Source organism: Pelobates fuscus, chromosome 11 (assembly GCF_036172605.1).
Source record: "Pelobates fuscus isolate aPelFus1 chromosome 11, aPelFus1.pri, whole genome shotgun sequence".
Lineage (NCBI taxonomy): Eukaryota > Metazoa > Chordata > Amphibia > Anura > Pelobatidae > Pelobates > Pelobates fuscus.
Genome location: NC_086327.1, coordinates 67,026,582 through 67,170,760, shown reverse-complemented (window position 1 = coordinate 67,170,760; position 144,179 = coordinate 67,026,582). Strand labels below are relative to the sequence as shown.

Genomic DNA, 144,179 nt, shown 5'->3' with positions numbered 1-144,179 from the left:
TGATAGAAACTCGGCCATTGTCAAAAGGAACATCGGCACAGAAGGCAGAACTAATTGCACTCACACGAGCGTTACAATTGGCTGAAGGTTTGAGGGTGAACATCTACAAGGACTCAAAGTATGCCTTTTTAACCACTCATGCCCATGGAGCTTAGTATAAAGAAAGAGGACTACTGAACTCAGAGGGTAAAGAAATCAAGTACGCAGCTGAGATATTACAACTACTGGAAGCCGTGTGGGAACCGAAAGAAGTTGGTATCATACATTGTCGAGCGCATCTGAAAGGTGATGGGGATGTAACAAAAGGAAATCGGATGGCAGATAATGCAGCCAAGCGTGCCGCTGAATCAGGAAAACAGGAGTATGTGGAACGTATAGCTGCTCTCATACCAACCCCTCTGTCTCAATGGACTCCAATTTATACAGCTCAAGAAGGAGAGTGGTTAAAGACTGAAACTGGGAAGTACCTGGAGAACAATTGGTATCAGTTAGAAGATGGAAGAATAGTTATTCCAGCATCGCTAGCCGTAGAAATTGTCCAGAATTATCATAACGGGTCACATTCCGGAAGAGATAGTATGGAAGAATCTCTTAGGAAGCATTTCTACATACCAAGATTGTCCAACTTGACTCAAGCCATTGTACGAAGATGTGTGATATGTGCCAAGAACAACGCAAGGCAAGGTCCAGTGAAACCACCGGGAGTCCAGTATATGGGAGGACTCCCGATGTCCGATCTCCAAATAGACTATACGGTAATGCCTAAATCCGGCAGACATCGCTACCTACTAGTAGTTGTGTGTACCTACTCAGGTTGGGTAGAAGCATGTCCTACTCGTACAGAGAAAGCAGGAGAAGTTGTGCGATTCCTGTTGCAATAAATAATACCCCGATATGGACTACCATGCTCTATAGGATCGGATAATGGTCCAGCCTTTGTTCACCAGTGCCTACAACAACTGACTCATGTGCTTGGTATTAAGTGGAAACTTCATACGGCATATAGGCCTCAGAGCTCTGGGAAAGTGGAAAGGATGAACAGAACTATTAAGAACCAATTGGCAAAGATGTGTCAAGAAACTCAACTTAAGTGGAATGTTCTTTTGCCAATAGCTCTGTTGCGCATTCGTAGTACACCTACCAGAAGGATGGGTCTCTCACCTTTTGAAATTATGTATGGGCGTCCACCTCCTGTACTTGGTAACTTAAGGGGGGATTTGAGTCAGTTGGGAGAAGGAATTACCCGGCAGCAGGTTGTAGAGTTGGGTAAAACTATGGAGGAGGTACAGAAATGGGTACAAGATAGGTTACCTGTGAATATTTATCCACCTGTCCATTGTTATCATCCAGGAGATCAAGTTTGGATAAAGGAGTGGAACAGTGTACCGTTGGGGCCAAAGTGTTGTTCTTTTGTCTACCCCTACAGCTATAAAGGTGGCTGAAGTGACTCCGTGGATTCATCACTCCAGGGTTAAACCAGCAGCAGTAGATTCTTGGCAAGCTACACCAGATCCAGAGAATCCCTGCAAGATCCGGTTAAAGCGTGTAACTCAGTCGGAGTGACGAGGAGATATTGGGACTTCAAGAGTAAACAAAGAGATAAGCAAGTAGGTGTTTTGACGGCCATAATAAAGCCTGACCATCTACCCACGTTACATAGCCAGAGTGTCTTGAAGGGACCTCTGTGAAGGGAAGAGAGGACTTGAAGGACTCCATTCCTTGCAGCCCTTACACCCTGGAAGCTGAGGTGCCATCGCACGGTCGAAGAATGAGGACAAAGATGTCAGGAGTGATGTGTTTGATAATGTGTATATTTGTGTTTTTAATTATTCAGGAAGGTAGAGGTACCGACACACCAGGCTGTGAGGTTTGCATTAAGACTACGAAAACAGGCAATCATATTTCCCAGACCCTTATTTGGCATTCACAATATGAGTGTAAAGGACATGTATCTAAGTGTAGATACTTGAGTATAGATTATAGTGTATGCCATCTAAGAGCAGGAGAACCTAGGTGTTTTAGTCCAGAGTATCAACCCCGTACAATTTGGTTGACTATTCGGAATGGAGACTCACAGGGGACCCTGATAAATAAGACCATACTAGAAACCGTACATTCTTCAGGTGTTCTGCTATTTGATGCATGTAAGGCGATATCAGGTGGTAAGAAACTGTGGAATGTATGTGGTGATCTTAAATGGGAAAGAACGTATGGGTCTAATGATAAATATATTTGCCCCAGTAGTAAGTACAAATATATGGATCCAAAGTGCCCAAATAAAGATATAATTATTGTCCGTATTGGTCCTGTGTAGGGTGGGCAACCTGGGGACAGACAGTAGATAAGGATATGATCGTCACTAAGTTGACTACAGAGCCTTTTTGTAAGTCTAGGGAGTGTAACCCAGTCCATATACTTATCAATGACCCAGAACGATTCATAGATAGGTTTGGGAACTTATTTGGGTTCCAGATATATGGAACAGGTTTGGATCCTGGGACAATATTATTTATATGAATAGAGACCGATACTGTGGCAACCCAGACTCATCAGGTCTTTCATTCCTTCTATGAGGAGATGAGTGTGGAAAATAAGATCCCCCATAATGCTAAGAACTTGTTTAGCCAAGAGTATTGCTGGTAGTCTTAATGAAACCAACTGCTATGTGTGTGGAGGTACTAACATGGGAGACCAATGGCCATGGGAAGCAAAGGAGGTAATGTATTCCAGTTCTGAGACAATTGAACAGATAACATCTTCTCAAGCTGATTATCAAATGAGTGTTAGAGGTAAATCTGAGTGGCGATTAAAGACCTCCATTATAGGTTATGTTTACATAGCAAGGAAAGGAATAATGTCTAATACATCTGTAGGAGAACTGAGTTGTCTAGGGCAAAAAGCTTATGATGATAATACAAAGAATACAACCTGGTGGTCGGCTTCAAATGTCTCAGAACCACCTAACCCATTTGCAAGTTATACCAATTTAAAGGACGTGTGGTTTGATTTATCTATCACATCTAGTTGGAAAGCCCCAGCAAATTTGTACTGGATCTGTGGTAAGAAAGCCTATTCGGAGTTACCACAGGACTGGGAAGGGGCATGTGTATTAGGTATGCTCAAACCATCCTTCTTCTTGTTGCCAATTGAAACAGGAGAGACTTTGGGAGTTAAGGTATATGATGTGAATCATAGAAAGAAAAGGGGACCCCTAGAAATAGGTACCTGGGAAGATAATGAGTGGCCTCCCCAGCGTATTATAGATTATTATGGGCCAGCTACGTGGGCAGAGGATGGTACTTTTGGATACAGAACCCCTATATATATGCTCAACCGTATTATAAGGTTACAGGCAGTGGTTGAGATAATTACCAATGAGACATCGCAAGCGCTCAATCTCCTAGCGAAACATAATACTAGGATGAGGACAGCCGTCTACCAGAATAGATTAGCCTTGGATTACCTATTGGAAGTAGAGGGAGGTGTATGTTGGAAGTTTAATCTAAGCAATTGTTGCCTTCAAATAGATGATGAAGGGCAAGCAATAGCTGAGCTTACTAGCCATATGGTTAAATTAGCACATGTGCCTACACAAGTATGGAAAGGGTATAATCCGAGTAGTTGGTTTGGTAACTGTTATGAGCAGCTTGGAGGACTCAAGGCATTGGTAGGGGGAGTCATGCTAATCTTGATGCTGTGCCTTCTCCTACCGTGTTTGATTCCTTTGGTAGTTAGGTCTGTGCAGAGCATTATAGAGAATATAGCAGAGAGAAAGGCCGCTGCACAGATAATGGCTGTTCACAGATACGAGGCTTTGAGTCAAGGAGAACAAGTACAGGAAGAGGAATGCTGAGGGATTCGTATCTCTAGAGATTCGCAAAGTCTAGTCTGGTTTATGGCAACTTGAGGTGTAAGCAAACTATGATTAAGTGATGCATCTGGAATTCTGAAATAACAGAAGCATCAAAGGGGGGAATGTGATGTAATTCCAGTAAAATAAAAGTTTAGCAGGCTAAGATTGCCACAAGGCATATGTATGTACATGTGTTTGTAGTATCAGTTAGTTAGTTACACGTAGCTAAGATACTGTCATCACTGTACTGAGCATGTGCAGGAATGTAGGAACTGGAATTGCGCGTCCCTCTCCTTTGTTTCAGATGAGCCACGTGGTTAGACCGGATGGATGAGTTTAGACTCTATTCATTGAATAGGTTAAGGGTATGTGTGGGCGTAGTTAATTGTGGGAGGAGCTACAGTGCTATATAAGGAATGTACTCTATGTATTCAGTGCTCAGATCTTTGCTGTTTTTGGTGACATTAGTCCCTCTGAGTCCCGGTCGGTGAATCGAATAAAGATCTCTTCCTTCCTGAAGAAACCTGTGTCCATCTCTCTGTGCTTGGCATCCGGTATCATTTTTTCTGTGCTGCTGTGGAGTTCTAGTAAAGAGAGACTAAAGCAAATGCGAAGCCTCCTGTCATGTTATAAAATTAGAAGTTCAATTTGAATTCCCAACTATTCTCACTTTATTGAATAACCCTATTGGAATAAAGAGAAACAGGCTGGAGAGAATCTGTGGCATAGAGTGAGCAGATAAATCATGAACATAGAGACGGCAAGCTTTTGGAATCAGACACAAAGGAGAAAGCTGGGGATAAACACTAATGAGAGAGATTGGGCACTATGACGGAAAGGGACAGCTGATCAGACCTAATTAAAATCCAAATGGCAAAATTTATACCATTTAGAAGAATTCGCCAACTCCGCTACAGTCACAGTTCAGCTGTTTTTGCTTAAACTATGCAATTCGATTTTCAATTCACTGAATTCATCGATTAGTGAATAAACTTCTGAGAGAGTTTAGTTGCATTCAAGAGGGGGCGGCAAAATGGATCTTTGCCTAGGGCGGCAAGAATCCTTGCACCGGCCCTGCAGATAGCTGAGCATATACCCCATGTCCCAATCTCTAGACTACTAGTACCTGTCAACAGCAGCTCCCAGACGCGTGTAACAGGGCTAAAGTGTGCGGCAGCTCACACAGATGATTCAGTAGTAAAGCGCACTCGCTGGCAGAGCCAAACTGAGAATCCAAAGAATCCAAATCCATGCTATTTCTACAAGTCAATATGTATATATTGTACAGTAAGCACACAAGCTCACTGACATGCGCAAATAGGCTTACTGACAGACAAAACTCTTTGACTGTCACACAAGCTTTCTACAGACAAACTCACTTGTATAAACACAAGGCTTATTCAGGGACACACACAAGCTCACTAAGTTCAAACACACATACAGACTGCTGAGTCCATACACACACACAGACACACACACACACAGACTGCTGAGCCCATACACACACACACATACTGCTGATTCCATACACACACACACACAGACTGCTGAGTCCATACACACACAGACACACAGACTGCTGAGTCCATACACACAGACACACAGACTGCTGAGTCCATACACACACACACACAGACTGCTGAGTTCATACACACACACAGACTGCTGAGTCCATACACACACACAGACACACACACAGACTGCGGAGTCCTTGCACACACACACAGAGCAGGGCTGCCATCAGAAATGTTAGGGCCCAGCTCAAGATCTGGGCCCCCGGGGCCAGCCCTGAGTCCGCCCACAAGGATGAAGTGTGTGTATAGTGGATGTAGAATGTGTGTCATGGATGCAGTGTGTATAGTGGATGTAGAATGTGTGTAGTGGATGCGGTATGTGTGTCATGGATGCAGTGTGTATAGTGGATGCAGATTGTACGTTTTGTGTAATGTATGTAATGTTTGTATGCATGCATTAGATGCAGAGTGTGTGTGTAGTGAATGTAGGTGTGCATAGTGAATGCAGAGTGTGTGTTTTTGTAGTGGATGTAGTGTGTATAGTGAATGTAGTGTGTATAGAGCATGTAGTATGTTTGTAGTGAATGTAGTGTGTTTGTAGTAAGTGCAAAGTGTGTTTAGTAAATGTAGTGTGTTTGTAGTGAGAGCAACATGTGTATAGTGAATGCAGTGTGTGTGTGTGTGTGTTTGTGTGTAGTGCAAAGTGTGTTTAGTGGATGTAGTGTGTGTGTGTAGTGCAGAGCGTGTTTAGTAAATGTAGTGTGTAGTGAGTAAAACGTGTGTATAGTAAATGTAGTGTGTGTGTGTGTGTAGTGCAAAGTGTGTTTAGTGAATGTAGTGTGTGTGTGTGTGTAGTGCAGAGTGTGTTTAGTGAATGTAGTGTTTGTAGTGAGTGCAGAAAGTGTATAGTGAATGTAGTGTGAGTGTGTAGTGCAGAGTGTGTATAGTGAAAGTAGTGTTTGTAGTGAGTGCAGAGAGTGTATAGTGAATGTAGTGTGAGTGTGTAGTGCAACGTGTGTATAGTGAATGTAGTGTGTGTAGAGCAAAGTGTGTTTAGTGAATGTAGTGTGTGTGTGTGTAGTGCAGAGTGTGTTTAGTGAATGTAGTGTTTGTAGTGAGTGCAGAGAGTGTATAGTGAATGTAGTGTGAGTGTGTAGTGCAAAGTGTGTATAGTGAATGTAGTGTGTGTAGAGCAAAGTGTGTTTAGTGAATGTACTGTGTGTGTAGTGCAGAGTGTGTTTAGTGAATGTAGTGTGTAGTGAGTGCAGAGTGTGTTTAGTGAATATAGTGTTAGTATGTGTAGTGCAGAGTGTGTTTAGTGAATGTAGTGTGTGTGTAGTGCAGAGTGTTTAGTGAATGTAGTGTGTGTGTGTAGTGCAACATGTGTATAGTGAATGTAGTGTGTGTGTGTGTGTGTAGAGCAAAGTGTGTTTAGTGAATGTAGTGTGTGTGTGTAGTGCAAAGTGTGTTTAGTGAATGTAATGTGTGTGTAGTGCAGATTGTGTTTAGTGAATGTAGTGTTTGTAGTGAGTGCAGAGAGTGTATAGTGAATGTAGTGCAGTGTGTTTAGTGAATGTAGTGTGTGTGTAGTGCAACGTGTGTATAGTGAATGTAGTGTGTGTGTGTGTAGAGCAAAGTGTGTTTAGTGAATGTAGTGTGTCTGTGTAGTGCAACGTGTGTATAGTGAATGTAGTGTGTGTGTGTGTGTGTGTGTGTGTGTGTGTAGAGCAAAGTGTGTTTAGTGAATGTAGTGTGCGTGTGTAGTGCAAAGTGTGTTTAGTGAATGTAATGTGTGTAGTGCAGAGTGTGTTTAGTGAATGTAGTGTTTGTAGTGAGTGCAGAGAGTGTATAGTGAATGTAGTGTGTGTAGTGCAGTGTGTTTAGTGAATGTAGTGTGTGTGTAGTGCAATGTGTGTATAGTGAATGTAGTGTGTGTGTGTGTGTGTGTAGAGCAAAGTGTGTTTAGTGAATGTAGTGTGTGTGTGTAGTGCAGAGTGTGTTTAGTGAATGTAGTGTGTGTAGTGCAAAATGTGGATAGTGAATGTAGTGTGTGTAGAGTAAAGTGTGTTTAGCGAATGTAGTGTGTGTGTGTAGTGCAAAATGTGTATAGTGAATGTAGTGTGTGTGTGTGTGTGTGTAGAGCAAAGTGTGTTTAGTGAATGTAGTGTGTGTGTGTGTGTAGTGCAGAGTGTGTTTAGTAAATGTAGTGTTTGTAGTAAGTGCAGAGTGTGTTTAGTGAATGTAGTGTATGTGTAGTGCAGAGTGTGTAGTGCAGAGTGTGTATATATAGCAAAAATCGCTATATATATATATATATGTGTGTGTGTGTGCACATAATGAATGTGGGGCACGGCCCCCAGGACCGCCGGGCCCATGACAACCGTTATGGTTGTCATGCCCTGATGGCGGCCCTGCTGCTGAGTCCATACACACACACAGACTGCTGAGTCCATACACACACACACACACAGACTGCTGAGTCCATACACACACACACACACACAGACTGCTGAGTCCACACACACACACACACACACACAGACTGCTGAGTCCATACACACACACACACACACACAGACTGCTGAGTCCATACACACACACACACACACACACAGACTGCTTAGTCCATACACACACACACAAACACAAGCTTCCTCACTAGCAGACAGACAGACACAGACACACACACACCAAGCTTACCTGTTGCTGGGGGTCAGCCATCTTCGGTCCTTTGCAGCAGCAGCAGCATGGGCTGCTGCTTAATGGCGGGGCTTATTTGCAGGAGGCGGTACTTCGTTTGCGGGCGGGGCCTGTGCCAGGGAGCCTGTCAGTGCTCCCTCCGACCACAGACAGCTCCCAGCACCGCTCCAGCTCCTCTCTCCTGCATTCCCTCGGGCTGTCACACACTGTTACAGCCCGAGGGAATATCATTTAAGCCCATGGCCAGCAGGTTGCTGGCATTTGGGAGTCCCAAGGGGGGTCACAGCATGATGTAGGGGGGGCTATGCCCCCCCCCCCCCTAGCACTACTGTTTCACCAGATATGAGTTGCACTGGTGTGACACTGTGCCCTGGCAGACCCTGAAACACACACTGGTGAAGGAAACTGACTGCTATTATATTACAGTCCAAAAAGATTTTTTTTTGTTAAATGCAAGCTATTGTGACAACAGTGAGTGAGTGGTGGCACTGGGCAGGCCCTGAAACGCACACTAGTGAAGGAAACTGACTGCTATTATACTACATTAAAAAAATGATTTTTTTGTTAATGCAAGCTATTGTGACACCAGTGAGTGAGTGGTGGCACTGGGCAAGTGGGCACAGTATACACTGCGAGTCTGACACACACGTTGGCAGACAACTAACTGCTATTCAATCTATTACAGTCAAAAAATTTTTTATTTTTTTTAAATGTACACTACTGTTAGACCAGATATGAGTTGCACTGGTGTGACACTGTGCCCTGGCAGACCCTGAAACGCACACTAGTGAAGGAAACTGACTGCCATTATATTACAGTCCAAAAAGATTTTTTTTTTGTTAAATGCAAGCTATTGTGACAACAGTGAGTGAGTGGTGGCACTGGGCAGGCCCTGAAACGCACACTAGTGAAGGAAACTGACTGCTATTATACTACATTAAAAAAATGATTTTTTTGTTTAAATGCAAGCTATTGTGACACCAGTGAGTGAGTGGTGGCACTGGGCAAGTAGGCACAGTATATGCTGTGAGCCTGACACACAGGCTGGCTGGCAGGCAGGCAACTGCAATTACATTACACAGAAAAAATAAAAGCAGACTGATGTTCTAGCCCTAAAAAGGGCTTTTTGGGGTGCTGTCCTTACAGCAGAGATCAGATGAGTCCTTCAGGACTGTAGTGGACACTGAATACACTAGTCTAGCTATCAATTTCCCTATCAAATCAGCAGCAGCTACACTGTCCCTACTCTCACTAAGAATGCAGCTTCACAATTAATGTAAAATGGATGCTGTCCTGGAGGTGGGAGGGTCTGCTGCTGAATATCTGGAATGTGTCTGCTGACTGTGAGGTACAGGCCAGGGTCAAAGTTTACTCAATGATGACGAATAGGGGGCGGACTGAACAGCGCATGTGTTCGGCGTCCGTGGCGAACGTGAACAAGCGATGTTCGCCGGGAACTATTCGCCAGCGAACAGTCCGGGACATCACTAATAACAAATTTAAATAGTTTTAGTTTAGAAAAACTGAGCCTCAGATGGGATATAATAACAATATACAAATATGCTCGGGGCCAATACAAACCATTGGACTATACATAGGACACAAGGTTACGTGTTAAGACTGGAAGAAAGGAGATTTAGTCTAAGACTAAAACAGGGGTGAGAAAGGTTGAACTTGATGGAGGCATGTCTCTTTTCAGCTATGTAACTATTTATACAGGAAGAGCTGAGGCTGATAAAATTAGGTAAGACTATCAATTTAAAAATGTCCAAACTATCCTGCACACAGGCGTTAATGATAATTAGTGTCACAAACTTACCTTTACCTACCAATATCTCATAAAGTAGGTACCAAATCATCTATTGCTACACCTGTGTTAAATACAGTCTCAGGATTATCAGAAGCTATCCTCACATAGTGTAATCTAAAAAATCACACATTTTAAGGGACCATAGAATCTGAAGAGAGACTAACCTTTTCATTCTCGCTCACACTCGTAGCGGAGACACACAGACTCCCTACTAATTTCTACTGTCACTCACCCAAAATTACGATATTAGTGGGACGAAAGTAGACATCCCAAAAAACCTTGTCAAATGCCCTAGTGACACTAAGCTCACATCACTCAACGATACTGACCATTACTGAACCAAACATGGCGTATTTAATTATTCACACACAGAACGCAAAAGGCCTAAATACTCCTGAAAAAAGATCGATGGCCCTTACAGATTTCAAAAGACATAAAGCGCATATAGTGTTCATACAGGAAACACACTTTCGAAAAAACTCTCCCCCCACTCTCCGAAGACTATCCACGGGGCTATTTCAGTCACTATACCGAAGCTAAAGCTAGAGGCGTAGCAATTCTTATCGGACAACACACACAATTCACATTCCAAGAACAACAAATTGATGACTCAGGTAGATACATCTTTGTTAAAGGTAAAAGAAAGGTGGGAACACCCAGCTCACTTTGGCAAATGTCTACCTACCAAACAGGAAACAGAACCACTCCCTTAAAAAGATCCTACAAAGGCTCTCCTCCTTCCAAGAAGGGATTCTCATTATGGGAGGTGACCTTAATACAGCACTTGACGGACTCTTAGATACCACTTCCTCATCCCTCAGATATCAATCACAAACACGGTCACTCATCAAAAACACACTACAGGAAGCCAGACTCTATGACAGTTGAAGGACCTTCCACCCTACAAAAAAAGATTATTCCTTCTACTCTAACTCATCAGACACCTATACGCGAATAGACACGTTCTTACTCCAACATAGGTATCTACCCATGATACACTCAGTAAACTATGGGCCGATCACTTGGTCGGATCATGCACCGTTGACGCTGACTCTCACTATTCTGACTTTACCCACTCAATTTACCCAGTGGAAATTTAATGATTTGATCCTCAATGACAGGGACACCTTAGCCAACCTAGGGGAGGCAGCGTCAAACTACTTCATAGACAACTCTACCCTCGATACGACCCCCATCATGACATGGGAAGCCCACAAAGCGGTGATCAGGGGGGAACTAATTAAATCAGCGGCAGCCTTGAAAAAGAGGAGAGAACAGAAAATAGCCCAACTCACCGACGAAATTAAAAATTTAGAAAATAAACACCAAACCAACCTTAACTGAATACAAACTCCTATTACATAAGAGAACGGAATTGACGTCTACATTACAATTACACGCCAAACGCAAACTTTCCCTGACAAAAAACACATACTACACCAAAGGGGGTAAAGCAGGTAAGCTCCTGGCACAATCTTTACAACAGGAAAGGCAATCAACCTTCATTTCTGAAATCAAAAAAGACGATGGGACTCTAACATGCCACATGCGTGACATACTTGAGGCTTTCCACAAATTTTACTCACAGTTATATAACCTGACAAATACTAGACCCTCAGCCGACGATATCCTAGACTTTCTAAAACCAAGGGTTAAACATACTATTCCCCCAAACGAATCAGCATTTCTAGATAGTCCAATTACACTCGAAGAATTCCACAACACAGTCAAAACACTGCCCCTGGGGAAAAGTCCTGGCCCTGATGTATACACCGCAAAATACTATAAGGAACTATCACACATCCTAGCCCAACCGTTCATAAACGCATATAATGCCAGTAATATCTCGTCCCACATCCCGACTTCAGCTCTTGAAGCTACCATTGCAATAATCCCGAAACCAGGAAAAGACCCTACCATGTGTGGGAACTATAGACCCATCTCACTTATAAACATAGATTTGAAGATTCTCACAAAGATAATGGCCACTAGACTTAAGCCATTCATGCCTGGCCTTATACACCAGGACCAGGCAGGGTTTATCATGGGTAGGGAAGCAAAGAATAACACTACCAAAGTCATTAATCTACTCCACTGGGCTCAAACCCATAAGACTTCAAGCGCCCTACTAGCTATCGATGCTGAAAAGGCATTCGGCAGAGTCAATTGGACACTTCTAAAACTGACGATGAGATTCTTAAACTTTGGCAATAGGTGGATGGAATGGCTAGATGCGATATACTCTAAACCAACGGCGAGACTGAGAATAAACGGCCAACTATCAGACCCGGTTACCATCTCTAACGGCACGAGGCAAGGCTGTCCTCTATCGCCCCTATTATTTATCTTGGTTTTAGAACCTTTCCTACAGGGCATTAGAGATAATGATTTAATACAAGGACTCCTTTTAGGAGGACAAAACTTTAAAATCACAGCCTTCGCGGATGACCTTCTCTTTAGCATATCGAACCCGCTCGAGACGATCCCCAATATACTATCAGAAATGGAGGCCTATGGCAAACTCTCCTACTTCCAAGCCAACCTAACAAAATGTGATTTAATGCCAGTTTTCACAACAAAATCCTTAGACTCCCAACTTCGCTCTGGCTTCCATTTCAACTGGTCTGCCAAATCGATTAAGATGGATATGCCGTATTAACATCATTGAATGTTCTGCCCCGCATTTTGTTCCTGCTGCAGACGATACCGGTAAAGATCCCAATAACATTCTTTCATAAGATTAGATCACTATTCCTGAAGTTCATTTGGGCACACGCACCCTCTCGCCTAGCCTATCAAACACTAATTAGAAGACAGGACCAAGGGGGCCTGAACCTCCCAGACATTGACACATACCATAAAGCTATACACTTACAAAGGATCTACGAATGGACAAAGACCTCTGATATTCCACAATGGGTCAAGTTAGAAAATGATTTTGCAACTTCACCACTAAGTACCTATTGTCACGGCAAGGGTGCATAATTTAGTATTACATTATGAAATATTATCCTTTAATGCCATTTGTGTAGTAAATGGCACAAAAGAATGCTATTGCTGAGGTCAACAGGGGTTACATCTTTTGAAGCTGGGACCCCCACAGAGGTTGGATAACAGAAGGGAAAGTGTGGATGGCATAGCAAGGTTGAAAGGGTTTTACTAATATGGATGTGGAGTAATCAAGGCTCTGCAAAGTGTGAGGTTCTACACTTGGGAAAAGTCTGAATGTCTCTTCATCCATTTGGCCTGTACCATTAAGTGCTGAGTAAAACTCTTTGAAATGTAAATGCCATTTTAGCTTTGCTCCAGTATCATACCCAAAGGAAGGACAAAAACATTCATATTTACCCCACAGAATAATAATAAAGCCTAATTTTTATTATATTTGGAATGGGACAAGCCCAATCTTTTAATTAAGCCTAAACATGAGTTTCACAACTTAAACCGTGTGGCAGGAATTGTGATGTCTGTCCTATTGGATCGCAGGTGGGGCGTGCAACATGTCTATGGAATGGGAAAACAATAACAAATTCATAGAGGCAATTATTATTTCTGTGGCAGGTACAGTGGAGGAGATAAAACCAAAAAGTTTATATTTGGCTTGCTGTTTCTGGAACAAAGGAGGTGGTCACTTGGAATCACTATAGGTACGCCCCTGGGTGGGGTGTGATAATTCCACAGGGTATATCTCCTGTAATCCTGAAGGGTGGGGTGTACTTGCTTGGGGCCAAGATCTAATTTTGAGTGAGTCACCATCATCCTTCCTTGCCAGAGACCCCCTGGACAGAAGTTGTACTTTGAAAACCTAAGTGAGTAATTAGGACTTCTGTTATTTTATCCTGTTTGTTTTTAAATGCTGTTGGTGTAAATAATTTGTTTATTATATATTGTTATATGCACTGTGACTATTTTTGCTCATAATAAACATTCATTTATTAAGTTCTACCTTTGTCTGGTTAAGAATCACGTTACCTGAAGAGACTAGTTAGTATTTTTGTAATTACATAGATATTGTGCTAAGTAATATTTGGTGGGTTTTATTGTTGATTTACCTGGGGGACCAAGGCACCCCATTTATAAATTGTCTTGGTGGTGGCAGCGTTAAGATAGAAATAGTTATATTATTATGTTTAAGTGTGGGTGGTGTTAAAAGGGGGATTTTGTCATTATTTCCGGTCTAGTGCAGACAAATAGTGTACTTTAACCCTTTCACCACCACAACTACGTCACGCACACTCTTGGAGTAGGGTGCGTTCGTGACAAATTGGTGGCATAGCGGTGGGATAACTAAAAGATTTTTTCATCTTTTTATACCAGATTTTAGTGTTGCTGGATTTGTTGGTTAATCCAGGCACTAGAAGAAATTGTCTCAATTTCCAAAGGCTGAACGCATATATAATATATTTACACCTCAACAGTCCCCCCCCCCCCTTCTCTGTTTTTTCTTTGCTATCTTTTATTTACTAAATTGAGTACCAGGCACAGTCCAAGGCAGCGCTAAACCAGCTTTGCCGGGAGAGATCTATTCCCTGTCGGGGAAAATCAAAAGAGGAACTATTACAAGCACTGGTGGACTATGATATGCAACAAGCAGTGCAAGATGATGCCTCAAACACTGCAGAGGAGATACCTGCAGCTTTTGTCAATGATGTACCGAGATCTGGAGATCCTTTGGATTCTTACTTGCAAACTTTGTTGAAATATGTGGACTCAGCAGATACAAACCAAAAACTGCAGCTTATCCTTAAATATCAGGAGGGTGAAAGAGAGGCTGCTGAGAGGGAGAGAGAGGCTGCAGAGCGGCAAGCTGAGAGGGAGAGAAAGGCTGCAGAGCGGCAAGCTGAGAGAGAGGCCGTGGAGCGCCAAGCTGCCAGAGAGCATGAGCTAAAAATGGCTGAGTTGGAGAGGTTGACTGCCTCCCCTATAAGTATAAATTCCAGAGACTCTTCTACACCCAAACCACGTGCAGAGAACTTTCCAACTTTGGACAAAGATGGTGATTTGGATGTTTTCCTGCGCAGTTTTGAAAAGGTTTGCAGGCAGTACCAGCTACCAAAGGACCAGTGGGCAAAATACCTCACCCCTGGTCTAAGAGGTCCTGCACTGGAAGCATTTGCTGCGCTTCCAGCAGAATTTGACCAGGACTATGATTCGATTAAGGCTGCCTTGCAGGAACGGTACAACCTCACTCCTGAGGTGTACCGAAAGAAATTCAGGACTTTGCAAAAGCATCCCACAGAAAGTTATGCAGCAGTTGTGGGGCACCTGGCGACAGCATTCCGACAGTGGACTACAGGGCTGGAAATTACCACTTTAGAAGGTTTGCAAGATCTGCTAATAAAAGAACAGTTTTTGCAGCTCTGCCCAGCCGATGTACAGGAATGGCTGCTGGACCGGAACCCCAAAACAGCATTGGAAGCGGGTAAGCTGGCGGATGTCCACACTGCCAATCGAGCAACAGTGGACCGGAGCAGAGGTTTTGCCAAGGGAACATCCAACTGGAGGACCACACCACCACGACTCCCCATCACCAGGCCTAGCGGGCCATCTTTTGTTTCAGCTCCTACCTCAGGGAGAGGGGGAGCTAGTGTCATGTCTGCGCAAGGAGATAGTCGCAGATATTTTATTTGCAACCGAATGGGGCACTTGAGTAATACCTGCCCAGAGAAAAGGAGGCCAGCACCCTCATCCGGAGGGGTTCAACCTGCAAGAGCCCCATCTTCTGTGTTGTTCGTGACCAAGTCAGAGGGCAACAATAATGTGAACCTGCAACCTGTTACAGTGGGAGAGAAGGTAACTGTGGGACTCAGGGACACTGGGGCAGATGTGACTCTTGTGCGTCCAGAGCTAGTGCGCTCTGAGGACTTCATTCCTGGCAGGACTTTAGCCGTAAAAGGGATTGGGGGAATACGTCCTGCAGTGCCAATGGCACGCGTATATCTGGATTGGGGAGTGGGGAAGGGTTTCAGAAATGTGGGGGTATCGGATAATATTCCTACAAATGTATTGCTTGGTACCGACTTAGGTAGGTTGTTATCCCAGTATGTGCCTGAGAGTGATATGTGTTACCAACCAAAGCCCTGTAGGGGCCCTGCTGTGGAAAGGACAGGGTTCACATGTTTATGTAAATTACTGTGCTTGGAGGGAGGTCAGAATGTATGTCAGTCTGTGCCAGAGCCCAGGGTGTCTGTGGAATCGTGTACCAAGGTATGTAGACAATTGTGCTGGGAGGGAGGGCAGAGCGAGCATGTGTGCCAGTCTGTGCCAGAACCAGATATGTCTGCAATACGATGTGAGAGTGTGCCAAGACAGAGTCACTGGGAGGGAGGGCAGAGTGAGTGTGTGTATCAGTCTGTGCCAGAACCAAACTTGTCTGTGGTACCCTGTGAGGATGTGCCAAGTGCAAATCACGAGGAGGGGGAGACAGAGGTTTCCACTGTAGCTGTGGTAACCCGGCAGCGGTCTTACCCGAGTAGGGAGCAGGGCCTGCCGCAGCCTGCAGACTCAGGGCGTATGTCAACAGGAGGGCACCCATATGGGGGAACCAGGGAGTCTTGCACCTTGTTACCATCCCTTCCTGTAGTCCAGGGGCAGGAATCTGTGTCCGAGCCCCCTTTTGACTCTGAGACCGAGGCGCGGTGTCCTGAATTTCAGCAGGCCCAACAGACAGATCCCACGTTAGAGGTATTGAGGGAATGTGCTAGGCAGCCACTCACAGACAGGGATAGGGAGAGAGTGTACTGGGATAATGAGAGGTTATACAGAGAAACCATTCCTACTATGGGGCAAGAGCCTTGGGTAACAGAAAGGCAGCTAGTGGTACCTCAGAGGTACCGGGACCAGCTGCTGAAGGTAGCTCACGCCATCCCCATGGCTGGGCACCTAGGGGTGGCGCGGACTAAGTCTCGCTTGTCCCACCATTTTTATTGGCCTGGTATGGGCACAGATGTGGCAAATTATTGTCGTTCCTGCCCTGAGTGTCAGAGGGTGGGAAAGCCTGGGGAAGTAGGTAAGGCCCCCCTGATACCCCTTCCTATAGTTGGGGAACCATTTGAGAGAATAGCTGTGGATATTGTCGGTCCCCTTGCCATTCCCAGTAGTTCGGGCAAGCGATACATATTAACCGTGGTAGATTACGCCACTCGCTACCCAGAGGCAGTAGCCCTATCATCCATCAGGGCTGACAAGGTGGCTGATGCTCTGTTAAGCATATTCTCCCGTGTGGGATTTCCCAGAGAAATGCTAACCGATCAAGGCCCCCAGTTCACCTCTGATCTGATGCAGTCCCTCTGCAAAATTGTGCAGGTAGAAATCTAGTGACCAGCCCCTACCACCCCCAAACAAATGGCTTGTGTGAGAGGTTTAATGGGACCCTCAAGCAGATGCTGAGGACCTTTGTAGAGTCGCAGGGGAAGGATTGGGAGCGATACCTGCCACACCTCCTGTTCGCTTACAGGGAGGTGCCACAGGAATCCACAGGCTTTTCCCCATTTGAGCTCCTCTATGGACGTAGAGTGCGCGGCCCCCTAGCTCTGATCCGAGAGGGGTGGGAAGGAGAGTTGCGGGCCCCAAAGACCTCTATTGTAGATTATGTACTCCGGTTTAGGGACAAAATGCAGACTTTCATGGGGGAGGTGTGTGAGAATCTGAGGGCTGCCCAAACCAAGCAGAAGGGGTGGTATGACCGGGATGCCCGAGAAAGAGTATATGGAGTGGGTCAAAAGGTACTTGTGCTGATACCCACAAAGCAGAACAAATTGCAGGCAGCATGGGAGGGTCCATTTACTATTCTGCAGCGGATCAATGATGTGAACTATGTGGTATCCCTAGATGAGGGGGGAAGGAGGAAGAAGGTGTATCACGTAAATATGATTAAGGCCTATTATGACAGGGAGACCACGGTGTTAACCGTATGTAGTCTGCCTGGGGGCGAGCAAGAACCTGATCCCCTTGTGGATCTACTGGCTGCAACCCGGGATCTAGAGGGCATTAAAGTAGCCCAGGTTAATACCCACCTAACAGAGGGACAGAGGAGTCAGCTATTTGCGGACCTTAGACCTTACCATAGTTTTTTCACAGGGAAGCCTGGCAGGACACGCCTAGTAACCCATAACGTGGACACTGGGGATCACCATCCCCTCAGACAGGCTGCCTATAGAGTATCCTTAGAAGTGAAGGCAGACATTAGGAGGGAAATAGAGGAAATGCTGGAGCTGGGTGTAATCCGGAAGTCTCACAGCCCCTGGGCCTCCCCAGTGGTGCTGGTCCCCAAGAAGGACAAGACGACTAGATTCTGTGTGGACTACCGGCGGTTGAACCTGGTAACTGCATTTGATGCATATCCTATGCCAGGGGTAGGCAACCTACGGCACTAGTGCCATGCACGGCACTCAAGGTGTCTTTGCACGGCACTCAAGGCTGCTAGAGCCAAACAGGCTCTGGCCTATCAGGAGTCCCAGTGAAACTTCAGATATCTGCTAATACGAAAAGGTGGTGAAGGACAATCCTCAATTTATGTATTGCAGCACATGGAGATCACTTCCTCCCAGCACTCGTGAATGGGAATCAACACTGTAGTAGAGCAGCTTGCAGCTGCTGTTGCAGCTCCTGTCTTTGACCTGTACCTGGCCAGCCTGGTCCCCACTGGAACCTAGGGAAGCCACCCACACTGCTAGATATACAAAGAAATGCACAATAACCATCCCTTCATACAAATAATACAAACAGCCCACAAACAAACATACATACAATCCGCACAAACGTAACCCGCTAACAATCCACATACATGCACACAACCCCACATGCAGCCTCTCACGTGCAATAACCCAAGCAGCCCCCACACATACACACACTACCAAATACACAATGTGACACATCCATCCACACACACAATTCCACAAGCAGCCCCCATACACAGCCCACATTCATATGTATCATACACGATACCAAACTACTCCTGAACATATAGAACATAATAGCTCAAATACGCACAAATACAACGATACAAAGCAATTACAGTATAAATAACACAAGCAGAATACAGCAGCATACACACCTCAATTTAAAAAATAGGACCGGCACGCTACGGGACATCACAATCCTATATCGGCACAGTGCTGCTAAAAGGTTGCCTACCCCTGTCCTATGCCATGCATTGATGCATTGCTAGACCAACTAGCTGGAGCTAAGTTCCTTAGCATTATGGATCTCAGCCGAGGGTACTGGCAGATCCCCATGACCCCTGAAGCGCAAGAGAGATCGGCCTTTATCACTCCCTTTGGGCTATATGAGTTCCAGGTGATGCCCTTTGGGATGAAAAATGCCCCGGCCACCTTCCAACGTCTAGTTAATCACCTGCTAGAGGGACAGGAGGGGCATGCGGTAGCATATCTGGATGATATTGCGGTGTTCAGTGATACTTGGGAGGAACACCTGCTCCATTTAACACAAGTTGTGGACCGCATAGCAGCAGCTGGGCTCACTATAAAACCAGATAAGTGCCAACTGGGCATGACAGAGGTTCAGTACCTGGGGCATAGAGTGGGAGGGGGGACGCTTCGCCCTGAGCCCAGTAAGGTAGAGGCTATAATGGCTTGGCCTGCCCCCCAGACCAAAAAGCAGGTGATGTCATTCCTGGGTACTGCAGGGTACTATAGGAGGTTTGTACCACATTATAGTACCCTGGCCAAACCCCTAACCGATCTCACTAAGAAAGCACTTCCACGAGTTATTAAGTGGACACCTGAGTGTGAAGTGGCCTTCAACTCCTTAAAACAGGCCCTTACTGATTCTCCCATACTACAGGCCCCTAATTTCCACAGACGGTTCTTAGTACAGACTGATGCCTCTAATTATGGCCTGGGAGCGGTGCTGAGTCAGGTGGATGAGAAGGGGGATGAGCATCCTATTGTGTATCTCAGCCGGAAGCTGCTACCTAGGGAAGTGGCCTATGCCACTGTAGAAAAAGTGTTTGGCCATAGTTTGGGCCTTGCAAAAACTGCAACCGTACCTGTACGGGCGCCAGTTTACCGTGATTACTGATCACAACGCCCTAAACTGGTTACATAGGGTGGCTGGGACAAATGGGAAACTCCTCAGCTGGAGTCTGGTTCTCCAGCAATATGAGTTTACCATACAGCACAAGAAGGGAAGTACACATGGCAATGCTGATGGTTTGTCCCGCCAGGGGGAAGACTCCACCTAATGCGCAAGGTCGAGGCATAGGAGCCTCCTCCCATTGCTTCTCTTATTTGGGGGAGGTGTCACGGCAAGGGTGCATAATTTAGTATTACATTATGAAATATTATCCTTTAATGCCATTTGTGTAGTAAATGGCACAAAAGGATGCTATTGCTGAGGTCAACAGGGGTTACATCTTTTGAAGCTGGGACCCCCACAGAGGTTGGATAACAGAAGGGGAAGTGTGGATGGCATAGCAAGGTTGAAAGGGTTTTACTAATATGGATGTGGAGTAATCAAGGCTCTGCAAGGTGTGAGGTTCTACACTTGGGAAAAGTCTGAATGTCTCTTCATCCATTTGGCCTGTACCATTAAGTGCTGAGTAAAACTCTTTGAAATGTAAATGCCATTTTAGCTTTGCTCCAGTATCATACCCAAAGGAAGGACAAAAACATTCATATTTACCCCACAGAATAATAATAAAGCCTAATTTTTATTATATTTGGAATGGGACAAGCCCAATCTTTTAATTAAGCCTAAACATGAGTTTCACAACTTAAACCGTGTGGCAGGAATTGTGATGTCTGTCCTATTGGATCGCAGGTGGGGCGTGCAACATGTCTATGGAATGGGAAAACAATAACAAATTCATAGAGGCAATTATTATTTCTGTGGCAGGTACAGTGGAGGAGATAAAACCAAAAAGTTTATATTTGGCTTGCTGTTTCTGGAACAAAGGAGGTGGTCACTTGGAATCACTATAGGTACGCCCCTGGGTGGGGTGTGATAATTCCACAGGGTATATCTCCTGTAATCCTGAAGGGTGGGGTGTACTTGCTTGGGGCCAAGATCTAATTTTGAGTGAGTCACCATCATCCTTCCTTGCCAGAGACCCCCTGGACAGAAGTTGTACTTTGAAAACCTAAGTGAGTAATTAGGACTTCTGTTATTTTATCCTTTTTGTTTTTAAATGCTGTTGGTGTAAATAATTTGTTTATTATATATTGTTATATGCACTGTGACTATTTTTGCTCATTATAAACATTCATTTATTAAGTTCTACCTTTGTCTGGTTAAGAATCACGTTACCTGAAGAGACTAGTTAGTATTTTTGTAATTACATAGATATTGTGCTAAGTAATATTTGGTGGGTTTTATTGTTGATTTACCTGGGGGACCAAGGCACCCCATTTATAAATTGTCTTGGTGGTGGCAGCGTTAAGATAGTAATAGTTATATTATTATGTTTAAGTGTGGGTGGTGTTAAAAGGGGGATTTTGTCATTATTTCCGGTCTAGTGCAGACAAATAGTGTACTTTAACCCTTTCACCACCACAACTACGTCACGCACACTCTTGGAGTAGGGTGCGTTCGTGACACCTATCCCTGGCTTCACCAAGACATCCAACACACAGGCCTGATGGGCAAACATCCGACAATATCCACAACATTACATATCTGGTTTAAACTGAGAACAAAAACGGGTCTGTCACCTTTTCCATCACCTCTCTACCCCTTAACTCTTAACTCATACCTACACCAGGGAACATCGGGGAAGCAATTCGGCTTTAAATACGAAGGTCCCTTTTTGAAATTGATAGAGGCAATAAGAGATGGCAAACTGAAACCCTTACAAGAACTCACCTCTTCCAATAAACACACAGGGATTCAACATTTCAACTATAACCAGGTGAAACACTTCATCAAAACCCAGGAACTCCTTCCAAAAGGAGACAGACTCCTTACTGAGTTCTAAATTATGTGTACTACGCCGTCCCCCAAACAAAACAAAACTCTTTCCTCCCTTCACTCTATACTCAGAGAAGCAACCAAGCATAATCCCCCTAGCAGTGGCGTCTCATTTTTAGGGGGGGGGCACATGGTGGGCCAGGGAAAAAAGTAGGGGGGCATATTCAACCCCGCCCTCGCCGCAGTTTGACCCCGCCCCTGCCGCATGTTAAGCCCCGCCCCCAACACAATGTGTTGTTGTTGTTTTTTTATAATCCCTGGTGGATGATTCATTATTTTCCACCAGGGATTATTAAAAAAACAAACATATTTCCTTTGATACAGTGCCATAGTTGCCAACATTTGAAAAAAAATTCCAAGGACATTTTGCAGCACAGCTATCAATTACTGTCTGTGTATAGTATCCCTGGACAGTCAGTGCTCTCTGTATAATACAGGGTTGTGTGTATAATAAATTGGGACAGTCAGTGCTCCCTGTATAGTGCTGCTCTCTGTATAATACATGGCTGTGTGTATAATATCCCAAGACAGAGAGCAGCACTATACAGGAACACTGACTATCCCGGGATATTATACACACACAGATCTGTATTATACAGAGAACAGCACTATTATACATGTCCCAATCTCTAGACTACTAGTACCAGTCAACAGCAGCTCCCAGACGCATGTAACAGGACTAAAGTGTGCGGCAGCTCACACAGATGATTCAGCGGTAAAGCGCACTCCCTGGCAGAGCCAAACTTAGAATCCAAAGCAGCCCTGGAAAAAAATGTATGCCATTTCTACAAGTCAATATGTATATATTGTACAGTAAGCACACAAGCTCACTGACATGCGCAAATAGGCTTACTGACAGACAAAACTCTCTGACTGACACACAAGCTTACTACAGACAAACTCACTTGTATAAACACAAGGCTCACTACAAAGAAGTTCAGGGACACACACAAGCTCACTAAAGACAAGCTCACTGACACACACATGCTCACTAAATAGAAGCTCACTGACACACACAAGCAGTACCATCTTAACAGCGTTAAGGGCCCCCGGGCAAAGCAGTGCACTGGGGCCCTTCCTACACAACAACTCACAGTAATAAAATGTTTAATTATTGATAGACTGCTGAGTAGATACACACAGTACACTGAATACATACACACAGATTTCTGAATGCACACAGACTCCTGAATGCACACAGGCGTTGCTGAATGCACACAGGCTGATTTATACACGTACACACAGACTGCTGAGTCCATACACACACACACACACACACACAGACATACAGACTGCTGAGTCCATACACACACACACAGACACTCACAGACTGCTGAGTCCATACACACACAGACACACACACACACACACAGACTGCTGAGTCCATGCACACACAGACACACACACACGCAGACTGCTGAATCCATACACACACACACACAGACATACAGACTGCTGAGTCCATACACACATACAGCCTGCTGAGTCCATATACACACACACACAGACTGCTGAGTCCATACACACACACAGACTGCTGAGTCCATACACACACACAGACACACACACAGACTGCTGAGTCCTTACACACACACAGATTGCTGAGAAGCGCTGCCATCAGAAATTTTAGGGCCCCTGACACAGATCAAGATCTGGGCCCCAGGGGCCAGCCCCGAGTCTGCCCACAAGGATGAAGTGTGTGTGTGTGTGTGTGTGTGTGTGTATAGTTGATGTAGAATGTGTGTCATGGATGCAGTGTGTATAGTGGATGTAGAATGTGTGTAGTGGATGCGGCATGTGTGTCATGGATGCAGTGTGTATAGTGGATGCAGTATGTGTGTCATGGATTCGGTGTGTATAGTGGATGCAGATTGTAAGTTTTGTGTAATGAATGTAATGCTTGTACGCATGCATTAGATGCAGAGTGTGTGTGTAGTGAATGTAGGAATGTACAGTGAATGCAGAGTGTGTGTTTTTGTAGTGGATGTAGTGTGTATAGGGAATGTAGTGTGTATAGAGCATTTAGTGTGTTTGTAGTGAATGTAGTGTGTTTGTAGTGAGTGCAAAGTGTGTTTAGTAAAGGTAGTGTGTTTGTAGTGAGTGCAACGTGTGTATAGTGAATGCAGTGTGTGTGTGTTTGTGTGTAGTGCAAAGTGTGTTTAGTGAATGTAGTGTGTGTGTGTGTGTAGTACTGAGCGTGTTTAGTAAATGTAGTGTGTAGTGAGTGAAATGTGTGTGTATAGTGAATGTAGTTGCTGGGGGTCAGGCACTCAGGCAGCCATCTTCTAGCCTTTGCAGCAGCAGCAGCAGCAAGGGCTGCTGCTAAACGGTGGGGGCGGGGCTTGTGTGCGGGAGGCGGGGCTTCGTTTGGGGGTGGAGCCTGTGCCGGGGAGCCTGTCAGTGCTTCCTCCGGCCACAGACAGCCCCCAGCACGCTCCAGCTGCTCTCTCCTGCATTCCCTCGGGCTGTAACAGACTGTTACAGCCCGAGGGAATAGAATTTGGCCAGCAGGTTGCTGGCATTTGGGGGGGCCAGAGGGGAGGCACAGCATGATGTAGGGGGGCCATGGCCCCCTCTGGGCCCCCCCCCCCCCCAGCGACGCCACTGCCCCCTAGTTACACGCTGAAGTGGTCAGATGAACTAAAACTCACATTTACCAAGCAACAGTGGCGAAACGTTTTCACCACTATGCACAAATCCTCTATCTCGGCCCACGCCCAAGAATGTAATTTTAAACGCATAATTAGGTGGCATAACAAGCCTACTAAACTTCACAGTTTTTACAGCACATCACCCGACACATGTTGGAGGTGCAATGCACCAAATGCTTACCACTCACATATTTGGTGGCAATGCCCACTAATTTCCAAGTACTGGAATAGGATACACTCAATCATTCAGATAGTGCTCCACAAATCCTTTCCATGTGCTCCTGACCAATAAATTTTCCTCCTTCCCCCGCATGCACTCACGAAACAAGAGACGACACTGTTCCGCCACTTAGCTATGGCAGCCTCACAACTTATACCTAAATTTTGGAAACAGCCTACTCCCCTTTCGATTAGAGAATGGATCTCGAGAGTTGAATCCATTAAATTAATGGAACAACTTACACTAGCTAAGCAAGGGAAAAAGGGTCAATTTGAGAACACATGACAGCCATGGACCAACTTCATAAGCAATGATACCCCACCGCCCTAGATAATTACCTGACCATATGAGCTCTGGTCCTTCGACCAATAATAAATCAAACAAACAACACAAGTATTTTCTCTCAGATGAGATGACCTACTCCTCCCACTACTTGACATATTTTCTTATCATACATTGGATTGTAATTCCTATCCACTAATGTACTGTACCTAGGCTTCCTCCTTTTCTTTTCTTATTATATGGACGCAAACTGAGACTCTTTAACTGCTCTCACCACTTTGACAACCTCTTTATACTATGTTGAATATTCTTTTCAAATTTACTACTGTATTTGAAGTTATATTACAACCTATATAGTAGTGATGGATTGCACCTAAACGGAAGGGGGTCTGCAGTGCTGGGGGATAGGATGGCTAGAAGGTTGGAGGAGATTTTAAACTAGTAGTAGGGGGGGAGGGTCATAGCAATCTACAAAATGGAGATAGGACAGAAAGGAGATGGGCTTTAGAACAGTATAAGGAGGGTGGAGACGGGGGGAGGGGCAAGCTCAGAACAGAGAAGCTATGTAATGTTGGTAATTCACAAAATAAACAAGAGACGCATGATATTAAATGTATGCTTACTAATGCAAGGAGCCTAAATAACAAAATGGGGGAACTAGAGGCATTAGCATACACTAAACAATATGATATAATAGGCATAACTGAAACATGGTGGGATGAGACACATGACTGGGCAGTTAACTTAAATGGGTACACATTATTTAGGAAGGATAGGAAAAACAAGAAGGGTGGTGGGGTATGTTTGTATGTCAACCATGATTTAAAGCCAAATCTTAAGCAAATTGAATGCGATGAGGAAAATGTGGAAGCTTTATGGGTAAATATCTGCTTGGGGGAAAAGAAGGGAAACCAACTATTGGTTGGGATATGTTATAAACCACCTAATGTTAATATTGACGAGGAACAACAGCTGTTTGAGCAAATTGAGAAAGCTGCAAATCTTGGTAACACTTTAATTATTGGAGATTTTAATTACCCAGACATAAATTGGGACATAGGGACTGGTAGCTCAGCAAAGGGAATTAGGTTTTTAAACTTGTTAAATGACAACTTCATGTCACAACTTGTACAAGCACCAACTAGAATGGACGCTTGTCTGGACCTGGTTTTAACAAACAACGTTGATCTTTTGACCAACATTCAAGTAGGTGAGCACTTGGGAAATAGTGATCACAATATAGTGTCCTTTGAAATAAACTCAAAAAAACAAAAGCACATGGGGTATACTAAAACATATAATTTTAAAAAGGCCAATTTCAATAAGATAAGGGAAGCTTTACAATATATTGACTGGCATAAACTCTTTAGTGAAAAGAACACTGAGGATAAATGGATCATCTTCCAACAAATATTAGAAAGGTACATTTCTCAGTATGTACCATTGGGAAATAAGTATAAAAGAAACAAATTAAAACCAATGTGGCTTAGTAGAGAAGTAAAACAAGAGATTAAAAATAAGAAAAGGGCATTTAAAGCATTTAAATCAGACAAATCAGATGCATCTTATAAAAGATATAAGAAAGCAAATAATGCGTGCAAAAAGGCAATTAAACTTGCTAAACTTCAAAATGAAAAAATGATAGCTAAAGAGAGCAAAACCAACCCCAAAGCATTTTTTAAGTACATAAATTCCAAAAAACCCAAAAATGAAAGTATAGGTACACTTAAAACTGAAACGGGGGTGTTAGTTAATGAAGACCAAGAAAAGGCAGGAATTCTAAATAACTATTTCTCCTCCGTATATATTAAAGAAGAACCCATGGCAATAGATGTGCAAATGATTGCTACTAAAAACTTGCAGAATAATTGTAATTGGTTAACTCAAGACAATGTGCTGCAGCAACTAAAGAAAGTTAATATAAACAAAGCTCCAGGGCCTGACGGTATCCATCCACGTGTACTTAAGGAACTAAGTGTAGAAATAAGTGAACCTCTGTTTTTAATCTTTCAAGATTCTTTTCTTTCAGGAAGTGTTCCGGAGGATTGGAGGAAGGCAGATGTGGTTCCTATATTCAAAAAGGGTTCAAAATCCTTGCCTGGAAATTATAGACCTGTGAGCTTAACTTCTGTGGCTGGTAAAATATTTGAAAGGTTATTAAGGGATAATATTCAAGAATTCCTTGAGAAGAATATGGTTATCAGCAAAAATCAGCACGGTTTTATGAAGCACAGGTCATGTCAAACTAACTTGATTGCGTTCTACGAAGAAGTAAGTAGAAGTATAGATCAGGGTGTTGCAGTGGATGTGATCTATTTGGATTTTGCCAAGGCATTTGATACAGTTCCACACAAAAGATTAGTGTTCAAACTCAAGGAAATCGGTCTCGATGAAAATGCTTGTTCTTGGGTAGAACATTGGCTTAAAAACAGAATACAAAGAGTTGTCGTTAATGGTAAATTTTCAAGCTGGACAGAGGTGGCAAGTGGTGTCCCTCAGGGGTCTGTTCTGGGACCCCTTCTATTTAACATTTTTATAAATGATCTTGAAGACAGCATTGAAAGTCATGTTTCAGTGTTTGCAGATGACACAAAACTTTGTAAAATAATACAATGTGAGCAAGATATTACTTTGCTGCAGAAGGATTTAGATAGACTGGAGGACTGGGCACTCAAATGGCAGATGAAATTTAATGTTGAAAAATGCAAAGTTATGCACTTCGGCGTAAAGAATACACAAGGAACGTATACCCTTAATGGAAGCGAATTAGGGATAACAACACACGAAAAGGACTTGGGAATTGTTATAGACAACAAACTATGCAACAATGTGCAATGTCAATCAGCAGTGGCCAAGGCCAGTAAGGTATTGTCATGCATGAAAAAGGGCATTCATTCTCGGGACGAGAATATCATTTTGCCTCTCTATAAATCACTGGTAAGACCACATATTGAATATGCTGTGCAATTTTGGGCACCTGTTCTAAAGAAGGATATCATGGCACTAGAAAAAGTGCAGAGGCGGGCTACAAAATTAATAAAAGGAATGGAACATATCAGCTATGAAGAAAGGTTAACAAATTTAAACCTATTTAGTTTAGAAAAACGTCGCCTGAGAGGGGATATGATAACATTATACAAATATATTCGGGGCCAATACAAACCATTGTGTGGAAATCTATTCACAAACCGGACTTTACATAGGACACGAGGCCATGCGTTTAGACTGGAAGAAAGAAGATTTCGTCTAAGGCAAAGGAAAGGTTTTTTTACTGTAAGAACAATCAGGATGTGGAATTCTCTGCCTGAAGAAGTGGTTTTATCAGAGTCCATACAGATGTTCAAACAGCTACTAGATGCATACTTGCAAAGACAGAATATTCAAGGATATAATCTTTCAATGTAGGGTAATAACTGCTTGATTCAAGGATAAATCTGACTGCCATTCTGGGGTCAATAAGGAATTTTTTGTCCTAGCTTGTTGCAAAATTGTGCTTCAAACTGGGGTTTTTTTTTTTTTTTTTTTTTCTCTTTTGGATCAACAGCAAAAAACAGGTGTGAGGAAGGCTGAACTTGATGGACGCAAGTCTCTTTTCAGCTATCTAACTATGTAACTATGTAACTATATTGTATTTGAAGTTATGTAAACAAATATATTGTACCCATGATTGTAAAACACAACATATGTCATCTCGTTTACCAATGTCTTTATACTTTGCTGCAAAAAGAATAAAATAAAAAAATTAAATAAAAAAAAACCAAAAAAAACTTACCTTTACCTGACGCCCGTGCCACTCCCCTCCTCGGGCCATGCGGGCAGTTCAGATCGATTTGATTACTAATTATCATATCCAATAAATATGTGTTTGAATAATGAATCCAATATCTGTAGTTTACATTTTAAATGTCAAATTGAGTGATTTAATTCTGTATATTGGGGATATGATCTTTGATGAACGGGCTCATCACACTTGACACCTAAAATATATGCTTGTGCTGCAGAAACTCCACATTGAAGTCCCAACAGTGTATATACAACAGGCAAAAAACAAACAAGAGTCCTGCGCATCCAGTATAGGTGTGCACACCCAGGTGTTACCACAATTTATCTGAGGACAAATTTTAAGCACCAAACGTTTTAGGTAGCAGCCCTTTCTCAATGCTAATGTCAAAGGACATGCTGCCTGACACGTTTGCTGCTTAAACTTTGTCCTCAAATAAATTGTGGTAGCACCTGGGTGTGCACACCTATACTGGATGCGCAGGACTCTTGTTTTTTTTTTTTCAGGCAATAGTTAAAAATAAATTATTTCAGGGTCACTGTGAGCCCCATATTAGTGTCCTAAAACACTAGCGGGTGGGTGACTATTGTAGCCCAGTTGCGATCAAAATACTCCCAAGTCCACACATGTTGGCATCGGGTGTAGGGCCAGCCTTGGGGTGTGTGAGCTGTGTGGTTGCACAGGGCGCCATGGCAGTAGTGGGAGCCATACGGCCAACACAGCTCGCACACTCCATGGGTGACAGGTGTGAGGGGGAGCACAGAGCACTCCTATAATACAGGTTGCGCTGTGTAGTGTGGCCCGGCGGCACTTGGGTGTAGGATTTCATTATCCTTCACTTGGGTCTATAAGAGAGGGTGAAGGGGGTGGAGCTAAGTGGCAGGTTGTGCGGAGCAAAGTCTCAGTCAGGGCGTAGCTAAATGCTCTGCTCCCCCACCTACCAGCACACTACTCTTGCTCCTCTACCTACCACTAAACTATTCCTACTCCCCCACCTACCACTACACCATCCCTGCTCCTACACAGACACCACACACATTGCATCATATTATAATGAGATTTATTACAGTGAAGCTGTCATACAAAATGCAATATGTAGTTGTTTTCCGAGCTCCAGCCAATCAGAGTGTTGCTGTGGATTACCACCGGAAAGTTCTGACAGCACTCTAAGTACCTGAGCTCATGAGACAGTTACTTATGGTCTGCACCCGGTGGATGCACTGACCAGATTCCCAGCACACTGGATCACCAGAGATCAGCATGCTGCCCTCCATGCAAGGTAACAACAGGGAAGACGGAATTTATTTTTGTTTTTAAATAATTATTAATTTAATAAATCACATATACAAACACTACACCTATTGACACACTCTATACATGGATGAATATGTATGACCAGGGGATGGGGGGCACTGTGTAGATTTATCGCATAGGGTACCTAAAGCCAGCCCCGATACAAATTAAATAATGGGATTTGGACTGATCATTGTCCACCCCCCTGCCCTTGGCCGTAGGCAGGGCCGGTGCAAGGATTTTTGCCGCCCTAGGCAAAAGTAAAGTTTGCCCCCCCCCCCCATATGACATCACAATGCCCCATGTTAACTAACGCAAGTGCTGCAGTGCCGCCGTGTTTACATTAAAAGGCCTGCAGGGACAGGCTATAGACACCAGAACCACTACATTAAGCTGCAGTGGTTCTGGGGACTAAAGTGTCCCTTTAATGTGAGGTAAATTAGAGATTAGTGCCACGAATAATATACTAGATTGCCTACTTACAATCAGATGAGGATGGTGATGGGCTCTAGCTGCAGTCTGGCTCCACTCGTCTGTTGTAGAACAGGCTCTCCGGAGGCTGTTTGTGTTCTGGGAGAACGGAAAGCAGCTCCATTTTTTTAAGGCCCTTTACACAGCTCAAGGTCTGGGCCCCAGGGTCCACCTTCATGTTCCACCAATTAGTTTGTTCACAGGAGTAGGGGATGTCCTGATATGTGTGTAAGGAATGCATTGTGTGAATCTGTGTTTGTATGTGTAAGGGCTGCAATGTGTGTTTCTGTGTATGTACGGGATGCAGTGTGTGCATCTGTATGGGGTGCATTGAGTGTGTGTAAGGGGTGCATTGAGTGTGTGTAAGGAATGCATTGTGTTTCTGTGTGTGTAAGGGATGCATTGTGTGTAAGGGTTGAATTGGTTGTGTGTGTCTGTGTGTGTAATGCATTGTGTGTTTTTCTGTGTGCAAGGGGTGCATTGTGTGTGTGTGATGGATGTCAATCTCTCCCCCCTCCCTTGTCACTCTCTTCTCCCCCTCTCCCTCCCTCGTCACTCTCTTCTCTCCCCCCCTTGTCCCTCTCTTCTCCCCCCCTTGTCCCTCTCTTCTCCCCCCTCTTGTCCCTCTCTTCTCCCCCTCCCTTGTCACTCTCTTCTCCCCTGCGTGTCCCTCTCTTCTCCCCCCTCGCTTGTCACTCTCGTCTCCCCGTTGTCACTCTCTTCTCCCCTCCCCACTCTCATTCCCCCTCCTAACCCCGTCAATTTCTTCCCCCCCACCTTGTCAATTTATTCCCCCCTTTTCAATTTATTCCCCCCACCCTGCCTGTCCATTTATTCCCCCACCCTGCCTGTCCATTTATCCCCCCCTCCCTGTCCATTTATTTCCCCCCTCCCTGTCCATTTATCCCCCCCATCCCTGTCCATTTATTTATCCCCCCCTGTCCATTTATTTCTCCCCCCCTGTCCATTTATTTCTCCCCCCTCCCTCTCCATTTATTTCTCCTCCCCCTTCCTCCCTCTCCATTTATTTATCCTCCCCTCCCTCTCCATTTATTTCTCCCCCCTTGCTCTCCATTTATTTCTCCCCCCCTCCCTCTCCATTTATTTCTCCCCCCCTCCCTCTCCATTTATTTCTCCCCCCTCCCTCTCCATTTATTTCTCCCCCTCCTCCCTCCCTCTCCATTTATTTATCCCCCCCTCCCTCTCCATTTATTTCTCCCCCCCTTCCTCTCCATTTATTTCTTCCCTCCCTCTCCATTTATTTCTCTCCCCCCCCTCCCTCTCCCTCCATTTATTCCCCCCACCCTCCCCTACCTCTATTGTAGCGTGGCCGAGCTCTGTATCATGGTCCGCGGGTACAGGGAGCTTTTGTTTCCTGTACCCGGCCGGACTAAAAGGAAGTGAACACTCAGTGTTCACTTCCTGTTAGTCCGGCCGGGTACAGGAGACAGATGCTCCCTGTACCGGCGGACTATACAGCGCTCGGCCACGCTACAGTGAGGGAGTGACAGGAGGGAGCGCTGAGCCCTTCCCTCCTGTCAGCCCCTCTCCTCATGCTGCGCCCGGCGGTGCGCCCTCATGGACGCACCAGTTTGGGCAAAGCTGCAGCCGCCTGAGGCGCTCTACAGAGCGCTCGGGCGGCTGCAGCATTAGGGGGGCCGGCGCTCCTGGCGGCGCCCCTTCCCAAGGGGCGCCCTAGGCGGCTGCCTAGTCCGCCTTACAGGTAGCGCCGGCCCTGGCCGTAGGGAATATTAAATGAAAAATGTGTATGGGGGATTAGTCATCCCCATCTTCCCCTAGTTCCTACACCCATGATCTGATCAGAAGACATGCTCACTGTTTTGTAGATAAGCCCCACACATACGATATGGTGAGTGGAGGCATGAAGGAGGTTTAAAACCTCCCTTTTACTAATTTGTGAGTCAATATGACCCTCATAGGGTTAGTCATTAAAGAAGGTCAATAAATGTACTTCTAATGCACATTTATTGGTGGTTTTGATTTAAGCAGCCAACCTGTTTGTCACGCACCGCCCATGCTCCTCCCCAGCCGACGGGGGAGACCTATTCAATGCTTTTCTATGGGGATTCCGGCGAGGCTGGAGGTCCTCATGCATAGCGTGAGGACGTCCAGCAATGTTTAAAACACTTTTCGTATTCTAAAAAACACGGAAGTCCCTAGAGGAGGACTTAACCCTGTAAGGTAATTATTGCAGTTAGTAAAAACTGCAATAATTACCTTGCAGATTTAAGGGCGGTGGGAGTTGGCACCCAATGGGCAGAAGTGGTCTGGGTGCCTTGAGTATCCCTTTAATCAATTCCCAAATAGTAAGACACTTCTTACTATCGTGAATAACTTTATTGCATGTATTTGGGACTGAAAGTGATGTATGATGTCTCACTCATTTCCTTATTTATTATACAGCAATAACATGTTAGGACCCAATATTACTGTTTAACAAATAAGGAAGTGAGTGACGCATTTATGTACATCACATGTCACATCCAGTGCCCGAAAAAGCTATGATAACGCTATTTGACGATTGTAAGTACTCAATTCATTTGTTTTCTAAATATTTATCAACTTGTGAGAATATTGTGATTTAAGAAAGGCTCTGGTAAAGTGCCATAATGTTGCCATTCTGTTTTAATCAAAGTCTGCACTTTTGTACACATGTGTGTACCTGGACATCTTTTTTTTTTTTTTTTTTTTTCAGTATATGGATATATGTTTTATCGATTTTTTTAGACTCCCCAGTCTTTGAAGCACCACAGTAGTGTGCATTCCTATTTCTGATGCTCTAAATGCTTGAATTTTGGTTGACATTATATCCAGCCAAAATTAGAAAGGAAAGTAAACAATCCGTCGATAATTACCTATTGCTTTTTAAAAAACAAAATTAAATTGAAGCCTTGCTGTACTATAAATTTCAAGTAATCCCAGTTATAAAACGTATTTTTGTTAATGGGACTATCTTTTTAAATACACTGTCATTTGCAATATAGTTTGTTAAAATGTAATATTTTGTATAGATTTGCATGACAGAGATAACAAAAACAAAACAACCAGCTAAGAGGCTCAGTTGCAAATGGATTAATACAATAACTGTTTTGGGTCAAGGCTGATGCATTAGCAACATGATTGTCATCCTGTATTTAAAACACAATGATTTTCCTGCAGTCATTCCCTTAGGTATGCACTGTGAACCTGTGAATAGTTAAACACAGCATGAAAACTGATCTTTTTCACCTCCTCCTTTAGATATTTAAACCAGTTAGACCAGTTTTTTTTTTTTTCCTCTGTACACATTCGGTTTTGCTTGTATACTTAATTGGGCACACCTACAGTACGTATTGAATTGTACTGTAGCCTGAGAGTATTGCAGCAATGGCTCCTAATGCTTTGGATCGTTGCCGCCTGGCACTTCTCTTTGCTGTAGTGATGGACCTGGTTGGAATAGCTTCCCTACTTGTTGGTATCTTTGCCGAATTGCAGCTTAATGGACAGGATTTTGGCGATTTGCTGATATACACTGGGGCAATCCTGGTTTTCCTGAGTCTCATTGGGTGGATTTTTTGGTATACGGGCAACATTGAAATCTCCTTAGAGGAGCTACAGCAAGACTATATGGTTAAGGACGGAACACTTGCTCGTCTAGCGCGTAAGATCTCCCGTCACCTCTCTCATCGAGATTTGAAGCGTGAAAGACGGTGGAAAAATTCAGGTCAAGGAGGATCTAACAAACCAGATACCCTGCAATTGTCTAAAGCAAAGGTCCCCAAACAAGAGATGCTAACTGGAGTACACGAGGAAAGTGTAGGTTAACGTTTATAACCTCTCCTTTGTAATTTAATGCCATTAAATTAGTTTAGATATTTTAGAGGGTTTTTGTTCTCTCAAAGGAATGCATTTACAATTTAAATACGATAAAGGAAAAATATTTAAACTGGTGTTATTTACTCTGCAATGTGGATCGTTAGTAGACTATTGTAGAAATATTCAACTTTCCATTTATCCCAGTACATTGAAACATGCTAGATTTTGTTACATGTTATTACAACGTGTAAGTAACAACTTTTATCATCTAGGTAGGCGTAACATTTCTAATGGCCCTTTTCCTTATTTCATGCTTTCGACAATATTACCGGAGGAATAAGGAACGAAGGAGGCCCAACCTTTTTCCTATCATCTAGTGTAATGAGTACAGACTAAAGTAAAAGTAGTATATGTCCTGATAAAACCCTAATTGCCAGGTTGACTGAGTATTTTTCCTACTATTCTCACACCCCATGTACTACCGGATATTGGTTAATGTAATGTGCCCACCCAATTATCTTTGCATTATAAATGCAATGTTAAAGCGTTTCTCTCCCCCCTTAAGGTTTGTGCAATGCTTCACCTCATAAGATATGCACAGGTTATTCAATCCTGTTGGCACTAACATTGTTAATTCTCTTCCCTGGTAGAGAAGCAAGGGCGCATTTGTGTCAATTTACTTGAGTCATCCTCATTTGATGTTCCTACAGTGACGACAACAACAGCAAAAATATTGTTGGTCTTAATAAAAGAACACTCCATATGAAAGTCTAAACTGAGACGCCAACTGTAGATTTTATAGCTGTGTTACGATTTCATGGGCATACAAAAGCTACATTTTTGGTGCATATGCTATGTCTAGCCGTGTTATTAACACTTTCAGTGCCACACCTGCATGCACTACGCTTTTCTGGGTGTACTGAAAGTGAAATAAAATGTTAAATCAATACATGTTGGGTCTGTGAGACACCGGCATATAATGTCAAAGACAATCAGATATTTTACATGTATACTTTATTAATAAAATGTTGAGCCTGTTAGTTCCCACAATTAGCTAGGAGAGCAGCAAATGGGAGGAAGGAAGTGATCCTTAACTGGGTTGGGACTTGACAAATTGCTCTTCCTTTCTCCACCCTGTGAGGAAGGGGAGCCTTAAAGGGTTACTCTTCCCTCAACTCCCTCCTGTTTTATAATCTAAAAACATTTTAAATAATGTTTAGATTTACAAAGAGGGTGTAAATATGTTTGGATGAGGGGAAAGCTCCTAGGGCAGGTCCAATTTAGAGAAGGGATTTAATAAGATAAACTTGTTGGCTTCTTGTTCACAACTCTAGAAAATAAGTTTTCTTTATTACATCCATTGCCAGCACACAGTGTATGCTGAAGACAGACTTTTTTATTTTTACGGGCTACATGGTCACGTGTAATCACTAATACCTCTGTATAGGCAGCACTTCAAGTGGAAACAAGTTACATACAGATAGCTGTTGGTCATGATGGTTGTAGTAACCATTTAGTTGGACTGGGTTGGAATCCATAAATAGCTTCTTTCCACACCCTATGCGTTGGAGTACAAATAAAATAACTGATTATGATGTGGATGAGTGGCCTCTATACTCTGGCCTCTATCCCCCTAGGTCACGGGTGTCCAAACCTTTTTCAAAAAGGGCCAGATTTGAGGAAGTGAACATGCGTGAGGGCCCACCATTTTGCCTGACATTCTTTGAACCATTAAAATTGAATGCAAATTAACTATTTTATGCAACTATGTTTATTGCAAACGGCATACTTTAATTTCATCTCTTTATTCTGTCCCTTCTCTCTATACTCTGTCTCTTCTCTCTATACTCGGTCCCTTCCCTCTTTATTCTGGGCCTTTTTATTCTGTCCATTCTCTCTTTCTGTCCCAGCAGGGAGAAGGAACCAAATCCTGCGAATCCTGTGACGTCCAAGAGATTGCGAGAACGCAGACTGAGTTCACTACACGTCCGTCTGTGTTCTCGCGATCTCTTGGCCCCCAGTGAATCCCCGAGCGCCGCTCAGGACCGCTCAAATCCAGAGATCCCAGGGGTCCTGAGCGGCGCTTGGAGATACACTGGGGGCCACAACAGATTAATTTACGAATTAACTGTGGGGCAACAAATGGCCCGCAGGCCGGACTTTGGACATGACTGCCCTAGGTGGCACAGTGGAAGGTGCCTAGGCTTAATAATATGTAAACCAAGTAATACCCAGTTCCCTGGTTCAAGTAGGTAATAAGTATGAAATGTTATTTTCACAGGTTTTATTTATTTATTTTCACTTGTGTACCCATTAACAGAACATTTTGATAGATTGCATCCCTCATATTAACAATATTTTTATAATTCATATATATGCTGTTATATCAAATTCATACATTTTTACTCTGTCCTAGGCTCCCCCGCTTTTCTTTTTTTTTTGTTTTGCAGTGCATATAAGGCATGTGGTACCCCAAAGGCATTCCACTTGCATATTTCAGAGTATAGATAACAGTGGGGTATATAGGAACAGTGCACAAATTTTGCACTGCTCCTATAAAGAAGAGTCATGAGTTTTTTAAGGTTAAGTATATAGCTAAGACATTGGAGGTAGGTTTAGATGTCAGGCTTATGATGCACTATGTGGTGGCATGGAACTCAGAACATAACAACTTAGGGCCCGGTTAAATCTGGCTACCGTGGGCTAGTAGGCAGCTTATGCTACATGGTCTGATCCTCCAGAGTTAAAGTGTGGAGCATTATATGCGTTGGAAATGGATTAAACATATTGGCAGGTGTATCAACATGATCAATGCTAAAGGCACTAAGATATTGGTATTACAAATAAAATATACGTATACTAATGCTTATCACGAAAAGTAAAAACCAGAAAAAGGTAAACCGTTAGGCATTAATAGTTACTGAAGTGTTCTCTGGTGTGAGCAAGTCTCGGTTGAGGAGGCTGTTGTGTGCTCTGGGCAGCATCCTTTGCAGCAGAGGCTCCATGTGGGGACCGCTGCGCTTTCCTGGAGTGTCAGTTCCCTGTCAACCTATACCTAGCGTAGGTAAGAGCTTTAAGGGTGTGTGGGAGTCCTGCTGGATGCAATTACAGTGCAGCGCTGCGTGTGCCGTTGGCTTTATTGTCCGTCCATCGCTGTGGCAGCTTGTGCTTGCGTTGCCGGTGAATGGCATCCCAGTTTGTGTTTCTGGGGTTCTCCGTGACTGCGGCTGGGTACCATGTTGTGGGGTATGCCCGTCTGCCGGTGGTTATGTTGCAGGTCTCGGCTTATTGCCAATTCTGGGGGAGGCCCGGGGGCCTTTTCGAACCTGTCCTCGCTGCTGTGAGTATTTTGCCCCGCTTGCGTGGTTGCTGCCGGGGCGCTGGTCTTTTGGTGGCCCTCCACCCGGGAAGTGGTTGTCGCTTATGACAGGCGCTGGACGCTGTCGGGTGTTGATTCACGGTCTGCGGCCATTTTGTGTTTCCTGCCTCTGGTGCGTTGCTTGGGGTTCCCGTTTGGGATTTGCCTCTCTTGCCGCCAGTTTCGCCCAGAAGGCCTCCAGAAAAAGTTCTAGCTTTGACTCTAGGTCTTTCTGGGACGCCGGTCTGCAGTGTGTAGCTGTTGGTTGTGTGTAGCTGTGGCAGGGATGCATGTCCGCCATCTTGTGCATTAGCTCACAGTTTGTGGTTTCGATGTGTAGCCTGGGACACTCCAACCATCTTCTGTCGCAGTTAATTCCCTTTGTGGGGCAATTTGTGAGCGGCAGGAGTCGTGGTACACTGCTTGGTCAGGTAATTTGCTTGGGAGCTCCTGCATGTTGCGACCGTCCGCCATGCTGGTCAGGTCCCGCGCTCCCTCCCTCCTCTGATTTATCTGCCCCAGGCTCCCCTGCTCTTCCTCTGCTTCTCAAGGCTTCCCACCGAATACACACACTGACCCACCTGCAGTCACAGAGCCAACCATGTAGATACACAGATACTAACATTGACACACATACAGATGTACAAACACACAAATACAAACACAGGCACTCATGCAGATACGTAGACACACAGATACAACACTGACACACATGCAGATGCACAGACACAAATATACAAACATTGACGACAACATACATATACAAACAATGCACACATAAAGATGCACATACACACGAATGCAGACACTGACATACATACAGACATATACAAAGACACACAGATATAAACACTCACACAGAAACAAACACTGCCACAAATGCAGATCCATAAACTCACAGATATAAACGTTACATACACACATGTACAGGTTAACCACACTGCAGTTTTCTAAATTTTTATGTGCAGGAAGGTGGCTACTACTGGCTTGGGTGTTAAGGACTTGTTTCTGACACCATCCGCCACCCCCTCTCTCTCGGTAGATTTTAACTAAATGGCAGAGAACTGAGCAGTGAAACGTCAGGGCAAGACTATACACAAAAACGGTTACATTAAGAAAAAGTGGTTTTGGTGACTATAGTGTCCCTTTAATCCCTTAACGCTGTTAGGGCGTGTTATGCCATCCTACAAAGGACACTCCGGTCACCATCACAACTTTATCTTAATGCTGATGCTCTAAGCTTATCATCAGCGCACCTGCCCGGATGTGCACCATGCATCCTGTAACTCCTATTCAGAAACCAGATTCTGCCTGGGGGACCTGTTGATTGGTGCTGGAGGCAACTTTTGGGTTACATTGTGCAAGGATGGTTTAACCATTCTCAGGTGGTGAATCCTTTAAAGTCATCATAATCTAAATTAAGTTGTTATGGTGCCATTAGGCCTTTTGTGCACTCTTACCATAAGGTGTTAAACCGTTCTCGAATGGTTTAACCCCAAAGGTTGCTTGCCTCCAGCACCGATATCCAGTTCACCCAAATGGCATTGAGAATAACTTCAACTTCGAGCTCAGGGGATATGAATAGTCCGTTTTAATGAAGGTTTAAATCTTTCTGCATCATAGTTGAATACCAGTGCAATTTGTTGCATCAGTTCAGCCAAATACTTTGGCCTTTAGAAATTTAGTAAAGGTGGAAAGTTTAAGGTTGAAATACTTTTTTTTTTTTTTTCACAAAGCTTCTCATTTGTTAGGATTATTGTTTGCAATTTCTTCTTGTAAGATTTTTTTTCTTTTATTATAAAGGATGCCTATTTCAGTGGGTAGAAGATTGTAGCCTGTATGTGGATCCCCAGAAGATGGTAAATATGTTTTAACAATTTATTCAGAAATTGGAAATTTACTTGACATTTCAAGCACCTTGGATTGTTTAGAAATGAACTTCTGGAGGGGATGCCTGTCCAACCGGAAGTGCAAAGTGTGCAAAGTGTGCGGGGGTACGTAAAAATAAACTACAAAACACTTGACATGCATTCACACTTTACATTTATGCATCTACATACTACTTAATGAATTGGTACAATTAATTTATTCTTACCATCATGTAATACAGGGACATAAAATCTAGGTGATGGGGCCCTTTCATATCCAATATAGAAAATGCTATATTTTTTAACAAAAATTTAAAGGAACACTTCAAGCTCCATAACACTGTAGTGGTATGGTGCTTGGAGTGTTCCTTAACCTTTTTAGTGACTAAAATATAAAATGTTCTGGAACCCCCCCCCACCCAGTGTAATTAGTCAAACTGTTTGATAACATCTTGGGTTCTGCCTGGCGCCACTTCCTACTTGCTCTGCAGCAGGAAGTGAGAGATAGTAGCTCCTGCTAGGAGATTTTGTTAGCCTTCCTGCTGTAAACCCCTACACCATCAAAGAACTTAAAGCTGCAGTGGAGGCAGGGAGTGGCACCCAGAAGACACCAGGTAAGAAGTTGAACTGTGCCAACACTGGGGCCTCAGCTTGAATATTGTGATTCAGTTTTCAATTGTCTATAAGCAACTGTTTTATGATTAAACACTGTTGTTGTTCAGTAAATACTAATGAATTGACAAGTAATTGAAAATTGCGGTCCAGACAGGTCTCCACAATATCTAAGTCAACAAATAATCTGTTTTTAGTGTATATGTAGTTTGAAGACATAAGCATAAATGCATGTTTGAGTGCATTTATTGTGAGGGCAAGTTTTGGAATTCAAGGAAGCATTTGAATGAGCAAATACTAGAGTTCTTTTGTCTTAGTTTGCAAATGCATGTGTATTTGTATGTAACTTGATAATGTGTTTTAATGTGACTATTTATGTAAGGTGTAATAGTTTGTGAAAGCAGGATTGTATTTGTGTGCAATGTCAGAGTTTAAAAAGGTATTTAGTGGGTCTAGTGTGTGAAAATGCAGGAACGTATTGTGACAGCACATGACTACTATATGTTAGTAGTTAAAGCGTATGTAAATTCAGACATGCACTTGTGAACAGTGTCTGTGTTGAATTAAGGTTTTTTTAGACGGAGTGTGCATTTTAATTTAGGTGTGAATATAGATCGAGTTTGTACATGTGCTTTCAGGAGGTTTTTTTTGTGGAGTGTCAGGGCATTTGTAAACACGAAAAATGAATTTGTAAGCATTAAAAAAACATGTCAAGGGGGCGGAGCCTGACCTTCAAGCCGAGCAGACGTGTCTGCAACGAGCTCCTGCTGAGGGGGCATAATCTGGGGTAAAAACGACTGTAAAAACGACGGCTCTTCAGCCCAAAACCACTCAGGGGTGCGCCACCCACACTGGGGGTGCCCTCAAGAACCCACAGCTACCACCCCGAGGCCCACCGAGACAGGGGACACGGAGACATAAACGCGGCCTTCTGAGGCTGAAGCCGAGGAGAGGCGGCCGCTTTCCTCGGCACAGAAGCCCTCAAGCGACCTATACTCAACCAACCCCCCCCCCTCTGGACCGGCGGGGGATATCCCGGTCTCTACTGGGCACAACGAGCAGGAAGAGGAGCAGACAAATCAGCCACAAGCCATACTGGGGTAACCGGCACACAAGGCACTCCCAAGATGGCCGCCCAGAATGAGCACAAAGCGCGGAACACCCGCACCCAGCAACCCAGGTACCCCCTGGCGATCTTTGACCACCTATGTGCAAGCTTTAGGGAAATCCTGCAGAGCAGAGGAGCGACCTACCGGCAAGCGGAGAGGATGGTGGCTGTATGTGTTCGGCCTGCAGCACGACGAAGCTATTACAAGCGAACACCACAAGCATCCAAAATGGCTGTCAGACGCTACAGATACCGGCGGGCACAGAGGAGAAAAATGGCGGCAAGCAAATCGGACGCACCCTTCCACCCACAGATTAACACACCCGGTAACACGAAACAAGTACAGCAAACAAGAATCTCATCTGTCCCACATTCCGGTCTCCAGCGCAGCAATGCTCGACACTACACAAGAAACGAGGCTACACAAGCAACAGCATGGCAACAAACCCCACGAGGTACCGTCAGAGCCGACTCCCGAAGCAAAGCAAGCAAACCATGGGGTGACAACGGAGCTGGACTTTGGTTGGCAGTGTGTATTGTGGAGAGAATGGGAGTAGGGTGATCAACGCGTGCGGGACTCTGAATGCAGTACTCAGCTAGTCCCTTCTGTGTATTTAAAAATTGCCCAGCATAATCGATACTAATTCGTTGCCGAGCTTGTTTAGTAATATGTCAGCATTAAGTGAACCGCTTGTCAATTTTTGTAACGCAAACTAAGTTTAATGTTAGGCACACAGCCTGCTTAATTAATGCCTCAACGTGCTACCCAATATGTGCCTCACTTGTATATGCCTTTTAAAGATATGCAGATTGCAGATTGTACGCTTAGGCAGCCAGACGGTTCTATTAACTAAAACATTATCATATGCTTGTTTTATTACTTTACTTGTTTTATTACTTTAACCTGATATAACATTTACTATAATCTTAAACGTATCTAAACTTGACAATTCATAGGCTTGTATAGCTTAGTGAATCTATATATATCTACTATTGTCATAACGCTAGAAATTTGCATGTTTGCTTTAATATAATCTTAAACGTAACTAAACTCGACAACTCATAGGCTTGTATAGCTTAGTGAATCTATATATATCTACTATTGTCATAACGATAGATATTTGCATGTTTGCTTTAAAAAAAAAAAAAAAGTGCTATTTCATCTGCCACAATTTAATTTGTAAAAATGTTATGAAAAGCCTGCAGCTGCTATTGTGGCTCTGCTCGCCTATTGTTATCTCATGCACAATGAAAATAAAGAATTCAAAAAAAACAAACAAAAAAAAACATGTCAAAGGGACACTAGATTCACGAGAACAACTGCAGCTTATTGTATTTGTTCTGGTGAGTATAATCATTCCCTTCATGCTTTTTGCAGTAAACACTGGTGCTTCCTTGGGTAGTGCTGCACAAAGCCGGCAGCAGCTGACTGGAATACAAGTAATATTTGACCGTATTTAGGGGGAAACGTGGGAGCAAGGGGGTAGAAGGTCAGGAATACATGTTTTTGTTCCTCATCCTATAGCAGCAGTTCCTAAATTATGTGCCGCGGGGCCCTGGGGCGCCGTGACAGGCACACAGGGGTGCTGTAGAATGTTTCCCTGGTGCTATGATTATAGCACCGGGAAACATTACTGCTGAACAGGGGCCCGGAGAGCACAAAGAGCACCAGACCCCTAACTCCCACCAGAAGCAGCAAGCCACCCTACTGGACACTCAAGGTAAGCTAACAGGAGGGTGGCTGGAGATATTAAAAATATTATGTGTGTATGTGTGTGTGTCTGTGTGCGCGCACACATTTGTTTGTCAGTATAAGTGTATGTGCATCTGTGTGTCATTGTGTGTTGTTTTTAGATCAGTTTGTGTATCTGTATCATGGTTTGTGCATGTTAACCCCTTAAGACCGCAGCCAAATGTACAAGTTGTGATCCAAAAAAAATGTAAACAAACCACAGAATTTTACTATATGTCTGTTCAACAATAATTTACCTCTTTCATACTAAGTGCACCCACACTTATTATATATCATTTTGTTCAGGGGAAACAGGGCTTTCATTTAATATCAAACATTCATGTATGGAACTCCATTTTATATGAATAAAATCTAAAAAACTTGAAAAAATTATGAAATCTTGTTATTTTTCAATTTCAGCATGGCAATTTAACTGTTAATGTCAGAATACTATTCGGTTTTCCTGCAATAAAACATACATATTTGTATTCAGAAATGTCTCACGAGTAAAACAGTACCCCCCATGTATAGGTTTTATGGGGTTTTGGAAAGTTACAGGGTCAAATATACGACTTGTCCATTATTTTATTTTCTGCATAGAAATTTGACAGATTGTTTTGAGTGACCTAGGTTGCCTTTTAGACCGTATGGCAGCCCAGAAATGAAAATTACCCCCATCATGGCATACCATTTGAAAAAGTAGACATCCCAGGGTATTCAAAATGGGGTATGGCCAGTCTTTTGTAGTAGCCACTTGGGCACAAACCCTAGCCAAAGTTAGCGTTTTTTTTTGTGTTTTCTTTTTTTTTACATAAAATCTGTACTTTCACTGATAATATTATTGTTAGTATATAGTTTACTGCCCTGAAACACTCCTAGTTCTGCTCAGTGATGTCTCACGAGCGCCATGGTACCCCCCATGTATAGGTTTTATGGGGTTTTGGAAAGTTTCAGGGTCATATATACGGCTTATCCATTTATGCTTTTTCACCTTGAAATTTGTTAGATTAGTTTGCAGTGTCCAGGCTGCCTTTGAGACCGTATGGCAGCCAAGAAATGAAAATTACCCCCATCATGGCATACCATTTGAAAAAGTAGACATCCCAGGGTATTCAAAATGGGGTATGCCCAGTCTTTTGTAGTAGCCACTTGGGCACAAACCCTAGCCAAATTTAGTGTTTGTTTTTTTTTTTTGCATTTTTCACATAAAATCTGTACTTTCACTGATAATATTATTGTTAGTATATAGTTTACTGCCCTGAAACACTCCTAGTTCTGCTCAGTGAGGTCTCACGAGCGCCATGGTACCCCCCATGTATAGGTTTTATGGGGTTTTGGAAAGTTTCAGGGTCATATATACGGCTTATCCATTTATGCTTTTTCACCTTGAAATTTGTCAGATTAGTTTGCAGTGTCCAGGCTGCCTTTGAGACCGTATGGCAGCCAAGAAATGAAAATTACCCCCATCATGGCATACCATTTGAAAAAGTAGACATCCCAGGGTATTCAAAATGGGGTATGCCCAGTCTTTTGTAGTAGCCACTTGGGCACAAACCCTAGCCAAATTTAGTGTTTGTTTGGTTTTTTTGCATTTTTCACATAAAATCTGTACTTTCACTGATAATATTATTGTTAGTATATAGTTTACTGCCCTGAAACACTCCTAGTTCTGCTCAGTGAGGTCTCACGAGCGCCATGGTACCCCCCATGTATAGGTTTTATGGGGTTTTGGAAAGTTTCAGGGTCATATATACGGCTTATCCATTTATGCTTTTTCACCTTGAAATTTGTCAGATTAGTTTGCAGTGTCCAGGCTGCCTTTGAGACCGTATGGCAGCCAAGAAATGAAAATTACCCCCATCATGGCATACCATTTGAAAAAGTAGACATCCCAGGGTATTCAAAATGGGGTATGCCCAGTCTTTTCTAGTAGCCACTTGGGCACAAACCCTAGCCAAATTTAGTGTTTGTTTTTTTTGCATTTTTCACATAAAATCTGTACTTTCACTGATAATATTATTGTTAGTATATAGTTTACTGCCCTGAAACACTCCTAGTTCTGCTCAGTGAGGTCTCACGAGCGCCATGGTACCCCCCATGTATAGGTTTTATGGTGTTTTGGAAAGTTACACGGTCATATATACGGCTTATCCATTTAGGCTTTATTACATTGAAATTTGGCAAAGTGATTTTCTGGGCCTATATCGCATTTGAGAGAGCATGGCAGCCTGGGTAATAACATTTCCACTATTATGGCATACCATTTTCAAAAGTAGGCAACCCAGAGTATAAGAAATGGTGCATTGCAAGATGTTTGGTCTAACCACTTTATCAGAAATGAAGGGCCCACATAGGGGTTATAGCTTTATTTGTGCTTTTTCACGCACATGAACTCCATTTTCACAGGACATTTCATATTCCTGATATGAGTTATTGCAACAAAGCCTCACTATTTGTATTTAACATTGTCTCCTGAATGTAACAGTACCCCCATGTACTAGATTCTCTGTTTTGGGGGGGAAGTCATGGGGACAAAAATATTAGATGTCCTTTTCAAAGTTGGCAATTTAACAAAGTGATTTTCTGGGTCTATCTCGCCTTTGAGAGAGCATGGCAGCCTGGGTAATAACATTTCCACTATTATGGCATACCATTTTCAAAAGAAGGCAACCCAGAGTATAAGAAATGGTGCATTGCAAGATGTTTGGTCTAACCACTTTATCAGAAATGAAGGGCCCACATAGCGGTTATAGCTTTATTTGTGCTTTTTCACGCACATGAACTCCATTTTCACAGGACATTTCATATTCCTGATATGAGTTATTGCAACAAAGCCTCACTATTTGTATTTAACATTGTCTCCTGAATGTAACAGTACCCCCATGTACTAGATTCTCTGTTTTGGGGGGGAAGTCATGGGGACAAAAATATTAGATGTCCTTTTCAAAGTTGGCAATTTAACAAAGTGATTTTCTGGGTCTATCTCGCCTTTGAGAGAGCATGGCAGCCTGGGTAATAACATTCCCACCGTTATGGCAAACCATTTTCAAAAGTAGGCACCCCAGAGTATAACAAATGGCATAATTTGAGATGTTAGGTCTAGCCATTTTAACAGAAATGCTGGGCCCATGTAGCGATTTCTACTTTGATTTTTGTCTTTTTAATCAGATAAATAGCATTTTCACTGGAAATGTCATAATACAGATATTAGTTAGTGCACTAGAGACTTGGTATTTTGATTTAACACTGTCTTCTGAATATAACGGTACCCCCACGTACTATTATTTCAGATTTTACTGATAAGTCACAGGGCGAAATATATTAGATGCCCTTTCAGCTTGTAAGTTTGCCAATATTATTTTCTGGGCCTATGTAGCTTTTCAGAGAGTATGGCAGCCTGGGTAATAACATTCCCACCGTTATGGCAAACCATTTTCAAAAGTAGGCACCCCAGAGTATAACAAATGGCATAATTTGAGATGTTAGGTCTAGCCATTTTAACAGAAATGCTGGGCCCATGTAGTGATTTCTACTTTGATTTTTGTCTTTTTAATCAGATAAATAGCATTTTCACTGGAAATGTCATAATCCTGATATTAGTTAGTGCACTAGAGACTTAGTATTTTGATTTAACACTGTCTTTTGAATATAACAGTACCTACATGTACCATGTTTCCAGGTTTTTATTATATCACATGAATAGAACAGTACCCCACATACACTTTGATCTGAAGGCAGAGAGAGGCAGATAGATCTTTGATATCACATAGAGAGTCACTGTGCGAAAAGTTTGAGAAGTAAAAAAAACGAAAAAAAAAAACTATTTTTTGTAACCCATTCAGTGCTAATCACAGCATTAACCCTGTGATCAGTTTTTTATTGGGAAGTCACATTTCAAGTACTACAAATGTAGTATTTTGAGTTGTTTGGTGTAGCCACTTTAGAATGGCTAGCGTAAACAGGGACAGGCCAAGGTCAGGGGAATCCAGAATTCAGAGTAGTCGGTAAAACAAGCCAATGGGTCGGTACAGGCAGCTAACAAAGCGTAGTCAGGACAAGCCGAGGTCAGAAATCCAGGTAAATCAAGCTAACAAACTGCCAAAGTCCCATACAGAGTGATTCAGAAATTCAGCTCTGTATGGTAGACTTTGAAACAGTCTGTTATGCAGAGGGCGGGTAGAGATGGGCAGGTTGGACAATAAAAACTGGAGTCCTTTCGGACTCCTTTCTTGTAGCAAACACGGCACTTTTTTTGGGGAGCTTTTTTACTAGGGGTGGATGGGATTCGGGAAGGGAAGTGTTTGCCACAAAGTCTTTGGAGATCTCCTGATTCCAAAGTGGGATTGGGGGGCTGGGTAAATAACATACGGGACAAAATGCTTAATGTGAATTCGAGGAAAGGGCAGGGCCTACCTATGACCTCTTTTGTATAGAGGACATAGGCATTGAAAATTGCAATCTGGCTCACGTAGATTGCAATTTTCTTGTACCAGGTCCTAGTTTTTCGGTTCACCAGATAGGGCTGTATGCATTGGTCAGCCAAGTCTACTCCCCCCATAAACTTGCTGTAGTCTACAATGCACTTCGGCTTTTCCAGATGCTCAGTGCTACCTCTCACAGACACTGGCACTGTACTTTCGTCATGCATCGTAGACAGCATGTATACATCTTTCCTATCTCTGAAGCGAAGAGCAAGCAACTCATCCTGGCGGAGAGCTGAAGAGGAACCTCTACTGCTTCTGCCACTTGCCAGGGCTTGGGGGAAACCCCTGCGATTCTTCCTCACTGTGCCACAGGCTAGGGTTTCAAAACAATATAAATTTTTAAATAATTCTATACTGGTATAATAATTGTCAACCCATAGCCTATATCCCTTATTCAACAAGGGAAGGATTAGATCCCAAACAATCTTGCCACTTGTACCCACAGAATCAGGGCATCCTGGTGGGTCAAGATGGCTATCCTTCCCCTGGTAAATGCGAAACGCTCATGTGTAACCAGTACAGGATTCACATAATTTATAAAATTTAACGCCATATCGGGACCGCTTCGATGGAATATATTGCTTAAATAGCAGTCGACCTTTAAATTTCATAAGGGACTCGTCAATTGAAATATCTTTATCGGGGACATAATTTTCAGAAAATTTGTCTGACAGGAGTTGAATAAAGGGCCGAATTTTATATAGCCTGTCAAACAGTGGGTCGTTTCTAGGGGGACACAGCGAGTTATCATTAAAATGAAGGAATCGCAGCAGTTGCAGGTAGCGATCCCTCAACATAACCTCAGGGAAAAGAGGTGTAGCCAGGATACGTTGCTTGCTCCAGTAGGACCTGATACTGGGCTTTTTTACAATACCCATCATTAGGGTTAAAGCCCAAAACCGCTTCATCTCTGCGACATCCGTGGGTCTCCACATATTCCTGCGACCATGATGGGACCCCGGATGTGCAGAGAGATACTGCATAGCAAACAAATTTGTTTGCTGAGCCATGAGCTCAAATATATCGTCTGACATAAAGAGCTCAAAAAAACGAATTGGCTCGCAGTCGTCCACTGTTACAGTGATGCCAGGTGTAACAGTGAACGGCGGTATTTCTGGGGCCATCATATTTGGAGGCACCCAGTCTCCGCCTGGCATTGGGCTTGCTGAGCATCCTCTTGTGAGTGGTGGTGGGGCACCATCACTTGAGGTCTCACTCAGAGGCTCAATGTCAGAGGCAGTGATAGTGTCACTGTCTTGCAGAGTGTCACTATCACTGCCTGCCAGAATGGCATACGCCTCCTCGGCTGAGTAGCGACGTGCCATTCTAGGGGGACAAATTAATTAATTTATATACTAAAGTGGGTAATTAATTATCTACCTGCCTAACACCTACTACCCGCCCTCAAAAAATAATATAAATGTACTGATCACAGTATAGGCAGCTGCAATCAGTACACTGAAAGGGTTATTTTCAGATCTATAAAAATAACCCTAAAAAAAAGTCAGTCTGATCAGAGAGCCCTCTGATCACAGTGATCACTGATACAGTACTGTACAGCAGATAAACTGTACAGTTTAGTGATCACGGCAGCGGGGAAAGGGTTAAGGGAGATTTGGGTTGCTGCGACTGACACAAAGGGTCAAAAAAAATTAGAAATAATTTTTTTGACCCAAAAAAGTTTTTAAAACTGAAAGGGTTATTTTTTGATCTGTAAAAATAACCCTAAAAAAGGTCAGTCTGATCAGAGAGCCCTCTGATCACAGTGATCACTGATACAGTACTGTACAGCAGATATACTGTACAGTATAGTGATCACGGCAGCGGGGAAAGGGTAATGGAGATTTGGGTTGCTGCGACTGACACAAAGGGTCAAAAAAAATTAGAAATAATTTTTTTGACCCAAAAAAGTTTTTAAAACTGAAAGGGTTATTTTTTGATATGTAAAAATAACCCTAAAAAAGGTCAGTCTGATCAGAGAGCCCTCTGATCACAGTGATCACTGATACAGTACTGTACAGCAGATATACTGTACAGTATAGTGATCACGGCAGCGGGGAAAGGGTAATGGAGATTTGGGTTGCTGCGACTGACACAAAGGATCAAAAAAAATTAGAAATAATTTTTTTTTGATCCAAAAAAATAATAATAAATAAATACCCTAATCAGGTTGATCACAGTAATATGCTGTGATCAGCACTGAAAGGGTTAAATAAAATATAAATTTTAAAACTTAAAAAAAAAATTTAAACTTTCTTTTTCCACAGGAGCTGCAAAAACCACGATCTCTCTGCCTCTCTCTCTCAGATCGAAGTGAGGTGAGGAGAGGGGCAGAGACAATGTGTCAGCCAGTGATCTGAGATCATTGGCTGACACATACTAACAGTGATCACAGTGACTGGCTGTCACTGTGATCACCTCCTACAGATCGCGGTAATTGGCCACAGGGGGATGCCTGGGAGGTACAGGCATGCCCCCCACCGCGATCTGTAGGGGGCTAATGGCTGCAGTTACATGTGTCAGCCAATGGGCTGACACATAGTAACACTGATCGCACTGACAGGCTATGGCAGCCTGTCAGTGTGATCAGACTGCAGCCTGACAGTTCAGATCGCGGTCACTGACCCCAGGGGGGCTGCCTGGGGGGCCAGGCATGTCCCCCGACCGCGATCTGCTGCAGAAGAATGCGGCCGGCTCCATGTGTCAGCCGATTTCAAATCGGCTGACACATGGTAAATACCGATTGCAGTGACAGCCTGTCACTGCGATCGGAAGCTGCAGACCGCGGTCCCCAGGCACAGGGGGGCTGCCTGGGGGGCCAGGCATGCCCCCCGACCGCGATCTGCAGCGGCCATGTTCCGCCGGCCACGTGGGGCTGAAGACCGCCCAGGACGTACTATGCCGTCCTGCGGCGTTTAGAGCCACCAAAATAAGGACGGCATAGTACGTCCTGCGGTCTTAAGGGGTTAAGTTATGTGTCTATATGTATATCTGTGTAAGTATGTGGTAGTATATGTGCATAAATCCAAGCAGTCATACACCAGCACAACATATAAACACACTCCTGCAATCTAACACAAATATTACATACAAACACACCTCTGCATTCAAACTCCAAAAGGAAATACAAATACTTCACACAAATGTAAACCCATCATTTAATAGTGAACATAACATTCAAACTCACCCCTATACTAAAACTATATACAAGCACCCCTTCAAACGCCAACACTGTACACTTCACTATAGCGCCAGTAAATGCCGGCGCACTGTACAGATATGCAACATAGAAATTTGGACTTGGGGTGTATTAAGGGCGCCTTGAACCTAAAAAGTTTGGGAACCACTGTACTATAGTGTTCCTTTAGATATAATTCTAAGTATGGATGTAAAGAGTGAGCTGCCTCTGTATTCTCCAATACACGGAGACAACTTCAGGGCTCCACCTGCTCTCTCATATGGCATCATTATTTGCCATGCTGGGGAGATGAAACACCGCTATCTCTTTATTTTCATATTGTGAGCGAGCAATAGAAGCCCGGAAACCTTCTCTGCTTGGTATTTCTCTGCTGCTGGAAAATGCCCAATGTCAGCTGGACAACAAACAGTCTATCTAAACAGTGGAAGATTTGAGGGATTTAAAGGACATAACATACATGTTCCATGTGTGCTTGTCATGTCTCTGTGTCTCTGTTAATTTACTTGTAGTCAGTGGAAGGAGGGAAAAAAGTTCTAAAAAGTAACAGGTAGAGTTAAAGCAATGAGATTAGGAAGAAGTGTAAAATGGGTGATGGAAAGGAAGAAAACAGTGGGATAAAGGAGTTGCAGTACGAGTGAGAAAGACCAATGGATGGAGAGGATCCAGTATGAGGGTGGAAGAATAATGGAGGGGGATGAAATGAGATGGAGAAAGAACAAAGGGTATACAAAGATGCAGTATGAGATTGAAAGAACCATTGAAGGCTTTCCATAGGCACACATAGGGCATCTTAAACAAAAAACTAACTGTGGGAGATCAAGCTACTACATTAAATGCTGAAAAGTTGTAGATTATGCTAATGTAGTGTACCTATAATCTTTTTTTTTTTTTTCAATTCTTTAGTTTTGTTTGGCAGGGTTTAACAGCAGGCTTACTCAGCCCCAATAGCAGTCGTAAGCAGTAACATGCATAACAGTCAAAACATGGGTATTGCGTAGACAGCACAATTTTTAGTAAAAAGATGAATAGACAGTAGATAAGCAAAGCATGGCCGATAATATTTAGGCTTTCCCATCGGCGGTAGCCACATGAGATAATGGTCAGTGTATGTAATGTATGTCAAGCAAGACCTACGTGGAACACTTATAGATTCTGAGCCGCTTGTAGGGAACGCTAGGCTGATGTAAAGTGTTTCCTCTGTATGTGAATGCTCTAATATTTAATTAAATGCTCGCAGGGTTGTGTCGAAAGGTAGCACAGCGCCATTGTATAAGGTGGGTGTCAGCGATACCGAGAGCTACAGATGGTCTCGCCTTTCTTTGCGTTTACGTTTATCCCCACTAACAATTTTATGTGCGGAGAACCAGGTAGTAACAAACTAAGAATAAACAAACAAGTACTCATAAGGGGTTTAACGCCATCCGGATTCCTGCTTACCCCTCACAGCCCCGGTCGCCCCCCTGTGCCTAGGTGTAATAGTAAGTGGTAATAGGCGTGTGTACCTATAATCTTAATTTTAGTAATGACAGGAGGGGAATATGTGCATAAACTTTCTTGACTTTAAACTCCAGCAGCACAGATCAAACATTTAAACCAATCAGAAACAAGTGTCATTACTACATATAGCTCTGTGGTGCTTTCCACTTCCTCTTTCTTTGAAGCAAACTAATATTCCAATGAACAAGTCCAACAATTACAACTCAAGTAGCGATGTGGATGCAATGTAACTCCAAGAATCGATTGAACAGTAAGAATGCGATGGGTAGATCTACTGTATAATGACAATTTTCATACTGAAAAGAACAGAAAGAAGTGAAAGGTAGCGAAATGACCATAGTTTATCAATACTATTATTGATTAGAAATTGACTTATTCATATCTAAATCATAAATTATATACTAATAGATATCAACCAGCACGAAAATTTGCGTAAGCAGCAGTGGGAAATGTAAACAAACATGAATTAGATAAGACCAGAATAGGGAGAGGAAGAAGGGTGGAAAATATTCACCTCCTGTCATTACTAATATTAAGATTATAGGTACATTGCGCTATCATAATCTACAATTTTTCCACATGACCGTAGGCTGCATATTTGCATTTTTAATGCTATGAAAGAACAGCGAAAGAAGCATGAGAAGCAGGATGGAAATAGAAGATCCGAAACGTATCTTTGCGAGACCAGTCAGCCGAACGCATAATATCCGCCAGTGAAGCACCCAACGAAAAAGCATGCGTAGCCGCCGCACCGCATATAGGGTGCGCTACGAACTTCGATTCAACGTCTGGCAGTGATAGCAACCATCGGACCCATCTAGTGAGGGTCGTAGTTGAGACTGGTCCATGCGGTTTTACATAGGATACAAGTAATTGCCCCAAAGGGGAACAACGAAGTGAAGCCGTAACTTCCACGTAGCGAAGGAGAGTTTTAACCACACAAAGATAGGATGAAGAAGGAAAAAACAGATTAAAAAAAAAAAAAGAAGAAGAATTTGTTTTTGTACGACGCGAAACCGAAAAGGAGACACCCTCCGGTGAAAACGATAAACCGTCCACGTCGAACGCTCTAACATCCGATATCCTACAGAAGGAAACCAATTTAGAAGGAAATTCAAAACCAACTCGACTTCCCAGAGACTTACTTCGGTCCAGGGGTGCGAGACAAATGCATACCTCTCATGAGTCGGCAAACCAACAGATCCTGTCCCACCGGGCGTCCTTGGATAGGGAAGTAGGCTGCCGATATCGCAGACCGCGTAACATTAACCGAACGGTAAGACTGACCCTATAAAAAAAAAATGGCAGAGAGGAAATTAAATATGACGGGGACAGGGGCCATAAAGTGATCTGAATCCCTCTCCAAAACACAGACTAGACCATGTGTTCCAGGCTGCCAGGTAGCATAGTCTAGTGCCTGGAGCCCACAAATCCTATAGGAGGTTTTTAGTGGCCAGAGGGGTGTGATTAGAAGTTGTGATGTTTGGTATGTCCGTATTTTGTGCAGGACCTTCCCCAACATGGAGAAAGGTGGAAACATGTAGGCTCCTTGGTTCTGAAGAAATGTGTCCACTGCCTCATATTCTGGGTCCAGGAGCCAGCTGAAGAATCTGGGAAGTTGACTGTTTATCCATAGAGGACCCCTGTGCCGTACTAAAGTCTTAAAGACCTCTAAATTCAGTCGCTGCTGTCCCTCCAGTGGCGTGAGAACCAATCCGCCGTGAGGTTGGAGGTCCCTGGAAGGTATTCAACTCTTAGCGTGATATTCCTGGAGAGGCAAAAGGTGTAAATGCCTTTGGTTGATATACTGCACCGCTGAAATGTTGTCTATTTGTAGCAGTATACAACAGTTCAACATGTTCCTGGATAAGCTACGGATGGCAAAGAAGCCTGCTACCAGTTCCAAACAGTTGATGTGCATCGGACTCCTCATGTAGCCATGGTCCCCCTGTGGAAGAGTCTGTGCAGTGTGCTCCCCAGCCCCAGAGACTGGCGTCAGATTCCACCACGAAATCTGAAGAAGGACCAAAGATGGCTTTTCCATTCCAGGCCTGCATATGGAGGAGCCACCAACGGAGTTACATGCATACCTCTGTGTTGATCGTATGAGTAACCTGCCTGCAAAAAGTGAGCCTTTAGTCATTGCATGGCTCTGTAGTGGAGTGGACCTGGGTATATCTCTTGAATGGAGGTGGACAGTAGGCCCACAATTCGGTCCAAGAGTCACTGAGGGAGGAGTTCCAGATGCAATCTTCGACATGGGGAGGCGTAGGAGACATGTCGTGGAGTTGATCTCGAACCCCAGGAATTGAACAACTTCAGCCGGTTTGAGAGCTGACTTCTCCCGATTCACCACGATTCCCAGCAATTCAATAAAGTCCACAATAAATCCTGTCTGAGATACCAGTAGTGAGGCAGAGTCACAGAAGATTAGCAAATTGTCTAGGTAGATCAGGCCCCGTACTCCCAGAACTCGCTGTTGTACCATGACGGGTTTCAGTAGTATTGTGAAACACCAGGGGGACGAACGGGAAGCAGGTGAACTGGCTGGTGGTGTTTCTCCAGCGGAACCGTAGGAATCTTTGACAAGATGTTGCAATTGGAACTGACAGGTAAGCATCTTTGAGATCTAGCCATATGAACCAATTGTCCTTTTAGCAAAAGGTCGCATAGTAGATGGATGCCCTCCATCTCGAAGTGACGATAGATTACAAAGGTATTCAGTTGATGCAGGTTGATGACTGGACGATATCCACCGGTCTTCATTCGTACCAGAAAGATGTTGCTAACAAAGCCTCTATCGTGGGGGGCCAACTGGACTGCTCCTTTGGTAAAAAAAGGTGCCTGTATTTCTTCATCTATAAGACATTTCTGAGCCTCTGACAACCGAAGAGAGTGCGGCAGTCGTGGTTAAACCGGGGTGGGGGAAAATTTGATGAAGTATCCACGCACAGTTTGGAGGATCCAGGTATCCGTCGAAATGTCCCTCCAGTTCTGGAAGAAAACCTCCCTGCAGTTAAGGCAAGTCAAGGCATAAATCAGGACCCACCTGAGGGGAATTGGCCACGTCCATGGAAGCGTCTGGACCTGGTCCCACCTCGGAAGTGTGAGGGTTGTCGGTTAGTGGAACTTGGGTAGAACAGGGTTGAGGGAGGGTTGGGCCTGGGTCCGGAAGACCAAAATAAGCTGATGGCACGGCCTCTCTACCGACCAGCCCTTCCAAAAAGACCTAAAGACCTGCCATAGCAATGTCTGGGCCTTGTTGAGTGTCATGAAGCATGGTGGCCATGTTCAGAAGCTTGGCATCTATCTGTACCAATGCCGCTCTAAGTCTCTCTGTGCAGAGGGCTGCATTGGTGTTGCCTAGGAGGCATATGCACTACGTGAGGGTCAAGCTGCGAGCCTTGAGCCAACGCCACATCAGCGAACTATAGGATATTCGCCAAAGGTCCCAGGATGTCAAGCAGCTTGTCCTGTGTGGCTTTCAGCCCTCTTTCAGCCCCTCTCCTGGGGTCCCGTCCCATGTGGGACATGAAAATAACTACCGTTTGGGGGCGTGGCCAGCTGCAGAGCCTAATGGACGCACATTAGAAACGCTCTCAGAGACTCAGGCGAAAATCCACAGCAATTGGAGAAAATACTGCGAAATGGGCAACCAAAAAAAGGTCTCCCACTCCCAAAGTCACCCCGGGAAAACACCGACCTCGAAATCGGGATCCTTAACGAGGCATTTCAAAGACAGCACAGACCGCGAGGCCGGGACCGAGGCCCTCAAAATGGCGGACTCTGTACCTATATCGGATAAACCTCCACGGAGCCCAACGGTATCTGAAATATCGCTCCTATCCACTGACAACAATCCTGATAATGATATCAGAGACATGCTTAGAAACTTACCCTCTAAAAATGACCTCCAGACGATGTTGGGGAAGCTTGAAGCCACGTTCCACTCTAAGATGGAGGCAATGGGTTCAGACGTGCAACAACTCTCCCTTCGCGTCTCTGACCTAGAGGAAGAAAGAGATATGGTTCAGGCCCAATTAACAAACATAGAATCAACAATCAACTCACACCTGCAACATTTCTCGTCTACCCAAAGGCACATCGATGACCTGGACAATAGAGGCCGTAGGAACAACTTACGTATCCGAGGCCTGCCAGAGACCCAGGGGGAAGACCTCATCGTTAGGCTAAACGAACTCTTCAACCTCATTCTGGGGGAACAAAGCGACAATGTGATCCTACTGGACAGAGCACATTGTTCTTTGCGCCCGAGAGGACTTTCCCTGGACACACCGAGGGATGTTATATGCAGAATACACTACTTTGCAATCAAGGACAACATTCTGAAAACGTTAAGGGACACTGCTCAACCCCTACTTTTCCACGGCAACCCTATACAAATATATCCTGACCTCTCTTGGTATACTCTCCAGGCTAGGAGGGCTCTAAAACCTATTACAGAACATCTGAAGCAACGCAACATAAAGTACAGATGGGGATTCCCTTTTGCACCGATTGTGTCTAACAAAGGTATCACCTATTCAATCACAGCCCCTTTGGATGTTCCAGCCTTCACTAAGGGGTTGGACCTACCTGACACCCATATCATGGATTGGAACCCACCTCAGCCTACTACAGATATCAATGCCCTCCCGCAACGCCAGAAATGGAATACTCCAGCGAAAAAACGCAGAACCGAACAACGCTTCCTCTCTCCTCAACACAGAATGGATAGACCTCCTGCCGGGAATACCCGTAGACGACAGGAACCAGCGGATTATAACAGGCAGCACTGAATGGCCTCCCACGACCGGCCATATTGTCACAACATGCCCCTCGGTACTCAGGTACTCAGGTATCTTCAAAACACAAACGAAAAAATAAAAATAAAAAAAAATCCTCCCTTTCCTCCCACTTCCCGGAGCGGAGAACGTTCAGCCTGAGAGGGTTTTATGTCCAACTACTACAGTCGGATGGGATCCAACGACAACGAGATCCAACAACACTCCGGAGCTATCTTCATCATATGGATTCTCCAAGACTCAGTGGGGGCTCACCGAAGTCCACAATATCTTGCCTATATGAACGGGACATATTTCTTCAAGCTCACAACCACTGACTATCATTGAGCAGGTTGTATCAGCAATTGCACCGAATGTTTGTAGTCGGCATTGTCTACCTGTTGGAAAATCTATTTCCATAGCGAGCGCAGTATATGAAATGTGAGTGATAATGTTAGACTGCTAGTATAGACAGCTTACTGTAATCATCAGGTTATATTTACACATTAGGTATATTGTCCACCACGGAAAGTACCGTTGCCTTAGATGTTCGAACCGGAAGCCAGCCCTCCTCGCTAGTGTTGTCGCGAACCCGAAATTTTCGGTTCGCGAACGCGAACTTCCGCAAATGTTCGCGAACCGGCGAACCGCCATTGACTTCAATGGGCATGCGAATTTTAAAACCAACAGGGACTCTTTCTGGCCACAAAAGTGATGGAAAAGTTGTTTCAAGGGGACTAACACCTGGACTGTGGCATGCCGGAGGGGGATACATGGCAAAACTCCCATGGGAAATTACACAGTTGATGCAGAGTCTGCTTTTAATCCATAAAGGGCAGAAATCACCTAACATTGACACCTGTCCTCAAAGCCCCTGATACACACTGACACAGAGCAGAATAGAGACTGTTCCCCGTCCTCAGAGACCATGATACACACTGACACACAGCAGAATAGAGACTGTTACCCCTACATAGGGTCACTTGGCAGATATGGCGGGGTCGTGGGAGGGGGAGGATGACTTTCACCTCTTCCCCTGTTAGATTCCCGTTGTGCTGTGACATCACCCTTATACGCTGTGTAAAGCATACTGTTTCATTTGATCAGCATGGCCACTTGAGTTTTTATAGCTTTCACGCTGCTTGTAGTTTATATATGGTTCACAAAAATCAAACAAACGATAAAGTAAACATGTAAGGATTCAGAATATTCTTTCAAACCCTTACACATTGTGTGTACGTATTTTTTGTCTTAAGTTTGTGGCTTTAAAGAGGTTCACGTTGTTTCTATGATGTGCATAACATGTTCTTGTAAATGTTTGTTAAATTTTTCCTGGAATTGTAATTTTTCAATCTGAATAAAGATAGTCAAATCCCTGATACACACTGACACAGAGCAGAATAGGGACTGTTCCCCCTACATAGGGTCACTTGGCAGATATGGATTGACACCTATCCTAATGATCCCTGATACACACTGACACAGAGCAGAATAGAGACTGTTCCCCCTACATAGGGTCACTTGGCAGATATGGATTGACACCTGTCCTCAAAACCCCTGATACACACTGACACAGAGCAGAATAGGGAATGTTCCTCCTACATAGGGTCACTTGGCAGATATGGATTGACACCTGTCCTCAAAACCCCTGATACACACTGACACAGAGCAGAATAGGGACTGTTCCTCCTACATAGGGTCACTTGGCAGATATGGATTGACACCTGTCCTCAAAACCCCTGATACACACTGACACAGAGCAGAATAGGGACTGTTCCCCCTACATAGGGTCACTTGGCAGATATGGATTGACACCTGTCCTCAAAACCCCTGATACACACTGACACAGAGCAGAATAGAGACTGTTCCCTGTCCACAGAGACCATGATACACACTGACACAGAGCAGAATAGAGACTGTTCCCCCTACATAGGGTCACTTGACAGGTATGGATTGACACCTGTCCTCAAAGCCCCTGATACACACTGACACAGAGCAGAATAGAGACTGTTCCCTGTCCACAGAGTCCATGATACACACTGACACAGAGCAGAATAGAGACTGTTCCCAGTCCACAGAGACCATGATACACACTGACACAGAGCAGAATAGAGACTGTTCCCCCTACATAGGATCACTTGGCAGGTATGGATTGACACCTGTCCTCAAAGCCCCTGATACACACTGACACAGAGCAGAATAGAGACTGTTCCCTGTCCACAGAGACCATGATACACACTGACACAGAGCAGCGTGGACAGGTCGTTCTCCTTCAGCCTTTTTATACGAGGGTCCCTCAACAGGCAGGACAGCATGAAAGACCCCATTTGCACAAGGTTGGATGCCGAGCTACTCATTTCCCGTTCCTCCTCCTCACTGATACCTCATTGAAGGTATGTTCTTCCCCCCAGCCACGTACAACACCACGGGTACCAGATAGGTGACAACGAGCACCCTGGGATGCCTGTTGTGTTTGGTCTTGCTCCTCCTCCTCCTCCTCAAAGCTACAATCCTCCTCTGACTCCTCTTCCTCACAATCCTCTTCCAGCGTTGCCGCAGGTCCAGCAAGCGATGCTGATAAGGCTGTTTCTGGTGGTGATGGTGACCACAACTCTTCCTCTTCCTCTTCACGCTCATCTACAGCCTGATCCAGCACTCTTCGCAGGGCACGCTCCAGGAAGAAAACAAATGGTATGATGTCGCTGATGGTGCCTTCGTTGCGACTGACTAGGTTTGTCACCTCCTCAAAAGGACGCATGAGCCTACAGGCATTGCGCATGAGCGTCCAGTAACGTGGCAAAAAAAATCCCAGCTCCCCAGAGGCTGTCCTAGAACCCCGGTCATACAAATATTCATTAACAGCTTTTTCTTGTTGGAGCAGGCGGTCGAACATTAGGAGTGTTGAATTCCAACGTGTAGGGCTGTCGCAAATCAAGCGCCTCACTGGCATGTTGTTTCGCCGCTGGATATCGGCAAAGTGAGCCATGGGCGTGTAGGAACGCCTGAAATGGCCACACACCTTCCTGGCCTGCTTCAGGATGTCCTGTAAGCCTGTGTACTTATGCACAAAGCGTTGTACGATCAGATTACACACATGTGCCATGCATGGCACATGTGTCAACTTGCCCAACTTCAATGCCGCTATCAATTTTTTTCCGTTGTCACACACCACTTTGCCGATATCAAGTTGCTGCGGAGTCAGCCACTTTTCCACCTGTGCGTTCAGGGCGGACAGGAGTGCTTGTCCGGTGTGACTCTCTGCTTTCAAGCAAGTCAAACCCAAGACGGCGTGACACTGCCGTATCCGGGATGTGGAATAGTACCTGGGGAGCTGGGGGGGTGCCGTTGATGTGGAGCAAGACGCAGCAGCACAAGAGGACTCAGCCGAGGAGGTTATGGAAGAGGATGGAGTAGGAGGATTAGAGGAGGTGGCAGCAGGACTGCCTGCAATTCGTGGCGGTGTCACCAACTCCTCTGCAATGCCACGCATTCCTTGCTTGTCAGCCGTCAGCAGGTTTACCCAATGCGCAGTGTAGGTGATATACCTGCCCTGACCATGCTTTGCAGACCAGGTATCAGTGGTCAGATGGACCCTTGCCCCAACACTGTGTGCCAGACATGCCATGACTTCCTTTTGCACAATCGAGTACAAGTTGGGGATTGCCTTTTGTGAAAAGAAATTCCGGCCGGGTACCTTCCACTGCGGTGTCCCAATAGCTACAAATTTTTTGAACGCCTCAGACTCAACCAGATTGTATGGTAAAAGCTGGCGGGCTAATAGTTCGGACAAGCCAGCTGTCAGACGCTGGGCAAGGGGGTGACTTGGTGACATTGGCTTCTTACGCTCAAACATGTCCTTGACAGACACATGACTGTGGGCAGATGAGCGGGAACTGCTCAAGGCGGGAGACGGAGTGGCGGATGGTTGAGAGGGGGCAAGAAGGACAGCAGTGGTTGACGTGGCTGAAGATGCTGGACCAGGAGGAGGATGGCGGCTTAGAGTAGGCGTGCTGCTTGTACTCATGTGTTGATCCCATAGGCGTTTGTGATGTGAGATCATGTGCCTACGCATAGCAGTTGTACCTAGGTGGGTGTTGGACCTCCCACGACTCAGTTTCCTTTGGCACAGGTTGCAAATGGCATCGCTGTTGTCAGAGGCAGACACACACAAAAAATGCCACACTGCTGAGCTCTGCAATGACGGCATTCTGGTGGTGGACACAGCATGCGTTGATTGGCGTGCTGTCGGGCTGACCCCGGGTGCCGATGCATGCTGTCTGACTGTGCCACTAGCTCCTTGCGACGACCCCCCCCTGCTTCCAACTCGTCTCCTCCTCCTCTCTGTCTCCCCATCTGAACTTTCGCCCTGTTCTTCTTCTTGCCGAGCGGGCACCCACGTGACATCCATGGACGCATCGTCATCATCAACCGCTTCGCTTGTATCTGACAACTCAGAAAAGGAAGCAGCAGCGGGTACAACATAATCATCATCACACCGTACCTCCATGTGTTTAATGCTGCCTGCCTGAGACATATCCCTGTTATCTACATCCTCTGGCAATAATGGTTGTGCATCACTCATTTCTTCAAACGGGTGTGTGAATAAGTCCTCTGACATACCAAGTAAAGCGGCTGTGGTGCTAGTTTTGGTGGTGGCGGCAGGCGGGTGAGTGGTATCTTGAGAGGTGCCTGAAGCTAAGCTGGAGGAGGATGGTGCGTCAAGGTTCCGAGCGGAGGCTGTACAAGATTGGGTGTCCTGTGTTAGCCAGTCAACTATGTCCTCAGAACTTTTCAAGTTCAGGGTACGTGGCTTCTGAAAACTGGGCATTATTCTAGGGCAAAAGGGAATCACAGCACCACGACCACGACGGCCCCTGCGGGGTGGCCTGCCTCTGCCTGTCATTTTTTGGGGGATTAGTGGTACTATGCGTGCAAGCTACTGTGAGACCAGATATGATTGGCAATGTGCACTGTAACAGTTCTGCAGAGCACACACTGTAGGCCTGACACACCCGCTTGAAGACAAGTAACTGCTATTCAATCTATAACAGTGAAAAACAAATTTTGGTTTTAAAAGCACGCTATAGAGACACCAGATATGATTGGCAACTGTCAAAGTACGCTGGCAGGGTTGTGCAGGGCACACGCTGAAGGAAGGCCTGACAGAGCCGCTTGAAGGACACTGACTGGCTGCTATTAGCTTACACTGGAAACCTTTTTTCTTTGTAAAAGCACGCTAAAGAGACACCAGATATGATTGGCAACTGTCAAAGCACGCTGGCAGTGGTGTGCAGGGTACACGCTGAAGGAAGGCCTGACAGAGCCGCTTGAAGGACACTGACTGGCTGCAATTAGCTTACACTGGAAACCCTTTTTCTTTGTAAAAGCATGCTAAAGAGACACCAGATATGAGTGGCAACTGTCAAAGTACGCTGGCAGGGTTGTGCAGGGCACACGCTGAAGGAAGGCCTGACAGAGCCGCTTGAAGGACACTGACTGGCTGCTATTAGCTTACACTGGAAACCTTTTTTCTTTGTAAAAGCACGCTAAAAAGACACCAAATATGATTGGCAACTGTCAAAGCACGCTGGCACAGGTCTGCAGAGCACACGCTGAAGTAGGCCTGACACCCAGACGCTTGCAGACAACTAACTGCTCTTCTATTACAGTGAAAAAAAATTATTTATTTTAAATCTAAAGCTTAAGCTATTGTAAAAACAGATATGAGTGGTGGCACTGGGCAAGAGGACACAGTATCCACTGTGAACCTCACACAGAAGCTGGCAGGCAACTGTTCTTCTATTACAGTGGAAAAAAATTTTTGGTTTTAAAAGCACGCTATAGAGACACCAGATATGAGTGGCAACTGTCAAAGTACGCTGGCAGGGTTGTGCAGGGCACACGCTGAAGGAAGGCCTGACAGAGCCGCTTGAAGGACACTGACTGGCTGCTATTAGCTTACACTGGAAACCTTTTTTCTTTGTAAAAGCACGCTAAAGAGACACCAGATATGATTGGCAACTGTCAAAGCACGCTGGCACAGGTCTGCAGAGCACACGCTGAAGTAGGCCTGACACCCAGACGCTTGCAGACAACTAACTGCTCTTCTATTACAGTGAAAAAAAATTATTTCTTTTAAATCTAAAGCTTAACCTATTGTAAAAACAGATATGAGTGGTGGCACTGACTGTGCAAATTGGCAAGGCATCCAACCTGACACAGAAGCTGGCAGGCAGGCAACTGCTCTTCTATTACAGTGAAAAAAAATTATTTATTTTAAATCTAAAGCTTAACCTATTGTAAAAACAGATATGAGTGGTGGCACTGGGCAAGTGGGCACAGTATCCAATGTGAACCTCACACAGAAGCTGGCAGGCAGGCACCTGCAATTACATTACACAGGAAAAAAAAAAAAAAAAGCAGCCTGATGTTCTAGCCCTAAAAAGGGCTTTTTGGGGTGCTGTCCTTACAGCAGAGATCAGATGAGTCCTTCAGGATTGTAGTGGACACTGAATACCCTAGCCTAGCTATCAATTTCCCTATCTAATCAGCAGCAGCTAAACTTTCCCTCCTCTCACTAAGCATGCAGCTTCAGAATGAATCGAAAATGGATGCTGGGAGGGAGGTTGGAGGGTGTGGAAGGGAGGGAGTGCTGCTGATTGGCTGGAATGTGTCTGCTGACCGAGAGGCACAGGGTCAAAGTTTGCCCAATGATGACGAATAGGGGGCGGATCAAACTGCGCATGTGTCCGCCCGCCGTGGCGAACGCGAACACGCTAAGTTCGCCGGGAACTGTTCGCCGGCGGACAGTTCGGTACATCACTACTCCTCGCTACACAGGTGAAATCTTTTCACCCCGTAATCTCCTATCCTGGTATACATAGCACGGCTCGAGATGCACTCACACTACATTCCCAGCTCTACACCCAGAGGTTCAAACGTTGGTTTTCCCTGTTCGAGCAATAAGCCTCCACAAATGCATGTTTATAGTAGATAAGCTGGACAGGATTAACACTCTTTTTCAGCCATCACACACGTAGTAATCGCTACAGAGGCTGCCATCACTCTAATAGATGGCTTTGCGCTGCTGACCGCCTACTAGATGATCTGAGCGGACCCAAAAGGGCCCACTAAAGTATATTCTACACTAACTATGTTACCTGATGGTTAGCTGCTTCGGCACTCACAGCAATATGGTCAGACTAGCAACATAGAAGGTCCTGAACACCATCAAATGTCTAACTAACTCAGTAAATTTTAACTTGCGCTTATGTGGCTAACATGTCATTAATTTTGCTGAAAGCTCAGTCTTATTCAATATCAATGTTAAGTTAATGCTTCTTACTGAAAATGTGACGAGTCTCCTCCTGCCCCTACTGTCACTCTCTCATTGGGCCTCTCCCGTTCCACAGGGCGGCCTACTCGCTCTCATCCTGTACTCCTGCCACTCCTATCACCCGCTTGTCTTCCTCTTCGACCTACTCTCCATCTGTCAAATACGCCTGCACCTCTCTAATATGCTCGATGTACAAAGGCACGACCGATGGGGGTTCTCGCTGTTGTAAAACATGACTGAATTTAAGGAAATGAGGATATAAGACGGAAAAGATAAAAGCATCAGGATAGAGAACCCGACTACTCCAAAAAAGGACAGGTTAAGGTGACAGCATCTGCAACCGTACACTCAGGCAGACAATCCATCTCCACCCCCCCTATCTTTCTCAGGACTGACGCTTCCTACAAAACCAGAGGGCTAATCATCTCCCCCCTCCTCCTCCTTACCCTATCCCCCGTGTACCTGAGTCCGTGGCATCTCAATAGCATAGATAGCAATATTCTCCCAAAGATAACATACTGAATAAGGATGGTTTCGCCCAGGGTCTGGCACCTGAGCACGTACCCCGAGTGAATTCAGCTCTTTCTCGAATCCCCCCCCCTCCCCCCCCTCCCAAGCAGGGATAACACATCTCGCCAAGAGTATTTTACTCTTCATTTAGTTCTGTGTACACTTGTTCACTTGTATATAGTTACCCCCCCCCCCCCCGTTTAAGGAATCCAACATTAAATAAGCTACCGTACCTAACTAAGCAGCTGAGATTACAATATCTATACTAGGCTACACCTGGGAGGTGTAGCAGTGCAAGATTGTTGAGTCTTAACTGATTCCACATTACATGAAGCGATCTTTGACCGGGAATAGCAACTGACAAACCTAACTATTAAACACATTACATATCGATATACTAATCAACTACTGAATCTACACCCACCACAACAACCAAACTTTCCACGCGCAAGGTCCTGACGCGATAGTGCCACGACATAACCCAATACACGGCACTCATTCAGATTGACTGAAACTCTCCCCCCCCCCCCTTAACTAAAGAGGTCACAATTTAGGGGGATCCTCACCTCACTCCCCAATTCCCCATACGACTTTCCACACAACACCACTACCCCACGTTAACTGATACTCCTTTAGGTTACTGAATACGAACATGGCTTCGGTAACAATCCTTACACAAAATGCCAGAGGCTTAAACACACCAGAAAATAGGAATATAGCGCTATCTGATTTTAAAAGACATAGAGCAGGAACAGTCATCAGATGCGTAATCATCTGCTTTCCGCTCATCTAGAATGTCTAGTGTATGAGGGTAGTCATTGTCTTTCCCGGAGGAGAGTATTTTGAGGGGTTCAGGTCTCGCCACCCGTTTGGTGCGCTTGACTGTTTCCTTCCCTTTAGACCTGACCGAGATCGGTGCGCCCATTCTGTGGTGTTTAGGTATGGAAGGTGTATCTTCAATGGACATCTCAGAACCCCCTGCATCCTTGCACTGCAGTGGGGACATGCCTCCGGAGGAGGTTGGGTGAGTATTTTGGATAGGGCTTTCTCCACTGATGCTGCCACTTCAGCATTAATCATGGACCGGAAGTCCTGGGTCTGTGGTGGTGTCACTCATCCTAGAGTCGAATGTCCTGTGGAGGAGAGATTAGTGTCCGTGCAGGCAGACCAGCCCGACGGGGATTCTCCTGCTAGTACAATCGGGGCATGCCCTAATGCGTTCCACCAACCACTAGTGATACTCACTACAGGTGAACCTGACATTATAATGTGAGCGTTCACCCTTCACTGCCGGTCGTAGAGAGTGGCCAATATGTCAGGGAATGACACCCTGCATTAGTGGGAGACGCTGAAAGCCTCCAGTCGTGCAGGGATTAACCCTGTGTGTCCCCTTTGGGGAGGTACCAGATCAGCGGAACTAGTCCGTTCACAGTAATAGCGAGGTTCCCAATAAGGGTTGAGATACCTAATAATGACCTGATCTCTTGGTAATAAAGGTTCACCCTGATGGTACTGCCGGGTCTATCCCTGTGTATATATAAGGTTAAATGCAGATTGCAAGAATAGGGGAAACCTATTCAATAATCTCAATGTGCATAAGCATCTATGCTGACAGGTGGGATAGTATATTACAGTGTCATCCAAGTCCTTACTTGTGGTATGATAGGTTAATTCCTGGTAGTGAGAAAAGGGGTCCCTCAAGGCAATGCAGGAGTCAGGTAAGTATTTGCTGTAGCGCTGACCGACCGCCTGAAATGGGAAAATGCCGGCGCAAGTATCGCGGTCTCCAAGATCCAAAATGAAATAAGATACTCTGTGTATCCCTGGCACCCAGCCACCTGGCCACTCCCCCCGCCACACTGTATAAGGCCGCCAAATAAAAACTGAGCCAGCAAAAGAACCCGCCTGCACGTGGGAGAACCAGCCGTGGGCGGAGCACCTGGCTGCCAAGATAGACAGGCCGAGAGGATGGTAGAGACAGGGTTCAGCAGCAGCAGGGATAGTGGGAAAAATCATGAAACACCTTAGATGAAAGTTAACCGTAACAGTTAACAGATTAGACCGATAAAACAGTTTGACTCATTGTAAGCAATAATATAACAGAATCAATACTCTGACCTGTACTCTGGCAGGAGCAGCAAAGAAAGGGGAAGTGGAAAGCACCACAGAGCTATGTGTAGTAATGACTCTTGTTTCTGATTGGTTTAAATTTTTTGATTGATCTCTGCTGCTGGAGTTTAAAGTAAAGAAGGCTTATGCAAATATGAAGCCTCCTGTCATGTGGTAAAATTATAACTCCTACCTCATGACACCAAGCATCCTTCTCCACTGCAGCTATACAAATTCATAATCCACCCAACATAAATAGAGGGTGGAAAAGAAAAGAATCACTCAATGGAATTTGGCAAAAGTGCAAATATTAGAACCCAGGGCACACAGAAATAGTGAGCATAAACCCAAATCTAGAAAATGATGAGAATGAAAAAAAAATTGAGACCTCATAAGCTTGCTTTTCAATTATCGCTCATTTTGGTTATTATTTCTCCGGGTCTTATCGCAGAGGTGTAACTGATACTGCTTTAGGCACAATGAGCATGTGGTACATGTCTGGACTACCTTTTTAACTTAGGGAGAACCTAAGTAAATGCATTGCAACAAAAACAATGAATATGAGAACTCTGAGAGTGGGCAAAAGCTCAAAGAACCCTCAATAGCTTGTCCTTCGATCAATCACTGTTTAGGTCTCAATTTTTTTTTTGCTTACTTGTGGCATTACAGAGATCCTATATCATTTGCATGTCAGACTGATCCTGAGCTTAACCAAATGTTTTTATGTGTGTGGTGTACTGACCTGATTTATATACTTTTGTCAACACCTCACAACGTTATTGCTGCAAAATAATTTTTGCCTATTTTCAGGTAATTTCTTGGAAACCTTATATCTCTTTAAGGGTCTATACTAGCAAGAGAAAAATATCCAGCACTCATCCTGTGGTTTAAATTTAGTCCATTTTATTGGTGCTGCAAACACTAATATATGACGTCACCCATTCCCTTTTTTCTAAGTGGTGGGTGTCATGGACTTTAAATATTCTTGGTTTGCCAATCCGTTTAATGCCAGGACCACATTGATATTTGGCATGTGACCCTTTACTAGGTCAGAGACAGCATAAAGAACATATTCCACCCAAAGAGTTTCTGCTATACCGCCTCATAGACCATTTCTATTTAGACACAGCCCCCCTCAGCTGCCAGTGAACATGAGAAGCCAAGCCACTTTGCTCTTGTGACAGGGGTTTGACAGAGGACAGGGTAAGCACATTCCTATCAGCACTTACATGCCTGATACCGAAACTGTAAACAAGCAGATATTTTATTAAACTCCTTAGGGATACCACTTCGGTTTGCTTGTTTTCTACTTAAAGGACCACTTCAGCTCAATGAAGTGGCCTGGGTGCCAGGTCCATCTAGTGTTAACCATGCAGGTGTAAACATAGCAGTTTCAGAGAACCCTGCTATGTTTACACTAGGGTTAATCCAGCCTCTAGTGGCTGTCTCACTGACAGCCGCTAGAGGCTCTTCCGCGCTTCTCACTGTGACGCTGGACTTCTAAAGGAAAGCATTGAGAAATGCTTTCCTATGGACTGTTTGAATGTGCGCGCCGCTCTTGCGGCGCATGCGCATTCTGCGCTGACGTCGGCAGAGGGAGGAGAGTTCCCCAGCGCCAAGGGAGTGGGGTGCTGGAGAAAGGCAAGTGTTTAACCCCTTCAGCCCAGCGGGAGTGGGACCTTGAGGGTGGGGGGGACCTAAAGACCCTATAGTGCCAGGAAAACGAGTTTGTTTTCCTGGCACTATAGTGGTCCTTTTAAGGACACGAGCAATTGCGTCATTTTTCCTTTGTGTGTTCAACCACAGAACATTTTCTTTTGTTGTTTTTTTTTATTGTTTTTTTAAAAATGTATTATAAATAAAATGGTAAAAGCACAGTTCTGGCAATAATAATTTGTACATACTTGGAGCAACTTAAGAGAAGTCATTTAAAATAAAAATTCATTTATTTGTCCATATCCAGTGCCAGTTTTACATAGATTTTACAATTTAATTAGAAATATGTGGATGGTATATGAACCCCTTTTGGTCCCCTATATTTCAATCGGGACTCATCACTGCAAATATTTTTATTTTTAATTATTTAATTTTTTAATAATTTGCTAATTATTCATTGAATGGGGAAATTAAGGGGCAAATTATATATAGGGAATCATACTGTGAATGATCTTTCTGCAGTCACTGAGTGTTGTAATTGAAGTGCATAAATCACAGTATAATTTCATATACAGGTCTGGTCATTGTGTGGGATGAAAATGGCAGTACTACAAACCAGATTATTGGACCAGTACAACCTAATGCGAAGTTTTTTTTTATTATCCCCATTAGCATTGTGAGTGCCCAGAATTGCTTAATTTCAGGAACACTGATAGGGTACTATCTCTCTTTTCTGACGATAAGAAATTTTAGTATTGGTGACAGTCTCCCATAAAATATCATCTCACAGGAAAAGCTGTATAAACTCCAATAGGATATAGCTGAACATGTCAGCCTGTGTGTCAGGAGTTGTAAGATAGTGATGTCAGGTGTGAAATCATCAGGAGTACCCAGTCATCTGTGCCATGTGCAGCACCAAGGGTACTTTCTGCTGTGGGCCATGCAGTATCAGGTAAATAGTCATCTATGTTGCTCTCTGAGGGGTTGTCTGTAGTCTGTGTCTTTCTGTAAGCCTCCAGGGTAGTAAACTTAGTAAACATTGTTACCAAATTTAACTTCAACTAAATGTTAAAGGAACACTATTGGTTCAGGAACACAAAGATGACCATCTAGCCCAGTGATGGCGAACCTATGGCACGCGGGCCACAGGTGGCACGCCGGGCCCTTTCTGTGGGCACGCGGCCATAGGTTCGCCAATAATGCAGAGTAGACGCCTGCCTGCCCGAAACGGCAGGCGCCTACTCTGCTTCCGGGTCGGGAGGCAGGGGAGAGATCTTTGCAGCAGCTCCCCTGTCCTCCCGCGAGCAAGCTGTGTGGAGCGTTGCCGCGCGTTACCATGGCAACGCTCCACACAGCATCGCGCGGGAGGACAGGGGAGCTGCTGCAAAGATCTCTCCCCTGCCTCCCGACCCGGAAGACTGCTTGCCACCACCGGACCACCAGGGATGGCTGTGTCCCCCCCCCTTCCTTTATTAGAGGTAAGAAGGAGGAAGGGGGGGACTAATTTAATATACTTTTTTTTTTTCTTTTTTTTATTACTTAAATACCCCCCCATACAGCACCCCTACCCCCCCCCCCACAGAGTACCCCTACCCCCCCAGAGTACCCCTACCCCCCACACACACAGTACCCCTACCCCACACACAGTACCCCTACCCCCCCACACAGCACCCCTACCCCCCCCACAAAGCACCCCTACCCCCCACACACAGTACCCCTACCCCCACACAGCAGCCCTACCCCCCCACAGCAACCTCCCTACCCCCACACACAGTACCCCTACCCCCCACACACAGCACCCCTACCTCCCACACACAGCACCCCTACCCCCCCACACACAGCACCCCTACCCCCCACACACAGTACCCCGCACAGCACCCCTACCCCCCACACACAGTACCCCTACCCCCCACAGCACCCCTACCCCCCACAGAACCCCTACCCCCCACACACAGAACCCCTACCCCCCTACCCCCCACACAGCACCCCTACCCCTCACGCCACCCCTACCCCCACACACAGCACCCCTACCCCCCCACACAGCACCCCTACCCCCCACACACAGCACCCCTACCCCCCACACACAGCACCCCTACCCCACACACACAGCCCCCTACCCCCACACACAGCACCCCTACCCCACACACACAGCCCCCTACCCCACACACACATCCCCCTACCCCCCCACACAGCACCCCTACCCCCACACACAGCACCCCTACCCCCCTACCCCCCACACACAGCACCCCTACCCCCCACAGCACCCCTACCCCCACACACAGTACCCCTGCCCCCCACACAGCACCCCTGCCCCCCACACACTACCCCTCCACAGCACCCCTGCCCCCCACACAGCACCCCTCCACAGCACCCCTGCCACCCACACAGAACCCCTCCACAGCACCCCTATCCCCCAGCATCCCTCCCCTCCCCCACACCCAGCATCCCACCCCTCCCCCACACACAGCATCCCTCCCCTCCCCTACACCCAGCATCGCTCCCCAGCCCTACCTCCCATACACAGCACCCCTACCCCCCACCCACAGCAGCCCTACCCCGCACATAGCACCCCCACAACACACACAGCACCCCTACTCCCCACAGCACAGCACCCCTACCCCTGCACAGCAGCCGTACCCCCCACACAGCACAGCACCCCTGTCTCACCCACACACACACACACCACCCCTCACACACACACACACACACACACAGCACCCCTCATACACACACACAGCACCCCTCACACACACACACAGCACCCCTCACACACACAGCACACACAGAAACCCTCAGACACACACAGCACCACACACACAGCACCCCTCAATGCCCCTTAAACTACACCCCTCAATGCAGTATATGTGTGTATTCAGCAGTCTGTGTGTGTGCGTGTATTCAGCAGTCTGTGTGTGTGCGTGTATTCAGCAGTCTGTGTGTGTGCGTGTATTCCGCAGTCTGTGTGTGTGCGTGTATTCCGCAGTCTGTGTGTGTGCGTGTATTCAGCAGTGTTTGTGTGTATTCAGCAGTCTGTGTGTGTGTGTGTGTATTCAGCAGTCTTTGTGTGTGTGTGTATTCAGCAGTCTGTGTGTGTGTGTGTATTCAGCAGTCTGTGTGTGTGTGTGTATTCAGCAGTCTGTGTGTGTGTGTGTATTCAGCAGTCTGTGTGTGTGCGTGTATTCAGCAGTCTGTGTGTGTGCGTGTATTCAGCAGTCTGTGTGTGTGCGTGTATTCAGCAGTCTGTGTGTGTGCGTGTATTCAGCAGTCTGTGTGTGTGCGTGTATTCAGCAGTCTGTGTGTGTGCGTGTATTCAGCAGTCTGTGTGTGCGTGTATTCAGCAGTCTCTGTGTGTGTGTGTGTATATTCAGCAGACTGTGTGTATGTATTGCATTTGTTGGAGATACTAATAAATATAAGCTTAATTTGATCTATTTATATCATTATTTAAAATTTGTATTATTGAACTCTCTGCTGTTGTGTTCTTTTAAAACAAAGGTTGTTAATTAGTTCGGACAACAGTACGAGTTGTTTTTTCTAAACTTAAACCTCAGTATTGAGGTTTAATTGCCGTGTTGGCACTTTAAGGAAAAAAAAGTTGGCATGTATTGCGGTTTGGGCACTCGGGCTCAAAAAGGTTCGCCATCACTGATCTAGCCTATCTGCCTCGCACTTGCCACTCTAAATCTTACTTATTCAAGTCTGCTGCTAGCTGCCCCAATCTGCCTACTTGGCAGACATCATCAGAAGTGGTCAGGGTCAGAGCCAGCACAAGCCAAACATAGCCCTGGCAACCAGCATTACCTCATGGAGATGCATTGAATCAGTTCATCTCTATGAGGAAAGTTCAGTGTCCCTATGCAGAGGATGGAGACACTGAATGGCAGTGTACTGCCAAAGGAAACACTTTTAGCAGCAAAGAGTGGCCAGTGGAGGTATCCCTAGGCTGTAATGTAAACACTGCCTTTACTCTGGGGGGGGAAAAAACTGTTCACTGCTAAAGCCTGAAGGGACTGATTACACTCACCAAAACAAATACAATAAGCTGTAGTTGTTCTGGTGATTATACTAATATATTTAAACTTTTTTGTATGTTTACATTGTGTCTTTTTCTATTAAACCCCACCTGCACTAAAGTCTCAAATTTTTCTCTACCACCTACCCGAACTAACAAAATAACCAAATTAAAATTACTAAAATAAAAAAACTGTTATCCCTTAGGGTTAAAAAAATAAAATATAAAAAACAAAACAAAAGGGGGGAGGGGGAGCCTGACTGCCGCACGGACTGGTCGCACACCAAAGGAGCTCCACATAGAACCTCGCTAAAAAACACAAAATACACGACTTACACCACAAAAATCAACAGCCGAAGCCTGTGATGAGAGGAGTCCGTGGTGGCTAATCTGCAACTGTTTCCAACCGAGATCGGCGGCTGTTTATCGGAGGCAGACCCACGGCCTACAAGAGGCCATGTGCAGACCCACGCCCTGCGTCCAACTGCCCTCCATACTGGATAAACTGGACACGCTGTTTGACGATTTCAGGTCCAAAATATTCAGTCGCCGGGGCACTACATCAGCATACCCACTGAAACATACTTTGTCCCCATCCACTCGGTGACCCACAAATACCGCCCGGAACAGGGTACCCACCAGAGATCATCTGTAACGAAGTGCCCTTCACCACTTGTGCCTGGAGAGGACTAATTGCCAGCCTCTTGCCTTGTGACTATGGTCCCTGGGAGAGTTTGCCCTTTAAAAACGTTATTTGGGCTTATGGACTTTTATTTGACTGTTTCTGGCCCTTTAAATGCTCTGGGTAAAGATCTGTACTTTTGCTGTGGCACTTCAGATGCAGCCCAAGTGCTGAAGTAGTCGAAGTGGCCGCCATTCGAAAAACGAACACATGGCGGCGGACATTTTAAGTCAGCCAAACGCGGTCAGCTGTCTATTGCCGTCAAGTTCATGGAACTGAAATCAGTTACTCGACGGCACAAACGCCGCTGAAGTTTTACCTTCCCTGGAACTATCCCATTTGAATGTAGTCGAACAGCATTCGACCATTCGAATGCCACAGTAATATTACCTATTTTCACGAATGGCCGCCATTCGTGCATTCCAAAGGCATTTGAACTGGGATGAATAGACCAGCCGCACAGCCCAAATCTCTTGAACTATTGTGTGCATGAAAATGTGCGTGCGGTCGGTCAAAAGAGACTTCCAGCTAACTCCTGAATGGATTCGAATGAAATTTGGATATGTTTGTTCCCTAGTTATGCTGTTTCTAAAAATGTAAGTTTTATTAATATTGGATGTATAATTTTGAAGTTATAAGACTGTATATTTTCCTGCCTGTGATAATTACGTTTGCCCACTGTGTTCAGTAATTATATCACAGGCAGAGGGGAGGATTTTGCTGTAATGTATGGGAGTGTTTAACTGTGTGTCTGTGTATGATTGGTTGTCAAGTTTATGTCTTTAGTATCCAACAAGGTCCACGTGGGTGGTAACCTTGTTGGAAAATGTGTATATAAGAGCAATAAAGCCTCAGTGCATTCTATTCCTGTTTGACCCTCAACATGTAGTTTTGTCTCGTGATTGGAGGGGAATTGCTATATTCACACTGGGGATTGCTATACTTTGTATACTCCCTTGAGCTCTAATCACTTAGCTCTTTTAAGAGCTGTTCATGATACGCTCTCCTGGAGGAGAGTTCTTATCCACACGGTCCTGGAGGACAGAAGCTGATCCAGGGTGGAAGGAAGATGGCGAGACTCCAGTAAAGTTATGGCTGTTGTGGAGTCTGCGGTGGTTGTGTTGTGCAGTGCTTATGGTTCTCGGCGTCAGCTAGGAAGTGTCCGTCAATGGAAGGTACTCGGTCGGAGAATAGGTGATCTGTTACATCATCCATCCGGAAACTCGCCAGGCGGAAGAAGAGGAGGGTGCCGCGACCCCGACTACTGAGACAAGCTGGGAGCCAAGGCCCTATCAACCAGCGAAGGTGTGGGCGATACCCCTGCACAGGCCGGATGCGACTGCAGCAATTGCCAGCACCACAGATCCAGCTGCCTGGGTGATGCCTAACATACATCTTCGGAGCGTTAACACTCGCTCGACTCTGACTGGTCCCCCGCTTGCAGCTCACCACAGGGCTGCATTGTGCTGTATGCCCGGAGAGCATAGGATAGCAAGGGACCGACTTACCAAACGCGCATATCAGGAGTTATACATACTCACCTTCTCAGGGCCACTGTCATCACCTGTTTAACCAATACCGAGGAAACCATAACCCCAAACATGTATTTAATGCATATTAGTGAGATTTACTGACCAGCCTCTAACCTTAACACTAAATGTGCTGACTCATCGAAATGAAGTGATCGCTTTGCTTTACATGAGGTTCAATACCTCATATAACATATTTCATTGTGTATTCTGCATATTCTTGCATTTGTTGTTGTGACAATGCAGGATGCTTTGTTTAGTTATGCACGAAAAAAACAGTACACAGTTAAATAATATGAACTGTACTTTGATAACTGAAAACTGTGATCAACTGGCTAAGAAAGGGTTCATTTATTGGACAGGAGGGTAAAAGGAGGTTTTGAAACTTTTAAAACACTTTTCTCTTTTCAATGAAAGGAAGTAGCACTGTGATCCGCCTCTCTCCACTTCACAATACAGTATGAGGAGAAAGGAGGCAGATCAGATGTCATAGCTGCTGGCTGTCACAGCGATCATGTGTGCTGGGACATACAATTTAATGTAGCCGGCATGTCTTGGACATTGAGGCACCAAGCAACAATATTAATGGGACACTATAGTCACCCACACCACTTCAGCTCAATGAAGTGGTCTGGGTGCCAGGTCCCTCAGGTTTTAACCCTTCACATGTAAACATAGCAGTTTCAGAGGAACTGCTATGTTTACACTAGGGTTAATCCAGCCTCTAGTGGCTGTCTTCCTGGCTGCCGCTGGATGCGAAATTCACATCCAGCATGCAGAATGTCCATAGGAAAACATTGAGAAATGCTTTCCTATGGACTGTTAGAATGCGTGCGCGGCTCTTGCTGCGCATGCGCATTCCGCTCCACTCGGGAGCTGACGTCGGCAGGGGATTTCTTGCATAAATACTCCTACTCAGTCAGCCATCTGTAAACATTCAATTAGTAGAAATAATATTACAAATATCCAAATATAATTTACTTTTTTAACTAAATCATTACAAAGAAATGAATCAGCCAAAATCTTATGTTAATACCAGCATTTAAATTCTTAAAGGAACACAATGGTCACCATAACAACTTGATTTAAATGAAGTTGTTATGGTGCCAGGAGGCCCCCAAGTGCATCATGCCCAGTGGCATTTTGCACATGTAATTCAGTTTCTGAAGATGTATGCTGCCTGGGGGACCTGGAGATCGTCGCTGGAGACAACCCTTGGGATTAAACCATGTGTTAATGGTTTAACCCCTTAAGGACACATGACATGTGTGACATGTCATTATTCCCTTTTATTCCAGAAGTTTGGTCCTTAAGGGGTTAATCCAGGGGTCCTCAAACTTTTTAAACAGGGAGCCAGTTCATGGTCTCTCAGACACTGTTGGGGGCTGGACTATAAAAAATATTAATGAATTCCTATGCACACTGCGCACACACACACACACACACACACACACATAAGGACATAAATACACACATACATAAACTGACAGACATGCACATACATATATGTGGACATACATACACATACATACACACAGACACACATACATACTGACGTACATACATACATACACACAAACACACAGATACAGACAGACACATACTGACAGACACACACACAAACATATATACAGACTGAAATACACACATACCGACATACACGCAGATACATACATACTGACATACATACAGACCCATACTGACATACACACACACACACACAGACATACAGACAGACTGAAATACACACACATACTGACATACATACATACACACACACACACACACACACACATAGCTAATTTTGCTTACTTTTTTTGCAGGAGGGTGGCTGATGGGAGTCGGCATGGCTCCCGCGGCCTGGCTCTCTTCTCTCCCGTGCGGAGGGAGCTGGGAGTAAGTGACCACCGGCTGTCACTTCCTGCCAGCAAGTCATTTCCTCCTGCATTTATTTTAAAGGGGCCCGGTCACGCTATTGCACGGCCGCAGCGCTGACCGAGACCCTGAAGATATAGGGCCGTAGTTTGAGGACCCCTGGTTTAATCCCTTAAGGTAAGAGTGTGCCTGAGGGGTCTCGTGGCATTATAAAAACTTAATTTAGATGAGGTTGTTATAGTGACTTGAGTTACCTTTTAATCAGATGCTAAAAAAGCAAGGAAATGACACAGGTGATAACACTTGACATCAATGACATCTGAATCCACACCCAGACAAATCATTTGTTCAGTGATTAAGACTACAACAGGTAGATTAATGATGATCAATTCTGGCTGTAGAAAGGGCATTAGTTTCAGACAAACCATCCAAAACAAAAGTAAAGGCAGTGTTTACATTACAGCCTAGGGAGACCTCTTCTAGTGACCTCAGTCATGACATCATCGTACAGATCAGATAAATCACTAGTAGAAAAGTATATGAACCACTGTGTAAAAATGAATGCAACTTCCTATAGTTAAAATCAATCTTGTTGAGGAAACTTTTACATAGTTATATAAGCCATTTACTGGGCACTATATGTGTAAAAGGTCACCCCCTCCCTCGGGGCTGAAGGGTTAAGACCCATTCAGCCACTTACATGAATCCAGCGTTGATGTCCCTCGACGCTAAGTCAGACTCCACCCACACTGCTCCCCGCCAATGTCAGACGGCGGGGGAGACCGAATGTGCATGCATGGCAATGGCCACGCGCACATTAGACCTCCCCATAGGAAAGCATTATTCAATGCCTTCCTATGGGAAAAAATCTGACGCTGGAGGTCCTCATGCAGAGTGCAAGGACATCCAGCATTAGATATTGAACTAAAGGTCCTTTTGCATTCCGGAAGCGCCCCAATAGCTGTATGGTAGACAGCCACCGCTTTGTATTATTACTATCAGAGTTATTAACATTATTAGCCACCCACTCACCCCCAATGGGTGGGGGCTGGGGTGACAACAGTAGGTCCTACACTCCCGATCTGTGGTGTATTTTGGATCTGTGCTGCCCTAGGCATGACGGAACTCAGGCACCCCCTAATTAACATTTGCCCCACCCCTTCCTGTCAATGCCACACCTCCTTCCTCTTAAAAACTAACACACACTTTGACTGACAGACACACAATCTCAGATACACTGACATACACACACACACACACACTGATTTGACACAATCTGACAGACACACAAAATCACTGACTCACTCTCAGACACATACAATCACTGACACACACACCGACAGGCATACACAATCACTCAGACACACAATCACTCAGACACACAGACGCCCTCACAGACACACACAATCACTCAGACACTCATTGACATACGTACACACAGACAGCCAGACACACACATTTCTCCCCTGCCCCCCCCCCCCCCCCCCCAACACTCACTGATTATTTTTTTATTATAATTTAAATCCACCCAGCCTCCCTACCCATTGGGAGAGCTGGGTGGATTTTTTACCTGGGGTCCAGTGAGGCTGCTGGCCGGGTTGTTGTAGAAGGCATGCATGCAGGCAGTCGGGCTTCCAGTTGAGGTCCAGGCAGGTGGCGAGGGAGCGCTGATTTTCAAGCTCTTCTTGCTCAGCTCCCTAGTGCTCCGCAGAGTGATGCTGGGAGCCAGAATATCATGCCCACCTGGAACTCAGCTAGCCGCCTGCCACCAGGCTAACAAGGTATTTGCCTGGGCATTTGGGGGCGGCATTTTTTTCTGCGCCCCTGTAAAATGCCGCCCAAGGCAAATGCCTTGTTTGTCTTGCGGCAAATACAGCACTGCCCCCCGATTAGTAACTAGTTCCCACACGTGGGGGCAGGAGGGAACATTAGTATGCCCCTCTCATTTTTATTTTAAATAAATAATCCCTACCAGATGCCCACATCTGTGGGTAGAAGTTGGACATTGACTTGTCCACCCCCCTTTAATTATTTAAAAAAATAACCCACCCGATGGCAGTGGGAAGGGCACCATTACTTATATAGAGCCCCACTGTGTTGTCAAAAGGAGGGGCACTATATCCCTCCTGCTTTATTTTATATTTACACTGCTCAAAAAAATAAAGGGAACACTTAACCCCTTAACACCGCAGCCAAATGTACAAGTTGTGAACGAAACAAAACGTAAACAAAACCTGGCATTTGCGCTATATGTCTGTCCAACCGTAATTCACCTCTTTCATATTAAATGCACCCCCCCTTATTATATATCATTTTATTCAGGGGAAACAGGGCTTTCATTTAATATCAAATATTTAGCTATGAAACATAATTTAATATGAAAAAAATGGGAGAAAATAAGATTTTTTTTTATTTTTTTCGCTCTACATGACATTTTAACTGTTAATGTCATAATACTGTTTGCTTTTACTGCAATAAAATACACATATTTGTATTCAGCAAAGTCTCACGTGTAAAACAGTACCCCCTATGTACAGGTTTTATGGTGTTTTGGGAAGTTACAGGGTCAAATATAGCGTGTTACATTTGAAATTGAAATTCGCCAGATTGGTTACGTTGCCTTTGAGACTGTATAGTAGCCCAGGAAATAAATTTACACCCATAATGGCATACCATTTGCAATAGTAGACGACCCAAGGTATTGCAAATAAGCGATGTCCAGTCTTTTTTAGTAGCCATTTGGTCACAAACACTGGCCAAAGTTAGCGTTCGTATTTGTTTGTGTGTGAAAAATGCAAAAAACGCCAATTTTGGCCAGTGTTTGTGACTAAGTGGCTACTAAAAAAGACTGGACATACCCCATTTGCAATACCTTTGGTTGTCTACTATTGCAAATGGTATGCCATCATAGGGGTAATTTTCATTCTTGGGCTACCATAGGGTCATAAAGGCAACGTAAGCAATCTGGCGAATTTTAATGTGAAAAAAATTAAACACAAGCATTATATTTGACGCTGTAATTTTTGAAAACACCATAAAACCTGTACATGAGGGGTACTGTTGTACTCAGGAGACTTCGCTGAACACAAATATTTGTGTTTCAAAACAGTAAAAAGTATTGCAGCAATAATATCGTCCCTGTAAGTGCTGTTTGTGCGTGAAAAATGCAAAAAACGTCACTTTTACTGGCGATATCATGGTTGTAATACATTTTACTGTTTTGAAACACTAATATTTGTGTTCAGCGAAGTCTCCCGAGTAAAACAGTACCCCCCATGTACAGGTTTTATGGTGTCTTGGAAAGTTATAGGGTTAAATATAGTGCTAGCAAATTAAATTCCCTATACTTTCGGCATGGGTGGTCAGGCAGGTCCCGCTAATTGTAATTAATTAGGATACCTAATTATGTAAAATTATTACATAAATATATGTGTAGAATTAATATATGTATATATATACATATGTGTATATATACGTATATATATATATATATTTTTTTTTTAATATTTTTATTTATATATAGGTATATATATAGTGATATATACGTATATATTTATGTATATAGATATATATATTATTTCGTTCTACGTGTATTTTGATATAAATATATATATATTAATATCACAATACAGTTAGAACGAAATAAAACACATCTATATATTTTTTAATATTTTATTTTTAATTATTTATTTTATTTTATTTTTTTACGTATTTACATATTTATTTTTTTTATATTATTTATAAATATATATATAACAATAATTATATATATATTTAATCAGTATCAGTCTACGTGTAATTTGATATTAATATATATATATATATATATATATATTAATATTTAAATACACGTCGTGTATGTGTAAATGTGTGTGTATGTGTGTATATATATATATATATATATATATATACTTAGATCATATATATATATAATATATATGATCTAAGTATATTTTATTTGTAACTGTCATTTTTTTTATTTCTTTTTTTAACTAATATTTTATTTTTTTTACAGGACAGGGGGCAGAGACAGTGTCAGCCAGTGATGTCACATCACTGGCTGACACACAGGATCAGTGATCACAGTGACTGCCTGTCACTGTGATCACCTCCTGCAGATTGGGTAATTGACCACAGGGGGGAGTGCCTGGGTGGTACAAGCACTCCCCCCTTCCAATCTGCAGGGGGATCACTGTGCCAGTTACATGTGTCAGCCAATAGGCTGACACATGTAACACTGATCGCAGTGACAGGCTGTCACTGCGATCAGAGAGCTCTGAGATCGCAGTGACAGCCTGTCACTACGATCTCAGACCTAGCAGATCGCGGTCACTGACCCCAGGGGGACTGCCTGGGGGGCCAGGTAAGTCCCCCGACCGCGATCTGCAGAAGGGGAAAGCCGCCGGCCGCATGTGTCAGCCGATTTGAAATCGGCTGACACATGCTTAATACTGGTCGCAGTGACAGCCTGTCACTGCGATCAGAGACTGCAGATCGCGGTCACCGGCCACAGGGGGGGTTGCCTGGGGGGCCAGGCATCCCCCCCGACCGCGATCTGCAGCGGGCGATTAGCGCTGGCCACGTGGGCGGCCATTATGGCGAGGACGTACTATTACGCCCGCCGGCGTTTAGAGCCGGTTCGTGCAGGGCGTAATAGTACGTCCTCCGGATTTAAGGGGTTAATCAACACAATGCAACTCCAAGTCAATCACACTTCTGTGAAATCAAACTGTCCACTTAGGAAGCAACACTGAGTGACAATCAATTTCAATGGGATAGAAAACAGGTGGAAATTATAGGCAATTAGCAAGACACTCCCCAATAAAAGAGTGGTTCTGCAGGTGGTGACCACAGACAACTTCTCCGTTCCTATGCTTCCTGGCTCATGTTTTGGTAACTTTTGAATGCTGGTGGTGCGTGCTTTCACTCTAGTGGTAGCATGAGACGGAGTCTACAACCCACACAAGTGGCTCAGGTAGTGCAGCTCATCAAGGATGGCACATCAATGCGAGCTGTGGCAAAAAGGTTTGCTGTGTCTGTCAGCGTAGTGTCCAGAGCATGGAGGCGCTATCAGGAGACAGGCCAGTACATCAGGAGACGTGGATGAGGCCGTAGGAGGGCAACAACCCAGCAGCAGGACCGCTACCTCTTGTAATGACAAGAAGGGCTGCTGCCCTGGAACAGCACTGTCCCTTTAAATGTGGGAACCAATACAGCAAAGAAATAAATGCCAAGACACAAATGAATAAGTTAAATCAAGAGATATATATATTACAGAGAACCAAAAGACAAAACAGAACAATATATATATATATATATACAATGCCACAAAATATATACAATAAATCAGGATAAGCACGAATAGTGCAGGCAACGTATACTGAAACAGTCCTTTGGAAAAAGGGCAGGATTGTGCAGTTACCACGAGTAGTAGGTAGGGCACAGATCCAGAGTCACAAGACTAATATACTGACACCAGGAAGCAGGGTCAGAAGCAGAATAAATGAACAAGGATGCAGGGTCAGGATCACAGGTAATAAAGCAGAGAACACGGATCAGGAGGACTAGATCGCCGAATGGTTCTTATCTGCCTTCACATTCTATGTTTCTATGACACAGGACGAAGACCAGGAGAACACAGGAACGAAGACCAGGAGGCGCAGGACACAGGACCAAGGAACAGTATGCAGGATCAAGGAGCCAGGAGCCAGAATCACAGGGAACCAGGAACAGGGGAAACAAGAGACAATGATCTGGCCAGGAGTGAGGGGAGAAACCAAACTATATAGGTGCTAAACAAGGACTAGGTGAAGTGCTTAACGAAAAGAAATTAGGAACAGTGCCAAACAAAGATAGTAGTGAATGTGGGTACTGCACGAGGGCAAATCAACTAAGGAGTGTCGTGACACCTCTGCCTTTGTGCAAGGTGGAACAGGAGGAGCACTGCCAGAGCCCTGCAAAATGACCTCCAGGAGGCCACAAATGTTCATGTGTCTGCTCAAACGGTCAGAAACAGACTCTATGAGGGTGGTATGAGGGCCCGACGTCCACAGGTGGGGGTTGTGCTTACAGCCCAACACCGTGCAGGACATTTGGCATTTGCCAGAGAACACCAAGATTGGCAAATTCGCCACTAGCGCCCTGTGCTCTTCACAGATGAAAGCAGGTTCACACTGAGCACATGTGACAGACGTGACAGAGTCTGGAGACGCCGTGGAGAACATTCTGCTGCCTGCAACATCCTCCAGCATGACCGGTTTGGCAGTGGGTCAGTAATGGTGTGGGGTGGCATTTCTTTGGGGGGCCGCACAGCCCTCCATGTTCTCACCAGAGGTAGCCTGACTGCCATTAGGTACCGAGATGAGATCCTCAGACCCCTTGTGAGACAATATGCTGGTGCGGTTGGCCCTGGGTTCCTCCTAATGCAAGACAATGCACACACTCCTCATGTGGCTGGAGTGTGTCCGCAGTTCCTGCAAGACGAAGGCATTGATGCTATGGACTGGCCTGCCCGTTCCCCAGACCTGATCCAATTGAGCACATCTTGGACATCATGTCTCGCTCCATCCACCAATGTCACGTTGCACCACAGACTGTCCAGGTCTGGGAGGATATCCCTCAGGAGACCATTCGCCACCTCATCAGGAGCATGCACAGGCATTGTAGGGAGGTCATACAGGCACGTGGAGGCCACACACACTACTGAGCCTCATTTTGACTTCTTTTAAGGACATTACATGAATGTTGGATCAGCCTGTAGTGTGTTTTTCCACTTTAATTTTGAGTGTGACTCCAAATCCAGACCTCCATGGGTTGAAATATTTGATTTCCATTTTTTTATTTTTGTGTGATTTTGTTGTCAGCACATTCAACTATGTAAAGAACAAAGTATTTCAGAAGAATATTTAATTTGTTCAGATCTAGGATGTGTTATTTTTGTGTTCCCTTTATTTTTTTGAGCAGTGTATTATTATTTATAAAAAAATTAGTCCCACCATGGGACACGGGAGGTGGACATTGCTTTGCCCACCCGGTTCTTTAACTTAAGCACACAGGGGCTTCTTTTTTTTTTTGCAGTGATAATGCAGGCATGCTTTCAATGCCACAAGAGCTAGTACAAGCTCATCAGGAAACAGAATATAACAATTGCATGGCAATGCGACATTTCAGCACAATGTTATAGTACAAGATAACCATGCAAGGCATATGGTTCTATGAAAAAAAACACATGAAAATTGCACACAGTAAACACTCCACTGTCATAAATGCCCACAAGAAAAATTGCACACACGGAAAAAGCCCACAATGAAAAAAAACAATGAGTAATATGCACATATAGTAATTTTCCCATTTATGAGCATGCAGGGTCGGATTAACATAGGGGCTGATGGAGCTGCAGCTCCATGGAATAGGCCCATTAATATATAAAAAAAACCACTTTTTACACACTATTTAGGGTTGCTACCTGGCCGGTGTTTTACTGGCACAGCCGGTATTTGAGGCTGCCTGGCTGTGCCGATATTGCAGTGATACCAGCAATACAAATGCAGGTATTTTTCTCAGTATAAATGGAGATTACTCTGCAATACTAGTGCCGGCCAGTAAGAATTGCTGTGTGTGGAGAGAGACAGGGATAGGAAGTTACAGCATATCCCTGCTTCTCTCTACTCACAGATACGCAGGGGAGCAGCTACACAGCACCGAGAGTCCAGACAGCAGTTCCCAGCCTGCAGAGACAGCCTACAGTTTAGGTAAGTGGGGAGAGGGGGGGGGGAGACACTAGGGGACACAGAGACATGAAGGGCACTTGTGGACACAGACATGGGCGATTAGAAGAGTGTCCCAAGTCGCCAAGTGTCCCCTAGTCGATACGTACGTGTCCACAAGTGCCCTTCATGTCTCTCAGTGTCACCATGTCTCACAGTCACATAAGGACACTGGGAGACATGGGGACACAGGCACTAGGGGACACTGGGCGACATGGGGACACTGGGAAACTAGGGGACACTGATACATAGGGAGACAGACAATGGGAGACAGGGAGACACAGGGAGCAATCCATCTATACATCAGATTCAAACAATTTATTTTGCTGATTTGATGATAAATGAAATTTGATACTAATAAATGAATATGTAATAAAGGGCAAATAAATACTTGTACAGTGATTAAAATAACCAAAACCTGAGAGTTTCTCCAGAGAACTTAGTGTTCACAATTCAGAACTACGTTACCAACATTGAACAATTGTTTAGCAACAGTCTATGCCAGAAAAGTAGATAAAGTAAGTACTATGAGCCCAGAACACCAAATTACTCTACTGACAATAGTTTTCAACCTAACTGAAGGAAATTAAACAGCATAATAAAGACCCAGTTGATCATATCTTTCAATCGGCCCCAGTTATGCAACTACCGATAAGAAGTAGACATGGAGAGACTTTATGTAAGGATATGCACGTAACTCGATATGACGTGTACCCTAGCAAGAATAGAATCACTAACTGAATTACGTATGTGAAAGAACAGCCTGAGAATGTAAACAACAATCACATTAAAATAACCTACCTATCGTACTAGCATGAAGCATTCGAAGTAAGAGCCTGAAATAGGAGGTGAGGATAATACGAATTCAGTTAAATTAGTGACAGATCGAAGAGGTCAAGATATGTTAACTGCTACGTGAGAGGCCCAAGGTTCCTGGGACTGTTCTGATAAAGAAATAGCAGGATAAAGAAATAGAGCTGGATAAGGGGAATAGATATATGAAATGAAGGATACTCGTATCATGTATAAGAAGAGTTGTGAAATCCCTGTGTAAGGTCTGGTCTATAGGAATGGTAGGAAGATCAGTTAGGCTAGAAGAGTAATAAAGTAATTAGTGGAGGCCATCTAAGGCCAAAGCCAAAGGATGACTAGTAAATCACCAATACCGAAGAGTATGTAGGTGACTTGAAACATAATACTTGTTATTACTGTGCAATGATAAAGTGACACAATGCTTAGAATAAGGGATTCATTTACTAGTAAATGTCGCCGGCCATGATAGGGCCGTATAGGCTGGTTGGTTTAGGCCTAGCGAAACTAAATGATGTAATGAAATGTTGTTAAAAGGAATCGTATAATATATAACCCATGCAACAGGAAGGTACTTATGCAAAGCTTAAATGAGGGGTCGGTATGTCATAATGCCGCCCACAGAGGGTCATATGATGAGAATTTAATGAAGGCCTAGTAAGGCCACGTGTGAAGGCTTAGGACCTGAACCAAGACCAGCATAATCATAATTACTTACAACTTTATCTATGTGCACAGTTTCAATCTGAGACCTGTGAAAGAGATAATGAAACCACCCAAATAGATGCAGGTGGACCAAAGTGCTTAATGTGAGGTAAATATAATGTAAGTGATGATGGAATTACAGTTACTCAAGGAGAATGCCTAATGAGGGCCTGAAGGATAGATGCGTTCTTGATAACATGTAGCATTATGGGGTAGTATGTAAACCCCTGTAAGACAGATGTAAAGGAAAATACTCAAAGGAGTTGCCGGAATAGGACTAGGTTGGCATATGAACAAACATGCTAATTCTTAGTGTAGGAACTGTGCGTACAGAGACCACCCGGGAGCTTGTTAAGACTAATTAACAGTTTATAACACTTTCCACCGCAGTGTTCTAAGTGTTCGTCTGGGTGGCCGTTGTTCACATGAACGACCACGAGGTAGTGGCTATCTTGTTCTCGAGAACGCAGCCAGCAGTGTTTGAGCGTTGAATTCATGGAACTGTTTTCAGACACTGAAACACCACTGGACTCTCAGGATCGCCTGTGTTCAGTTCTATGCAACTTAGAAGAGCACTGTTCAGTGGAAACGTTCCCACGAACAAGGTGAACAAACTCCAGGATAAGAACATTGACTATGTTCGGTATTTTGTTCAGTTTTTAAACTACCGAACTAGACTGACCGCAAGCCCTGATTCTCTGGAACTGTTTTGGGCATGGGACCATGCGTGCGGTCGTGCAAATTATGACTTCCAGGAAATTCCTGAACCCCTGAACTGATCTGGGTGATTTTTGGATATGTTGGTCACTCATCAGGGCTATCAGGGGATGTAACTTTTGTGGAAGTTTTGTGTTTTTAAAGGTATTTGGTTTTTTTTGTAAAGATCTATGTTTTCTGTGCCTGGAAATAATTGAGTTTATTACAGTTTCAATTATCTACCAGGCACAGAGGAGGGTTTATCTTGTTTTATGTGCGAGTGTCCTGGAACTGAGAGCCAATGTAATCATGTGTATGTTTTTACTGTAGTCTACTCTCAGGTCCAGGGGGAGTGCCCCTTTCATGGGGACCTGCATATAAGGCCAGTTGTGGCTGCCAATAAAGGTGTTCCAGTTTACCCTCAACACAGAGCCTTGTCTCATACTTGTAGGGGAAAGCTATACCAGCTATAATCCCTACTCTTGGAATTGTTCTTTGGATTGCTATAATCACTAGTTCTTGTATGAACTTCACAGCTATACTCTCTTGGAGGGACGGCGAGACCTCAGCCAAGCTGCGGCAGCTAAGGGTCTACGGTGCTTATGGTGTCTGGTGCGGTGCTTCTGGAACTTGGCGACAACTAGGAAGCATCGATTGGTTGAGGCCAGGCGGTCCTACACATCCCAGAAGATTGGAAATTAGCAAATGTTCTGCCAATTCACAAGAAAGTTAGTGGGAGGGAGTCATGCAACTAAAGGCCAGTAAGCCTTAATTCAGTAGTGGGGAACGTAATGGAAACCATGCTAAAGAATAGGATTGTTAAACATCTAAAATCACATGGATTTCAAGATCAGAGACAACATGGGTTTACTTCAGGTAGATCATGCCAAACTAATCTTATTGATTTCTTTGATTTTGTAACTAAAATAATAGATCAATGTGGTGTAGTAGACATTGCTTACCTAGCTTTCAGTAAGGCTTTTGACACTGTTGCACATAAAAGCTTACCAATAAACTGCAATCTTTGAGTTTGGATTCCAATATTGTTGAATGGGTTAGGCAGTGGCTGAGTGACAGGCAACAGAGGGTTGTAGTCAATGGAGTATATTCAAACCAGTGGGTACCAACCTCGGAGATCTATACTTGGACCCATTCTCTTCAACATTAATATTAGTGATATTGCAGAAGGTCTGGATAATAAGGTATGTATTTTTGCTGATACAACAATTTGCAACAATGTTGACGTTCCAGGAGGGATTAACCAAATGGAAAATGATTTAGGTAAAATAGAAAAAATGGTCAGAGCTGTGGCAACTGATATTTAGTATGGATAAGTGCATTTTGGGCATAAAAACCCAAGGACAGAGTATAGAATATTTGATACAGTTCTAACCTCAACATACGAGGAAATGGATTTGGGGCTAATCATTTCAAATGACTTGGGTAAGCAGACAGTGTAACAGAGCGGCAGGATATGCTAGCAGAATACTTGGTCGTATAGGGTATTATCAGTAGAAATAATAGTTTGCAGATATCTACGACCTGCAAACTCTCTTTGTCCTAAGGATGAGCATAACAACCTAGCAAAGCTAGTGGATATGTGGCAGCATTCTGGAAAATATTTTGCCGTGCTAAAAACGCTTGTGCTGTGCTCCTGCACAGCAACAGTGTTTTTAGCCAGTCAGGTGATCAGGACAGCCGTGCAGCTCGCGGCAGCCCTGATCATCTCATATTTTAAAATCGGGACACTGCGGATGGTTTAACTAATACAGAGACGAAGAACCTCATAATGTAGGATAGAAGTCAATGTACAAAAAACACACAACGTACTATATATAATAAAAAAGGAAAAGCGTCACCACAGACAATATAAGGGGGTACCAACTTTTTATGTACCCAGCCAAACATGAAATTACACCTATGTAAAGGTTATAGAAACACAGTGAAAGGACAGTATAATAAAGTAACAATAAATAAGAAACATTTCTCAAGTACTGACCGTTAATAGAAGCATGTGAAAATGTGACAAAACAATCCTTGATCATAAAGGTGAAAAGGCAAATGGTTTATGTGAAAAATATTGGGATAACTCATAAACAAAGAACTTCTGAAGCCATTTTATTAACCTCCACAACAACTATTTAGAAGGGTCATTGTCTTGTTGATCCTGTCTGGGCACCAGATTGTAATCTGTGACGAGAAACAGAAAAAATATATATGTATAAGCGAGAGGAAGGTCTCTCACTGCTGCTTTTGAAGCTGAAGCCCCTCTGATAAAATGAACCTTAAAAACCATCACATCAATACCAGCTACAGACATAGCAGACAGTATCCTTAGCTGGCCAAAAAGGTTTCCAGAAGTGATAAATAATTGCAAAAAGTCTTCTCTGACTGGGGCAGAAAGATTCAAGTACAGGTATAACAAATTAACTAAACATAAACCCGGCTCAGCAGAGTCCTGCACCAAATCCAGTTCTACAGGACCCGGGTGAATATGGGAAGTCTTCCGTCTCCCTTTTATGACATGAAAGCCCCCTGGAGTTCGAGACAAACATGGTTCGATAATATTTATCTGGGTTAATTCTGAGCTGCCAGAGCTAAAGCTAGAATTTAAGAGACGTACATCTTAAGTCAATCTGGTCATTGTCCAAAGAATTAAGGTAGTTTAATAAAATATCCACATCCCAAGTGGAAATGTATCTTAGAGTAAAAGGACGGCAAAATGATAGCCATTTTAGCAACCTGAGGTAAAGGATATCTTGGGTCAGATTAGGGATTAGAAAATTGAATGCAGAACCATACTAATGATATTTGAGGGCATAGGCGTGCGCATGGGGTGTGCCGGGTGTGCCTGGGCACACCCTAATCCCTGCGGCACGCACTATGGATTGAGTCCTGCAGAAACAGCGTTCCTGCACTTTTCTTTAAGCAGGAACGCTGTTCCTGCAGGCACTCAGCGCCCCAAATGCTCCCTTCCTCCCCGTGTTCCCCCGTCATCCCCCCTCTCTCCATATCAGCCGCGGTGAGGGAGCTGTGTGCTCTCTGCTCCCTCTCGCCGCGTGGGCTGTCTGCAGACGCTGGGAGCCGGAGTATGACGTCATATTCCGGCTCCCAGCTACAGCAGACAGCCCGCGCGGCGAGAGGGAGCAGAGAGCACACAGCTCCCTCACCGCGGCTGATATGGAGACAGGCACCCGCCCACTGCAACCAAGGGACAAGTCCACGCCAGCACTCCAGGTAAGGAGGCTGGGTGGACATTTTTTTATTAAAAAAATAATAATTTGTGAGTGTGTGTCTGTGAATGTGTGTGTGTGAATGTGTCTGTGAATGTGTGTCTGTATGTGTGTCTGTGAATGTGTGTGTGTCTGTGAATGTGTGTGTCTGTGAATATATGAGTGTGTGTCTGTGAGTGTGTGTCTGTGAGTGTGTGTGTCTGTATGTGTGTCTGTGAATGTGTGTGTGTCTGTGAATGTGTGTGTGTGTCTGTGAATGTATGAGTGTGTGTCTGTGAATGTGTGTGTGTGTGTGTCTGTGAATGTGTGTGTGTGAATGTGTCTGTGAATGTGTGTCTGTGAATGTGTGTGTGTCTGTGAATGTGTGTGTGTCTGTGAATATATGAGTGTGTGTCTGTGAGTGTGTGTGTCTGTGAGTGTGTGTGTCTGTATGTGTGTCTGTGAATGTGTGTGTGTCTGTGAATGTGTGTGTGTGTGTCTGTGAATGTATGAGTGTGTGTCTGAGAATGTGTGTGTGTGAATGTGTCTGTGTGTGTCTGTGAATGTATGAGTGTGTGTCTGTGAGTGTGCGTGTGTGTGTACGCATGTATGTATATGTGTGTGTATATATACATATATATAAATACACACACACACGTGTATATTTTTTTTTGGGGGGGGGGGTTGGGAATCTTGGGAGAGTTCCCACACATTATTCCACAGGACTTGTACCCTCCCGATCTCCCCTGTCGGCTCACACAGAGCCGGCGCTATCTGAGTGCCGGCTCTGCTCTAAGCCTCCATGGGCCGGCAGGGAGATCAAAGATCTACCTCACCGGCCCACAGCAGCATGGAGGGAGGCAGGAGAGGACCCAGGGAGCTCTAGACAGCAGCTCCGCTAGGTTCCTCTCGCGATATCTGAGCGTTGCCGCAGCAACGCTCAGATCTTGCGAGAGTTAACTCTAGCCCAGCAGGCTAGAGTTCACTCTCCACTGGACCACCAGGGATGGCACATGCTAGCAAGGTTCCCCCCTCCCTACATAAGGTCAGAAGTGAGGGGGGATATTTACTAATCTGCCCCCACCTCCACAATCCCTCCAAACATACAGCACACACACACATACAGCACCCTCACACATACAGCACCCTCACACACAGCACACTCACACATACAGTACACATACAGCACCCTCACACATACAGTACACATACAGCACCCTCACACACACAGTACACTAACCACACCCTCATAAACACACACAGCACCTTTACAAACACACAACACCCTTGCACACTAACAGCACCCTCACAAACACACACACACACACACACACGACACTCACACAGCACCCTCACAGGACAAACACACACCCTCACACACAAACAGCACCACACACAAACAGCACCCTCACAAACACACACACACACACAAACACCCTCACCCACACATTACACTAACAGCACCCTCACACACACTAACAGCACTTGCGCGCGCACACACACACACACACACACACACACAGCAGTGTATGTATGTGTATATATATATGTGTGTATATGTATATACACACACACACATATACATGCGCCGTGTGTTTGTGCTTTAGGGTGCACACCCTAATGCAATAGGCTGCGCACGCCTATGTTTGAGGGTGAGGAATTCCAGAGCTAAGGGAATTGTGTTAGATTCATGAGAAGGAAACTTTCTATGCTTTAAATTCCTCGATCATCTCTCTGTATCTTACCCTGGTCCTGCGTCATAATGAAGAATTAACTATGTTTTAAACCCGGTCAGACAGAAGCGGATGAGTTAAAAGCCTACTGGGGCTGTGATCCACATAAGTTGGCGAAGTTTGGTTAAGAGATCCCTGGAAGAAATCTGCTGTCCAGCCTAATGGTACCTTTGATTACCTGATTAGAGGTTGGATCAGGGTGGCACCATGGTCTGGTGGTCCAGATAAGGTACACTAAAATCAGATTAGGCACCCTGTCCCTGCAAAGCTTCTCTAATACTTTCATCAGAATAGATAGTGGGGGGAGGGGGGCATGGGCTCCTCTGCTACTACCTGAGGGTCTTGATCCCCCCCGTGATGACAAAAGTGAGCTTGCTGAGAAACTTCCTGGGACGAACCTGTAGGGCTGCCAGAACGACCCTTGGTCTGAAAGGGCTTCTGCCAACTTGGAAAGCTCTTCTTTATATCAAAAAAATAACTCCTAGCCTTATATTGTCCTTTAACCTCATGTATAAAAGAAGGGCCAATGTAAAAGAGTCTTCTAAATTAGGGAACCCCTGTGATTTAGAGGCCAAATCAGACATGCCTGCCGCGTGCAGCCAGCAGGTTCTGTGCATGTTGGAAAAATAATTGAAGGATTGATCAATAATAAGCACAGCTCTGCTGGAAGTTTTCAAAAGTGTCATCTTAGAACCCTATAAAGCTGGTAGAGAAGGGTTATGAGAGGATCCCTCCCTCTCTGCCTTAACTAACATAAGCAGAATGGGGCCAACAGCATCCACAATTTTAAACTGTATATTGCGAAGTGTCTGATCCATGGGATCCGCAGAAACACTGCTTTCTGTAATGGATACCAGTGCTGGATCAACTTCAGGAGCCATAAGTGCCTGCATGCCAGGGATACCAATATTGTTTCTAAGGAGGAGATCATCCTCTTTAACTAATGGGGATCTGAAAGCTAGTTTGGCAAAATTCCTGACTTCTGCTGGATGGCACATCTTAAATTGAACAATTTTGAAGGAAGCACTTTACCTAAAAAGCTCACCATGGCCATCTGAATGTTGCTCAACTTCCTTTGTTCAGTGGAAGCTGCAGAGCGAACCACCTCCTCAGACTCCCAATCAATCTCAGGTAATCCCTGTCTGGAGCAGAACCGGCTTAGGGAGGATGAATGAGCAAATGCTGAGGTTGACGGTGAAAGACTGACAGCACTCAAACGAGTCTTGTCCCTTTTGTGTGAAAACTGCTTAGAAACCTCAAACGAGGGAAACACACATTTAGCTTTTGGAGGTACTGTCCCTTTAAATCGTTGACTACTCAAACGAGAGTGAAGGGAAGAGGGACCAAAATCATGTTCATCATCAGAACTTGAAGAAGATGAAAGGCAACCCTTCTTTTTTTCTTTACAGGTGACTGGGACCATGTCCTCCTCAGAAGATGAAGAGGGTAGGTCCCTGGCCAGGAAGGCTCTCTTATGTAGTCTTCCTGGCTATCTCTAGGAGAGACATCCACCATGTCTGTGGCAGATGCAGAAATGGAGTCCTCAATTAATGTTGCTATTGTAAAATCTGAAGTGATCAGGGCTGCCAGGAGATGCACGGCTGTCCTGATCACCTGATTGGCTAAAAATGCTGTTGCTTTGCAGGAGCACAGCACAAGCGTTTTTAGCATGGCAAAATATTTCTCTAGTTTTGCTAGGTGGTTATGCCACCCGGAGGGACAAAATGAAGTGCTCATACCATTGTACAGAGCACTGGTGAGACCTTACTTTGAGTATTGTACACAGTACTGGAGACTGCATCTCCAGAAGAAAATTTGATACTTTGGAGATAGTTCGAAGAAGGGCTACAAAACTGGTGCACGGATTGCAATGTAAAACTTACCTGGAAAGATCTTAACATGTATAGCTTGGAGGAAAGACGAGACAGGGGGGGATATGATAGAAACATAAAAGGAATCAAACACCATAAAGGATGAGATTATATTTAAAAGAAGGAAAACTAGCACATGAGAACATAGTCTTAGATTAGAGGAGCAAAGGTTTAACAATAATATCAGAAAGTATTATTTTACTGAGAGAGTAGTGGATGCATGGAATAGAAACATAGAATGTCACGGCAAATAAGAACCTTTTGGCCTGTCTAGTCTGCCCAATTTTCTAAATACTTTCATTAGTCCCCAGCCTTATCTTATAGCTAGGATAGGCTTATGCTTAAACTCCTTCACTGTGTTAACCTCTACGACTTCAGCTTGAAGGCAATTCCATGCATCCACTACCCTCTTAGTAAAGTAATACTCCCTGATATTATTTTTAAACCTTTGCCCCTCTAATTTAAGACTATGTCCTCTTGTTGTGGTAGTTTTTCTTCTTTTAAATATAGTCTCCTCCTTTACTGTGTTGATTCCCTTTATTAAGCTATACATGTTAAGATCCTTTAATCTTTCCTTGTAAGTTTTATCCTGTAATCCATGAACCAGTTTAATAGCCCTTCTCTGAACTCTCTTCAAAGTATCAATATACTTCTGGAGATACGGTCTCCAGTACTGTGTACAATACTCCAAATGAGGTCTCACCAGTGTTCTATACAATGGCATGAGTATTTCCCTCTTTCTACTTCTAATACCTCTCCCTATACAGCCAAGCATTCTGCAAGCATTTCCTGCTGCTCCATAACATTGTCTGCCTACCTTTAAGTCATCTGAAATATTTACCCCTAAATCCCTTTACTCAGATGTTGACGTTAGGACTCTCAAATATTCTATACTCTGCCCTTGGGTTTTTATGCCCAAGATGCATTATCTTGCACTTATCCACATTAAATGTCAGTTGCCACAACTCTGACCATTTTTCTAGTTTACCTAAATAATTTGCCATTTGGCTTATCCCTCCTGAAACATCAGCCCTGCTACATATCTTAGTATCATCAGCAAAAAGACATACCTTACCATTAAGACATTGACTAAAACCCTCTGTTGCCTGTCACTCAGCCACTGCCTTACCCATTCAATAATCATAGGCGTGCGCAGCCTGTTGCATTAGGGTGTGCACCCTAAAGCACAAACACACGCCGCGTGTATATGTATTTTTATATACACATACATATACATACATTCACACACACATATATATATACAAATATAAATAGGTGCAGTGTGTGTGATTGTGAGCGGTGCAGCGTGTAAGGGGTGCAGTGTGTGTGTTACTGTAAAAGGTACAGTGTGTGTGTGTTATTGTAAAAGGTACAGTGTGGTGTAATTGTGAAGGGTGCAGTGTGTGTAATTGTAAGGGGTACAGTGTGTGTAAATGTGAGGAATGCAGTGTGTGTGTGGGCACAGTGAGTATGATTGTGAGGGGTGCAGTGTGTGGGGGGGTACAGTGTGTGTAATTGTGAGGGGTACAGTGTGTGTGTGATTGTGAGGGATGCAGTGTGTGTGGGGTACAGTGTGTATGATTGTGAGGGGTGCACTGTGTGGGCGACAGGGGATAGGGGGGTGGAGGGGCAGTGACAGGGGTTAGGGGGTGGAGGGGCAGTGACAGAGGGTAGGGGGGTGGAGGGGCAGTGACAGGGGGTTGGAGGGGCAGCAACAGGGTTTAGGGGGGTGGAGGGGCAGTGACAGGGGCTAGGGGGGATAGAGGGGTAGTGACAGGGGCTGTGGGGGGGGTGGAGGGGCAGTGACAGGGGGTTGGGGTGGAGGGGCAGTGACAGAGGGTAGTGGGGGTAGACGGTTAGTGGCAGGGGTTAGGGGGGTAGAGGGGTAGTGGCAGATGTTGGGGGTAGAGGGGTAGTGACAGGGGTTAGCGGGGTAGATGGGCAGTGACAGGGGGTTAGGGGTGTGGAGGGGCAGTGACAGGGGTTGTGGGGGTAGAGGGGTAGTGACAGGGGTTGGGGTAGATGGGCAGTGACAGGGGTTAGGGGATAGAGGGATAGTGACATGGGTTAGGGGGGTAGAGAGGCAGTAACAGGGGATGTGGGGGAGTGGAGGGGCAGTGACCGGAGATAGGTGGTAGTGACAGGGGTTGGGGGGTAGAGGGGCAGTGACAGGGGTTAGGGGGGTAGAGAGGCAGTGGCAGAAGGTAGGTTTGTGGCAGGGGTTAGGGGGGTAGAGGGGTAGTGGCAGAGGTTGGGGGTAGAGGGGTAGTGACGGGGTTAAGGGGGTAGATGGGCAGTGACAGGGAGTGAGGGGAGTGGAGGGGCAGTGACAGGGGTTGTGGGGGTAGAGGGGTAGTGACAGGGGTTGGGGGTAGATGGGCAGTGACAGGGGTTAGGGGGTAGAGGGATAGTGACAGGGGTTAGGGGGGTAGAGAGGCAGTAACAGGGGATGTGGGGGAGCGGAGGGGCAGTGACATGAGATAGGGGGTAGTGACAGGGGTTGGTGGGTAGAGGGGCAGTGACAGGGGTTAGGGGGGTAGAGGGGCAGTAACAGGGGATGTAGGGGTAGTGACAGGGGTTGGGGGGTAGAGGGGTAGTGACAGGGGATAGGGGTGTGGAGGGGCAGCGACAGGGAGTAGGGGCCACGACAGGGGCTAGGGGGGTGGAGAGGCAGTGACAGGGGGTAGCGGGGGTAGACAGTTAGGGACAGGGGTTAGGGGGGTAGAGGGGCAGTGACAGGGGTTAGGGGGTAGAGGGGTAGTGACAGGTGTTAGGGGGGTAGAGACAGGGGTTGGGGGGTAGATGGGCAGTGACAGGGGGTGAAGGGAGTGGAGGGGCAGTGACAGGGGTTTGGGGGGTAGAGGGGTAGTGACAGGGGTTGGGGGTAGAGGGGTAGTGACAGGGGTTGGGGGTAGAGGGGTAGTGACAGGGGTTAGGGAGTAGAGAGGCAGTAACAGGGGATGTGGGGGAGTGGAGGGGCAGTGACAGGGGGTAGAGGGGTATTTGACAGGGGTTAGGGGGGTGGAGGGGCAGTGACAGGAGGTAGCGGGGGTAGACGGTTAGTGACAGGGGTTAGGGGGTAAAGGGGCAGTGACAGGGGTTAGGGGGTAGAGGGGTAGTGACAGAGCTTGGGGGGGTAGAGGGGTAGTGACAGGGGTTAGGGGGGTAGATGGGCAGTGACAGGGGGTGAGGGGAATGGAGGGTCAGTGACAGGGGTTAGGGGGGTAGAGGGGCAGTGGCAGAGGGTAGGGGGGGTAGAGGGGCAGGGGGTAGTAACAGGGGGTTGGGTGGGGGGCAGTGAGTGACAGGGGGTAGAAGGGGGTGGGGGCAGTGAGTGACAGGGAGTAGAAGGGGGGTGGGGGCAGTGAGTGACAGGGGGTAGAAAGGGGGTTTAAATACCTTCCCTGGTACTCCAGTGGGCGCCCTCTCTCTTCAGTCTGCAGCTCCGCCGGGAGTGAGCTGCAGACCACATGGTGAGTCTCGCGATCTCACTCCCGGCGGAGCTGCAGACTGAGGCTGGATCTCCGTCAGGGCAGACGGACAGGAGGGGCCTCGCACCCAGCGGCATTGTGGGCAAGCCGCCGGCCCCCTCCTGTGTGGTGGACCCGACAGGTTAGTCTGCCCTAAGGCAGTGCAGCACGGAGGTGTGATTAGGGTGTGCCCCGGCACACCCCGTGCGCACGCCTATGCCAATAATATTGGAATCCAATCTAAAGATTGCAGTTTATTAATAAGCCTTCTATGTGCAATAGTGTCAAAAGCCTTACTAAAATCTAGGTAAGCAATTTCTACTGCACCATCCTGATCTATTATTTTAGTTACCCAATCAAAAAAATCCTACTCGCTGAAGTGGTAGAGTCAGGGAGTTTAAGCATGCGTGGGATAGGCATAAGGGTATCCTAGATATAAGAGGCTTATGGAAGTATTTAGAAAATCAAGCAGACCTGATGGTCTGAATGGTTCTTATCTGCCGCCACATTCTGTTTCGCTTTTTTTTCTTTGTCTTTGGGGTTGATGTAATTTGTAGCCATGAATAGTTTGAAATTAAGGCATTGCTTATTTTTGTAAGACTCATGCATTATCCTAATGTTTTTAATTGTAAATTAATATTACAAAATAAGTAAATAAACTTGCGTTTTATCAATGCACACTCTAAGCACCATAATCAGTACAGCCTGCTATAGTGGTAATGGTGCCAGAAGTTCCCGGAGCCCTCCCAGATTAAGTAGTTAACCTGTTTGAGAATGCATTGACAGTTAATCTGTCAGTTGTCTCCTCCACTCGAGCTGGAAGCTCCTACAAGTAACTTCCTTTTGCTCCACTTGGTGCTGGGATGGCTCATTGGCGGAGAGTACAGTTGAGTGGTCTCAGCCAATGAGTGCATCCCTGCACTGTCAGGCCTAGTCAGTACAGTAGCTTCAAGCTGCAGAGAAGTGGCAGCAATTACCAGGTAAGTTGTCAAACCAGTCTCAAACGGTTTTACTTTTTACTGTTATGAAGTGCCAGGGTATGGCTGGCACCATTATCACTATTGTGGGCTGTAGTGATTAACAATGTGGAGTGATTCTTTTAATCCTACAAATATTATACTAACAGTGTGCAAAACACATTGTAGAAAATACAAATGGTATATCTTTTCAAACTATATTACAATATATTGCTTATTTACTAAAACTGCCTTTTGTTTCATTTTTAGGTTCTGTGAAACCAACGGAATATCATTGATTGTGAAAGCTTGTTATAATATTCTGGATATGCCAGTGCCCAGCAGTGGAAACAAACTACTTCACATTCACAGTATAACAGCACAAAATATTGCACAAAAGTTAAATAGTGAGGAAGGGTTATTCTTCAACCATTTGTGTTGCTTCTCTTGTGGGACTATTAATTCAACTATCTTTTACCATTATTTGCTATAACCCAAAGACATTGCTCATGAAACACATTTTGATAAAATGTATATTACATGCTTAATTTGAAAAAAATATAGGACACTAATTCTGAACTATTTTCTATGCATTGTTAAAATGTGTAATTTAATTTAACTTGCAATGTTTTCCAATATTTTATATTTATCTAAAAAATAAATTGAAAGGGTTTTATTTAGCAAATTCTACTGAAAATGTTAACATGTGTATATGATACTATATAATGCAAGTTTTTAAAATTCACAAAGTTTCTATTTTAGCTTGATAATTGTAGAAACACGAGATAAAACATTTCATTATTGTATAATTGTATCTATCCCATCACTATTCATAAGAAGTAGTGAACTGGGTATTTTCACTTTACTCTATCAGACATTCCAAGGTGACAAAAATAAAATTTTTCTGTTCATGTATTTCTGTAGTGAAACTTTAGCCTTCATCTTTTTTTTAAGAAACAACAATGTTTGAAATAAAAAAAAAATTCAATTTGACAATTTTGATTGATTTTAGTAAGCATCTTTAGTAAGCAAACATTGTCACAAAGTACATATTCTATCAAAAACATAATTTTAAATTTAACCCCTTAATGCCGTTACGGCGTTCTATGCCGTCCCACATTAAATGGGCTTTAAAGCCGTTGCGGCGGCATAGAACGGCTTGCAGCCCCAGGAGCTCGGAGGTACTTAACTCCGCCGCGATCCTCTTCTGGAGGACTGCCTGACAGCCCAGGCAGCCCTCCCCGGCAAATGAGGCCCCCGGGGGCCATGTGATCACTCTCGAAGAGCGATCACATGGCCCCCTATAGCTGGCTGTTGATCTGCCATCAGGGGGACTGTCTGAAATGTCAGACAGTTCCCTTCCTGGTGGGAAGTGTAAAAAAAATTCTAAAACATGTTTTAAAATAAATTAAATGTATTTTTATATATATATATATATATACAAATGGAAAGAGTGCACTCGAAAGGTCTTCTTAAGGATATAAACAATTTATTTTGCCAAATTTCAAAAGACATACAAGTCGACGTTTCAGTCCTCGTGGGACTTTTTTCAAGACAATGAAAGACGGAAAAACAGTGATTTAAATATACATTGCAGGTGATTTGATTGGAGAGTAAGTTATATGAAAGAGAGGCTGTGCAAACGTGAAAGTGGTTATTCAATTTTGAAAAATAGGGATTAACCCCTTGAGTGCCTAAATAAAAAAGGCCTGAAGGTGAATGTGGTTACGGCCAAATATCTAATAATCTGCGCTCGCAGACATATATTAAAATTCAAGGATAAGAAATAAGAAATATCGAAGCCACCTTAAAATGACTAAATGTTTAAGACTCTATTTGAATATTTAAACAAATTTGTTAAACTGAGCTAAACAGTATTTTACGTTTGCTACATTTTTAAACATTAACATAAGGTGGCTGCGTATAGATTGGAATTCCCCGTGTCAATAGATACATTGTAACAAAACTTCAAAGTATATTTAAATGCCCCGCGGGGGTACTATGTATGTACTAAATTGTATTACAAATTAACGGCCATACAGTCTATAGAGTATAACAGGGGCAACCATCAGCCAACATATTCTAGCTAAATAAAAATAATATATGAATAATATGTGGTGGATTTAACAAAAAGTCTCATGAGTTAATCACCAGTTATGATTTTTCTATGACCTTTAGTACAGATATATCAATTACTATTATCTTCTTTATCTTTTCGGGATGAAGCAGCTGAGTGGGTTGATTTCATTAAGTCCCCCCGGGGACAAAGTTCCTAATGTAAAGATCCAGAAGGCTTCTCTTTGAAGAAGTAGGACGTCTCTGTCACCCCCCCTGTTCGGGGCCGGAACATGTTCAATGCCCATAAATTTCAATGTGGGCAGTGTGTGCCCTATTTCCAGAAAATGTTTGGCTATGGGGGTGGTTGCTATGCCGCTAGACAACGCAGTCCTAATAGTGGATCTGTGTCCCCTCATGCGCTCCCTGAGGTCATTAGACGTTTTGCCGATATACATGAGTCCACATGGGCAGGTAATGCGATATACTACATGTGTAGTGGTGCACGTGATCCTTTGCCGTATCTTGTCTTCTTTACCTGAGCGAGGGTGGTAAAACGTTTTGCCCGGGGTCATACTATTACAAGCCATGCACTTCAGGCAACGATAACAGCCTGGACTTTGAACAGACTGATGCGCCTTGGATATATCCGTATGAACCAGATAATCTCTCAGGTTCCTGTTTCTCCTATAACTAATCATAGGGGTATTTTGGAATATCGTCGGTAGTGTTTTGTCTTTTTTAAGAACCTACCAGTTGTGTCTTACTTTCTGGGACATCTCTCCGGATAATGAATGGAACGTTTGAGGGAAGATCATTCTATTTTGGTTGCTTTTAATTTTAGGGCCGTCGGTGTAATTTTTGAGTGCTTTTGAATATGCACACTCCAGCAATTGTCTTGGGTATCCACGTTGTGAAAATGTTTCAAACATTTCTTGTACCTGGTTTGCTGCTTTTATAGAATCAGAGTTGTTCCTCAGTATTCTCATAAATTGAGATACCGGTAAAGATTTTATAAGATTGGGTGGGTGGTGACTGCTGGCGTGTAGTAACGTATTGCGGTCAGTTTCCTTGGCAAATAAAGTGTACCCCAGCTTGTTGTTTTCTATGAAAATTCGAAGGTCCAAGAAATCGATTTGTTGGTTATTAATTTGATGGGTAAGTCTTACTGGTGAATCCAGTTGATTCAATGACCCTATCATATCATGGAGACATTGTTCTTCACCCGTCCATATGATGAGCACGTCATCGATGTATCTCAGGTATTTCAGGATATGATGACCATATTTTTGAAGAATGTGTACCTGTTCATATGCATGCATGTATGCATTAGCATACATGGGTGCCATAGGGGCACCCATCGATGTTCCGGATATTTGTATATAGAATGCTTTTTCAAATCGAAAATAATTGAGTGTAAGGCATAATTCCAATAATTCAAGTATATATTCAATCGGGGGCTCTATACGTTCTTGGTACTGTGTTAGTACTTGGCGCATCGCCTGAATTCCCTCCTCATGGGGAATTATGGTGTATAAACTGCTTACGTCGATGGCTGCTAAGTAGACTCCTTGTGGGGGGAGTTCTATAGAGTTTAAGGCTGTTATGACTTGTGCCGAGTCTTTGACATAGGTAGGTAGTGACATTACCGTTTTTTTAAATTTTGCGTCTAACCATTTCCCTATGGGTTCTAATAATCCCCCGATCGCCGATACTATCGGTCGTCCTGGTGGGCGCTCCAGGTTTTTATGAACCTTAGGCACTGTGTATATGATCGGGCACCGAGGGTGGGTTTCAAATAAGTACTCATATTCCGTGGTGGTGAGGAAACCTGCTACTAAGCCCCTTTGCAGTGTCTGTTGGACAACTTTACTGAATTCATAGGTGGGGTCTATTTGCGTGTATTCATAGACTCTGGTATCTTTTAATTGTTTAAGGATTTCCTCCTTATAGTCGTCATATTGTTGGACGACTATTGCGCCTCCCTTGTCCGCTGGGCGTATGGTAATGGACATATCTTTAGCCAGGCTGTTTAAGGCTTCTCTTTCATCTTTAGATAAATTCGGACGTCTTTGGTTCCGGGTGGTTGTAACCTTCATGGTATCAAATTTTAACATTTGTGAGAATGTTTTTAATGTGGGGTTTAGGTTGGAGGGGTCAAAGGTGCTTCTCATTTTGAACTTTTCACTGTTCTCCTCACTTTGATGTTGTTGATTAGAACTTTTGAAGAAATCTGCTAAACGGAGTTTTCTATTAAATTGAAATTGCTCAATTTCCCATTGGAATTTGTTGATATTAGCAGTCGGAACAAATGAAAGTCCTTTATTTAGAAGCATAATTTCTGTAGTGGTAAGGTTCCTAGTGGATAGATTAATGATAGGGTTAACTAGCGTCTCCTTGGCGGTCGTCCCCTGTGTCCAGTGCCTTTTCCCTTTCTGTCCCCTCCTGGTGTAATTTTGATGTTTGGAGGGCGCTCTGTGCCTTGGTGGTTCCCACTTGTGGTTTCTCTCACCAGGCCAAGACCCGGTTCTAAAAAAGATGTATTATACGATGCTGTGGTATTAGAGTAAGCCCCCTCTCTTTGCGAATCCTTGTAATCAGAGTCAGATGCCGACTCTCCCGAGGTAAAGTCGACAGTAGATGCAATTGGTTTTCTAATTCTAGGCTTGTAGGTTCTATATGCGGGTCTGGTGTTATCTCCTGATAGCCACCTGTATACTCTATGCTCTGAGTAATCAGCTTGTACTTTGGTAAGTTTTTCTCTTTTGAACCTGACCAAATCGTTTTTATATTGTTTCAGATCTTCTGTTAGTTTCTGAATCAATGTATCACAGTTGGGTGCTGTAATTGTAGTTGTATGCAATACTTCATAATTTGAAATTTTAAATTTAGTGATTTTTAATTCACGACCTACCTCCTCGATCACCACCAGCATCAGGTCCAAGGAACACTTGTTTAGTATACCAATCCACTTCCGACACACTTCAGGGTTGTTCCTTCCAATAGTTGGAACGTTTTTAATCCGAAAACCTCTAGGGATTTTTTTCATGCGGTAATAGTCGGATAAGTAGGTGGCATGTAGTTCGAGATCAATTTGTCTTTGTTTAAGTTTAAGCAAATTTCTAATGACGTCCCGAGGTTCAGTAGATACTGGTAGGTCCGAGTCCGTTTGCGGCCACAAAATAGCTGCGGCTTCTGCTTCTGTGTATTGCAATACCTCTGCGTGGTCTGTTTATATCCTTAAGAAGACCTTTCGAGTGCACTCTTTCCATTTGTATATATTGAAGGCTGAGGCAGCACCGAGGCAAGCACAAGACCGGTACATTGAGTGCGGGACATTTGCAGTTTGTATTGATTACGGAGAGCCCGTCAAGCCAGGGCTCAATCCACGCACCAGACCCAGGAGAGTCACATCGTTTCCAAGGATTTGATTTATGGAGGAATTCCTGACTAGAGCCGGAGCGTATGCAGACCACGCAGAGGTATTGCAATACACAGAAGCAGAAGCCGCAGCTATTTTGTGGCCGCAAACGGACTCGGACCTACCAGTATCTACTGAACCTCGGGACGTCATTAGAAATTTGCTTAAACTTAAACAAAGACAAATTGATCTCGAACTACATGCCACCTACTTATCCGACTATTACCGCATGAAAAAAATCCCTAGAGGTTTTCGGATTAAAAACGTTCCAACTATTGGAAGGAACAACCCTGAAGTGTGTCGGAAGTGGATTGGTATACTAAACAAGTGTTCCTTGGACCTGATGCTGGTGGTGATCGAGGAGGTAGGTCGTGAATTAAAAATCACTAAATTTAAAATTTCAAATTATGAAGTATTGCATACAACTACAATTACAGCACCCAACTGTGATACATTGATTCAGAAACTAACAGAAGATCTGAAACAATATAAAAACGATTTGGTCAGGTTCAAAAGAGAAAAACTTACCAAAGTACAAGCTGATTACTCAGAGCATAGAGTATACAGGTGGCTATCAGGAGATAACACCAGACCCGCATATAGAACCTACAAGCCTAGAATTAGAAAACCAATTGCATCTACTGTCGACTTTACCTCGGGAGAGTCGGCATCTGACTCTGATTACAAGGATTCGCAAAGAGAGGGGGCTTACTCTAATACCACAGCATCGTATAATACGTCTTTTTTAGAACCGGGTCTTGGCCTGGTGAGAGAAACCACAAGTGGGAACCACCAAGGCACAGAGCGCCCTCCAAACATCAAAATTACACCAGGAGGGGACAGAAAGGGAAAAGGCACTGGACACAGGGGACGACCGCCAAGGAGACGCTAGTTAACCCTATCATTAATCTATCCACTAGGAACCTTACCACTACAGAAATTATGCTTCTAAATAAAGGACTTTCATTTGTTCCGACTGCTAATATCAACAAATTCCAATGGGAAATTGAGCAATTTCAATTTAATAGAAAACTCCGTTTAGCAGATTTCTTCAAAAGTTCTAATCAACAACATCAAAGTGAGGAGAACAGTGAAAAGTTCAAAATGAGAAGCACCTTTGACCCCTCCAACCTAAACCCCACATTAAAAACATTCTCACAAATGTTAAAATTTGATACCATGAAGGTTACAACCACCCGGAACCAAAGACGTCCGAATTTATCTAAAGATGAAAGAGAAGCCTTAAACAGCCTGGCTAAAGATATGTCCATTACCATACGCCCAGCGGACAAGGGAGGCGCAATAGTCGTCCAACAATATGACGACTATAAGGAGGAAATCCTTAAACAATTAAAAGATACCAGAGTCTATGAATACACGCAAATAGACCCCACCTATGAATTCAGTAAAGTTGTCCAACAGACACTGCAAAGGGGCTTAGAAGCAGGTTTCCTCACCACCACGGAATATGAGTACTTATTTGAAACCCACCCTCGGTGCCCGATCATATACACAGTGCCTAAGGTTCATAAAAACCTGGAGCGCCCACCAGGACGACCGATAGTATCGGCGATCGGGGGATTATTAGAACCCATAGGGAAATGGTTAGACGCAAAATTTAAAAAAACGGTAATGTCACTACCTACCTATGTCAAAGACTCGGCACAAGTCATAACAGCCTTAAACTCTATAGAACTCCCCCCACAAGGAGTCTACTTAGCAGCCATCGACGTAAGCAGTTTATACACCATAATTCCCCATGAGGAGGGAATTCAGGCGATGCGCCAAGTACTAACACAGTACCAAGAACGTATAGAGCCCCCGATTGAATATATACTTGAATTATTGGAATTATGCCTTACACTCAATTATTTTCGATTTGAAAAAGCATTCTATATACAAATATCCGGAACATCGATGGGTGCCCCTATGGCACCCATGTATGCTAATGCATACATGCATGCATATGAACAGGTACACATTCTTCAAAAATATGGTCATCATATCCTGAAATACCTGAGATACATCGATGACGTGCTCATCATATGGACGGGTGAAGAACAAAGTCTCCATGATATGATAGGGTCATTGAATCAACTGGATTCACCAGTAAGACTTACCCATCAAATTAATAACCAACAAATCGATTTCTTGGACCTTCGAATTTTCATAGAAAACAACAAGCTGGGGTACACTTTATTTGCCAAGGAAACTGACCGCAATACGTTACTACACGCCAGCAGTCACCACCCACCCAATCTTATAAAATCTTTACCGGTATCTCAATTTATGAGAATACTGAGGAACAACTCTGATTCTATAAAAGCAGCAAACCAGGTACAAGAAATGTTTGAAAAATTTTCACAACGTGGATACCCAAGACAATTGCTGGAGTGTGCATATTCAAAAGCACTCAAAAATTACACCGACGGCCCTAAAATTAAAAGCAACCAAAATAGAATGATCTTCCCTCAAACGTTCCATTCATTATCCGGAGAGATGTCCCAGAAAGTAAGACACAACTGGGAGGTTCTTAAAAAAGACAAAACACTACCGACGATATTCCAAAATACCCCTATGATTAGTTATAGGAGAAACAGGAACCTGAGAGATTATCTGGTTCATACGGATATATCCAAGGCGCATCAGTCTGTTCAAAGTCCAGGCTGTTATCGTTGCCTGAAGTGCATGGCTTGTAATAGTATGACCCCGGGCAAAACGTTTTACCACCCTCGCTCAGGTAAAGAATACAAGATACGGCAAAGGATCACGTGCACCACTACACATGTAGTATATCGCATTACCTGCCCATGTGGACTCATGTATATCGGCAAAACGTCTAATGACCTCAGGGAGCGCATGAGGGGACACAGATCCACTATTAGGACTGCGTTGTCTAGCGGCATAGCAACCACCCCCATAGCCAAACATTTTCTGGAAATAGGGCACACACTGCCCACATTGAAATTTATGGGCATTGAACATGTTCCGGCCCCGAACAGGGGGGGTGACAGAGACGTCCTACTTCTTCAAAGAGAAGCCTTCTGGATCTTTACATTAGGAACTTTGTCCCCGGGGGAACTTAATGAAATCAACCCACTCAGCTGCTTCATCCCGAAAAGATAAAGAAGATAATAGTAATTGATATATCTGTACTAAAGGTCATAGAAAAATCATAACTGGTGATTAACTCATGAGACTTTTTGTTAAATCCACCACATATTATTCATATATTATTTTTATTTAGCTAGAATATGTTGGCTGATGGTTGCCCCTGTTATACTCTATAGACTGTATGGCCGTTAATTTGTAATACAATTTAGTACATACATAGTACCCCCGCGGGGCATTTAAATATACTTTGAAGTTTTGTTACAATGTATCTATTGACACGGGGAATTCCAATCTATACGCAGCCACCTTATGTTAATGTTTAAAAATGTAGCAAACGTAAAATACTGTTTAGCTCAGTTTAACAAATTTGTTTAAATATTCAAATAGAGTCTTAAACATTTAGTCATTTTAAGGTGGCTTCGATATTTCTTATTTCTTATCCTTGAATTTTAATATATGTCTGCGAGCGCAGATTATTAGATATTTGGCCGTAACCACATTCACCTTCAGGCCTTTTTTATTTAGGCACTCAAGGGGTTAATCCCTATTTTTCAAAATTGAATAACCACTTTCACGTTTGCACAGCCTCTCTTTCATATAACTTACTCTCCAATCAAATCACCTGCAATGTATATTTAAATCACTGTTTTTCCGTCTTTCATTGTCTTGAAAAAAGTCCCACGAGGACTGAAACGTCGACTTGTATGTCTTTTGAAATTTGGCAAAATAAATTGTTTATATCCTTAAGAAGACCTTTCGAGTGCACTCTTTCCATTTGTATATATTGAAGGCTGAGGCAGCACCGAGGCAAGCACAAGACCGGTACATTGAGTGCGGGACATTTGCAGTTTATATATATATATATATATATATATATATATATATATATATATATATATAAATACATATATAAAAATTATATATATTATAAATATAATATATATGCATCTTATATATATGTAACGTCATACGTAATGTATTTTAATATTAATATAAGTACATATATTAGTATTAAAATACACTTCGAATGATGTTACATATATAAAAGATATATATTATATATATAATACATCTATATATATTTTATATTTATATATACACATAATTACAATAATAAATAAATAAAATAAAATATATTTTGTAAAAATTTAAATAAATTATATATACATATGTAATTTAATTCTAACTGTATTTTGTTATTAATATATATATATATATTGGCAACAAAATACACTTAGAATGACATTCTATATCTATCTATATATAAAATACAAATAACTGCAAATATATATATACAGATAAATATATATAATTACATAAATAACTACATAAGTGTACACGTAGACTTTAAATACATATGTTGGAAGGCAGGGCCTGAATTTGTGGGAGGGGCTATAGACCTACTTAAGGGACTCCCCCCTTCCCTCACTTACCTTTGTTGGTCTAGACCAGGGGTAGGCAACCTTTTAGCAGCACTGTGCCGATATAGGATTGTGATGTCCCGTAGCGTGCCGATCCTCAGGCCCGTCGCTACAAGGTAAGCTAACCAAGCAATTGCTTGGGATCACGAGTGGCCTGGGCCCCCAAGCAGGGCCGGCGCTTCCTATAAGGCTGCAGCTGCCTGAGCGCTCTATAGAGAGTCTGAGGTGGCTGCAGCACTGCCTCTCTCGTCACCTCCCCTTCCCTGTAGCATGGCCAAGCTCCTCTTCCTCCTGTCAGTCTGGCCGGGTACCACGTGGTACAGGAGATTCAGTTTCCTGTTCCCGGCCGGACTGACAGGAAGTGAACCCTGAGCTCGGCCACGCTACAAGGAAGGGGATGTGAGAAGAACATAAAGAGGGAGGGGGGGGAGTAATGTCCATTTTGTTTGGGGCCCCCAAATTCCTTCAAACGGCCCTGCCGATCCTATTTTTTTAAATTGAGGTGTGTGTGCTGCCGTATTCAGCTTGTGTTATATATACTGTAATTGCTTTGGATCGTTGTATTTGTGCGTATATGAGCTATTATATTGTATATGTTCATTAGTAGTTTATGGTATCGTGTATGATACATATGAATGTGGGCTGTGTATGAGGGCTGCTTGTGGAATTGTGTGTGGGTGGATATGTCACATTGTGTGTTAGGTAGTGTATGGGGGCTGTTTAGGGTTTTGCATGTGAGAGGCTGCATGTGGGATTGTGTGCATGTATGTAGATTGTTAGTGGTGTTGCGTTTGTGGGGATTGTGTGTATGTTTGGGTGTGGGCTGTTCATATTATTTGTATGAGGGGAGGCTTATTCTGCAGGTCTGTGTATATCTAGCAGTGTGGGTGGCTTCCCTGGGTTCCACTGGGGACCAGCTCGGGCAGGTACAGGTCAAGGACAGGAGCTGCAACATCAGCTGTGGGCTGCTCTACTACAGTGTGGATTCCCATTCACAAGTGCTGGGAGGAAGTGATCTGTTATCACTTCCTCTAAGTGCTGCAATGCATAAATTGAGCATTGTCCTTCACTACCTCTTTGTATTAGCAGATATCTGAAGTTTCACTGAGACTCCTGATAGGCCAGACCCTGTTTGGCTCTAGAAGCCTTGAGTGCCGTGGAAAGACACCTCGAGTGCCGTGCATGGCACTAGTGCCGTAGGTTGCCTACCCCTGGTCTAGACGAACAGCTGGGATACTCGCCGGCATTTTGCTTCCGGGTTCCTGTTTGCGTTATGTCACTTCCGGCGAGACGCGGCGCATTTCCTGACGTCACATCCGTGAGTACGCTACACGCCGGTCCTCGACCGATCGGCTCCTACAACCGGCCCATACATTCTTCACCCCTACCCCCCCTGCTCGATGGGGGGGGGGGATAACAATCCACAGGGGAATGTTGGCTCGCCGGGCAGCACGGCTCGGACGGGAACAGGGGCAAGACTCCATCGGCATTAGGAGTCCCTGTTCCCGCCAGCCGCCGGCCACACACAGGCTTAAAGGGGGTTTGGGTGCTACATAGTACGGACGGGAACAGGCCGCACAGACTCCTGCACCATAAGGAGTCCCTGTTCCCGCCAATATCACACAGGATGAGGGGGGAGGGAGGCTGGCTGTCGGTCAAACATGTGTATATATATATATATATATATATAGGTAAAGGCTTACATTGTGGTTTTATGAGTGTGTTGATCTGTATTAATATTGCTTAACTCTGGGGGGGAAGAGAGGGGTACATTTCACACGGCCCGGACGGGAACAGGCTACAACCAGACCCCTATAACATGAGGGGTCCCTGTTCCCACCGGCAACACATGAGGGGGGGGAGATAAATGTTAAAGTACCCACCTTGCTTAAATGGGACGCTCAGCTGCTGGTTGACCCTTAGTTCAGCCAGCCACCACCTTTTTACATGCATAAAAGGCACTGTCAATCATGTTGCCAAACTTGTGTAGATATATATATATATATATATGTTAAATCAGTATTAAGATACTATAAGTACGTTTATATAAACCTTCTGTGATTTACACAGATACTGCTAAGTAGGATGCTGGTTTAATTAGCTATACACAGTTTAAAATAGTGTATGATCTGCTTGTTAAATATGATATAACGTGATATTTGGTTACTCATTGCTGGTTAGATATGTTAAGAGTTAGTCTGCATGTATAGTTGTAACGTTAAGTCTTAAACATGCATTATGTACATTGGGGGGGGACGGTATTCGCTGCAATCCCCCCCAGAACTCTTACGACGCCAATGTTATATATATGTCCCACATGAGAGTACATTATCTAAAATTCTCAGACCCCCAGGAATCCGCATACCCTCGGACGGTTCACCTAAGCTAACCCCCTCCCCCCTACTCAAGAGACACCTGAATTCTCTTACACAGAACCAGTGCTCAATTTTCTGCAGGTATGTTGGTTTGCACGCTTTTCAACAAGGCCATGTTAGTTATTTCCCTGCCCCTTAATCCTAGAGGTCCGCGAGGCCAACTCCCATCCTCCACTTCGAGGTACTATACGCCCCTCGGGCCAAATCATAGTTAGCCGCCTCGCAATTATATAGAGAGGGCGACACCTGTCACTACCAACCCCCCCCCCCCCCGTTCCTCCCTACTTACCCTTGGAGAGGCAACATCCCGTTTCACTGGGCAGGTTACCATACCCCTCGCGCCAACTCATAGAGCCTCTCTAGCCACTTGGCACTATCAGGGCCTCACCTGCCACGAAACCTAGATTGAATTTTTCGCCATCTGGCACTAGCTAGCTACCGGCTATTCCCCCAACAAGCCACCAACAATGCCTATTATTACTTTCAGTATGTCCCTGTTCCCCTAATTTCTTCTATGGGGAAGGTCAACGACAGACTGGAAAGGCTGGAAGCACGTAGCTCCACCATAGAGCCACCTGTGCCTCTCGTTGTAGCAGCCCCGGTCATACCCACAGAAATAGCGGGTAATCCTATACCAAACAAGGCAGCGGCACACGTTATTAACCCTGCCCACATGGTTCCGGCTAATCTTAAAAAAGACATCCTGGAGGGCAGGGACGTTAACTTGGTCTCGTTGCTCATTGCCTCCCAGGATGTAGTGGAAACCGCTCTTACAACTACGGGGACATCTCTGTTGTTCTAAAAGCCAGAGACCCCAGACTCAGTAAGAATTGACCATTCCCGATTTTGTACTGTCTTTTGGTATCTTTAGGGATATCCTGTACACAGTTCATCCGCATAGGAGAGAGGAACTGGACTTATATATGCATAAGCTGGTGGACCTGGGTAACAAATATGGTGGTTACACTTTTTATGACTATCACAGGTCTTTTTAATCTAAAGTGTCAGCCACATTGTCCCAGTATGGCATCCAGATGGATTGGAACCAACTGGACAATGAATTGTTCCTCAGACACTTTGCGGGGCTCAGGACACCAGCTTGTGCCATATGTACATCACCCGCTCACTCAACTTATATGGGCCCTCTCTGCCCGGACAGCGCTCCCAGCACGTCCCTACAGCACCCCTTTAAAGCTGAGAAACAGACCAGAGACAATTGGGTCGTCCGGTAGTGTACCTAGGCAAGTCACAAATTTGCTAGAATTTCAATGAAGGCTCCTTACAGCGCTTGCCGCTTATTACACGTGTGCTCACACTATTTTCGGGCACATGCGAAATCCATGTGCACAAATAAAATGTTTCAGAAACCTTATTTGTCTCCAGTGAACGTTCCTGCATTTGAACACATGCTGTCCTCTCACCCCTCTAAACACCTGGTGGAATTTTATGCAAAGGTCTCACCCACGGGTTTCACACAGGGCTCATTTACATGCCAACAGGGGTGTTAGAATGTCACAATTTGCAGTCAGCCACTAATAACCCTACTGCAGTCACTAACTTGCTACAATTAGAAGTGGACCAGGGATTTGTCATTGGTCCTTTTGGTAATCCCCCTAAACTCATTGATTCCTTCTGAAGAATTTTCCTTACAGTACTCCACTATTGACCGCGCTATTGCAGCTATCAGGTCAGCAGGCGGGGGGCCTGGCTTAGCAAGACGGATATAGTCAATGCTTTTAAACTGTTACCTATACACCCCTTGTTATGGCACCTGCATGGAGTTAAGTGGCAAGAAGCCTACTACTTTTTCACAAAACTCACTTTTGGGGCCAAGAGTAGTCCAAGGATTTTTTGACACGTTCGCAGAAGCTTTGTGTTGGCTCCTCCTTAATACCTGTAGGTGCCAAAACGTGATACACTATCTGGATGATTTTCTGTTCATCGAAGCCAATACCAACCCCCCGTGTAGCCTAGACAAGCTGTCAAACTATTCACCGCACTCGGGGTCCCTGTATCACCCACCAAAACTGAAGGTCCAGACACAGTCATCAATTTTCTAGGTATTCTGCTGGATTCAGCAACTATGATGACCAGCCTCCGTAGAACAAAGATTGATAATATCCTACATGACATTAACCACTACATGCACAGGGGGTCATGCAACCGTAAGGAACTACAATCACTGTTGGGTTCACTAAATTTCGCCATGCGCATAATCCCCCAAGGCAGGGCTTTCACTTCCAGGCTCCTCGCCCTGTTCCCCACCTTCACCAACGACTATGCCCGCATATCCTTGGACTGCCCGGCAACTGCCGACCTTCAGATGTGGTACAATTCCTCTCTGACTGGAATGGTAGGAGCATGTTCCTTCCACAGCTGGATTCTCAGTCACCTGTCATTTGGACAGACGCAGCATCATCCACGGGATATGCGGCCATTTTTGGCAGGAATTGGCTCTGGGGCACGTGGCCAACAGAAACACAGGGCATCGAGGGGTTTCACACTAACTCGGCCCTCTTTGAGGTATACCCACTAGTTGCCGCAGCTGTCACTTGGTGTAGGTTGTGGGAAGGTCATTCAGTACGCTGTTTCTCTGATAACATGGCAATATGCCACATTATCAACAATAGGCCACTCTTCCTCCTTGATAATTATGAACTCCATTAGGAAACTGACATGGCTGGCAGCTACCCATCACTTTCACATTGTACGCTCTCATGTTCCCGGCATATACAATACGGCAGCTGACCAGCTATCTCGCTTTCAATTTCAGGCTTTCAGACGGTCCCTACCCTCGGTAGCTCGTATAGCAACCCCAGCGCCAATCTTCCAAGACCTTGTCATGGAATAGATTAACTACTTCAGCACAGCCACACTCTCGCGGAATTAGCTTTATCCACTAACACTCAACACGCATATCACAGAGCTTTTCACCTATACAAATGATTCATGTCTGACCATCACCTAACCAACTGGTTTGAAGTATCTTCACTAATCGCTTTTGCATCTTTTGCCACCTGTAGAGAATTTGAATTGCAAGCACTATATTTAACCCTGTAACTTTCCAAGACACCATAAAACCTGTACATGGGGGTACTGTTTTACTCGGGAGATTTAGCTGAACACAAATATTAGTGTTTCAAAATGGTAACTTGTATTACAACAATGATATTTTTAGTAAAAGAGAAGTTTTTTGAATTTTTCACATACGAACGGCACTTTTACTGACAATATTATTGGTGTAATACAAGTTACCATTTTGAAACACTAATATTTGTGTTCAGCAAAGTAAAACAGTACCCGCCCTGTACAGGTTTTATGGTGTTTTGGAAAGTTAGAGAGTCAAATATAAGGCTTGCATCTCATTTTTTTCACATTAAAATTTGCCAGATTGGTTATGTTGCCTTTTGAGACTGTATGGTAGCCCAGGAATAAGAATTACCCCCACAATGACATACCATTTGCAAAAGTAGACAACCCAAGGTATTGCAAACGGGGTATGTCCAGTCATTTTTAGTAGTCACTTAGTTACAGACACTGGCCAAATATTAGTTTTTTGCTTTTTTCACACAAAAACAAATGTGAACGCTAACTTTGGCCAGTGTTTGTGACTAAGTGGCTACTACAAAATACTGTACACTTGCAATACCTTGGGTAGTCTACTTTTGCAAATGGTATGCCATCATGGGGGAAAATCTCATTCCTGGGCTACCACACGGTCTCAAACGTAACATTACTAATCTGGCAAATTTCAATGTGAAAAAAATGAAAAATGGAATGCGCTATATTTGACCCTCTAACTTTCCAAAACACCGTAAAAACTGTTAATGGGGGCTACTGTTGTACTCATGAGACTTTGCTGAATCCAAATATGTGCTTTATTTGCAGTAAAAGCTAACAGTATTATGACATTTACAGCTAAAATGTGAGGCGGAACTACAAATTTTTAAAATGTCTCACAGTTTTTTTTTATTTTATTCATAATAAATTATGTTTCATATGTAAATATTTGATATGAAATTAAAGCCCTGTTTCTCCTGAACAAAATGATATATAATAAGTGTGGGTGCATATATTATGAAAGAGGTGAAATACGGTGGAACAGACATATAGCACACATTCCAGGTTTTGTTTACATTTTGTTTTGATCAGAACGTGTACTGTTGACTCCGTTCTGAAGTGGTTAACAGAAAATTAACTGAAACAAGGTTCATTGTTTGTAAATAATTTCTTCAATACATAAAGCTTAATTCCATGGAATGTAGTATATGTGTTGTGATATTTTGTTTCAGGTATGGTGCCGGAGAAATGGAGGAAGGCAGATGTCGTTCCTATATTTAAAAAGGGTTCAAAATCCTTGCCTGGAAATTCAACTTCTGCAGCAATGCTGGCAGCACTCATACATCTATTTACCAAAGACAACCGCTGATCACGTGCACTCAACTTCTTTGGTCGACCATGGCAAGGCCTGTTCTGAGTGGAACCTATCCTGTAAAAACCACTGTATGGCCTTGCCCACCGTGCTGCAATCTTCTTATATCCTAGGCCAACTTTATGTAGAGCAACAATTCTTTTTTTCAGATCCTCAGAGAGTTCTTTGCCATGAGGTGCCATGTTGAACTTCCTGTGACCAGTATGAGAGAGTGTGAGAGCAATAACACTAAATGTAACACACCTGCTCCCCATTCACACCTAAGACCTTGTAACACTAACAAGTCACATGACACCAGGGAGGGAAAATGGCTAATTGGGTCCAATTTGGACATTTCTTCTTAGGGGTGTACTCACTTTTGCTGCCAACGGTTTAGACATTAATGGCTGTGTGTTGAGTTATTTTGAGGGGACAGCACATTTACACTGTTGTACAGCCTGTACACCTACTACTTTACATTGTAGCAGATTGTCATTTCTTCAGTGTTGTCACATGAAAAGATATAATTAAATATGTACAAAATGTGATGGGTGTATTCACTTTTGTGAGATACTGTAGCTTGATCACATGCAAATGCAAGGCCCGGTAAGACTCATGAAGCCACACTTCTGTCCTGACAAGTATCTTGAGTTCATCCAGGGGCTGCTCTTCCAGAAACTGAATCCACCACTCTATTTGATCCTGAATGTGCTGCTCCATAGTTGAGAGATATCTGTTGTTGCATATTCTCTCAAACTGGTTAGCTTTCTCCTACAGCTCCAAGCAGATCCACGTTCTAAGCCTCAAGTTTTCCTTCTTGGTCTGTTAAGCAGATTAAGTACTTCCCATAGTCAAATCCTGAATTTAGATGTCATGGCTGCTTCAGCTTTCAGTGATTCTCATTTAGTGATTCTCCCAGTAGAGAGTGTGTCCCACCGCTGCCACCAAATGTAGCGGAGCTCCAATACTCTGGCTGAGTATCTCCACTAAAGTTCCTTCAGGCTGGAAGAAAGGCAGTTTCAGTGATCATAGCCCACCTGCCCAAGCACTAGACAACACGTAGTGAAAGGGAAAACAAAAACCTTTATTGAAAACAACACATCTATTTATACTTCCAAGAGCCTCATTTACATACAGTAGGGTTACAGTGGAACACAAAGTTCCCCTTCAGATCCTCCAATGTAACCCCCTCCCAAATAGCACAGCGAACCCAAGTCAGACAATAGCAGCATGGACCTGGGCTAGTAATCAAGTACACTACATATCTTAATAACATTAGTGTGAATGTAGTAATGTGTTTACAAAGAAGTGTGGGGACAGACCATAACAAGGGCTGAGGATAGTAGTAGTAAGATGCAGCTCAAAAAACAAACGGCGGTGGTGACAAGTTAAATGCATCAAGAGGCGAACCTAAAGTGTGGTAAGAGGCGTGGGGGAAAAAAGAGATCAGGAGCTTTAGTAGGCTATATAGAGGCCTAGAACAAGGGGTTGGGGGTAAGTAAAAATAAGATCTGGCTCCAACAAAATCTACCGGCAGCTTAATAGAAATACTTGCAGGGCCAAATATATGTACGTGAAAGGAAGAATGTTTAAAAAAAATATTCTTGCAAGGCAAAGAAATATGTATAAGGTAATAGAGACAAGGTGCTACAGCAGTTAAAGAAAATTAATGTAAATAAAGCACTGGGCCTGGTAGTATTCACCCACAATTACTTAAGGAGCTAAGTGGGGAAATATGTGAACCTCTTTCAAGATTCATTTGTTTCAGGTATTGTATCAGGGGATTGGAGGAAGGCAGATGTTGTTTCTATATTTAAAAAGGGTTCAAAATCCTTGCCTGGAAATTATAGACCTGTGAGCTTAACTTCTGTGACAGGGAAAATATTTGAAGGGCTATTAAGGGATAATATTCAGGAATTCATTGGGAAGAACTATTAGCGATAATCAGCATGGTCTTATGAAACACAGGTCATGTCACACTAACCAAATTGTATTCTACAAAGAAGTAAGTAGAAGTATAGATCAGGGTGTTGCAGTGGATGTGATCTACTTGGATTTTGCCAAGGCATTCGAAACGTTTCCTCACAATAGGTTAGGCTTCAAACTAAAAGAAATTGGTCTAGATGAATATTCTTGTTCTTGGGTAGAACATTGCTTTAAGGATAGAGTACTAGCGGTCATTAATGGTACATTTTCAATCTGGACTAAAGTGGTAAGTGGTGTCCCTCAGGGTTCTGTTTTGGGACCGCTTCTATTTAACATATTTATAAATGATCTTGCAATAGGCATTGAAAGCCAGGTTTTAGTGTTTCAAGATGAAACAAAACTTTGTAAAGTAATAAAATGTGAGCAGGATTTAGATAGATTGGGGGACTGGGCACTAAATTGGCAGATGAAATTTAATGTAGAGAAATGCAAAGTTATGCACTTTGGGGTCAAGAATGCACAAGCAACTTACACCCTAAATGGTAGTGAATTAGGGATCACCACACACAAGAAGGATTAGGTGAGTACGGTTTTGTCATGTATAAATAGGGGGATACATTCTTGGGATGAAAATATAATTTTGCCTCCTTATAAATTACTGGTAAGACCACACCTTGAATATGCTGTTCAATTTTGGGCATCTGTTCTAAAAAACGATATCATGGCACTAGAAAAAGTGCATAGACGAGCTACAAAATTGATAAAAGGAATAGAGCATTTCAGTTACGAAGAAAGGTAAAAATGTTTTAATCTCTTTAGTTTATAAAAACAGCACCTCCAAGATATGATAACATCAGGGCTGGCCTTAGGGGTGTGCGAGCTGTGCGGCCGCACAGGGCGCCATGGAGCAGGGGGCGCCGTGCGGCCGCAGAGCCGGACGGGATTTAAAAAAAAAAAAAGAATTTTTTTTTTTTTTTTTACATTTGCAGCGGGGGCGGAGCTAAAAGCGCCGGAAAACTGATGCAGGGGAAGCAGGAAGGAGTCCCTGCTTCCCCACCAAACAGTCACCAGGAGCTGCACTGCCTCCACAATGAACTCCACAGGTAACTGTGATTGTCAGGTGAGTGTGACTCTCTGCCTGTGTGTATGACTGTCTGCCTGTGTGTGTCTGTGTGTATGACTGTCTGCCTGTTGTGTCTGTGTGTATGACTGTCTGCCTGTTGTGTCTGTGTGTATGACTGTCTGCCTGTGTGTGTGTGTGTATGACTGTCTGTCTCTGTGTGTGTATATTACTGTCTGTGTGTGTGTGTATGACTGTCTGTGTGTGTGTATGACTGTCTGCCTCTGTGTGTCTGTGTGTATGACTGTCTGCCTGCATAGGCGTGCGCACAGGGTGTGCCGGGTGTGCCTGGGCACACCCTAATCCCCGCAGCACGCCTATGTATTGAGACCGGCAGGGGAGATCTCAGGATCTCCGCTGTCGGCTCATGCAGAGCCGGCGCTATCCGAGCGCCGGCTCTGCTCTCAGCCTCCCTCCCCACCGACCCACAGGCAGGGAGGGAGGCAGGAGAGGACTGGCGGAGCTCTTGCCAGCAGCTCCGCCGGGTTCCTCTCGTGAGATTTGAGCGTTGCCGCAGCAACGCTCAAATCTCGCGAGAGTGAACTCTAGCCCCGCAGGGTAGAGTTCACTCTCCACTGGACCACCAGGGATGGCGGTAGCATGGTCCCCCCCTCCCTACATAAGGTAACAAGGGAGGGGGGATATTAACTAAACGGCACCTCACCTCACCTCCACTGGACCACCAGGGAAGGCAGCAGGAACAAGAATCCCCCCTCCCTACATAAGGTAAGAAGGGAGGGGGGATATTGAGTCATGTACCCCCACCTCCACCCCCCACAATCACCCACACACACCTACACATACAGCACCTACACATACAGCACCCACACAGCACCCACACACATACAGCACCCACACACACATACAGCACCCACACACACATACAGCACAGCACCCACACAGCACACACACAGCACACACACAGCACACACACAGCACACACACCCAAATACAGCACCCACACACATACAGCACACACACACATACAGCACACACACACACAGCGCCCTTACACACACACACACAGCACCCTTACACACACAGCAGTGTGTGTGTGTGTGTGTGTAAATATATATATATATATATATATATACACACATACATATACACGCGGCGTGTGTTTGTGCTTTAGGGTGCACACCCTAATGCAATAGGCTGCGCACGCCTATGTCTGCCTGTGTGTGTCTGTGTGTATGACTGTCTGCCTCTGTGTGTGTCTGTGTGTATGACTGTCTGCGTCTGTGTGTATGTCTGTGTGTATGACTGTCTGCGTCTGTGTGTATGACTGTGTGTGTGTCTGTGTGTATTACTGTCTGCCTCTGTGTGTGTCTGTGTGTATTACTGTCTGTATGACTGACTGCCTCTGTGTGTGTCTGTGTGTATTACTGTCTGCCTTTGTGTGTCTGTGTGTGTGTGTATGTGTGTGTGTGTATATGACTGTCTGCCTGCCTGTGTGTGTGTGTGTGTGTGTGTGTGTGTGTGTGTGTATGGCCGTCTGACTCTGTGTGTGTGTGTGTGTGTGTCACATACAACCAATACACGCATATCACACACTGTTAATACACCCATTACAAATATCACACATAGCATACATATCACACACAGTCATCACACCTACTATCACATACACAGACAACACACAAACATTACAGCATACATGGATGGGGGGGGGGGGGGGGGGGCGTCTAAATGCCTAAGGCCGGCCCTGGATAACATTATACAAATATATTCGGAGCCAGTACAAACCATTATCTGGAAATCTATTCATAAACCGGACTGTAAATAGGACACAAGGTCACGCATTTAGGCTGGAAGAAAGGAGATTAACCCCTTAAGGACCAAACTTCTGAAATAAAAGGGAATCATGACATGTCGCACACGTCATGTGTCCTTAAGGGGTTAAATCTAAGGCAAAGGTTTTTTGCACAGGAAGAACTATAAGGATATGGAATTCTCTGCCTGAAAAGACTGTCCTTTAGTAGTTTTTCCTTAAATTGGGCTCACCTGGCAATCTAATTATCACAGGTGTCCGAGATTGTTCTCAGTGATCAAAAGAGCCCTGAGACACAATGCCATCCATGAGTTAAACTGAAAAACAAATTATTTAATCTTTGTGACACTTAAATAGAATTTGCATAATAATTTGGAACAGGGTGTATATGTAACAGACTGCTATATTTAGCTGTTTTGCCTTAAAGGAACACTATAGGGTCAGGAACACAAATATGTATTCCTGACCCTATAGTGTTAAAACCACCATCTAGCCCCCCTGGGCCCCTCATGCCTCCATAAATATAGCAACATCTTACTTGTATTCAAGCCTGAAGCTGTAGCTCTGCATGCTGTTTGCCTCAGAAAAACAAGCTGTCTGCTGACATCATGAGAAATGGTGGCCTGTGTTCTATCAAATTTCCCTAACCCGTTAGATTTCCCAACCCTCGTCACTTCCTGTGATGCGCCCGCACCGGATGTCACGTTCCCCAGCTGGAGGAGGAGGTGTGACGCGCCGCGCAGCCGCAGAAGAACAGGGTAGGGAAATTTCACAGCAAGCGCTGCTGAGAAGGGACCACCTAATGCGCTTGCGCCTTACCTGTCAGCTGTACACCGCCCGACACTGCGCATGCGCAGGGTGCCTCACCAGGGGGTGTATGGTAGGGAAAAATTATGGGCCAGTGGGCACGCGCGGCTAACTACTCCCGTCGTCGGGATACACCGCGCGTGCGCACAAGCGGGCAGGGAGATCTCTTATACCGAACATACATTCGATCTCCCTGCCCCACACTGCGCATGCGCCGACCCAGGCAGCACAGCCTGACATATGGACACCGCGCAAGCGCAGTATGGGGGTAGGGAGATCTGATGGACACTTTCATTGTTAAATCTCCCTACCCCCTCACTGCACACGCGCAGTGTCTGATCATCTGGAGCATCCTGACTGTCATCTATCAGGTCAGTATCTCCCTGTTTCCAACATTCTCAGCCATGTGGGGTCTGCAGAGTATATTGGGGGGTCTGCTCAGTATATTGGGGAGGTCTGTGCAGTATATTGGGGGGTGGTCTGTGCAGTATATGGGGTGGTCTGTGCAGTATATGGGGGGTCTGCGCATTATATTGGGGGGTCTGCGCAGTATATGGGGGGGTCTGCGCAGTATATGGGGGGCTGTCTGCGCAGTATGTTGGGGGGTCTGCACAGTATATGGGGGCTGTCTGCGCAGTATATTGGGGGTCCGCGAAGTATAATGGGGGGGCTGTGCAGTATATTGGGGGGTCTGTGCATTATATTGGGGGCTGTCTGCGCAGTATATGGGGGCTCTGCAGTATATTGGGGGGGTCTGCGCTGTATATTGGGGGGTCTGTGCTGTATATTGATGGGGGCTGTGCGTTAGATGGGGGCTGTGCGTTAGATGTTGGGCGGCAGTGTATTAGATGGGGCAGTGTATTACATTGGAGGCTGTGCGTTAGATGTGGGGACGCAGTGTATTAGATGGAGGGGCTGTGCCTTACATGTGGGGGGGCAGTGTATTATATTTGGGGGCTGTGCGTTTGATGGGGAGCTGTGCTGTACATGTGGCCTGTGTGTTAGATGTGTACAACCCTAGTTTCACAAAAAAATATTTATTTCCTAGATATCATATGCCATGGCATGCTTTTTTCTATGAAACCGCAGCCATCTAGTCACTCACCAGAGAAGGATGAGAAACTGCACCCCTGCCAGAGGGACTGCCCCACATCTGAAACCAAATCCGTCGGTCACTGAATTTTGTATTCTCCGTCTCTTTGTCCATTCTGTATGTATAGTACTCCCAATTCTTATATTTAAGCTGGTGTGTCTCCCACAATCTTTGTGTCTGTCTGCTGTATGTATGTGGCACGCAAGTCTGCATGCACTGTGTCTGTTATGCCATTTACAGTAACTTACCAATTCTTGGTGTCTGGAATGATAATACCTGGAATTATATTGATACTTCCAGGGCCGGCCTTAGGGGTGTGCGAGCTGTGCGGCCGCACAGGGCGCCATGTAGCAGGGGGCGCCGTGGATTTTAAAAAAATTTTTTTTTTTTTTTTTTTTTTAAATTTGCAGCGGGGGCGGAGCTTACCGTGCGGCGGGGGCGGAGCTAATAGCGCCGGAAAACTGCTGCAGGGGAAGCAGGAAGGAGTCCCTACTTCCCCACCAAACAGTCACCAGGAGCTGCACTGCCTCAACAATGAACTCCACAGGTAACTGTGGGATTGTCAGGTGAGTGTGACTCTCTGCCTGTGTTTATTACTGTGTCTGTGTGTATGACTGTCTGCCTGTGTGTGTCTGTGTGTATGACTGTCTGCCTGTGTGTGTCTGTGTGTATGACTGTCTGCGTGTGTGTGTGTGTCTGTCTGTCTGCCTGTGTGTGTGTCTGTGTGTATGACTGTCTGCCTGTGTGTGTGTGTCTGTGTGTATGACTGTCTGCCTGTGTGTGTGTGTCTGTGTATGACTGTCTGCCTGTGTGTGTGTGTCTGTGTATGACTGTCTGCATGTGTGTGTGTGTCTGTGTATGACTGTCTGCATGTGTGTGTGTGTCTGTGTATGACTGTCTGCCTGTGTGTGTGTGTGTGTCTGTGTATGACTGTCTGCCTGTGTGTGTCTGTGTGTGTATGACTGTCTGCCTGTGTGTGTCTGTGTGTGTATGACTGTCTGCCTGTGTGTGTCTGTGTGTGTGTGTATGACTGTCTGCCTGTGTGTGTCTGTGTGTATTACTGTCTGCCTCTGTGTGTGTCTGTGTGTATTACTGACTGTCTGCCTGTGTGTCTCTGTGTGTGAGACTGTCTGCCTGTGTGTGTGTGTGTATGACTGTCTGCCACTGTGTGTCTGTGTGTATTACTGTCTGCCTCTGTGTGTGTGTCTGTGTGTATTACTGTCTGCCTCTGTGTGTGTGTCTGTGTGTATGACTGTCTGCCTCTGTGTGTGTGATTGTGTGTATGACTGCCTCTGTGTGTATGGCTGTCTGCCTCTGTGTGTATGGCTGTCTGCCTCTGTGTGTATGGCTGTCTGCCTCTGTGTGTCTGTGTGTATGACTGTCTGCGTGTTTGTCTGTGTGTATTACTGTCTGCCTCTGTGTGTGTCTGTGTGTATTACTGTCTGTGTCTGTGTGTATGACTGACTGTCTGCCTGTGTGTGTGAGACTGTCTGCCTTTGTGTGTCTGTGTGTGTATGACTGTCTGCCTGTGTGTGTGTGTGGATGTCTTCCTGTGTGTGTGTATGGCCGTCTGACTGTGTGTGTGTGTGTGTGTGTGTGTCACATACAACCAATACACGCATATCACACACTGTTAATACACCCATTACAAATATCACACATAGCATACATATCACACACAGTCATCACACCTACTATCACATACACAGACAACACAAACATTACAGCATACATGGATGACGGGGGGGAGGGGGGGGCGCTGTGAAGATTTTTCGCACAGGGCGTCAAAATGCCTAAGGCCGGCCCTGGATACTTCTATACATTGTGTTCTGTGGAGCATTTTTTTAAAAAAATGTTTGCATTATCCTTTTATTGTATGTTTTCGTGTGATTGCATATATATTGAATGTGGCACTAATCTTCTAGGTACTTTTGATGAGATTTTAAGATCCTTCTGGGTGTCTATTGGGTATGAGGAGCATAGACTAGTTTTGCATGCTCCCCCGATTTTTGAGTCTTATATGATCCATTTAATACATCTGTTTGGACTTACGCTATCACATAATGTTACATGACATATTGCTTTTTGTGTCGCAAACACAAAATTTTCGGTTCGCGAACGGCGAACGAGAACTTCCGCAAACGTTTGCGAACCGACGAACCGGGCAAACCGCCATTGACTTCAATGGGCAGGCGAATTTTAAAACCCACAGGGACTGTTTCTGGCCACAAAAGTGATGGAAAAGTTGTTTCAAGGGGACTAACACCTGGACTGTGGCATACCGGAGGGGGATCCATGGCAAAACTCCCATAGAAAATTAGACAGTTGATGCAGAGTCTGGTTTTAATACATAAAGGGCAGAAATCACCTAACATTCCTAAATCACAATGAATATGGATTGACACCGACATATGACATATTGACACCTTGACATATGGATTGACACCTGTCCTCAGAGCCCCTGATGCACACGGACAGAGAGCAGAATAGAGACTGTTCACCCTAAATAGGGTCACTTGGCAGATATGGATTGACACCTGTCCTCAGAGACCATGATACACACTGACACAGAGCAGAATAGAGACTGTTACCCCTACATAGGGTCACTTGGCAGATATGGCGTGGTCGTGGGAGGAGGAGGATGACTTTCACCTCTTCCCCTGTTAGATTCCCGTTGTGCTGTGACATCACCCTTATATGCTGTGTAAAGCATACTTTTTAATTTATTTTGCAAATGCTGCATCCTTTCCGACTTGTAATTCGGTAACATTTCCGCAACTGTCTGCTTATACCGGGGGTCTAGTAGCGTGGACACCCAGCACAGGTCGTTCTCCTTCAGCCTTTTTATACGAGGGTCCCTCAACAGGCACAACAGCAAGAAAGACCCCATTTGCACAAGGTTGGATGCCGAGCTACTCATTTCCCTTTCCTCCTCCTCACACAGAGCAGAATAGGTACTGTTCCCCCTACATAGGGTCACTTGGCAGATATGGATTGACACCTGTCCTCAGAGACCATGATACACACTGACACAGAGCTGAATAGAGACTGTTCCCCCTAAATATGGTCACTTGGCAGATATGGCGTGGTTGTGGGAGGAGGAGGATGACTTTCACCTCTTCCCCTGTTAGATTCCCGTTGTGCTGTGACATCACCCTTATATGCTGTGTAAAGCATACTTTTTAATTTATTTTGCAAATGCTGCATCCTTTCCGACTTGTAATTCGGTAACATTTCCGCAACTGTCTGCTTATACCGGGGGTCTAGTAGCGTGGACACCCAGCACAGGTCGTTCTCCTTCAGCCTTTTTATATGAGGGTCCCTCAACAGGCACGACAGCATGAAAGACCCCATTTGCACAAGTTTGGATGCCGAGCTACTCATTTCCCGTTCCTCCTCCTCACACAGAGCAGAATAGGGACAGTTCCTCCTACATAGGGTCACTTGGCAGATATGGATTGACACCTGTCCTAAGGATCCCTGTATTGAGGAACATTGTCGCCCAAACTAATTTATATGCCCATCAATTCCGAGCTACAAATCCAGACTCTTTTTTGGCAAAGATGCACACTGTGCCAGAATTTAAAAGATTCTGGGCATTGACTATGCTGATGGGCATCATAAAGAAGCCCTCCATCCACTCCTAATGGAGCAGTAGCCCCATCTGCTCTACCCCCATTTACTCCCAATGTATGTTGAGGAAGCGGTATGAAATGATTCTGCATTTCATGCACTTCAGCGACAACAGCCTGTGTCCCCCTAGGGAGCATCCCCAGTTTGACAGGCTGTATAAAATCTGCAGTGGCAAGATTGTCTGGGACCTGATATTCTCCCTGATGATCAAAGGGTACCACTTGTATACTGACAATTTTTATACAAGTGTCCCTTTGTTCAAGTTACTGTACTGTTTTGATACAGTAGCTTGCGGCACAATTAAAAAGAACAGCACAGGTTTCCCAGGACAACTTCCACGCACCCGGCTACGAAGGGGGGAGACCTCAGCTCTGCGCCAAGAGGAGCTGTTGGCAGTTAACTACAGAGACAAGAAGGACGTCCTGTAAGCCTGTGTACTTATGCACAAAGCGTTGTACGATCAGATTACACACATGTGCCATGCACGGCACATGTGTCAACTTGCCCAACTTCAATGCCGCCAACAAATTTGTTCCATTGTCACAAACCACTTTGCCGATCTCCAGTTGCTGCGGAGTCAGCCACTTTTCCACCTGTGCATTCAGGGCAGACAGGAGTGCTTGTCCGGTGTGACTCTCTGCTTTCAAGCAAGGCAAACACAAGACGGCGTGACACTGCCGTATCCAGGATGTGAAATAGTACCTGGGGAGCTGGGGGGGTGCCGTGATGTGGAGCAAGACGCAGCAGCAGAAGAGGACTCAGCCGAGGAGGTTATGGAAGAGGATGGAGTAGGAGGAGTAGAGGAGGTGGCAGCAGGCCTGCCTGCAAGTCGTGGCGGTGTCACCAACTCCTCTGCAGAGCCACGCATTCCATGCTTGGCAGCCGTCAGCAGGTTTACCCAATGCGCAGTGTAGGTGATATACCTGCCCTGACCATGCTTTGCAGACCAGGTATCAGTGGTCAAATGGACCCTTGCCCCAACACTGTGTGCCAGACATGCCATGACTTCCTTTTGCACAATCGAGTACAGGTTGGGGATTGCCTTTTGTGAAAAGAAATTTTGTCCGGGTACCTTCCACTGCGGTGTCCCAATAGCTACAAATTTTTTGAACGCCTCAGACTCCACCAGTGTGTATGGTAAAAGCTAGCGGGCTAAGAGTTTGGACAAGCCAGCTGTCAGACGCTGGGCAAGGGGGTGACTTTGTGACATTGGCTTCTTACGCTCAAACATGTCCTTGACAGACACATGACTGTGGGCAGATGAGCGGAAACTGCTCAAGGCGGTAGACGGAGTGGCGGATGGTTGAGAGGGGGCAAGGAGGACAGCAGTGGTTGACGTGGCTGAAGATGCTGGACCAGGAGGAGGATGCGGCTTAGAGTAGGCGTGCTGCTTGTACTCATGTGTTGATCCCATAGGCGTTTGTGATGTGAGATCATGTGCCTACGCAAAGCAGTTGTACCTAGGTTGGTGTTGGACCTCCCACGACTCAGTTTCCTTTGGCACAGGTTGCAAATGGCATCGCTGTTGTCAGAGGCAGACACACAAAAAAAATTCCACACTGCTGAGCTCTGCAATGAAGGCATTCTGGTGGTGGACACAGCATGTGTTGATTGGCGTGCTGTCGGGCTGACCCCGGGTGCCGATGCATGCTGTCTGACTGTACCACTAGCTCCTTGCGACGACCTCCCCCTGCTTCCAACTCGTCTTGTGGTGGAATCTCGGTAAAAATAAATTTAGTAGGCAGAGATTACCACGTGGCATGTGTACATGCATATACTGGTGTATCGGTCGGTTGGTTGCACGTGGCAAAGATACAATCAGTAGTGTACGGAGCATGTGCGAGAATACCGGATGTAGTATTCCCCTCCTCCATTGTGCTGGGCAAGCCATGTGGTCAAACAGGAAGTTAGTTCTTGTTCGATTGATTGGCTAAGAGAATGTGTGGGTGGAGCTAATTATGGGTGGAGTTACATGCCTATATAAGGAGCCTACACTATTGTCCGGGGCTCAGAACTTGTTGTATTTTGGTGACATTAGTCCCTCTGAGTCCCGATCGGTGAATCGAATAAAGAATCTCTTCCTTCCTGAAGAAGCCTGTGTCCATCTCTCTGTGCTTGGCTTCCGTCAGTTTCTCCGGTATCATTTGGTGCATTGGCCGGGAAGCTCATCGTTCAACGGTAGCTGAGAAGCAGAGGATCTTTGCCCACGTTCTCTACGGCTGCACCCCTGGACTTCTGCGTGGACCTCCCTTCGTCTCGGCGCCACTGGTCTGTTGTCCAGGAGATCATCGGCCTCTACGTAGTAAGTGCTGGGGTGTCCCCGTCGATGAGTGTGAACTCAGGTTCAGGAACGAGGAGGTAAGACGACCGCTGTTTTAGATGGCGGACCCACTAGGGGTATTGGATACCGATTGTGCGGTAGGTTATTTGGAATCTGCCCCCTCCAGTGGAGGGAAGGTGCGAAGGCGCACCGCTCAATTAAACGCCCTGTAGTCAGCCCGCTTAATTTTGGTTTGGAGTCAGGTCGGGTTCTGGTGTAAATAGCCCTAGCCGGACACCGGTGTCTTGTCTAGACTAGCGTTCTAGGGTGTATATTTTGTTCGCTAGTTCGGAGGGACCGGGAGACTAAGCGGCGTCTGTGTAAATTCGGTCCGCTAGAACTCAACCTATCTTGGCTAAGTGGGAAGGTGTGTAAATTTGGAACCCACTAGATTTTTGATAGAGTAAATAGACTAAAAGGGTGCTGTTGTAAATTCCGCCCTCTAGTTCGCTATATGTGGTGCTTGGGCAGTGTGGCTAACCAAAACGTATGTAGATAGTTTTAGGTAGTCCATCAAGGTACTGGCCAATATATTAGTTGGGAATTGTAAATGTGTTAAAGATTGTTGTAGTAGCGTGTATATCTGGCTAGATAGCGTGAGCTCTGCCGTCTAGCGAGAGTGTGAATAGTGTGTAATTGTATTATAGCGCACGGTACCATAACCATGTATAATTACTGACACTGTAAATAAGTACTAATAATTGTTGTCTATGTTGCATGTTTTAACACCATAATCACTACTAATTGAACTGTGACTTTAAATTGTACTCTAACCTATGCTAACCGTACTATAACTACTGTTTGTAAAGACGATGTTACTGGGGTATGTTATAGACGGGTAATTCAGATATAGGGAATTATAGCGTGGGTGACTGTATAGTTTCGCCAAAGGGCACAGTATTAGTTACTTAGTGACTGGTGTAACAGCTGTGTGTACGGGAATTCCCTGAGTATTTTGTTGTGTGCGTTTCGCTTAGTAACTGTACCACGTGGTGCTGTTGCCGAGGGAACGGGTGTGACCATTGGTAGAGTGTTTGTATAGTTTCTGTTGGAAAAGACGCTCCATTGTTAAGTATGGGCGCGTCAGATTCAACGATTTTGGATCCCTTAGGGTGTATGATAAAAAACTTTAAAAAGGGATACACTGCATGTGATTTTGGGGTAAAGATGTCTCCAGCACGCCTGATTACATTGTGTAGTAGGGAATGGCCTACTTTGGTTGCCGCATGGCCACCACGTGGCAGTTTAGATCCTAATCTGGTACAGCGTGTACACGTGGCTGTATCAGGTAGGCCTGAGCTTTGCGGCCAGTTTCCATATATTGATTGTTGGAGGCAGGCCGTAAATGACTCGCCAAAATGGATCCGAGTATGCTACGAGGAACAATGTCGCCTCATGGTGGCCAGGACTCGCTTGTCCACTAAGGCCGTAATTACGCCCATTTTGGACACGCCCCCTGAGTCTGAGATCCCCATGCTGCCCCCTTACTCCTCCTCCACTGGAAGAGGAAGAGGAGGTGCTGTTGGAAACGCTCCTCCCCTTGCCCCATTGTCCCGACCTACTTCCTCCTCCAGCTCAGAGCCCAGCCCTCTTGTTTCAAACCCTCCCCTTCCGATATCTGCTTCCGTTAACTCCACATACCCATATCTAGCTTCCGGTCAGGCTTCCCCTAGCCCGGTCCGGAATATTCTTCTCACCAACCTTCCCCATAGTAAAGCTTCCCCATCCCCATGTCTTACTACCCCTCGACCGGAACCCCTAACTGACGCACCCCAACGAAGCCCTATACTAACCCGATAAAATGACTGGTGCCCTACAACCCCGACATTATCAGATGCCTCTTCGATTGACTCCTGGCCCGACACACATTAACGGTGTGCTGATCCAATATGCTGATCCAGTCTTCGTTTATGTCCCTTTTACAACCACCGATCTCTTTAATTGGAAGACCCATAACTCCTCTTACAGCGAAAAGCCTCAAGCCATGACGGATCTGTTTACCTCAATAGTCCAGACACACAATCCCACTTGGGCTGATTGTCAGCAATTATTAATGACATTATTTAATAACGAGGAAATGACAAGGATAAATCAAGCGGCAATTAAAGCGCTGGAAGAAGTGGCCCGTACACAAAATCAGGCCAACCCGGCAGCATGGGCCTCAGCACATTATCCAAACACCGATCCAAATTGGAATGCCAATGGCGCAGACATGGTCCATTTAAAAGCTTATAGGGACGCTATTATTGCTGGCATGAAAGCTGGAGGAAAGAAGGCAATTAACATGTCTAAGACGGCTGAGGTATTACAGAAATGTGATGAATCGCCCAGTGTCTTTTATGACCGATTATTGGAGGCATACCGTTTGTATACCCCCTTTAATACGGAGGCCCCTGAGAATTCCCGGATGGTTAACTCTGCCTTTGTCAGCCAAGCCTACGGAGATATAAAGCGCAAGCTACAAAAGTTAGAAGGGTTTGTAGGGATGTCCATAACCCAACTAATGGAGGTAGCGAATAAAGTATATATGAACAGGGAAACAGAGACAAAGAAAGAGGAAGAGCGCAAGATGCGTAGAAAAGCAGATATGCTAGCGGTAGCCATCGCAGGCGTAGATAGAAGGGAAAAGGAAGTGTATAGGGGAACGGATAAAGGCGAGAGTAAATGGAATGGGGAACCTGAGTAGGAATCAATGCGCATACTGTAGGGAAGAAGGGCATTGGAGAAGTGAGTGTCCGCGAAGGGAACAGTATGAGAGAGACAGACCTAGGGCAGGATATAGCAATTATAGAGGCAGAGCGAGAGGTAGAGGAGGTCCTGGAGGGAATAGCGATAACAATAGAGGAAGTGTTAGTGGAGACAGGTACTATCCAGCAGCGCAGAGACCCCGCGATAGAGAAGATAGGGACTTTGTGGGATTGGCTGACACAGTCATGGAGGACTATTGATACCGACCGGGCTCCATCCCCCTTGGCCGAGCGGAGCCTATGGTCGATGTAGCAATAGGGGGAAAAAGGAGTGCTTTCATGATTGATACTGGTGCTGAACATTCGGTGGTGACTGACCTAGTTGCTCCTCCATCTGGAAGAACTATCACTGTAATAGGAGCAACTGGAAGGAGTGCTGCTAAACCGGTTCTTAAAAGTCGACTCTGTACATTGGGAGGCCACGTAGTGAAACATCAATTCCTTTATATGCCTGAATGTCCAGTCCAACTGCTAGGATGTGATTTGTTGTCAAAACTACAAGCACAGATAACATTTCTGCCTAATGGAACAACATCTTTAAAGTTCAATGGACCTTCAGGTATAATGACAATATCTGTACCAAAGGAAGAAGAGTGGCGACTTTATACAGCGTTGACTAGCCAAAACCCTAAGAGTGATAAATCCTTGTTCAATATACCAGGAGTGTGGGCAGAGAACAACCCACCAGGACTTGCTCGCAATATCCCACCAATTCGAATTGAACTGAAACTTGGGGTCTATCCAGTGTGCTTAAGACAGTATCATATCCCACAAAAGGCCAAGAAGAACATACAATCATATTTGGATAAGTTCATAAGGTATGGTATCCTAAAATTCTGTACTTCCCCCTGGAACACCCCATTGCTGCCTGTTCAAAAGCCCGGTACAGATGAGTATCGCCCTGTGCAGGACTTGAGAGCAGTCAATGATGCGGTCGTAAGTATACACCCAGTTGTGCCCAATCCATATAACCTGCTTACTTTAATTCCGGGCGGGGCAACCTATTTCACTGTCCTAGATCTCAAAGATGCCTTTTTTTGCCTTCGAATTGCTGCGGAAAGCCAGTGTATCTTCGCATTCCAATGGGAAAATGCTGTAACGGGCTCGAAACGCCAGATGACTTGGACAAGACTGCCCCAAGGGTTTAAAAATTCATCTACCCTATTTAGATCAGCTTTAAGTCAAGACTTACTGGATTTCAAGTCCATCCCAGGAGAGTGTGTACTATTGCAATACGTAGATGATTTGTTGATAGCGGCAGTTACAAGAGAAATATGTCAGCAAGCAACACACGATCTACTACACATTCTCTGGAAGGCAGGATACAAGGTGTCCAGGAAGAAAGCTCAGTTGTGTCAGCCGACTGTCAAGTATCTGGGATTCCATATCTCTGAAGGTCAAAGAATAATGGGGCCAGAGAGAAAAGAAGCTGTATGCCAGATACCAATACCCAAGAATAGAAGACAAGTGCGGGAATTCTTTGCGGCAGCAGGCTTCTGTAGGATATGGATTCCCAGTTATGCGATATTGGCGAAACCTCTTTATGCAGCTATAAAAGGTACAGAGCACGATCCCTTCCTATGGACCCCTGAACAGCAAAAGGCATTTGAAGATGTGAAGAAGGCTTTGATGAGTGCCCCAGCATTAAGTCTACCTGATCATACACGTCCATTCTACTTATATGTACACGAGCAAAGAAGAATGGCTGTGTGATTATTGACACAGTACTTGGGATCATGGCAATGACCTGTTGCATATATGTACAAACAACTGGATGCAGTGGCCAGTGGTCTTCCACCTTGTCTAAGAGCCGTAGCTGCTGGTAGCCGAAGCTGATAAACTCACTCTGGGTCAAGAACTCTATGTGCGAGTCCCGCACGCAGTACAAACGTTGCTAGACTATAAAGGCAATCATTGGTTTAGTAACAGCCGCATGACTAAGTATCAAGCTATGTTGTGTGAAAACCCAAGAGTGCATTTAGAGACTGTTAACACCTTAAATCCAGCTACCCTTTTGCCACAACCTACTGAAAGTCAACATGATTGCCTGGAGGTGATGGATGAAGTGTTCTCAAGTAGACCGGACCTTTGTGACTTTCCCATCCAGAACCCTGATGTCCAGTACTATACGGACGGCAGCAGTTATGTGAAAGAAGGGATTCGCTATGCAGGATATGCAGTAACTACCATAGACAAGGTGATAGAAGCTCGGCCATTGTCAAAAGGAACATCGGCACAGAAGGCAGAACTAATTGCACTAACACGAGCGTTACAATTGGCTGAAGGTTTAAGAATGAACATCTACACGGACTCCAAGTATGCGTTTTTAACCACTCACGCCCACGGAGCTTTGTATAAAGAAAGAGGATTATTGAACTCCGAGGGTAAAGAAATCAAGTACGCAGCTGAAATATTACAACTACTGGAAGCCGCGTGGGAACCGAAAGAAGTTGGTATTATACATTGTCGGGCGCATCTGAAAGGTGATGGTGATGTAACCAAAGGAAATCGGATGGCAGATAATGCAGCTAAGCGTGCCGCTGAATCAGGAAGAAAGGAGTATGTGGAACATATAGCTGCTCTTATACCGACTCCACTGTCTCAATGGACTCCAGTTTATACAGCTCAAGAAGAAGAGTGGTTAAAGACTGAAGCTGGGAAGTACCTGGAGAACAAATGGTATCAGTTAGAAGATGGAAGAATAGTCATTCCAGCATCACTAGCTGTAGAAATTGTCCAGAACTATCACAACGGGACACATTCTGGAAGAGATAGTATGGAAGAATCTCTCAGAAAACATTTCTACATACCAAGATTGTCCAACTTGACTCAAGCCATTGTACGAAGATGTGTGATATGTGCCAAGAATAATGCAAGGCAGGGACCAGTGAAACCACCAGGAGTCCAGTATATGGGGGGACTCCCTATGTCTGACCTTCAAATAGACTATACGGTAATGCCTAAATCCTGTGGATATCGCTACCTACTAGTAGTTGTGTGTACCTACTCAGGTTGGGCAGAAGCATGTCCTACTCGTACAGAGAAAGCAGGAGAAGTTGTACGATTCCTGTTGCGAGAAATAATACCCCGATATGGACTACCGTGTTCTATAGGATCAGATAATGGTCCAGCCTTTGTTCACCAGTGCCTACAACAACTGACTCATATGCTTGGTATTAAGTGGAAGCTTCATACGGCATATAGACCTCAGAGCTCTGGGAAAGTAGAAAGGATGAACAGAACTATTAAGAACCAATTGGCAAAGATGTGTCAAGAGACTCAGCTTAAGTGGAATGTTCTTTTGCCCATAGCTCTGTTGCGTATTCGTAGTACACCTACCAGAAGGATGGGTCTCTCACCTTTTGAAATCATGTATGGGCGTCCACCTCCCGTACTTGGTAACTTAAGGGGGGATTTGAGTCAGTTGGGAGAAGGAATTACCCGGCAGCAGGTTGTAGAGTTGGGTAAAACTATGGAGGAGGTACAGAAATGGGTACAAGATAGATTACCTGTGAATATTTATCCCCCTGTTCATAGCTATCATCCAGGAGATCAAGTGTGAATTAAAGAGTGGAACAGTGTACCGTTAGGGCCTAAGTGGAGGGGTCCTTATGTTGTTCTTTTGTCTACCCATACAGCAATAAAGGTGGCTGAAGTGACTCCGTGGATTCATCACTCCAGGGTTAAACCAGCAGCAGTAGATTCTTGGCAAGCTACACCAGATCCAGAGAATCCCTGCATGATCCGGTTAAAGCGCACGACTCAGTCGGAGTGACGAGGAGATATCGGGATTACAAGTGTGTTTATAGAGATCAGCAAGTGAGTGTTTTGACAGCCATAATAAAGCCTGACCACTCACCCACGTATCATAGCCAGGGTGTCTCGAAGGGACCTCTGTGAAGAAGAGCAGAACTCCATTCCTTGCAGCCCTTACATCCTGGAAGCTGAGGTGCCATCGCACGGACGAAGATTGAGGATGAAGACGTCGAAAGAAGTGCTCTTGATAATGTATATATTTGTGATTTTAATTATTCAGGAAGGTAGAGGTACCGACACACCTGGCTGTGAGGTTTGCATTAAGACTACTATAACAGGTAATCATATTTCCCAGACCATAATTTGGCATTCACAATAGGAGTGTAAAGGATATGTGTCTAGGTGTAGATACCTAGGCATAGAATATAGTGTATGCCATTTAGGAGTAGGAGAACCTAGGTGCTTCAGTCCAGAGTATCAACCCCGTTCAATTTGGTTGACCCTCCGGAATGGAAACCCACAGGGGACCCTAATAAATAAAACAGTATTAGAAACCGTACATTCTTCGGGTGTCCTGCTATTTGATGCATGTAAGGCGATATCAAGTGGTAGAAAACCGTGGAATGTATGCAGGGATCTTAAATGGGAGAGAACGTATGGGTCTAACGATAAGTATATTTGTCCCAGTAGTAAAAACAAGTACGTAAGTCCAAAATGCCCAGATAGGGATTATAATTATTGCCCATATTGGTCTTGTGTGGGGTGGGCAACTTGGGGACAGACAGTAGATAGGGATATGATTGTTACTAAGTTGCCTACCAAACCATATTGTAAGTCTATGGAGTGTAACCCAGTCCATATACTTATCAATAATCCTGAATTTTTTTTAGATAGGTTGGAAACTTATTTGGGTTCCAGATATATGGGACGGGTTTGGATCCTGGGACAATATTATTTATAGGGATAGAGACCGATACCGTAGCATCCCAATCTCATCAGGTTTTCCATTCTTTTTATGAAGAGATGAGTGTAGAAAATAAGATCCCCCATAATGCTAAAAACCTGTTTATTGATCTAGCTGAGAGTATTGCTGGTAGTCTTAATGTGACCAACTGCTGTGTGTGGAGGTACCAACATGGGAGACCAATGGCCCTGGGAAGCAAAGGAGGTAATGTATTCTGATTCTGAGACAATTGAACAAATACTATCTTCTCAAGCCGATTATCAAATGAGTGTTAGAGGTAAATCTGAGTGGCGATTAAAGACCTCCATTATAGGTTATGTTTGCATAGCAAGGAAAGGAATAATGTTTAACCCCTTCAGGACCGCTGACGGTTCAGGATCGTCAGCGGTAAAACGTGCGTTTGGCTGGTAAAACGGTCTTGGGCTACTTACCTGATCGCCGTCGGTCCCAGGGCGGCGATCAGTGCTCCACCCGGTCCAGGGGGACTGCCTGTCTGCCCGGGCAGTCCCCCCTCGGCAGATCAGGACCCCACGGCCATGTGATCACTCGATCACATGACCGCAATAGGGGTCCATGTGTCTGCCTGCAGGGGGACTGTCTGTGCTGACAGGCAGTCTCCCTGCAAGTGAAAAATCAAAAATAACCCCAGATCGGGTGACTGGTCGCCTCCAGAACCCCTTTCCAGGTTCATGCACCTGTGGCTCCGCAAACCTCTGGAGAAAGAGGTCCCAGCCGACTCAGGTCTGAATGCCCACGCCCTTCCCTGCCGGATAAAGTCGCTCAGACCCCGGAATTCAATAAGGTCATGTCGACCTTCATGATGCGCAGTGGTAGAGACCCCCGCCGTGGGGTAGAGAAAGGCCTATGGGAAGCCCAAGATAACCTGATGGATTCCGTAGGCCCCCATTATGTATCTGGCGGATGATGCCTACGCCAAAGCCGACTCCTTCTCCTCCGAGGACATCAGGGAATGGGCACATGATGTTCGTGAGTGGGCACAACGGTGTTTTTGTTTCATCGGAAACACTAATGTTACGCTCTCTTCGGAGAGATGAAAAGCAGCGTTGTACTAGTATTAACGGCAAATTGGCAGACCTTGGCACAAAGGAGATTGGGCCCCAGGCACAAGGGAAACTATTTGGCGAACCGTTCCTCAAGGAACTCAATAAACGAGAGGGGGTTTTGGAAGGGCTGGCTGGCAACGGGGCCGTGCCGCCAGCCGATTTTGGCCTTCAGGCCCCCGCAACCAACCAACACCATTTTACCCGACAAGAGACTACCGGCAGCAGCCCTTTTCCAGAGGCTCGGATAGAGGTCGCGGATCCCGCGTACGTTCCCGCTTTGCTGCAGGTAAGGACCCATATTCCTCCACTGTTACCATGTACCCGCACTGCGGGCCGTATTTCCCTTTCTTTCCAGAATTGCCCTCAACGCATATGTGGTCTATCGCCACTTCAAGATGGAAGACATCCACCTCCTACGAGACCTCCTTAGAAGCCACAACTGGTTCACCAGGCTCGATCTAAAAGACGCCTGTCAGTCCCGGTGCACCCGGACTGTCGAGCACTCCTACGTTCCCTCTGGCACGGACGCCCTTGGCAATTCACTTGCCTCCCTTTCGGGCTCAGCTCAGCCCCATGGTGCTTCACCAAACTCCTAACACCAGTGGTGGCCCACCTAAGATCCAGGGGCGTTCGATGCATCATCTACTTAGACGATCTTCTCCTCTTCTGCTCTGACGAACACAGAATACGCCAACACACTCGCCTGGCAGTGTCCCTACTGGAATCTTTGGCTTTCGTGGTGAACCAACAGAAATCGGAGCTGACCCCCACCCAGACCATTCAATTCCTCGGCTTCGAGATCGACTCGACGTCTTGCACTCTGAGACTACCAGCCTCAAAGATCACAGCCATTCGCAAGGAGATTCGCAGGGTTCTCCGTCTCGATTCCATTCCACTACGCAACCTGGCCAGGATTGTGGGACTCCTCTCTGCTTCCATTCAGGCCATATTTCCGGGTCCCCTCCGCTACAGGGCCATGCAACGTCTCAAGGTGAAGTACCTACACGGTGACGACGGAGGTTCGCGAGGAACTATCATGGGAGGAACTATCATGGTGGCTGGACAGCATGCAAGCCTGGAATGGCAAGGCCATATTCGGAGACACCCCAGACTTCGTATTAGAATTAGACGCCAGCCTGTGGGGTTGGGGTGCCACCAACGGAACCATCTCCATGGGAGGAACATGGACGGCGCAGGAGCTCTCCATGCACATCAATTGCCTCAAACTCCTGGCAGGATCCTTCGCGATCCGCAGCTTGGCCCGGGAAAGATCCAACTGCTGCATCCTCATGCGCATGGACAATGTGTCCGCAGTCCAGTACATCAACCGTCTGGGAGGCGCTCGCTCACGCCTGCTGTCGGATATCACGAGGGACAGCTTCGACTATTGCCTCCCTCGCAACATCACGCTACAGGCAGAATACTTACCGGGAGAGATCAATCTCACAGCCGACTGGTTCTCTCGCCACTGGAGAGATGTCAGCGACTGGAAGCTAAACACGAGAATCTTCAGGGCCCTGACAGCCCAGAGGGGTCCCTTTCACCTGGATCTGTTCGCTTCCCGCAAAAATCACTAGACCCCAGAGTTCTTCAGCTGGCTCCCGGACCCGGAGAGCAAGGCGACAGACGCATTTCTCCAACAATGGCCGACGACAGGAGCCTACGCCTTTCCCCCATTCTCCATGATTGCGAGAACACTACACCAGATGCAACAGATCAGGTTGTCATAGCCCCCTTGTGGCAGAGCCAACCATGGTTCCCAGACCTCCTGGCCTCCTCCTACAAGGACCCTCTCCTCCTACCATCCTTCCCGGACCTACTCACGGATCCCAAAGGGTATCTCCACCCACTTCTCCTGGAAGACCGGCTACCCCTGGTGGCTTGGTCTCTTTCCGGGGTTCCTGGCGAGTCAGCGGACTATCGCAGGCTGCTAGGGACCTCTTATGGGACTCATGGGCCCCGGGAACAAGACGCTGTTACCTTTCAGCTTGGGCCACCTGGTCTACTTGGTGCATGGAACGGGACTCCGATCCATTTACAGCACCTATTCCCATTATTCTTAATTTTCTTTCCTCCTTATTCTCAGCTGGCCGCTCCTACCGTTCGGTCAACGTCATTCGCTCCACGATTTCGGCGGCTCACACCCCCGTCGGGGATCTCCTGGTCGGCAAAGACCCTCTGGTCTGCCGCCTACTCCGCGGTATGCGGCTCTGCCGCCCCCCGGCCCCCAGATACCCTCACCTATGGGATGTGGGACTAGTTCTACGCTTTTTCAGGGATTGGCTTCCGAATGACCGCCTCTCCCTACGCCATCTATCCGCTAAGTGCGCTTTCCTCCTCTGTCTAGTATCTTTCCGACGGGTTTCGGACGTTCGGGCCTTCGACGTGGACGCTTTCGAGGTGGCCCCCGATGGGGTCACGTTCCACATTTCCCGTCGCACTAAGTCGGGTTCGACTTCAGTCTTTTACCCCTTTTTTCCCGACGACCCGCAGCTCTGTGTCGGGTCCACCCTCCGCAGGCATGTTTCGGTCACCTACTCACTCCGGTCCTCTACGTCGGGCCAACTCCTAGTCTCCTACGTACGCCCTCACGCCCCAGTCTCGGTCACCACACTGGCCCAATGGATCCGCTGGATCCTTTCCCTCACAGGTATAGACGCCGCATTCGGCGCCCACTCCATTCGCGGAGCGGCGGCGTCATCAGCCTTCCTGGCAGGGGCGTCCCTTTCGGATATTCTCCGAACAGCGGACTGGTCTAGGGAATCCACTTTCCGTACATTTTATTTTCGCACTCCCCCTTCTGCTGGGATGTCTCTTCTTCCGCGTTAAAATTGCAAAATAGGAAGCCTCCTGTCATGTTATAAAATTGAAGATTATGCTAGCTTTAGTGTACTAATAATCTTAATTTTAATAAGGACAGGAGGCGAGTATTTTCCCTCCCTTCTGTTCCCTACCCTGACTCCTCGGGGGAGTGGATCTTAAGGTGACGGATATCGGGATTTATTTAGTAGTTACTCTACCATCTGGACATATTCGGAATCTCTTCCATCTCTGTCCCCTGTATTGCCACCTAGACGGACAGTTTAGTTGGAGGAGACGAGGAGACGCCGTCTGTGCTGGTGGCCGCCATCACAGCTCCCCCTGCGGCCACCAGCACAGACGGCTGTCTGCCCTGCACAACCCCCGGTCGCCCACAGGTAGTAGTAATGTGTGTCAGTGTGTCTGTCAACAGTGTTTTTTTTATTCACTTTTCCCCACGCCATGCTGGTCTCCCCTCCACTGGCCCTGCCTCTATGGCTGAGATCAAGCTTGATGATCTCAGCCAATCCAATGCTTTGCCATAGGATTAGCTGCAAAAAGCTACAATCATCATCTCCTCATAGAGATGCATTGAATCCATGTATCTCTATGGGGATTGTTCAGTGCCTCCAGAGCGTGGAGACCCTTAATGTAGAAACACATGACAGGTGTATAGTCGCCATTTGGGCAGTCGGAATCCAGGACAAACCAAACCCATATCCTAACCCAATAACACGCAGACACTAAGGAATATGGGAAAATTTGTCCACAGCTAATAATAATAATAATAATTTATTATTATTATTATTATTATTATTATTATTAACAGGTAAACATGGGTCATTGCCCCCCATACTCCGCCCTCGCATCCTGTTCCTTCTGCTACCATACAAAAGGCAATGACCCCCATATAAATAACACATATACATACATATAACATACACCAACATTATTCCAATCCACTAATTGTAAAAGTGCCAACCATCCATTAACCACGGCAGGGGTATAACCGGATACCCCTGCCCCACCAGGTTCTGAGCCACCTCCAGGACTCGAAACCTATCAACCACCGATGACCACAACTTGTTTGTTCCACCTCACGTTCATCCCGGGGAGCCTATTTCCTCTCCTTCAGCTCCCCGTCCCGCCACAAGCTCAGACCTTGACCCCTTAAGCCGTCTGAGCTCCGCCACCCCGAAGAAACAGCGCCATCTGAATACCATCCTGCCAACCCAAGTTGAGCAGATCCAGACCCACCTCCGAGAGATGAACACCATCCGAGCGGTAGTATCCTGGCAACCCTTCCTCCAACTCATGGTGCCTCACTACCACACCCCCCACTTTCCTGACAAAGCTTGCCATCAAGCTGTTCACCTTCTTCCTGCACTTATCGACAGCCACCGGATCCCGTGCGTGCCGCCATCGGCGCCGCGGGACAATTTCCGACCAAACCAACATAATACCAGGAAGTAGATCCCTCAACTTGTTAATGTCCTGCTTCATCCACTTCACCAGCCGGCGTTGCGGCGTAAGACCCAGGTCATTACCCCCCACATGTAGGACCAGCACGTCCGGCGTGTGCCCACCCGCCAGCATCCTAAATAGTGCCCCACAAACATCCCCCCAGCAAAACCCCCGATACCCAAACCATCAAACTGCCAACTGGCCCCTCGGAAAACCCAGCTGCTGGCCTTGCGCTCGAGCTGCGGCCCTCCTCTCGACCCAGAAGACAAAGGAATGGCCCACGATCCATGCAACACGCCCTGGGGAGGAGAAAACAAAACGGTGAGGGAAGTCCGATAGAGACCCCCACCCCAGCCCAAAACATTAAAGTGTTCCTTATTTTTTTTTTTTTTTTTTTTTAAATATTCCCCCAACTTCATTACTCCAATAAACCCAACCGGACATAGGAACGGAATCTTACCGATTCCCATCTCCCTATCCGCTTCACGACCTCATCCCCCAGTCCCAACCGTGCGGCCTCCGTGTCCGCACCAATACGGAATGAGTGCGTTCCAAAACGTTCAGCCCGAAGCCCCAACTTACCTAGACCCAACCGAAAAACCTTCGTGAACAGGAACCGAGAAAAGGGATGATCCGTCAGCATGTACCAACAGGGAACCCCCTACCGCCGGCCTCCACGCCGATCCCGGCAAGGCCCACAGTGTTACGTCCCGGCCCACGCCGCGGACATCCGTTTTGGATCTGCCAAGGTGCACTACCACCTTCCCATCCAAAATACGAACCCCCGAAAATTGCAGACCCCCCTGCACCACCTTATTAGCACTCACCAATTCCCCAATGCGGAACGCCCCAAAAAAACGCCAAGAGAAACGCCATCTTGAACAGAGAGACCTCAAACCCATCGAAACAGACCTCGGGCAACAGACCCACCAAATCCCTCAATACCCTAACCGACACCGGGCGCCTGGTATCTGGCGACCTGCGTCCCTTGCGATAACCTTTCAGGGCTTGACTGACAACGAAGGTCTTGGTAAAGTCCTCCTTCCCGCGCCACCTAAACCAAAATGCCATTGCCGCCATGGACCTGTCAACCACGGCAGGGGACACCCCTTTTGCCAGCAACTGACAGGTGTAACACAGGAAAGCATCCCACAGGGCATCCCCGTTATCTACGGCCACCCCGTCCAGCGACCGTTCCCAAGAGTCCCAAACCTTACTGTATGAGGCCCAGGTGGCCGGCGCCAGAGAAGCCTTCACAAGTCCTTCAAGCAGGATGCTCCCAGCTGCCATATCTCGTCCGGGCAAGCCTGCCCTTCCTTCGATGCCCCGGCGCCACCAGCCAAAATCGGGACCACTGAAAACGAGATAGAGCACCAGCCACCTCGTTCAAATACCCAGGAACATGGCGCGCGCGAAAAACAACATTCCGAGACATACACAGCAATACAAAACGCCTAAGCAGCTTAACCACCGGCTTCGAGGCAGCGGACTGACGATTTACTGCGTGTACCACCGCCATGTTGTCCGAGAAAAAGACAACCTTCCGATCGCGCAGCCCGTCGCCCCACAGTGCCATTGCGACGACCAACGGGAACAACTCAAAGAAAGCCAGGTTGCGCATAAGTGGGCTCGACCCCCAAGACTCCGGCCACCTCTCCGCACCAGCATCCGCCGAAATATGCCCCAAAGCCCACACTGCCTGATGCATCTGTGAACAGCTCCAGCTCGGCCGCCAACTAGGCCTCCTGCCGGAAGAACACCGTCCCATTAAAATCCTGCAAGAAGGCATCCCAGATGCCCAAGTCCGCCCTCATGGCCGCCGACACCCGGATGAAGTGGTGTGGGGACCGAACCCCCGCGGTAGCAGCCGACAAGCTGCGACTGAAGACCCTCCCCATTGGTATGACCCGGCATGCAAAATTTAGCATCCCAATCAAAGACTGCAGCTGCCGCAGGGTAATCTTGCGCGCCCCAGCCACAGCTCTCACCGCCCCTCTGAGCCTATCCAGCTTATCCCGAGGCAGCCGGCATTCGCCCAGCACCGAGTCGACCTCCAGTCCCAGGAAACTCAGGCACGTCGCCGGGCCCTCAGTTTTATCCGCCGCCAGTGGAACCCCGAAATGGCCCGCCACCCATTCAATCGTCCGCAGCAGGCGCAGGCATTCCAAGGAATCAGCCGGCCCCACACACAGGAAATCATCGAAGTAATGAACGACAGAACGGTTCCCCGCCTCCTCCCGTACCACCCATTCGAGAAAAGTGCTAAATTTCTCAAAATAGGAGCACGAAATGGAACAGCCCATGGGCAGGCACAAGTCCACGAAGTAGGCCCCCTCGAAAAAACAACCCAGTAGGTGATGACAGTCCGGGTGGACCGGCAGCAGCCGAAACGCTGCCTCAATGTCCACTTTAGCCATCAGAGCCCCACGCCCGGCACGCTTGACCAGCTCGACTGCCCGGTCGAAAGATGCATACAAAACCGAGCATAAGTCCCTACTAATACCATCATTCACCGACTCCCCTTTCGGGTATGAGAGATGGTGAATGAGTCTGAACTTCCCCGGCTCTTTCTTGGGAACCACCCCGAGGGGGGAAACCCGTAGGCCCTCCATGCGTCCGGGAAGTCAGCAACAGACTTCAGGTTGCGCAGCCTCCCCGATCCCCCCCCGCTCCTGGAACGGAATAAAAAACCCGCTCGCAAAACCCGCCCGGAGCACAGCAGCATCAGCCCTGTTAACGTAGCGGCTTAGCCACGGTTCCATCGCGCCTAGCCTCACCGGGGTTAGGCCCCGGGGAAATGGACGCGCCCCCTCCCCCAGTTGCGACAGCTGCTCCGGCGTTTCCAGACTTACCCTTCTTGAAGCAGCGGTTGAGCCCATGAGCACCCCCACAGCCGGAGCACTCGTGCTTGAATCGACAGGTGGCCCCCCATTTGCACTGGCCCTCATTATAGAGCCAGCATAAGCCCTTTTGTAAGGCGGCCGACGAGGCGGACTGCCCCCTTGCGCCGGCCGAGTGTTGAAAGGGCTGCACCTTCTGCGCCATCATTAGCTTCATCCAGAGCGGCAGGTCCATCTGATCCCACCTCATACCTGGATTAGCCGACAGCCGTTGCCTAAACTGCTCGTCATACCGCCACCAAGCCAACCCCCCATAGGTACGGTATGCCTCCCAAATGCCGTCCAGATAGCAAAACAGAGACGAGCATAACCCCGGCGATTTTTCGCCGAGCACGCTGGCCAGCACGCAAAAGGCCCTCAACCAGTTCCCAAAGGATTTCGGAATCTTGCGATACCGCTTCCTTTTTTCTTCCTCCTCCTTCTTATCCTTTTTATCCTCCTCCTTGAGGTCAATAAAATCCTCCAACAGGAGAAGGGAAAAAATCTTGCAAAACTCACCCTTCCAGATCTTCTCCTTCACGTCCTGTTTCAGGTGAACCCCCAGCGGGCCCGCGAAAGAGACATACGCGTGCTGCCTAGCCGCGTCGGGGATACCCCCTGTCAACTCAGCCCGCTCACTCCCAGCCTCCCCTACTTCCTTCACCGTGTCCCCGCCCGAACTAGGCCCTGCAGAAATCCCGACCTGAGAACCCGTAGCCCCAGCCCCTGGGGCCCACACCTGACCAATGCCGCCCCCTATGTCACCCCCCGCCCCCAATGAGTGGAGTAGTGCTTGAAGTGTGGTAACTAAAGCGCTGGAGTGTAATGACCCACTGGACTCACGGCCAAGCCCCCCGACACCTGAGCGGTGGGGGCTGCATCGTCGATCGCCCGACGTCCAGGAAGAGACACTTCCGCCACGGTCTCGCCAACCGGGGAGCCAACCTGATAAGTGGAAGCAGTTTACCTGCATACAAAGTAGCGGATCACATTATCATGGCAGACTATTATTTCATAACTGTCTTTTGTTTGTTCTGGATCTGCACGGTGGATGTACTTCCTGAATGCAGCCTCAATGCGTGGGCCATCTTTAAAATACTAAGATGGAGACAACGACCAGGGTTAAAAGCAGAAACAGAATGCACACCAG

General features: G+C 45.3%; 1 protein-coding gene across 2 annotated transcripts; it reads left to right on the top strand.

The window, feature by feature from the left end:
• The first annotated feature begins 33,816 nt into the window (after positions 1 to 33,816).
• Positions 33,817 to 98,880, top strand: TMEM238 (transmembrane protein 238). Of its 2 annotated transcripts, none has more exons than XM_063435690.1 (3): positions 33,817 to 34,315; positions 39,483 to 39,536; positions 98,160 to 98,880. In XM_063435690.1, the coding sequence occupies exons 1-2, from the start codon at positions 33,891 to 33,893 to the stop codon at positions 39,499 to 39,501; spliced, it is 444 nt and encodes a 147-aa protein (XP_063291760.1). In that variant the 5' UTR covers positions 33,817 to 33,890; the 3' UTR covers positions 39,502 to 39,536; positions 98,160 to 98,880. The 2 variants fall into 2 exon arrangements, with proteins under 2 accessions (XP_063291760.1, XP_063291759.1); XM_063435689.1 differs by having other exon boundaries at positions 33,817 to 34,319; positions 39,481 to 39,536.
• Positions 98,881 to 144,179: the final 45,299 nt, after the last annotated feature.

What these genes read in the sequence shown, in the direction of transcription:
- TMEM238 (XM_063435689.1), top strand. Translation starts at nt 33,891, where the DNA reads ATGGCTCCTAATGCTTTGGATCGTTGCCGCCTGGCACTTCTCTTTGCT. An exon ending in CTGGAGTACACGAGGAAAGT is followed by an intron (nt 34,320 to 39,480) that starts GTAGGTTAACGT and finishes TTTATTATAAAG; the next exon opens with GATGCCTATTTCAGTGGGTA.